Source organism: Sceloporus occidentalis, unplaced genomic scaffold, assembly GCF_023333645.1.
Source record: "Sceloporus occidentalis isolate IW3139 unplaced genomic scaffold, rSceOcc1.0.p SCAF_193, whole genome shotgun sequence".
Classification (NCBI taxonomy): Eukaryota; Metazoa; Chordata; class Lepidosauria; order Squamata; family Phrynosomatidae; genus Sceloporus; species Sceloporus occidentalis.
The window spans coordinates 59,434-203,612 of record NW_028317173.1 but is presented as its reverse complement, the minus strand read 5'-3'; the positions used below and the strand labels follow the sequence as shown (position 1 = coordinate 203,612).

General features: G+C 37.9%; 4 protein-coding genes and 24 non-coding genes across 29 annotated transcripts; 20 read left to right on the top strand and 8 right to left on the bottom strand.

The window, feature by feature from the left end:
* Positions 1-9,941: 9,941 nt before the first annotated feature.
* Positions 9,942-26,993, top strand: TTC34 (tetratricopeptide repeat domain 34). Its single transcript, XM_089502099.1, has 7 exons — positions 9,942-11,539; positions 11,780-12,005; positions 14,311-14,503; positions 15,184-15,350; positions 18,810-19,083; positions 19,870-20,084; positions 26,472-26,993. The coding sequence occupies exons 1-7, from the start codon at positions 9,942-9,944 to the stop codon at positions 26,991-26,993; spliced, it is 3,195 nt and encodes a 1,064-aa protein (XP_089358225.1).
* A 22,324-nt stretch (positions 26,994-49,317) lies between these two features.
* On the top strand, positions 49,318-89,993 carry MMEL1 (membrane metalloendopeptidase like 1). Of its 2 annotated transcripts, XM_089502087.1 has the most exons (25): positions 49,318-49,367; positions 49,745-49,908; positions 53,658-53,665; positions 66,910-66,929; positions 68,383-68,414; positions 68,627-68,788; positions 69,342-69,422; positions 71,258-71,353; positions 71,905-72,023; positions 73,448-73,513; positions 75,021-75,155; positions 75,496-75,585; positions 76,172-76,308; positions 76,714-76,807; positions 77,239-77,367; positions 78,013-78,111; positions 79,312-79,395; positions 80,277-80,380; positions 82,818-82,876; positions 84,345-84,464; positions 84,757-84,890; positions 85,327-85,392; positions 86,258-86,353; positions 88,863-88,939; positions 89,894-89,993. In XM_089502087.1, exons 1-25 carry the CDS (start codon positions 49,318-49,320, stop codon positions 89,991-89,993), a joined length of 2,322 nt encoding a protein of 773 aa, XP_089358213.1. The 2 variants fall into 2 exon arrangements, with proteins under 2 accessions (XP_089358213.1, XP_089358214.1); XM_089502088.1 differs by lacking the exons at positions 49,318-49,367; positions 53,658-53,665; positions 66,910-66,929 and having other exon boundaries at positions 49,755-49,908; positions 68,379-68,414.
* A 7,163-nt stretch (positions 89,994-97,156) lies between these two features.
* On the bottom strand, positions 97,157-102,099 carry PRXL2B (peroxiredoxin like 2B). Its single transcript, XM_089502090.1, has 7 exons — positions 102,037-102,099; positions 100,510-100,714; positions 99,790-99,841; positions 99,230-99,293; positions 98,778-98,853; positions 97,690-97,808; positions 97,157-97,183 (listed from the first exon to the last, which is right to left on the bottom strand). Exons 1-7 carry the CDS (start codon positions 102,097-102,099, stop codon positions 97,157-97,159), a joined length of 606 nt encoding a protein of 201 aa, XP_089358216.1.
* Positions 102,100-103,463: 1,364 nt separating this feature from the next.
* On the top strand, positions 103,464-103,536 carry TRNAR-CCU (transfer RNA arginine (anticodon CCU)). The gene has a single exon. It is a non-coding gene; the product is annotated as a tRNA-Arg (tRNA).
* A 1,472-nt stretch (positions 103,537-105,008) lies between these two features.
* Positions 105,009-105,081, top strand: TRNAF-GAA (transfer RNA phenylalanine (anticodon GAA)). Its single transcript has one exon. It is a non-coding gene; the product is annotated as a tRNA-Phe (tRNA).
* A 1,780-nt stretch (positions 105,082-106,861) lies between these two features.
* On the top strand, positions 106,862-106,934 carry TRNAR-CCU (transfer RNA arginine (anticodon CCU)). Its single transcript has one exon. It is a non-coding gene; the product is annotated as a tRNA-Arg (tRNA).
* An 800-nt stretch (positions 106,935-107,734) lies between these two features.
* On the bottom strand, positions 107,735-108,676 carry LOC149278346 (olfactory receptor 1E16-like). Its single transcript, XM_089502081.1, has one exon. The coding sequence runs from the start codon at positions 108,668-108,670 to the stop codon at positions 107,735-107,737; it is 936 nt and encodes a 311-aa protein (XP_089358207.1). The 5' UTR covers positions 108,671-108,676.
* A 1,415-nt stretch (positions 108,677-110,091) lies between these two features.
* On the top strand, positions 110,092-110,164 carry TRNAF-GAA (transfer RNA phenylalanine (anticodon GAA)). The gene has a single exon. It is a non-coding gene; the product is annotated as a tRNA-Phe (tRNA).
* Positions 110,165-110,670: 506 nt separating this feature from the next.
* Positions 110,671-110,743, top strand: TRNAF-GAA (transfer RNA phenylalanine (anticodon GAA)). Its single transcript has one exon. It is a non-coding gene; the product is annotated as a tRNA-Phe (tRNA).
* Positions 110,744-111,289: 546 nt separating this feature from the next.
* Positions 111,290-111,362, top strand: TRNAF-GAA (transfer RNA phenylalanine (anticodon GAA)). The gene has a single exon. It is a non-coding gene; the product is annotated as a tRNA-Phe (tRNA).
* Positions 111,363-112,158: 796 nt separating this feature from the next.
* TRNAF-AAA (transfer RNA phenylalanine (anticodon AAA)) lies at positions 112,159-112,231 on the top strand. The gene has a single exon. It is a non-coding gene; the product is annotated as a tRNA-Phe (tRNA).
* A 236-nt stretch (positions 112,232-112,467) lies between these two features.
* Positions 112,468-112,541, top strand: TRNAF-GAA (transfer RNA phenylalanine (anticodon GAA)). Its single transcript has one exon. It is a non-coding gene; the product is annotated as a tRNA-Phe (tRNA).
* Positions 112,542-112,765: 224 nt separating this feature from the next.
* On the top strand, positions 112,766-112,838 carry TRNAF-GAA (transfer RNA phenylalanine (anticodon GAA)). Its single transcript has one exon. It is a non-coding gene; the product is annotated as a tRNA-Phe (tRNA).
* Positions 112,839-113,074: 236 nt separating this feature from the next.
* On the top strand, positions 113,075-113,147 carry TRNAF-GAA (transfer RNA phenylalanine (anticodon GAA)). Its single transcript has one exon. It is a non-coding gene; the product is annotated as a tRNA-Phe (tRNA).
* A 507-nt stretch (positions 113,148-113,654) lies between these two features.
* On the top strand, positions 113,655-113,727 carry TRNAF-GAA (transfer RNA phenylalanine (anticodon GAA)). The gene has a single exon. It is a non-coding gene; the product is annotated as a tRNA-Phe (tRNA).
* A 998-nt stretch (positions 113,728-114,725) lies between these two features.
* On the bottom strand, positions 114,726-114,808 carry TRNAL-CAG (transfer RNA leucine (anticodon CAG)). The gene has a single exon. It is a non-coding gene; the product is annotated as a tRNA-Leu (tRNA).
* A 458-nt stretch (positions 114,809-115,266) lies between these two features.
* On the top strand, positions 115,267-115,339 carry TRNAF-GAA (transfer RNA phenylalanine (anticodon GAA)). Its single transcript has one exon. It is a non-coding gene; the product is annotated as a tRNA-Phe (tRNA).
* A 1,480-nt stretch (positions 115,340-116,819) lies between these two features.
* Positions 116,820-116,902, bottom strand: TRNAL-CAG (transfer RNA leucine (anticodon CAG)). Its single transcript has one exon. It is a non-coding gene; the product is annotated as a tRNA-Leu (tRNA).
* A 458-nt stretch (positions 116,903-117,360) lies between these two features.
* TRNAF-GAA (transfer RNA phenylalanine (anticodon GAA)) lies at positions 117,361-117,433 on the top strand. Its single transcript has one exon. It is a non-coding gene; the product is annotated as a tRNA-Phe (tRNA).
* A 210-nt stretch (positions 117,434-117,643) lies between these two features.
* TRNAF-GAA (transfer RNA phenylalanine (anticodon GAA)) lies at positions 117,644-117,716 on the top strand. Its single transcript has one exon. It is a non-coding gene; the product is annotated as a tRNA-Phe (tRNA).
* A 1,005-nt stretch (positions 117,717-118,721) lies between these two features.
* On the bottom strand, positions 118,722-118,804 carry TRNAL-CAG (transfer RNA leucine (anticodon CAG)). The gene has a single exon. It is a non-coding gene; the product is annotated as a tRNA-Leu (tRNA).
* Positions 118,805-119,262: 458 nt separating this feature from the next.
* TRNAF-GAA (transfer RNA phenylalanine (anticodon GAA)) lies at positions 119,263-119,335 on the top strand. The gene has a single exon. It is a non-coding gene; the product is annotated as a tRNA-Phe (tRNA).
* Positions 119,336-119,545: 210 nt separating this feature from the next.
* TRNAF-GAA (transfer RNA phenylalanine (anticodon GAA)) lies at positions 119,546-119,618 on the top strand. Its single transcript has one exon. It is a non-coding gene; the product is annotated as a tRNA-Phe (tRNA).
* A 1,011-nt stretch (positions 119,619-120,629) lies between these two features.
* Positions 120,630-120,721, bottom strand: TRNAL-CAG (transfer RNA leucine (anticodon CAG)). Its single transcript has one exon. It is a non-coding gene; the product is annotated as a tRNA-Leu (tRNA).
* A 1,696-nt stretch (positions 120,722-122,417) lies between these two features.
* TRNAL-CAG (transfer RNA leucine (anticodon CAG)) lies at positions 122,418-122,500 on the bottom strand. The gene has a single exon. It is a non-coding gene; the product is annotated as a tRNA-Leu (tRNA).
* Positions 122,501-125,195: 2,695 nt separating this feature from the next.
* Positions 125,196-125,278, bottom strand: TRNAL-CAG (transfer RNA leucine (anticodon CAG)). Its single transcript has one exon. It is a non-coding gene; the product is annotated as a tRNA-Leu (tRNA).
* A 479-nt stretch (positions 125,279-125,757) lies between these two features.
* Positions 125,758-125,830, top strand: TRNAF-GAA (transfer RNA phenylalanine (anticodon GAA)). The gene has a single exon. It is a non-coding gene; the product is annotated as a tRNA-Phe (tRNA).
* A 952-nt stretch (positions 125,831-126,782) lies between these two features.
* TRNAF-GAA (transfer RNA phenylalanine (anticodon GAA)) lies at positions 126,783-126,855 on the top strand. The gene has a single exon. It is a non-coding gene; the product is annotated as a tRNA-Phe (tRNA).
* Positions 126,856-144,179: the final 17,324 nt, after the last annotated feature.

The window sequence follows — 144,179 nt, the reverse complement described above, 5'->3', positions numbered from 1 at the left end:
TCTAAATTTAATTAATGTACCCTTAAAGGGTAAAACTAACACACATAGCACATGGGCACTTTCATTTTCTGATGGAATATTTAATATGTGCTTAAATTGCAATGTCATAAAGAATAGTGTAGTTTATGCGGTGCATATTAATATATTAACATTTAATGTAATTTACTGATAATACCAATAATATGGATAATAATGACAATACATAAAAAACTGCTTATTTTTTAATACAAAAAAGTAAAAAACTATGATAATCTGTCTATTAATAGTTTACTAGTTTGAATCGCTGAAAAAGTGAGCAAAAATGTAGCTCTCATTCTTTCAAACCTACACAGGCCTAGAATCCGGCCTATTATGTTTCTCAAAAAAGGGTAAATATTTGCCATTAAACTTAAAGGGGAAATTTACAACCGTGGCGTTTAGCATAAGCAAGTGTAACGGTCTATATGTGGACCTCCTCGCTCTCCTGTGCCTAGAGGGATACCATCGGAACCCCACTGATGAGGCCAATGAAGGCCGTAACGCACGTCTGGGGTTGTCAGTTCTCTCGTGCAGAGGATTCAGTGTCTTGTGATCTTCCTTCACTGGTTTTACACTGATAGACGCTCGTTTCCAATATTAATCAACATCGGAGCTCCAGCTAAGACCTTCTGTGTCCTTTATGAACCATATTCCATATATGATTTTATTTTAAAAGATCGACCGCCAAGAGGTGATCGAAACAAAAACGTTTTAAGGGCTTCTATTAAGCAAAAAAGTTATTTTTAATGTTTCAGGGCTATTTCACTTTTATAAAATAGGTTGCAAACGAATGTGTCTCTTTTTATAAAAACTTTTCTATACAGACCTCTCTGTTTTAAACTGAAAACCAAACCAGTATTACGTATAACTCATTTTGGGCATATGCCAAGTTTACCAGGCTGCCATTAGGATGCTTGGCCATTATCAATATTTTCTTCTGTTTCTTGGGGGGGAATGATAACTCGGCCAAAGTCCACATTTGCCAAAATAATAATTTCTTAAAATTTGCCACAAACTACTCCATAAATCACTAATAATAAATATAATTTATGAATCGCTCAATGAATCATTGGTTTTAAAGTTATTAAATCTAATACAATTCATCCATTAAGTGCATATTAATAAAATGTCAACTTTAATTTATGTTTCTGTTCACCAAATCTATCATGCGACCACAAAAGAAAACTACCTGTAACCGAATCACACCCACAAAATTAAATATATTTTCTCGGTTTTCAATAATTCCACTTTCCATTCAATATCTTTTACAAAAATCGTACTATAACATTATTTCCTATAGTGCTATTCATTTTCTGTCAATGAACCTTTTTAAAATACTTCTGTATTATGTAATTAAATCTTAGTAAATTAGTTAAAATGTTAATGGTATAAACGGTTTCGTCTTTGCCTGCGTGTTAACATTTTCTGGTTCCGAGCACTGGTGAGAAAACGTATTAAATAAAAGAAATCAAATGTGAAACATCGTGCCTTTTAATGTAATAATGTGTATTTTTGTTCAAAGTTATACTCTTTGAGCATGCATTAAACAAAATATTTTTTATGGATTTTTTTTCACATTTGGCAGTTTAGTAAAAATTATTCAATTTTTGCCTTGAAAGATATGGCATAAAAAGGCTTAAAATTTGAGACGTGTGAAAAATCTCTTGGTTTGTTTTAAAAAGATTTAGCAAAAATCTTGGTTTTGCAGCATTGTACAGAAAATTACCAAAATGGGTGTATTTTACTAATTTAAAAATGCAAGTGTAGGCTTTGAACATGAAGTTGTGTCACATCACTGCTTGCATATTTTTTCCTGCGTTATATTTTGGTTACTATATACAAAATATATATACTTTACAGTAGATTTCACAGTTAACCTCTTAATGACAAAGCCCGTACATGTACGGGCTCAAAATGCATTATTTTCAATGGGTTTAGGGACCGCCCGTTGTCCTTAAGGGGTTAAATTGGTCCCCTCAAAACAGCTAAACCCCTACAATTACTGAAACAAACCATCTTTTTTTATTTAAAACAAAATTTTATAACACAGCATAAAACATACAGAAAAGCCAGGTTTTGCTGAATCTACAAATATGCCTTATCCAGATTTTTTTTTTCTGCTTGGTCAGCGTTCTCTAATAGAAGAATTGAAATATTTTTTTTTGCATAGGAAACCTAAATAATGAGCGCTATATCCAAGTTGGATTTTAGATCAAGTTTCTATTCTATTCATCGCTACTGATTTTTCTAAACATAATACTGTCTTATCGGTTTGGATTTAAGCATGGTCTCCTAATGTTGATAGTTCACGGTTCTCACAGAAACCAAGTAAGATCTGTCATTGAATTTATCTTTGGAATTAAGTGAAATTAACTCTGTGGTTTTTGGCTTAGCCACTGATAGACTGAGGTTCACATCGCAGATTATTTATCTTCAACATTCTTTTAAGTCAACAAGTCTTACGTTCTTATCGACAAATGGAATGTTGCCACCTTTGTGGAACTGAAGTAAAAACTCAATGATTAAGGACTATTAGTGTAGAATTAAATTATGGACAGTATGTGCCTTTTAGAGTTTTTGGCATTAACGTTGAGAACACCATTACTTATGTTTATATCGATGTAGTATACCGGCAAGGTCACCTTGTGATAGCTGAAGACAGCGGTGGAATGTGTCCAGCAGTGTGGTCACCCTAAGATGAGCCAGTTCAATTTACTGCCAGTTTATATTTTTGCAGGTGGTAAGTGAAATTTCCCCAAATCATAAAGCTCTTGGGGATTTCGACCAAACATACCATTTTTTTATGAGTACATTTTGTTTACTTTCCGTGAAGTTTATTTATTGTTTTGTTCCCGTTCCTAAAAAATGAGCTAATCATAGAATGTGCCTTTTTTTTATTGTCAATTCTGTGATTGCTAACAACGTAATTACTGGCGAGAATAAATACATAAACAAAGCCGGCCATTAACCTTCGCTCATTTATTGGGCTGCCATGTTGATACATTTTAAAAAGGAAGGTGCACTTTGATTAACTTTTCCAAGAATATACTAATTTATAGTGTGCACCTGCCTAGGAATGCTATTTTTCTGGAAATCAGCGGATGATTTGGAGACCATGGAGTCAACTGTGTTGGAGACCATGAACACCTGACATTTTTATCTTTAATTGTTTATAACCAGATTAAATCAGGGATGTAGACTGTACTGTGTGGTCCTGCATATGAGAGACCCAAGTACTGATTCAATATTCAGAAGAAAAAACACAGGATTTGCCTATTTTTCATGATGTAAAGATAAGCAGAGGTACATTGACCCCAATAGCCCATACATTATACATTATGGTGGGCGGTCCCGCTGATGTCGGCAAAAATGGGCGGGGAGCGGGCGTGTCAAGACCCCGCTCCCGTGACCCGGAGGATTCGGGTCTTGACCCGGAGAACCGGAGGAGCAGCGCTCACCCGGCAATCTCCTGGTCAAACCTGGAGAATTCCCAGGTATGATTGTACCTTCCATAGTCACAAATTCAAAAGCAGGAATAGAACATGCAAAAAAAAATTGCACCAATGCACAAAACTGTTTTAAAACAAAATTTTTGCAGTAAACACACCAAAAAGTAGATCAATGTATGGAAAAGAGCACGCACACAAAAAATGCCATTTTACATGAAAAAATATTTTTCATGTTTATTTTCCAAAAAAAACCCTTTAATATATTAAATATTTTAAGGACCATTTAGCGGTAATACCGGTTCATTATCCCATTAAGTATGTTTGCTTTGCATTTACTCGCGTGAACCACTTTTCTCATATAAAATAAACAATATCATTCGGTTTTGTTGGAAATTCAAATGACTTTAAAGAAAAAAAAGATTTTCTTTTACTTTATTTATATATTACATTAAAGGCTCTAAATTATTATACATAAGTAAATCACAGCAGAAAGTGCCCTAATCACTTAATTAATCTAACTTCTGCTCATGTAACAAAATATGACGCATTTTCTTGTAAAAATGATTAAGTTGCTAATTAAGCTGTTTATAACTAGTTTCCCTGGTTGCCAATGATAATTAACATGCAAATTAGCTCCGGGAGGGGAGACACAAGGGCCCGAAGTTCATTAACAAGTTAATTACTGTTTGCATACTTAAGCAATACTGTTATAAATGGTGGTATTTAACTTAATAGGCAAAAAGATAATTATACCAATGGAATGGTGAAAATTAGTTTCACTGTGCTATTTTTCGGTATATTTTTTTTTTAAATCTCCATTACGAAATTAATTTTTCCAAATTGGCACTTTGCTATATTTTCTTTCACTACTTTTTCTTATAAAGGCTCCGTGACACATTGCCTAGCAAAGCAATTGAAGAAAAAAAGAACATTATTTTTTTTTTTGCTAGTTATCTTTTAACACTTTAGAATCCAACACGCTTTGTATTTATTTACATTTATGCAGAAAAAAACATGCTGTTTTCAAAATATTTTTTATTTAAAAAAAAAACATATTATAGCGGATATGTCACATTTCCTAAATAGTTTTTTTTTTTTTTTTTACATTTCAATACAAGAAATAAACCTGATCCGGTCTTGTCTTATATTCATGATAGCCGTTTTTAGACGTAAAGGGGGCCGGGGAAAGCTCCCACTGTGGACCCCAAGCCCAAGTGTACCTGGCCGGAGGTCTATGCATCTAGCAGACCTCCACTGGACTGTTGGGTCTATAGAGGGAGCCTAAAGCATAGCTGCCAAGGGCCCCGTGTTTTAATCTCTACCTTGTCTGCTGGAAGGCTGTTCCACTTATCTACCATAATTTTGGTGAAACAAGTTGCCGAGATGGTATTGTCAACCTATGAAAAAGCAGAAATATCCTAAAATGTGCCATCATCTTTGCTCCTTTTGGAAATACAAACTAAGAAAGGGGATCCTTAATGTGCAATTCTACACCCTTGTTCTGTGACTTCTGACTTCAGCAAACGCTTTCCTTTGGAACACATCTGTGTATCTATTATTAAGCATTGGGTTAGATTGCACACGCAGGGAGGGATATTCGGCTTTCTAGGTGGCTTCAGGTTCAAGATGCTAGGGCGTTCACGGCCGGAATGAGTAAGGTAAGGTTAATGGCTCCTCTATGTGAGTTGTATATGTTGGATAAGTATATGACCTGTGAAGGTACAGTCCAGTCTCCGAGCAAGATTATTATTTGGAACAGTAAAATGTAATGTAACATTGTGAAAGAATATGTATATATTGAATTCTACATATGCATTTATTTCGTTATTATGTCTCACAGGCAGGGCAGATCTGGGAACCCATAGGTTTTTATCTTAGGGTTCTTATACTAATCTTAGAGTAAATGGGCATACCTGGGAACTCTCTGGGTTTGGCCCGGAGAACTCCCTGAGAAGCACTGGTTTCAGGCTCAACACCCAAATCCTCCGGGTCGCGGGGTCCTGGCTCGCCCCACTCACCACCCAATTCCCCTTTACGTAGGGGTGTTTCTCGCAATGTCAGCGTGAACGTCCACAGACATCTGACTAGCCCAGGGAGCTGTACCCAATTGCTAGTCACGCATGGCAACCTTGTGACACTTTGTTGCATAGCGCCACCGGGTGGTTCTTCCAGTATGGCCACACCCCTAGTCCCTCCCACTTCTTGGCAATCCCCTCCTATTCTGTGCCTGGCCCTACCCCTTCCCGCTTCTTGTTACACCCCCAAGACAGGGGCATTATTTGGACCCCTGAAGTATTTGTCGGTATGAAAATTTTATTTGTTTGTCCCAATTTCCCTATTTTTGACAAATACCTTTTTTTATAATAAAAGAAAAATTGTACATGAATTGTATATTATAAACACAAATAGTCCACTCTCTAGACATATAACTGGCATTAATTCAAATGTATCCATAGGGGGGCCGAACTATTAAATTATTTCGATAAATTAAACGTTGTTTGATTCTTTATCCAACATACAAGGACTGAATTTTATAAGACAGTTAATACATGCCAGACTCTGTGTTTGGGGGAAAAGGCTGTTATTTCATTCTCGTAGTTTCTTCTGCTAGCTAATGCAATGCGTGCGTAGAAGCAATATTATGTCTGGTGCAAAGTGCTAGACATATTATAATTCTATAGGGCATTGTTCAGCCTTACGTTATAGCATGTTATAAATTTAGCCAAAAGCCCAGGATCCAGATGAAATGTGGCAGTGTTATAGTGATTATGGCCCTTACACTTATTTCAAGAGTTCAGTAAAATATTATTTTGGGGATATCAAATTTTTACAATTTTTTAGAAATTGTAGATTTCAATCCAAAACATCTCGGTTTGGTGTCGGAAAGCATTTCTCCGGTTTGAATCTGTTTAATAAGTACATTAGATTTAACTCTCTGTATGAAGTTGTTACACTTAGTTCTTTATATTTTTTTTACATTTTTTAAATACATTGATTATTTTGGTTTAGTTTTGGAACACGGCACAAAGTGTAACTCCTAAACGTACTGTGTATTATACATAAGAGAATAGTTTAGGATGTTTTCATTGAAAATCATTACTTGTACATTTTTATTCTATCTATGTTTTCACTTCGTCTCCTTTACACCACCACATTTATGGGCCTGTTTAGAAAAACTAAAATCAGTCCTTGTTTACCCCTTTTTATAAGGTTTTGGGGTAAATGTGCAGGATCTGGCTGGGTACATACAACCCGGATAGAAAGAAAGCAAGCATTAATATAATTTATGTCTAACGTATACAGTTTAGTTGAATTCATGAAATGTGCATTTTTTTAAATGATTAATAAATTCTTTAGGAACAATATCTCATTGGTCGTTAATATTAATGTCACTCGTCTTGGCAGGAAGTTTAATTTTTATCTTGGCTTGTAATTAAGTGAAAATAATCAATGTGGCAATTATTATAAAAAGTTCTGAAATCTTATAAAGCACAATCGTTAATAATGTTCTTTCTCCATTGAGGGTTGAAATGTTTAAAATATAAATAAGTTGCTAGAAGTAAATGTATTCTTTCTAGAATTGCACAAATTGTAACTTTGCTTCTTAAAAGCATATATTTTAATATACAAAGGAACATGAATTGCGTGCATAAAATGCTGAAACCTAGAATATCAGGATTTGCAGGAGAAGCTAATCTGAAACTCTAGGACAGATGGCAGATATGATTGCAGAAAATAATTAAATATCCAAAACAATGGCTTGCACAACCCTCTGGCTCCAGAAATGCTGAAACCTAGAACAGACGTCACAGCATCGGGACTATTGAGAAACTTTAAGACAGATATGAGATATGAGTGCTAAGAGACATTGTATGAATTTTCAGTCATATATCCTTGGTTCTAAAGTGATAAATAATATTATTATTTATAAATTTATATAGCGCCATCGTATTCCACGGTGCTGTACAATGGGAAAACAGGACATAACAGATGAGAGCTGTGCATCACAACAAGTTTACAAACAGAGGATATAATATAATCAATATATATACTATTTATTTTATATATGTTTATAAATATTTTCATTTTCACTTTCTTATTTATTTTTTTATTTGTATTTTTTATTATCAACCAATATTCCTGTGCAAAAAAAAATCCAAGTGTCCATTTCTATTGTTCATGAATGTAACTTCCATACAAAGCCTTTTACGCACACACACACGCACGCACGCACGCATGCACGCACGCACGCACGCACGCACACACACGCCGGCCCCCCTCCATTGTGCAAGAGATTCTAGTCAATGGGGAGTGTTACTTACAACAGCTAGTGTTTATGGTTGCCATGGCGATGGGGCATGTGGGCGGTGCTGTGACCAGCAGCTGCTGTGTGGTAGCTTCTAGGATCAAGTATATACAATAGTGAGTATATATATATATTTATATATCACCCACCGTCAATTAATAGGGCCAGAGAACGAATCGAATGAAGATATGGAGGTTCTTTTATGACCGGCATGGAGGATTATTCCACGTAAGTAAATAACAAATGCATGAAAAACAAAGTAAATAATAATAAGAGGGAACTTTTCTCCATGTGCCTAGTGATCATATTAGTAGCTCTGTTGTATTATGTTCTATGGCGGACCGGTAAATGTGAAAATATTGCTCTTAAAATACTTTTCAAGGCATGGGGTGTTATAGAAGTGAATAGAAAGGGCATCATTAGACACGCGGCTTACAAGACAAAGGCTAGGGGGATAAACAGGGAGGGGGCAAGGGGGGGTTACGCACAAAGACGTACCCTCATCCCGAAAATGAAACAGGCAGACATCGCCCCGTGCGACTGATGGGAAAGGGAGGATACGGTTAACCCTCTGAGGATAGAGCCAATTCTGGAGTAAAAGCAATTATATGTATTTTATTACAGTAGCTCATGTTTCAATGACTTTGCTTAATCTCTTGTTATTATTATTATTATATTTTATTTATATAGCGCCAACAGTTTACGAAGCGCTTAATGCAATATATAAATTCAAGGGATATGACAAGACCAGAATTGATAGACTAAGACAAACCGATACATTAGGTGGAGAGAGCCCGGCTCACAAGCTTACAAAAAAGTAATAAGGTCCAACTGTTTATTGCTTTGGATCATCTACTAATTAGATATTTTTTCATTAAATCAAGACTTGAATTTCTTATTTTTGGGTTCCTGCTGCCATTATACATATATTTACTGTCTGGTTTCCTTAGTTATGTTATATTGTAGCGTTATACTGTTGCAGTTTTCACTCTACGTTTGGCGTTCCCGCAGAAGCTAAGGGCCAACATCATGCTACATTTGCTTTAACTCCCCCCAGGAGCAAATTATTGCTCTTTGCCCAGGTCCATTAGCTGCCCTATTGGTAGAAAAATAGAATCTGGCAGCAGATACGAACCATCTGACCCATCTAGTCTGCCTAATCCTAATGTAAAGACTCGGTCTCATCTTATATTCAGGGACCATATGCCTATCCCATGATATTTATATAAAGGGTGATACAGTAAAAGTGCTCTGTAACTGTATTATTAATATAAAAGTTGTACAGAAGTCTATGCATATATCACTATATGTATCTATATAGGTCCTACATGTGACCCTCTTATCAACCTCGGGTTAGCGATGACATCATTGAAACCCAAGTGCCGATGCACGATAAATATTTATATGTATTTAATTTTTAAGTGATTTGCAGAACAGGTACTAATAACAGAAAATCCTGCATTTTTCTATCTGCCAAAACTATTTGAATCCTTTATGTCTTCATATTGCCCTGTAATAACACGGGCAGGATGTGGAAATCCTCTAATCCACATGAATGAAATCTCAATATTGTCCTAACCTTCGGGTTCTAGAATGTTATGCGATGCATTCCGAAGCAATATACCACACAGCTAGCTTTCACCTAAAGTGTTAATATTAACAATATTATCAGAGTCCCAGAATGTCATAACTGCCCCCCGAGCCTCTTTAAATATTAACCCTTTATTGTAGTATCAACTTTAACGGTCTATAAGGATTCTGTTGAAGTAACCTACCAATAATTACGATCAAACTGTCCTAACGATAATAAATATATTTTGAATTAAGTCACCTGTATTCAAGCAGGATTTCATCTGTGTTGTCCTGATTAATACCAGTGAAGAAACCTGGTATTTCCTATCCAGGGAAGTGCCCCCAAACAATTTTACAGATGTACCCACCTTGTCTGTGCCGTCCTTGGGCTCTCTACCTAGGGCACTCTGCAGAGGGCCATAACAAGTACTGTCCCTAATTTAATATATTCTCCCTAGTTCTAACCCTGGGAAGTTGCCCTGGTCACACATTCCTAGTTATTCTTCTGCGCTTATGTTTTGCAGATACCCATTTAGAAGACACAGTTAGGATGAAGATACAGCTCCATACATGACCGTAATTTAGAAGCAAGAGAGATGTCTAATCAGGATGTCCCTGGGCGATTGTGCCAAGAGGCTTACCAGCACATCCTTAAAGAGGAATCATCTCTAGCGGCCGCATTTTATATGGCTGCATTTAGCTGTAACGCGCCTACTGCAATACAAAGAGCTAAAGCGCTAGCCGGTGGACAATTCCAGCAAGTAATAGCTACCCTGGAGAGCTGGTGCTTCGGAGAGAGCGAAATACCCAAAATCCGCTGTGATGGAATGGCCATTGTATCTCTCACCCCCGGCATCGCGGCTGTTTTTCTTTCTACACTGTGTCCAAATAATTTTGCTGCCTCGCTGTTTAAAATGAGCACATTCCTTAAAAATGGACGTTATGAAGACGTGGTGAACAGATGCAACTCTTTATTAAATACCCACCCACAATATAGGCTTGAAACATTGCTAACCAGAGCCTTGGCCTTGATTTTGTCCCAAACAAACACGCAAAACGGTGTACAAGATTACATCCAAGCCTTCACAAAACACAAAGATAAAACACAGGAGTTTATCAGAACAAAACAAAGGGAATACCTTCCTCACTTAATCAACTCATTTAATAACTATATTTGTGTTTACCAGAACGATACTAATAATGGATGTACGGATTCCATGCTTCAAGACTGTTACAATTTTTTGTCAGCCTTGGCTCCCGATGACGTCCAGATATGCAAGACGCAAGCCGCGTATTTGTTTGAGAAATGCAAGTTCGAAGAATGCATAGCTGTGTATTCCAGGGCCATCGAGACGCTATCTTTGGAAACAAGAATCAAAGAAGAGAAGATTTCTTGTCTACTGGTTGACAGGGCAGCAGCGTATTACTCTTTAGGCTGTCGGACAAAAGAAATGGTGCAAGACCTATCGGAAGCGTTTAAAGTCAGCCTAAGTCACGCAAGGAAACGATTTCATGACATTTTCTCCGCCGATGATGTAGCCAGAGTTATCGAACGTTCCAAGTCATACATAGAGATGGAGTTCGGAGATTACAGGGAAACGGTACGGACTCGAACTGAGTTAAGATCTGATACAGGTGCAGAACTTCTTTTCCCAATAGTGCAAACTCTTGAGTTTTTGATTCAGTGCTGTCCAAGCAACAGACGTGAAATGAATGTCCGTCTTGCAGATTGCAAACTCCTATCAGGAGATTTCCGGCCTTGTCTGGACATCTGCAATCATCTACTTAATTCGGAAAAAAAGACGTATCAGAACACCTTGTTAGTTTTGCGAGGTTTTTGCCACTTTCACAATAATGAGCACCAGGAAGCCCTGAAAGACTTCCAGAGGATTGTAGAAGATGAGTCTCCTCACCCTTCCAGTTGCGTAAAAGCCCTCTGTGGAAGAGGCCTCATTCGTATGATCAGTGGTAGCCCCTACTTGACTGCCTTGGACTATATTACAGCCTCTAAGCTTAAACTGGACGAGACCCTCCTTACAATTAAGTCTTACGTGCCTTGGAATCAAAGAGGTCTGCTTTATAAGGTGCTGCAAGAAGAAGGACAGAAAATGTTGCACAGGAAGTCACCCAATCCAAATGATACTGAAAATAAGAAGAAGCAAAACAAGCAGGATGGTCCTTCATCTAAAGAATGGTAACAAATAAGTAAAAAAATGTGCCAAGTGGGGTTTTCCCTTTACAAAGTGATTATAAAACCTTTGACTGTAAATCAAAATGTCATTTGATAGAAACATAGAGTTAGCTACTAATACTATAGTCATATAATTTTCCCTATTAATGGGTAACTAACATGGGTATTTTGCCCCCTCTGGAAATAATTCTACAGATGTGTATGCTAGTGTTATGTGGTTTTACTTATTATATTTCTCTTCAGTGATGTTTCAGGTGTTCACCAGCTGGCCACACTCCTGATGATGCTTGACCCCTCCGATGATGTGTGTCGGATCCTCTGCACAGATGCGCTCTACCAGCTCGACCGAATAGATGAAGCTCACAAGATGTTATCTTTAGCTCTCAACAGCAGTACCCAAAGATCTCCGGTTCTTGCTAGACTTGCACTGCTACAGTTCAAGAAAGGCTTTATTTATGATGGCAACCAGGTATTTTTGCGGATGATCTTTATCAAGCAGGTTATCATATTCTGTAAATATGACCAGGTGTTTTTGCAGTTAGTTTTTTTTCCAGTAGATGGCACTATTGTTCTTTTAAGGGAACCATGTTGTTTGTAAGTAAGCATTTATCCAGCAGATGGCAGTATTGTTCTGTTAAGGTATGATATCCTGCATTTCTTTAGGGGGGGGGGGGGATCCAAAAAAAAAAAAGATTTATTAGACCACCTCCATTTGCATTAATCATTTAGCACAATATTTAGGAATATTTTTAGAAAAGTACATTATAACATGTTACAAGTGCAGCAACCAGCATGAAAATATTGACCAAAACCTCCAACTCTCCATGGTCCTTGAATAAATGGGGACATGCATCATATGTCTGGGCAGATTAGTGAGGAGGCTAGCTCACCTGTTTGTTCATGTACCCATTGTGTCCTTCCAGGATAATAGAGGCAGCATGGAACAGGCTCAGCTAAATGATAACAAGTTTATATTGCCCATCTGCGGTCCCAGATTTGGGGGCCACAGCAAATACCGTGAATTAATATTATTACAATTTTTACTGGGAAACATATCTGGGAGTATAATATGGTAAAGGGAAAGGTGTAGTCTCACCAAGATAATGGAATTGTGGAAAAGTGGTAGATCCTCAAATAGCACAAAAGATAAACATCTGGGAGACCCAGATACACTCACTTATAACGATGTAAATCCTTAAGAACAGCAACCTTTAAACCGGTGTGTCCTTTTTCATTTGTATTTTTTAGGTAGGCAATTAACCGCTATAAGTATTGCCTGACGGCGCCTAAGGTTGCAGTTGGCCAAGCATCCATTAGGTGGCAGTATTTTTCATAATGTTAACCTGAAATAAACTTTTACATAGATAAAATATAGACCAAACATGGGTTAATTTTGCTTAAATCTCATTTTGTTCTTTCTCTCTGCTCTAGGGACGGAAACATTTCTTAATTTAAACTTATAAACAAACACAAATGACAAACAATAATGAGTTCTTTCAACTAAAGCACACAGCTCAATTGTCAATTATTTTTCCTTTTAAAAAGCTGTTTATCTTTTAATTTAAAATAGATGTCAAACAATCTACAAATGGAGATGAAGTGATTATGACAGCCAAAATGATTTAAAAAAAGCCAAATCCTCAAATCTTTAAACAGTATTGCTTATTAGAAAGCAGGCATATTGTAAGTACTTGAATTGATAAAGTGTTAGTCTGACCTCTCTTAGAGATTCAAGCAATTGTCTTCACGATGATGAACAAGAAGCTTGAATAGACTTTTATGCTTAACCACCCTTACTGATACAAGATTTCACTTTCCTTACTCAGTGCCTGTAGCATATTTAATTCGATTCACCAATGTAATAAGCTTCAATGCTGCTCAAACCTGGGTCCAGAGCAACTCCCCACTTATGCCCCCCCTTTATACTGCTGAGTGTAGGGTTATGACATCATATTCCGACACTCGTACTTGTAAGGATGCTGTGTACCAGGGACAGCATGCTATGGAGGCTGTGCTGCCTAGACACAGTCCTTCATACTATAAATGAGCCGGGTGGGGAGATCAGAGCTGTCATTTGTAACAGATCCATTGAGTAACTGGTGTAGGGTTAAGTAGCTGGCCCAATAGGGAGATCTGCCCCTGGTGATGCCATGAGGTGACGCCATGTCCCTAGACCTGTCGCCTTGGCCTGACCCAGAATACACTGCTGATTAGCCGTTTGATTTTAGATGCATGAGTGCTGTTCCAAGGACGGACCCTTGTGACAGATATTGGTTCTCTGCATGGGGCCAGTACCCACAACTAACAATTCACAGGGTTTGACCTGGAGTATCCAGACGGAGCCCTGCTTCCCTGGGTCTCAGGGTCAATTTACTCTTTCTCCAGGCAGGGGGAGCAATGTTTAGCCATGCCTACAAACCGCCCACTTCCCTCCTACTCCCCACCCACTTCTGCTCTCACGAAAGGCTATTTGGGACTAGTCGCTCTATGCATGGCTAGCCTTGCCTCTTCGTTAAGCCTCTCGCCAGGTAGCCTACCATGGGACATTCTCAAGAATATAAATACCTTATAAGCAATGTCTAAAATAAATGTTACTTATGAGAAATAACAGTCTTTGTAGTAAAAAACAAGATTTCTACATCTATGTCCATTAAAGGTTGTTCTTTTTTTTTAAATTAAATAACTAAGTTATATTGCACATTCTATCTTTTTTAAATGTTGGGATATTTTTCCATTTATATTATTCAGCTCACCAAGTCTCCCCTTTTTTTTAGCTCATTAAAAAAGTGATACAGATAGGTGACACCTCCTGCCTTCTACCCATCATGGATGTATTTAAAGAAGAAGACAGAAAATTAATGCAAGATCACTGCCATTCGAAGGCTCTGTCCGTTTTACAGAACAGGGAAGGAGAAACGTACATCAAAGAGGCAATAGCATACTTTTCATTTGCAATCATTGCATCAGGTATGATAACGTACATCATGAGACAAGACTGAGTTGAGTGTTTCGATGGGTATACTAGACGGGCCGAACATTTCTTACCTCCCTTAAAATTCTATGTTCATGTATTTAATATATTCTAAATCCACAGTTAAGAAGATTTTTCAGTTGGTGTTCAATGACTTATCGGTGCCTTAATGACTTAACGACTTAACGGCTTCTTAACAGGCAATTTTCATTGGTTTTCTAGAGACCAATATACTAATTTAATGCATTAGACGTCATATCCCAACAGCCACCAGCAGATGAGATGTAGACCACGGAAGATGTGTTAGCGGAAAAATCTGTGCCGACCTCTACTAAGCGACAGGCTGGGAGGCCCCACATGGGCAACTTGCCCTGGTTCCTTTTATTATTATTATTTTTATTATTATTATTATTATTATTATTATTATTATCTTTTATTTATAGAACACCAACAATTTATACATCTCCATACATTCAAAGAGTCTACCAAAACTAGACTTATATATTAGTTAAAGAGGACATATATATGTACGATAGATTGGTATAGATGTTCAAATGTTTTAGTAACTGTAAATTTTATGTTACAAAATATAAAACAATAAAAACTAAAATGTAAATAAAAAATAATTCTTGTGTTATCTATTTATTTATTACATCATGTACCGTATTTATTTTAGGTGGACATGCCAAAGATTCATTGCTTGCAAGGGCTAGGTGCTATGGTCAGCTTGGACAGAAAAAAACGGCTATTTTTGATTTCAACGCAGTCCTAAAAGATGATCCTCGTGATGTAGAGGCTCTCAGTGGAAAAGCGTTCATGCATATGTCTCTCCGACAGCAGAAGGTATGTAAATAGGATTTTGTACAGCGAATGCTTATTTTTGATTTGTAGTATATAAACCTGCTAGAAGTTATGAATGTTAAATTCATGTGTGTGTGTGTGTGTGTGTGTGTGTGTTTTACGCACTGTTTAAAGTTTCCTGATGAATTGACTATACCTATCATTTTCGGAGAAGGTGTACCATGGCAGCCACCCAATATTCTTTACAATACAGTTTTTGCAAGAGAGGTTCTATATAATCAAACCATGGGAATAAAAATAAATCCAGTTCTCAAGGTAGAAAGATGTTTTTTATGAATGGTAGAACACACTCGCGGTGGTGTTCTCACGCAAACTCCTGATGCAGAGCTCTGAGCACAAGTCGGTCAATGCTGAGGTCATCACGTGAGTTAGTGATCTGGCTTCAATGGACATCTGCCCAGTGTGTTCATTGTGTTATTATGAGTTGATAAGCAGGCATCATCGATTATTTTAATACAGACATTGTAATTAAGATCAAGAGCCCCTGTCCCCCCACTAGTTGACATGAGTACGGCCAACCGTCTTATAATAAGAATATGTAAATTCTAATTCATTGGCATGGGGTTTAGTCTAGGAGTAGCCTTGCAGCTGCTTTCTAATGTTGTAGTCCATTGCCAGCATTGAAAGACTTTTGGTATACTGTGTTTTGCAAGGTGCCTTGTTTTGCGTAATGTATCATCATTATTATTATTATTATTATTATTATTATTCTCCCTTGTGGCCGGAGGGATACCAACCACACACCACTACATGAAAAATCCCTCCTTTCCCCAACATGTCCATTGAAAAGTGGCACTGAAGAGAGACTAAATCACCCATGGGAGATCCACCAAGGGCCACAACACTTATACTACGCATATTAGGATCACAGTAGCCTACTGTATTCTTATTGATAACGCATTATGCCCACGCCGAAATGGTCTTACTCTTGGAATCTTTTTACCGTGGCTAAAGATTTTGCGCACTTATTCTGCTCTTTATATGCAGACGATAAGAAACATTTATAATTTATTTCTTGAATCTTTAAGAGCATGTTACCTAATAACTGCCTAGTATCTGTGTTCCAATACTGCCCTTTGAGATATCGAAAACTGCCTACTTTTAAGCCTGGACTTCTTAGTGATAACAACAAAGTTTGGCAATTGGGTTGAGTTCCGTGGACGGTTGTTTTTCTCATAATACGCTTCTTTCTCTTTCAATTCTTGACCGTTCACCGATCTGTAGGTCTCTAGATCTTCTGTAATAAACAACTCCACATTAATGGTAAAAGAGGCCCGGTAAGGTTAAACCACTTTTATATGTTACATAATGTGCTCTCCTGATTGAATAGAGGAGAGGACTAAGAAAATAAAAATCGAAATGGCCAGGCAGATGAAGCAAGTAGTACTGTAAACTATAAAAACAAACAAACTATAGAGTTCTTCAGTACACGGCTAGCATTTTGTAATTGGAAAAAAAAGACATGAAACGCATTATCATTAGGATAAGGAGTACTAAAGGATGTGTGCTTGGTTTGCAATTTGCTATATTCTTTAGTATATCTAGAAAAATAAATCAAGGGCAAATTGTAACCTCTATTTAAGTAAATGCGCTCTCAGTACTAATGTGTCTTTGCTTTAGACAATGTTTGCGATGGTTAGACGACTTCGATTCTTGTGATATAGAAACTTAAGTGGAAGAAATATGGAATAATTGAGAAGCACTTTGCCTTCAAGTTCTAGGCTAATAAATGCATTCAGCAGTGACCAGAGCTGAAAAATAAGGATGAGCCATAAATCCCTTTGCTGGGCTTATTCACAAAATAAATATACAGTATATTATGCCCATATCTGGGGTTGTTTTTGAGTAAGTAGCATGGATTACATTCCCTCATTCGTTTGTCCTGCCTGATGATTAAATAATTCTATCGGGGGGGAAAGGGGTCAGTGTCGATACATTTGGGCTTGGAAGAGTAGGATGGCGACTCTCAAAAAGTGTCCCTTATGTGCTGTATGTCATAGAATAATTAGAACCAGAGATGTTCTATCTTTAACGTTGGCACTACCCTAGGCTTGATTTAGGACAGCACCCCATCTGTGGCATCTGTCCTCACTATTGAGTACCGGCATATGATATCATATCATGGCGCTCTATGTCTTAAAGGCGCAAGTCTTTCATAGTGTAAATGGGCCAGTTGGGGAGATCAGAGACCTCCCATTTAACTGACCCATTGAGCAGTGGTACATGAGAGGGCTTGGTTGCCCACCTGCTGCCCTAGTCCAAGGTCGTCCTAGGTCAAAATACATTACTTGATAGAACCAGAGTAAGGAAAACAAGAAGGATTTTATGTTAAGATTCCAGATATTTTTCCATTCAATGTATTGTACAAAAAATTCTTAATTGTAAATTAGAAAATAATTTTGTAAAAGCGCTATTAATAAGTATCCATTAAGAGAACATAAAAGGTGATTTTAATCACTGCCTATAAAGATAGGCAAGGCCAATACAACAGCTAGAAATAGGCTTTCATTTTCCTAGTTGTCCAAAAGAGATAAATGTTGATTAAAATAAATATCTTTTTTTTTATGTTTATTGCATTATTTTTTATCTGGGGAAAGCAAAAAGCTAATTAATCAGATGGCGTTTTTATTATCGGAAGATAATGGGAAGACTGTTCAAGAAGCTAATTAAAAGCTTTTTAACTCTGCATTTTACTCCGTGGATTTGTTTCATCTACCAAAAAATAAAAAAAAGATTAAAATCTTAGTCGTGTGGACCGTTGCCCAGTTTCCTAATTCTAAATTCCACAAATGTTTATATCCCATCCTGAAAAATTAATAATGAGGAGTACAAGAACACAAATGTGGCACCAATTTTTTTTTATGTGAGTTAATTCAAAGACTTCTAAATGTTTTGGCTCTTTGTTTTAAAAAAAAAAAAAAAAAACATGTTCAAAAAATCCTTACTTTTTTTTCTTTTATGTGCTTAATAATGAATTTGTTGATCAAAAGCTAAATAAAACTAATCTTCAAGTCCAATCTGTTCTGATATTTTAATAATTTGTATCTGAAACCCACTGTGAAATATTATAAATCTTGTATGCCCTCGATCAATTAAATGAAAGAACATCTAAGCCCAAAAATCTATAGTAATTAGAAATCTCCATTATTCGGGTAATGTGTTTGTCTTTATTAACCTTTTATGTGACAGAAGGATGAGCAGGGTTTATATGTCACATGTAGTCAATGTCTTAGAGGGCTGTTAATATATATTTATCGTAACATATTGAGTATTTAAATGTCAGGCTTAGATTAACCCTTGAAGGCGTAGAATAAATGCTCATTTTAAAATATGGTCTGGGTAGTCAAGGCATTGTCGTTACAATGAAACTTGATTTGGAATCTGGCATACATGCTGACCTCCAAAATAACTTTATTTCTTGTTTTTTTTGTTTTTCAAAAGGAAGCCGTGCATGATCTTTGCCTTGCAGTCAAGGTGGATACAAGCTACGTAATCCGAGAGGCTCAGACTCTGAAGCCAGAGGCACAACTTTTGGTCACAGAATGGTTACATGACCACTGTCGGACATCATTAGCAGAACTTCTTACTGCAAATGCAGAGCTCCTAAGTGATCCAACCTTTGGTGACCTAGAGAAGATTTCACAATGTCTTACAGAGATAGACAACACAAACGCTAATGTCCACATTTTGTATACGGATATCCTTATTGGGAAAGGTAAATCGTCAGGATTTTTAGGTATCTGCCCATTAATCAAAGAATTTTGGCATTTGACAAACATCTAAATATTTTTCTGTCCAAATTTCTAGCAAACGCAATGAATCGATATATGTTATGTATAGTTTATGTTTGTATGTATCTTGGTCATTATGTTCCGGTGAACATTTGGTTTTTCTGCTATGTGGGTTTTCAATATATTGTGGTGCTCAGGGTATGCTTTTAATTAATTAACTCTCTTGATTATAACCGTGGTCCAATGTTTTGTAGAGTGTGTCCTCATTAAAATGTATCTGTGCACGTGTTTGGCTATATAAGCGATCACATGCAAGGAAGTGCAGGGAATCTGCTATAGACTGACAACAGCAATGACCCTGCTATCATCCTAATTGCAGCATTTTTAGCACATGAAGTAGCGGGTACATCACTGGTCCCATAGGGATATCTTTTCATGACGTACCTGGTATGTCATTGGTCATTAAGGGCATAAACCACACTTTTTCTATGTTGGGGGAGAGTGGGGCTGTAAACTATCCCAACTGGGTCCACTTTTGTCTGCTCAATTTTAGTCATACACCAAGCATCAGGAAAAATATAGGGGGAGCACTATTCAAAATCTTTAAAATGTTTGTTACATTTTTATTTCATTGAAAGGAGGGCAATATTTTAATAAACTTGGATTGCTGTGTCATCTAATTGGATTTTTTTAGCAAATCTAGATTAAAACATTTGTTTTTATAGATTTGCCTGGGTACCTGCAAGCTTACAATTGTGTTTTCTCACCAGAAAAATATGAAGAGGCCTTTATGCACCTGAAGAAGTCGTTCAGTAACAGCGCAATTGATGAATCTGCTAAAGCTCGATATGGAGTGCTCCACGTCAAATATCGGAACGTCCTGGCAGCAGCTCAGGAGCTCTGCCCATTGGCTGGAAAATCTCCCAGTGACGTCGAAATTCTAGTTAAATTTTTAGACAAAAGACAGAGACAAAGCCTATCACAGGTACTCCTTTGTTATCCCATATAAGTGTTTTTTAGCTTCTAAAACATATTTTATTTATGAAATGCAACTTAAATATACAGTGGGGTATAAATAAATATGTATAGCTTAGTTATAGGTGGGGAGTGGGTGCAACAAAAGCACAAATTGATGAAGTATGAAAAGAGCATTATTGGGTGAAGCTTTGAAGGATCAGTGATCTAAGGTGCTCCCTAGTCTGTGTTACCTTTGAGCTTAAGTCTGTGATCATGCACATCTATGTATAAGTGTATTTGACCATGGATGTGTATGTATAAATTTGTGCGACTGTGGATGTAGATGCATAAGTTTGTATGAGTATGAATGTGTAAGTGCTGTGAGATGGAGTGTGTGTGTTAGAATGAGTGTGTTCATGTGTTAGAGTGTATATGTAACTGTGTGTTAGCATGTGTAAATTTGTGTAAATGTGTATACATATGTGTGCCATAGTGTATGTTGGAGGGGGAGCAAGGGGCAATGATGCCGCAGACAAGCTGTTTGGGGGCAAAAATGGCACAGATAAATGGTTGGGGGCACTGCCATGCTGGAGCAAAATATGACACAGACAGGCTGTTTGGGGCACTGATAATCTGCTTGGGGTAATGATGGAACTTACAAGTTGTTTGGGGCAAAGGAGGTACTCACAAGCTGTTTTCACCTTAATGAAATCTGAATAATGTTCCCTGAAAGAGCTCTCTACTTTTCTTGGCCACCGACAAGTGATTTTCGGCTACTGGCCTTAACATGCCAGGTCAAAGCTTTACTATTCCAGTCTGGTATTGATATGGTCTAGGTAGATGCATATGCAGACATATTTTTAAGTCAGTTATCATTATCGGACCTATTCATGGGACAGTATTTTTTGGTTTTGGCAGTGCTGACTGCATAGTGTTTCATAAAGAGTTTAGCCTGTGGACCCCACGTGACTCCGTGCTAAACACAGTCCAAGAAGCTAATAAAACAAAATAAGACAGGGACAGTGAACAGTTTACTCTATTGAACCTTAAAAATGCATGAGTACAACTCTCCCTTTTAAAACCTTTTATGGGAAAAGTATTTTTTTGCCAATTGGGCACAACATTTGATTTTTTAACCTTTATTTATACTAAGTATTTCATAGGTGCTGGCACTTAAAATGTTTTTTATCCTTATCCTACCCATAAGGGTCAGGCATTGCAAGGAAAAAAAAAAGCCAGCAATGCTTATCCCAAGTATTCAAATGTGTTCACATGAGAAAAAGAAGATGCTTAGATTGCAGCTGAAATCCAAATATATGCATCATTACATCTAAAGCATGCATACAAGCAATTAATCTCCTAATGACGTACTTGGAGTCCACAGAGCTGCTATCCTGTATCAGAGCCGCTATCCCGTAAATGCATTTTTTCCCCCTCTTAATTTGGTCCTCGTCAAACATAATTTATTTTTACCATTAAGCTTTGTGAAATGTGTTCTTAAAGTTCGATTAACCTTTTTAGAAAAACCAAACAGCTTAGTTGTTCTTGTTGCGCCAGGTGTTCCTGTTGGACATGAGCCTAAATACTTTGATTTCTCACAATCATTTATTCCGGAGATTAAACACCCAGTTCTTCACTTCGTGTTCCCGCTCTCCGTTTATCAATCATGTTCTCGTTGGGTAGGAGCCTTAATGCTTTTTAACACACTTTGTGCAGAGATGTTGCGCGTGTTCCATGTTGTGTGTCATTTATTAAATGTTTCCATTGTGCAATAGGGTTTATATCGATTATGAATAACACAGGGCTGGACTGGCGAAGATGGGGCTGGTCTGGCCGTGTAATGACATAAGTGCGGCCCCCGGCACGCTACGTTTTGCACGGTGTGCCAGGTGGCCGGTCTGGATATCCATGGTAGTCATGTGCCCTGATTTTTTTGTTTTTTTTATTAGTGCTTTGAAAAACTATTGCATCTGGGTATGTATAATCAAGAGCCCCCAAGCTTTTGTGTCCATGTCCCACGTAATTGTTAGGCAGGCTTCTCCAGTAAGAAGGGCTGAACTGGTCCTGTATAATGAATAATTCAATGTGTGAGGAGCCTGAAGAAATTTCACTGATTTATCCATACATTATACAGGGTCACTCAAGCTTTCAATGCAGCAGAAGCTTATTAGGGACGGGCCTTCATAAGGTATAGAGACAACAAGGACCACAACCCTTCTGCAAACTCTCCTGACAACTCTCCCTTTAGTGAATAACTCTCTTTCTCCATCTCAGGTATAGTTCCATAACACAATCCAATAGAAGGTGAAGAAATGTCCTTTAGGCATGCTCTAATAGTATTTTTTTTTTTGGAAATGTCAGTATTTTAATTCAAATTATTGTGCGCTAGACCACCCGCCACACAACCGTTTTGATGTTACAGCATTTAAAGTATATGGTTTTGTAACTGACCCATTACATTAATGCATCGGATTATAAATTCTTCATAGCTATCAGCAGGCAATGAATGAAAATGTATGAAAAAGTCAGCTGGAGGAAACGGAGAAATAAAGAACATAACTGGGAAAAAAATATGATTTCTTGCCAATTTCCTTCTATGTTCCATGGTTTCGTGAAAAACCTTCCGCACTCAAATATTTATAGCCCAAAGGATCACTATGTTAATGAGTCTGAAAATAGCTTCGAGGGCATTTAGCTTCAAAAGATCAAAGACTTTCTAGAACTCTCGGATGTACGGAAAAGGGTTTTAGGAATATTTAACCCAGTTATTTCAGATGACAATGAAATCATTGTAACACACAGAATGACCACTGTTTATGCCCTTTTATTTCCATTTATCAGTGTTTAATGTGCATTGTGGTTTTCTATAGCCGATTTTTTATAAATATAGTAATCTATAATAATAATATTAATAAGTATTATTATTATTATCCTCATTAACATCACTATTATTATAGAACTATGCAGATCCAGGGGGCAGGAAGTTACAAAGCTGACTTCCTGTGCTATTCATAAATCTATATATATATATATATATATATATATATATATATATATTCTGTTGTAATCTGATCTACCATTTCTCTAACTATATGTGAGGTAACAATATTTTAAAGTATAAAATGTCATTGTATAGTGAAATTCTATATTCCTACATTTCTGTGGAATATGATGGTGCTATATAAATAAAATAATATTTAATAATAATAATGATAATAATGATAATAACAAAAACAACAACACTATTATTATAGAATTATGCTGATCCAGGGGGCAGGAAGTTACAAACTGACTTCCTGTGCTATTCATAAACATAATAATAATAATAAGAAGAATAGATGAATTTGGCAACCTAACCTAAATTAACTGAATGCACAAACACATCAAATATCTACAACAAAAATACATATTAGTTCAACAAACCCAAGTGAAATGAGACCGATTATGCTGTTACAACAAGCAGCAACAGGGAGACAGTAGAATTTGTACAGTACAGTCTCACTTTCTGCTGCAAACAAGATGGTGAAACTATTACCTGAACACCTGTGAATAAACCTTGAGAACTCATTTTTAGATGAATATTTATTCTTTGATTTTATGATTTTCTTTATAGAATTGGCTAAACTGCGTGTTGCTTTGCTTAATATTTGAGCGGGTAGAACTTTATATTTTTAGGAACAGAGTTTCCTTGTTCTGCTGTTTCTTGTCGAGTTCTATATAAAGTCTTGACGCCGTGTCCTTGGATGGAAACCCTTCCTGTCACAGTTGACCTGTTCAGCTGCGTATGAATCATATCACACATGCTTAGTGGAGCTTTTGTCATTTACACGCCCGTTCCCCAGAGTTCAATAAAACAGTTTCGTTAGAAATCCCTTCTGGAATTTGGCAATCCAGCTGTGGTTATACTCATTTTTTTATGATTATATTGATCATTCACATACTGTCTGGCAAAACGTGATATCTGTGTTTCACTTGCGATATTTCTATTGTGTCGTAGGATTGAATGATGGGAGTTAAAATAGTCCAGGTGGAAATTCATAGGCTTTCCTCTTATGGCGTTCAGCTGTAGCACAAGCTGTATAATGGAATAAAAATACATAATTCGGTATTACGTTATGGCAGTAACTTTAGCAGATGTAATGTAAACCCAAAAATGAGTTAATTTATTACAGCTAACAATACAATAGAAATGTTAATTATTTGTCAACAGTTCAAGATTCCTTCCTCGGTTCAAGCGAGGTCAACACCTAGTCTCTGCGGAACAAACCGCTTCCTAACTAGTGACAAACAAGAGTTCATTAAGAGTTTAAGTGTTTCTCTGATCCCCTCGTTTCATTAGCAATTTGCTAAGAGTCTCCAATCATAGCTGCCTTGTTATATCATTAATATCCTTGATGTCTTAGAATAAAGCGATGTTCTGGTGATTATGTTAATACCGTAGATGCTTTGAAAAGTTTGCATTTTTATTAGTTCCTACAAAAATGTCACCAGTGGCTATCGGGGAGAGAGGAGAATGCTCTTTTATATCGTCTTCCTTTCCCTTAAAGAGAAACTGTTACAATCCCGATTATTCATGATTCTAATTCTAATCTGGTTTGCCTTGTCATATATAAATGATGTCATAGGTTATATAAACAGCTTAAAACAGGACATAAAAGGTAATAATAATAATAATTTATATAGATGGGATAGTGTCCCTTTAAATATTTGGGCATGATGATAGTAACGCTACATTTGTACACATCAACAAAAATGGTTATAAATATTTGGTTATAAATCGACGCAGTTTAGTTTTGTGGAGTGTAACAAAAGAGCAATATCTTATCGGCCTCTTAGCCCCTCTGTAACACACGCACTTGCACACATATTTACACACAATCTTGACACTTACGCATTCATGCTAACACATACACATGCTAATACACACATACTTACACATACTCACTCTAACACACGCTTACAAAATGAATCTCCATTGATCTCTGTGGCTGCCATGGCCTCCATGCTGAGTCCTGGCATATGATGTCACAGTGAAGAAGGTCACTACAGTAGCTGTGCCAGTTAGGCAGAGTCCTCCATAGTGTGTATGGGCTGGTTACAAGAATGAGCTCTGTTCTTCCCAACCAGCCCATTGAGCAGTAGGGTGCCGGTAAGCCAAACCACCCAACATTCCCGGAACTTCCACCTTATCGGGTTAAAAATGAACCTGCAAAAATATTTTCCCCTAAAACGATATGTTTTCTGAAAACCCCATAATTCTTTATCTGAATTTAATCATTTGTACACACTTAACTATATATTTTATACACAAAACTTTACATCTTAGTCCCATAATTGTTTTATAATTCAAGATATAAAAAATAAGAGAGTATAAATTTACGTAAAGCAACATATATAAAATCTAGGATTTTTTTTTCCATCCACTGTGGATTATAGGATTTTTTTTTTAAATAATTTGATGTTAACAGATGAGCAAATAATGTCACATGAACAAAGTAATGTTTAGTGGCCTAGAAAAAACTGAACCTTTCAGCTTGTTAACTTTAAGAACTGACAAGTAGATATTATTTGTAAATCATGAAACAGAAATTCTGAGAAATCTGTTAAAGCAGAAGCAGTAATTTGATCATTCTAATCTGTATTTCGCAAACTTCAAAGATCTTCTGTGCTGAGCGCTGAGCTGTGACGTTACTCCCAGTTATTTAATGGCCAATGTGCGTTCTGCATTAAAGATATACTCCTGAGATGCTTTGTGCTTAAAATGTTCCTTTGGTTGAAAATTTCTAAAACCTTATTAACCTGCTTTTAAACTATTCCTTTAAACATCTGTAAAAGCAGAATAATGTTATGGAGAGAATAAGTATATTGTGAATATTATGGAAGACAAAAGACCCGATCTTCATTGTTGATGCCTGTATAGCATTTACCGATGAAGATATATTCCTATCTGAGTTTTAATTTGTATTTTAAAGCAATAAAACTTTAAATAAGACATTTTTTAAATCCAAAGAGGATATGTTACCTTAACGTGTATGTGTGTGAGTGCCAAGTTAAATAATTTTTCCTCTGTATATCCCCATTGCCAACATTTATAAAGTCACTTATGGAATTCTCAAACACAGAGATCTAAATTAATTTCTCCCTTGTTTAAAACACATACAAATCCATGCTAACACGCATACACATCCATGTTAACACACAAGCACTTACAGATACACATCCATGCTAACACACACTTACACGTACACATCTATGCTAACACAAACACGTACGTATAAACATCTATGCTTACATAAACACATATACATCTATACTAACACACAAACACACATGTGTTTTTTTGAGTGTTTATCTTATTCATCGAACCTGTTATACTTCACCCTGTTGATATTCTAAAATATACTTCTTTCTTTAGGTTGCAGGACAAGAGGGGAATTCATTATCTCAAGAGAACCAGCACGAAAAAGCATTGAATTATTTTTCACTTGCCATTATTGCAAGCAATAATAACCCGAAATACCTACGCCAGCGAGCTTCTTGTCTCTCCCATCTTGGAGATTATAAGAGGGCTTTGATAGATATGGACAAAGCTATACAGAGACATGGTTCCAATGATCTACAGGTTCAGGTGGAAGACTACTGCTCTAAGGGTTATGTTCTGCTCTTAATATCCGAGGAGGACACAGCAGTCAGACAGTATATGAAGGCTCTCAGTCTAGATAACACATTTTCTTTGGCGTGCATTAGTAATACGCCTGGAAAATGTAAGCTATCCCAGATTTTCACTCAAATAGCACACAAATATTTTGAGCAACGCTTGTTCGAGGAATCTTGGAAAATTACCGACTGTGGTCTTCTTATTGATGAAAATAACCATGAACTGAAAAGGCTAAAGGCTCGAATTAAAAGGGAAGCATCTGGATGTATCGTTCACTGATTTAGCCCTCATGTTACATGGACTTCATTGTAGTGTATTCAAATGTATCAGATGGAATGTAGCCTCATATACATATATATAAAACTGGAAACTGGGGCAACTGCCTATGCGGTGCCATAGAGTTAGCCTGACTACAGGAACCACATGTAGCAATCGCATTTAGACTCTTCGACAATTAGCCATTGTTATAGATTCATTGAAGTTGTCAGTTCCGTAGATCTTTTCCATCCACCAAAGCTATATAATTATGGCAGCAATCTAAATAAAAACAATCTAAATAAAGATAAAAGTGGACATAAAAGTGATAAAAGTAGTTTCCATGTATTGAAATGGGAATCCATCATGGAAGAACCAGCACCAGCCTCGGGAAGACTTATTTAGCATAAACGTAGCTACAAATAGTATAGATCAAATAATGCCTTAAGGCATCTCGTTAGTTACTGCATTTAACTACAGAAATAAATTTCACTTAGAAATAATGGAGTTTTTTTGTTTTTCAGTTTAGATTTTCACATTTATTTAAACATCGAGTCAACTTTTCATCAGAACATTATGTAAAGTAGTGTTTGTGTACTTCGATCGTATGTTAAAAATACTTACTTTTATACTGCATTGCAGAAGACATGTAAATAGTATGCTGTGGAAATAAAAGTCGAAGACTCGCTTGTATACACAATATTTTGTAGCCTTTAAAACAGTTTTTTTCAAAGCCGTAGCCTGTGCTGTTCTTGCACCCTGTGTTAAACATCCTTCTGGAGATGGTATTTGGGATCACTATTTCTACTGTGCCTGTATTTCACTAGGAGAGTGCATATATTTTTCTTTACTCACTAGATGCGTATGTTTCTTTTCTACCTGCATACCCCCCAAATATCTGGTGTCCAAAGTGGGGCACTTTTGTAAAGGGAGTATGGTCAGAGGACATGGTAAGTGGTGGGTGGGCTGCCCTCAAAAGCTGTAGAGTGGGGCAGTTCAGCAGGACAGTGCCTGGAAGTCGGGGGGCTCATGAAGTATAGGACAAATGACTTCCAGACCCTATTCTCTCTAAAACATTCATACGTTCTACTATTTTTTCCACCTCACCCCCTTGCAACCAATCCCAAATCACTGGACTGATATGCAGCTCTGGGTAGATTATGACCAAAAGGAATAGGGTGTGTTGACCTGCTATTATGTCACAACTACTTCCTCCTATTGTGCATCTAAACAAAGCGGTTTAAACAGCGGTTTAAGCATTTCATTTCTCAGTTGTTTAAGAATAAGGAAATCGTTAGATTTTACATTTTTAAATTTACAAACGCCTCTGAATAATGTTCAGTACATATCAAACTCCTAAAGTGTTTCAGTGCCAGATTCATCGGCACCCTACTGGACTGAAAGGGTTAAATCCTATTGTTTTTTAATTATAACCTTAAAGCTAAGCGTATTGGACAAGTGGATCCAAATAGTTTCCCAGTTATACTGCTTATTATCGTCAGTGACAAAATGTAATGGAATTAGGTCAAGGTTCACCTGCAGCTATAAAAATAATGAAACAAAAAACCATAAGGTAATATGATTTGTACCATAATTGAAATATAGTATTTCCAGAGCAACACAGAAACCATTCATCTTCACCCAATGTAACATTACGAACAATGTAGCTTTTCTTCTGAATTCACTGCTATCAAGCATTCTGGAATTTAGCTTTAAACTTTATTTTGATGAAAAAAACTACATTAAAGGGACACTGCATACCCATATGCGCTTTAATAAGTAAGCTCCAGCACTAACTCGGCGGGTAGGGGTCTATTCAGACACTCATGCGAATGTGAAGGAAGTGCTCCCATCGATTTCAATAAGAGCACTTTCCTGCCAATGATTGGCTGCTTCAAGCATGGGGCATTCAGGGGCAGTAAACTTTAAGCCTCATTTATATGGTGCAATTCAGTCCTAGAAGTACAGCAAACCCCCAGGAACATTTGGTTTCCATGGTAATCGCTCCATAACTAGAACATGTGCCCCGGAATTGACCCAACAATTCTAAATGATATTCATGCTTGGATGTGTCAATGTATTCACAGAGCCATGGATGGAATTATATTACATAATTATGCTGAAATGTATCAAATCTGGACACAGTGATATGACTGGTCAGGCTAGATTTCTATTAAAGTCTCACATGGCTCTTGGCTTCTGTTACACGGCTCCCCTGATTAGCATTAGGTAATTTCAAGCCTCCGTAGAAGTACTGTCCTTGTACACTGAAGGTCACTTATAATAAATTGCAATTGGCATAACAATCTGTCTCATTAGAAGCTCGGGCTATAATCACATTTCAGAAGTATGGTGCGTGTTAAGTCTACTGGAATTCTGAATCCATTACTCAATGACAGTTCAAATCAGTAATTCCCTTCTTTTAGATATGCAGAAGTTTAAAAATGTAGGGAAATGAGTCACAAAAGCGCTCTCTCTCTCTTTTTTTTTTTTAACTTTAAACAAATTGTGACAGTAAAATGATCACAGTGGTGTTATAAAGATTATGAATGCATTAAGGTTATTAAGGGATCAGAAAGAGGGCTTGTTGTGTTTTGTGGTAATTAGCTTATATTTTACTCTATACATGTATACATATATATGTGCCAGAGGTCTGCACACTGTGTTGCACAACTCCCTTACATTTAAGTGGTTATTATTATGAATACAGTATGGGTAGAAGAGTGTCACCTCTTTATCACACACACACACACACACACACACACACACACACACACACACATGTATGTCTTTTGTGACATTAGGTGGCCACTGCACTGGACTTAAAGTTCCAGAGTCGCCTCTTGGTCCCCAGTTTGGCTTTGTTCAAGCACATGAAACAGTCGAAGGACAGAAGGTGGAAACGTGGATTAATGGAATAAGAGAGTAAAAACAGCTAAATGTAAAAGTAAAAGGACTAGGTTAGATAAAAGACAGTAAGCTAACAGAGTGGGGCTAAAGAAAATTCCCATTCAATCATGAACTCACTTATTTGTTTATTTGTTTGGTGTAATTGATTTGTTTACTGCTATTTTAAAGTCCCACTTTGAGCAATTGAGCGCTGTATACAGTAATGTAGACTAGCATTGAATAAAACATGCTTTTATTTAATTTTGTTTGCGTTGACTTTGTTTATCTGCAGACCTCGAGGCCACTATTGTTGTCAGTCATCACGCTCAGCTGATACTTTATGGCAATGCTAATGAAGTCTGTTCCCTCACAGACTTTTATTAGTCAGAATGTCCAGTTGAGTGACTAAGAGTGAGACATTCTAATGTTTACCCCAAGGCATTATGATAAGAAGTCAGGGTGCTTGTCTAGTAGATTGGTCTTAAGTAACAGAGTGAGAACGCATCCAAATGGCTAAAAAGCCATATATATATATATATATATAACTAAGTTTGGTGGGAGTTGTTCTTTAAATAATAGCTTTCTTGTATTTGTTCTTTGTCTATATCTTATACTTTGTATCTGATATACAGTGCACAATCTTACTTGTGCTACCTACTACTACTATGAAAAGCATAGAAGATTGAAATAATAACCCTGGGCACAAGATATTGTAAGGTGGGACGAAACCAAGATGTAGATGAAGGAATATAGAAATGACAAAACGCATCTAGAAAAGATTAAAGGGACCAAGCATGAAAATATATTCAGCAGAAAGAACATTAGCTGTTATCTAGATGATAGTTTGCCTTGCTTGCCATGCTCTATCCCATTAAAGTTAATGGAAGCCGCTTTAATATGTCCCCAAAAGCACGTTTCTTCGAAATTACTCTTTGTTTGTCTTCCATTTCTCAGCTCTGTCATTTGTTTTCTCTATAAATATCTCCCAATTCCTCATCTTATTGCTGTTAATATTATGACAAATGTTCCTATTCCTTCTTGCTATGATTATTGTAACACATCAGTAAACAGGCAAATTAATTGACAAATTATTTTTTTCATGACAGTTTGCATTCCTGTTTATGGCTTATTGGAAATCAATTTAAATGGTATTTGAGATAAATGTTAACCTTTACAGCAGATGAGTATTTAGCTCCTTTTTGTTTGTTTTATTTGTAACATGCAAGATTTCTCAGTTAATGTTGTTTTTCTGATGGAAGCACCAATAATTAGAATTCCTTTTAATTTTGGTTATTATTGCTGTCACTAACACCAGAACATTAAAGGGTCTTTTCCATGAAGGTTACATCATCACCCAGTTCACCTTCACTGACTCAACTGGGAACCTTTTGAGGGATTGGGTAAGCAAGCTTGAACGGCCATTTGTCTATTCATGAAAAGCCATGCTACTGTGAGTGCCGTTGAGTTGAACATTGCAGGTCCGCTGTTGAGTTTTGCTTGCTGTTGAGTTCAAATGAGTTTTAGATCAACATCGTCTCCTTTTGCAGATCGATTTGAAAACATGATTTTACCAAAGTGTGTGAATTCTTACAATCTATTAACTAAAAAAAGATGAGTTTTCAGTCAGGTAAGGGTTAACTCTGTATTATTAATTTTTTTTTATCAATTGTATAGTGGGGGGTGACTTAGAAGTCACTTTGCAATCCCCAAGGTTGTAAACTAAGCATTTGCAGCTCACACGCTAATGAATTTGTGAGTTGCTTGTCTTTTTTTAAGTCAACTCTCTTGCAGGCAAGCATGTGTGAGTTGTCATTTTTTTCCTGAGTGCATATTCGAATTGGCAGCACTGAATTTGTGACTTGGACCTTATGGAGATATGTATAATTATGCGCATAAAGGTTTTACTCTCCATAGTGCTGTAATTTTGACACACTACGCTGTTACGCACTCAGGCTGCAAGTAGTAGCATCATGACATCATAATGAAACATGAGCATGGTGGTCGCCATTATGAATTTATTGGTGATGTTCATTATTTAATCTCTCTATTTTCAGCACATTCCTTAGATCTGTCCTTTTGATAAAGATGTCGGTGCTCTAAAATGTTGGGTGGATCTCACATCATGCTCGTTCTGCTCTATTCTAATAGTTTTTCTTGATAGGGTTTGGGTATTTTAATAATGTGCCTCCACTACTTCAAATGTTTAAAAAAATATATAAAAATGAGGTTTCCCACAACTTGATACAGCACAAATATGTTTCTGTACTTTCACAATTGCATGTCATCAAACGCTTCTCCACAATTATAAATGGATTATGTGGCCTATTGGTTGTTTTCTCTGGTTCATCACTTTGTAAGGAATGTCGGGTAGAAAAGTGTTGATGAAATGATTCATGGTTTTGTTAATTCTGCTGCTGAAGGATATTTTTGTTGAATTCAGGGCAAAGGCAGAATTTAAAACCACAGTACATTTGACAACTTTGAGTAATATAAACAAATATCATGAGCTACTTAATGGCTTCCTTATGGCGATGCATACATTTCTAATGACCTTGTGTCTCTGACCAAAAAAGACGAAAAAGAAAATAACTAAAAGTGTTAGCTCACAGTTCTCTGATACTCATTCTTGGTGGTGGGACATGCATTTTTCATGAGCAGTACCAGACTGAGGATGATGAGGAGGGCCCACGGTACACTTTTATGCTCACATGTTGTGTGGTTGAGAACATCCAGCCAGGGGTTGCAAAATACAAATGGCCAGTCCAGGCCTGCTCATGAGCCAAACATTAAACATGGCGTATAAGGAAAGGAACCAGGTTGGTGATTTTACTTTATCAACTCTGGAGCTCTGGGAATCATTCCTCCTCCTCAAGACAATGACGGCGTAGTCTCTAAAGTAGCTGAGGATTAGTCTGCAACAGTCTCAGAAATGGGCCAGTTCCCTACCTACCTGTTTTGAAAAAAACACAAAGTGTCCTTAACACAACAGAGAACACTCCAAGCTTCTCCAGTGTGAGTTCCAATACGAAACCGAGTGGTAGGAGCTGAACTTTCTCTCCATGGAGTCTCTGAGTTCATTTTCTGGAGTTCTCCAAGAGTTTTCATTTCTCCCTCATCAGGCAGTTCCCGATGAGCCACAAAGTGACCTTAACACAACATATGAGCCACCAATCTTCGTCCATAGCACAATTCAAGTCATTTTTTGTTTTAAGTTGAGTGTAGTAACACTTTCAGAAAGCAAATACAGGCATTGTTGTAACAGACGTATTTGTGAGGCTTCCATATCACAGCAATAACTATTATCATTACATTATTATAGTACATTAGGGAACACTACTCCTTCTGATCATTTGAGATCTATCTGATTTTACACTGATAAGACAGCTGGGATTTCTTTATAAAACACATTAGAAAACAGGCATTGAGACAAGATGTCTGAAAACGATATGACTTTTATTTTTTTATATTTTCGATAGAAAATGGATAATTTTCATACACTAGGCTTTGTCCAAAGCCAAAAAGGCAAATCCTTGAAGAAAAAAGATACTTAAGAGACATCGCTTTTATTTAGACACATTTTGCATCTTTGAGGCAAAAAAATAAGGCTTAGTCAATTGAATTTACTTTTGAAAATAAAAAAGGAGAACTGAAAACCTGATGGCAGAAGCATTTCTCCATCAATGACATTGGTCTAGCCAAAGATAGTGATAAATGCCTTACGATTTATATAGTCACAACTAGTCTTCTAATATATATATATATATATATATATATATATATATATATATATATATATATATATATATATATATATATATATTCTATAAATGGCAACAGAGAGGGCAACTTGCATGCACTTTGGTAGACTGGGGACCATAATTAATATGGCCAATAAAGAGACAATGGAGAGCTACTCTGAGAACATTATAAAAGTAGTTTGGCTGCTGACATTGGCAGACATTGGTAGATTTCTATCTGTAAAACAGATTATTCTGCATGAAGCACCTTTTAGCTCTTTTTTGCATTATTAAATCCATTGGTGCTAAATACAAATATTTAGTATGATAAACATAGATCAATTTATGGGGACAAATCCCATTAAATTATACTTAAAAGAAGTAGCAGTGGTCTTTGAATAGTTTGCTGTGATTTGCTGCTCTACCCTACAGAGAAAAAAATAAACTAGAAAGGTTTTAAAATCACAGCCAAAGACTTTACAGTGCAATCAAATATGCTGCAACCAAATCCCCAGATATTATGCAATCTCTTATAAATATTTATAAATACACTGGAAATCAATATTTCATTACACGTCACGCAGTAAGCTGAAGTCAATGATATTACTCTATCAACTCTGTAGCTCTGAACACACATTGGCTCAGCTCTTGTGGTTTGGAAAGAGTTAAATATATGCCAATAACCTTGCTAATGTATTACCAGTAGAGAGAATTCATTGGGTAATCGTAGGCACCTGAGTAGGATGAGATAGCTAGACCCATTAAAGAAAGAATCATTCAGAGGGGGGTAAGACAGATCTGTGGGCTCAGCACTTTGCGGAAATCATCCTTCTGTGAAAAGCTTGCTAGAATAGACCGGTGTTGATGTGAATTAACATTTGATTTCACTGGAAAATGTAAAATATCAGTACTCCCTCTATCAGATCCAGTTAACACCTGCCTGCTGTTGCAGAGAGAAACCTTCCCAAGAGACAGGTAAGGCAACCAAGCAGTTATTGCTATTTTTGATGTACTTATAATGTATTACGTATGCAAAAATATAACACTTGAAAATCTATGCTTTTTAAAAAAAAAAAAAAAGTGAGGATACACCTCTATAGAGTTAAATATAATTTGCATATTGTACATATTGTTAATTTTATGTAGATATTTGATATGGAAAATCTGAAATACTTTCTACATTGTGTATAATTTCTGTAAAAAATCATTTGATTATGTTGCAAGCATTCTAATATGAATTGGTGTTTTCATGAGCAGAAACATATACTTCTTCACTCGATGCTAACAGTTTATATTTGGAATGGAATGTTGACGATTGATATGTTTTGGAAACAATTGATTCCAGTTCTATGACCGCAATGTTATGATGTAACATGTTAATATTTTAATCTTGTTCAGTGGTGTTCCTTAGCTATCCATTGCTGACTTAATTAAACATAATTTCTATCATGGTAACAATACTGGGTGTTCTAAACCTAAGAACTTTTACACATGTGAAAAATTGGGATAAATACAAGTTATGATTCTGTTTTCGTGAAAACCAATATTAAAACCCCCCAGATAAAACTGATGTTACAATTGTTACAGGAGGCATAATCTACATATCAAAAATTAATAGGTAAAACTCTTGACATTTTAATATTTTGAACGTGATGAACAAAATTGCTCTTTGGGGGGGAAAAATAAATAAATATATATATATATATATACTTGGGATCTATTTAAAATTAAATGTATTTATTCAAATGTTGCCTTCAAGTGTATTTATCCATAATTCCCCACCATCTATCGGTTGAGCAGACTTTAATATAGTAAATATAATGAAATATAAGGAAAGGGATGGACTGTGTAAGAATAGTTACCTTCTGGCACACAAAGAGTCAATGCCCATCGGGATACCCTATTCTATAGAGCAAGAGTGGATATTTGAAACCTTTCAATATGCAAATATGTCAAGTCTATATATAATATACTTTCTCTTTATCATTCAGCCTTTACGTTGACGCTTGAACATTTAGCTTGCACCTTCTACCCTTTATATGGGTGCTCATGGTGTTGGAAATTGATGAGGTGGTATCATTGTTGCATTCGTGTTTGGGTTAACGCACATCCACCCATACATTATTATATGCTCTCTGTAATTGAAAGATAAATCCAGTTCCAGTTTCCCACCAGGAATTTGTTCTGTATATTATATGGTTATGCCACCTTGAGTATCTATTTTTTTGATGTGTAGTTTTGGAACTTTAACTATAATGATTACTCTAATTATAATTTTGAATCTTTTAAATACAAAAACGCAAGGCATATTTTGTAAAGATAATATGCAGCTTATTAGTTCATCATATTGATAATTGAAGGATATATATTTGTATATTATGTATAATTATGTTCTACCTTTCAAATAAACACTTTGGTGAATTGTGTTGTATAATGGATGGTACTTTCCACCAATGTTTTGTTGAACGGCATCATCACCATCTTTCTTTTGTAGCTTGAGAAGAAACAGCATCTCAAATAGAAGTTCTCAGTCTGTTAAGCAATACTTTAATCACAAATGGAAGACACAGGTAGTGTTTTTGTTCAATAATAAAGAAAGTATTGTTAACCCAATCAAATAAAATGTTCATTATTCCAGACTCATTCTTCATGACATTGGTTTTCTTTGGTCACTTTCCAATTCCACATATTATTTTATATGAATTACTAAGAAAGACTTGTGCTCATAGTTCTGTGTAAGTGGTTGTTTAGAATATCCATTGGGCATTATGTATAAAAAGTGATTCTAGTGTAAAGTTTTTTAAAAAAAGGCAACAATCCATGGAATTATGAAATCACTATGAACATTCTGTTTGATTATTATGGTGGTAGAACCAGAATCACTGTACATGGCTGCATAATGTTTTTGGCAATGTACTCAGGGAATGATAGCATGTAAAAGTCCAGAACCTCACATTTTGCGGACAGTCCACCATTAATCAGAGGTATGACTTGCTTTTCCTGGTGGTAATGTGTTACTGTAGAATAAAAGCCTGCTCGATTTAGTTTTAGAAGCATACTAGAATTATTTGAAATTATTCTCAGAAAGCAAGCTGAATCTATTTATCAAGTCGGAAAAAAAAAGATTTATGCTGGTTTTCATTCTAAATGAGATGTAATGGAGCAGGACCTTTGGTTAATGTCATGCATCATGTGTAGACTCGGCCAACAATGGACGACAGGAATTCCTTTCATGGCACATTCCATACAGTATACCTTAAAATAAAAGCCCTTGTGGCATTAGTTACAAGGGAATAGCTGAAAGAAATTAAGCAGCATTCGCCAAAGCCAGATATTGTATGTGATTGAAACACTGCCTTCTTTATAATTCTCTGACTTTACCCAGACATCATTGTCTAGCTCCTAGCAGCTGATAATTCCTGACTGTAGCAGCCTTGACTCCCGTGCTAGGCATTCCCCAAAACACATAGCCCCCCAATGAAATACACAACACTGTGTTTTGGGTAGAAAAGGCCACAGCTGATTTTATTTAAACGCTAGCCATTGCTACGCAGGCCTAAAACTGAAAAAATAGGTGCGTTAAGAGGACAATGACCAACACACGGTAAACCAATAAATAACATAAATTAACATAAATAATTAACATAATGATTAACATTAACCATTTAATGTAACAACCACCCAAAGCTTACCTGGTTATCCAGGTACCACACAGGGAAGGACATACCGGGATGCCCAAACCCAAACCTGAGGTTCCCAGCTCCACCTGCCAGGAAACCTCCCAACACGAGTGCCACCAAATGCTCTCCCAGCAGCATTAACCCCCTAGATACCTGGTAAGCTTGTGCACGACCGTGACAAAAAACACACACACACCAGAAACACTCAACACAAAAAAGGAAAGGGAGGGAGGGTGGGACAAACAACGTGTGGTAGGTGACATAAAAAATGGCGCCAACCCTAGTGGCGCCAACCCCTTAAATAACCCACCGTTAACCCCCCCCCGCATCATTCAAAAAAATGCCGCCAAGGCCTAGGCCTGCTCGGCACCCACTCAAGGCCCACTCTGGCCCATTCTGAGTCCCGTGAGCTTCAGTCTTGGTAAGGCTAAAGTGGCACACTTTAGGTGAATTTATATAATCTAAATAAAGAACAAAAATACAAGGTTATATGTTTAAACCGTCCATTGTGTCACAATTATAAAATTATTTTCAGTAGCAACTGTTAGATCTTATTGTGAGCCGGCCTATTATGGCGCAGACTGGGAACAGGAAAGAATGGAGGGATTATATGTGCAATTTGGCCTGCAGAGGGTAAAGTGCTACTGTCCACATTTCTTAGGAACTAATTCTAGTATAACTTACAGATCTTGTTGTTGCTTTACAAAATAACACATAAAAAAGACTAATATGTGCGCAAGCAAACAAATTATTAAAAATATCACCCCATATTTTCTTCTACTCAAATTGTTTAGCAACAATCAGGAAGAAAGAACATTAAACAATCATGAATCTACTGTAAGCAAAATCATCAAACATCCTATTTCTGGTTACCTAATAAACAAAGCTAAAAATAAAATTATGAGAAATATTTACTCAAACAAAATTAATGCTAAATTCAACAGACCATAAATAATTTTCATTCTACTTGGCAAGCTGGGTCATAATTTTATTGACTTAATAAAACAAATTAAACTAATTCAACCACAAATCAGGAACATACATGATTTTAGTATTATTTTTTTTTAAATGACCTACATCCACATTATTTATTAAGAAAGCCCCAAAACAGGACAGTATTGTAACGATTAAAAATTGGAAATACAGCTTTCATAAGTAATTGAGAACTTATATCAAATTTCTTTTTTCTTATTTTTTCCATTGCAGTTTATATGAAGATTGATGGCACTTTTTTGAGTTTTGGGGGGTGGACAAGGGGGAGGTTATTTAAGGGCAGGTGTCATTAGGTTAGGGGCCATTTTATGTGTCACTCTACCTTGTCCTTATTGTTTGTGGTGTTGGTTGGGTGGTTAATTCTGTCACAGTCGAAGGATAAAGCTTATCGGGCATCTAGGGGGTGAATTATCTGGGAGAGCATTTGGTGGCATTTCGGTGTGAGGTTCCCGGCTGGGGGTGCTCGGAGCCTCCGGTCTGGGGTTGGGCATCCAGGTATGTCCTCCCCTTTGTTGGTGGTACCTGGATAGCCTGGTAAGCATAGGCATGTTTTTGTTATTTAGTCATGTTAATTATTTATATTATTTATAGTGTCATTGCCCTGTTAACGCACCTAGTTTTGGTTTAGGTTGCATGGCAATGACTATATTAAATAAATAAATAAATAAATCGGCTGTGGCCTTTTCAGCCCTACTGTTGGTGGTCTATATACTAAGAAGGGAAATGGTAGAGTTAACCCCTAAGACTTCATTAAAGTTGCATGATGAACCAACTCATATGTTCAGTAATATACCAGTCGAGTAAGAGTAAATGTGAATGCATGTAACTTGAAATTTTGCTAGATCCAAATGAGAATTTTGAATGACAACATGTATGCTCTGATCTGAAAATCTTAAAATTGCATAAAAGAATTGCATGTAACTTGTTAAACCAAATGGAAAACTTGTTAACCAAATGGAGCTGACACATAGACTTTAGTTCAATCCAATGGTGGATGCAATGTATCCTCTCACCACTTGGGGAGGCTGGTGTATGGAGCGTGTTTGCATGCTTTCATTTAAGAATCTTCTACCATTGGGCAAGGCTTTGATTATTTCTTTTCTGTATCAGTTTTCTAAAATAGGTGTCTTTTTTAATTGTTGGATGAGTCTCTTCCTTGGGGTAAAGTTGAGGACCCAGTTACAAACTTTAGATGGTCCCTAAAAGAAAATATATTTCATTGCAGGTTGCACCATTCGGGGGGGCCAAATGTAAGGATAGTGGGTGAACTGGATGGACCTCTTCCCCAGGGGGATGAGTAGGGGCTTTTTTGTTTTTATTATGAGGATAAATGTGGCTACATTTCTACTCAAAGGGTTAATGGCAATAGCGCCCACCTATTCCCTCCACCCTTTCATTCACTGGCTACTGAGATGGAGGGCATGAAGGCATAAGTGTTCTTTAAAGGGTATTTTTATCCTTTTAAACATCCCATTCAACTGTGGAGATGTTGCACAGGGAGGGCTCTGTGCATCAAATAGATTTCTTTTATAATACTTTAGGATCCTAACAAAGGTTAACGCCTAGGACCCCTGTTAACCAAGAGGAGACTGGTGATCTCCTCTCGCTCCAGGTGAGATGGGATAGGGCGTAATAATATTTTAACATTGTAAGGGTATAGACTCCATGTTTACCCCCTCACCCCTAATCCCATGCCACAAGGTAAGTAAGATTTGTCTGGTGCCTACCAGCAGGGGTAGGAAAAAATTATTCAGAAAGGGCCACTTGCGGAGTCTAGAACCCAGTGGGATCACTTAACAAGATGTTACGTGAAACAACAGTAAGGGAGGGAGTCTCTCAGTGTGCATGTGTGAGTGTGTATGTGAGTGTTACTAAGTATAAATGTGTATGTGTAAGTGCGTGTGTAAGCATGAATGTGTACGTTTTGTGTGTGTTATCATGAGTTTGTACGTTTGTGTCAGCTAGCATGAGCGTGTAAGTGTGTGTTATTAGTGTGTTGGCATGAATATGTATGTGTAAGTGTTTATGTGTTGGCATGAGTGTGTAAGTGTGTGGAAGAAGGAGTATGTTAGCATGAATATGTATGTGTAAGTGTTTATGTGTTGGCATGAGTGTGTAAGTGTGTGTAAGAAGGATTATGTTAGCAGGAATGGATATGTGTAAGCGTGTGAGGTGGAGTGTGTGTTAGCATGCGTGTGTATGTTGGCATAAATGTGTATGTGTAAGTGTTTATGTGTTAGCATAAGCGTGTACATTTGTGTACGTTTGAGAATGTGTATAAATATATGTGCTACTGTGTATCTTAGTTAACAGGGTAGGGGTTGACAGGGCCACTTGGCTTTACCTGTCCCCTTGGCCAGCCCTCCCCTGCCTTCCTGATAAAAGTATATAGCAGCCAGACATCTTTATCTGTTTTCACTATGGATTAGAGCTGATCTTATTTTGATGTTTTTCATTAGCAGAATGAGCTAATCACATCATGTGATATTTCAAGGACAGTGTTGTGTCTCTAATTCATTATTAATACTCTCTACTGAAGTCTGAAATATTTATTTTAAGGTATTGCCCTTTGAATCAGTACGCTATGGAGATATGCCAACAAAAAAGAATATTAAACATTTTCCCAGTGCTCCCTGTAATTATTTAGGGCAAACAATAATTATTATCTGTGGGAGCTCAACCTGCTCATTTAGTCAAATGCTTGATATGTTTTATGTACACATAAAATTTGGCGGTAGATAATACACATTTGGCCCATCTAGTCTGCCCATTTTTCCTGTAAGGACTCAGACCTTAATCAGTCCTTCTTCTCATCTTAGATTCAGGAGCCACATACCATGCATGTTCAGATTCCTTAAAATTGGCAAATGTGAAGGTCAGTAGCTGTCTGACCTTGGAAAGGTAGATCGGGCACTCGCCAGGTGTGCCAGATGACCAGTCCAGGTAACTTTGCTCTTGTGCAGCTTAGTGATGGGTGAAAAATTCCCTTATCATATCATAAAGAACATCTAACATCTGATATAACTTTACTATTACCTTGCTAATTATAATTATAGAGATGTCATGTATTCTACATCATAAAAAATTACATTCTGGATGATACTCAACAAGCAAAAGCCCATCAAGTAAAAATTCATTTTTTTTAGATTTTTAGCTGGGAACACTTAACTGTCACGTGACCCAAAAACAGGCACTGATAGGTTGTTCCCATAGAAACAGAAACATAGCTTCTGTGTTGTTTTTATGAGATGAAACCTTCAGAGGAGAGAATCCAATGGCAGATCTGTTGGGGGTTATTTGCTTAAGACACTACACAGTGTAATTAATGTGTTTGTCTAAGTGGAACGGCACCTTAAAAAAAGCCCCCTGGTGCATCCTTTTCTCTTCTATTTGAAAATATTTATGTCCTCTAACCTATTTACATCATGATAGAATCCAAAAGATAATGTTTGTTTTTAGTCGGAACACATCATTGCTTTTTTTTGTTTTAGTAAGAGAAAAAGGCAAAATAAATACCGTCTCTCCATAAAAACAGACCTTGTTAGCTTAAGTCTCATTCCAGAGCTGCAGAAATGTTGTTGTATTTTCAGAATTTATCGTTCTTAACCAAAAGCTTAGAAACCAAACTGGGCTAATTATGTTATTTCCATGTCAAAAATGTATTCCCATGACAATTTTCCCCAGTTGGATTTTTTTTTTTTGTTCAAAACTCTCAAAAAAGAAAAAACATAGAAAGGAGCAAATAAACAGGAACATATGGGAATTGTATCCAGAAAATATGCCAGAAATGTTAAAAATGTACGTAAAAAAATGTTTTTTGTTCGAAGTTTTCTAATGGATAATATTAATTTAGTATTACGTTCGTTTTGTGCCTTCTAACCCAGGGCCAAAAAAACCCTTGGTGTTAGTAAAATATGTTCTAATAAAATATTAACGAAGAACCTCTATATGTTGAGAACCGTAAAAAATATTTATAATTGCATAAATGTGTTGCTACATTGAAATTATTTACAAGTGATCATCGTTCGAACTGAACTTAGCAGCTGGCAAAGATCTCTGGTAAAAGTCCATTCTAGTCTACTTGTGGACTGATGATATCCGTCCTCTGGAGCTGATGGGAAGGTAATTGGGCAAGATGGGCACACAATGACCCCAAATCTCCCCTTATTCTTTTCAAGACAAACAAAAGCACAAACAAAATTAAATATGGATCATGCCCAAACCCCGATTTCATTTTATTTTTGGGAGAGATTTTATCACAATATTTTTTTTTTGTAACCCATCTAAGCATTTGAACTAAAACCAAAACAGAATATAGTGGATGGCTACATTTTAAACCTGAAACTCAATTGAGTATTTGTTCTTGATGATTCTGGAACTGTAACAAATATCTTGAAACCTTTTTGAACACAAAGGTTTATTGAGCGGAAGGTTTTCCAGTAAAACGTAGAATGGTTTCATTGTGAGCGTGCTCTGTTGTGGTCTGGTATGACATTTTAGTGGTAATTTGGTAATCATTGCCTCGACTGACTTGTCACAAAAGCACAACTATGTTTATTCCTTATTAAAACATTTTAAGCCAATCAGACTTTCACTTGCATCACAACTGAATGTTATTGGAACCAAATAACAACAGTTGGTAGATCCCTGAATACATCGCCACAGATTAAATATCATGGATGAATGAAAATGTAAAAATGTGGGCCCTAATCACTAAACTGTGAGTTTGCAAGTGAGTTATAATGAAGAAAACATTTCCAGCGATTTGACCATAGTATGAGGTCTGAAGAAGGCTTTTATTGATCCTTTCTTTTATTACTCTCTCTCTCTCTATATATATATATATATATATATATATATAGTTATAACTTGTCCAATGGTGCTGTTTCCATTTTTCACGTGAATTTTATAAGTTTCATATCTAGGTCTTAAAAAATTGGTATCGTGCAGCAAAAAAACATTTTCATCAACAAAAATATATCTAGATTTCTTATAGATTACATGTGACCAGGACTGTACTGGGGATGATGGGGGAAGATCATGATGTATGCGCGGCTGGATATGACAGGCCGCGCATACAGCCGCACATTATGTTTTTTTGCCCACTGGCAAATTCAGTCAGTGGCTGCACACTACAGCACCCAATGTGCCATTGGTTGTGCATGGAGCAATGACGGACAGTGGCCCACTGGGCATTTGGCCGATGACCAGCCTGGGCCTACACGTAATGTTCTAAACTATATTGTGTAAACTTGTAATGTGCTCATGTTTGCTTCATTTACTGCTTTGTTTTGTTTCACTATTTCTTCAGTCTTCAAGTTCAGAACTTGGGTATCCTGATATTTTTTAAACTAAATGATGGTATGTTGGTTCATTTATGTTAAAAATAATTGAAGAAGATGATTCGGGGGGGGGGTGAGTAAATTGTAAATAACTGGAGAAATTACTCAATCTCACAATTCTCCTGCAAACTCCCATGTCAACTCACTCTTTCGTGAATAGACCCATCTGAAGAATACCAAAGATTCTAGAATGACATTTCCTACACTGAAAATCAACGCTCCTTTTTCCTGTAGTTTCTGAAAACCCAACTTGTTTAATCAGGTATTAATTCTTTAACCTGGAAAATGTACTGGTAAACTGACAACTTGCTGATCTAACCAGACAAGTTTGTTTGGTAGACATCTCTAAGCTCCTTTTGATTTAAAATCCAAATGGAAGAAACATTGAAGGCAATTCACATTCTACACACAAGGTCTATGTTTGTGAAGCACCATACTATGCTGTCTTCATGATCTGGTTCTACATTTAGTATGGATAGACCATTGAGATGTGGGAATTACTATTTCTGGGCCAAAGTATTCTGTTTGAGTAAGTTTTGGTTTATTCTTACCTTAAACATACCCAAAGAGGTACCTTACCTTCAACGCAATTTTGTCATCAAATTCTGTTGCTTTTGGTTCTAGATAAAATGACCTGCCATGAGAGATTTAACGAACCCTGCTTACACTGTGGTTTTGAAGAGGTTAGAGATGAGAGAAGTTGTGAACGTAAAAAAATGACTGATAAGACAAATTGAGATACTTCTAAGAAAAGCACGTTTTTTGGCTGTGAACAAAAGGAGCTTATGTTTCGACTTTTCTACAAATTCTGCATTTTCAGGTACCATAGTGCAAAGAAACCATTAATTCCTTCCTGCCACATTCATATGGTCAAGGGAAATAGGGTAATTTATCATTCGGACAGTTCTCCAGCAGAGAAAATTTGTCTCTAGTCAATTCAGTGTTTTTCAGTTGAAGGATAGTTGTTCAAGCTGACCTTGTTATTTTTCTTACTTGTATAGAACCAACCATGCCCATGGGCTTGGATCTATTTATCAACAGATAACTGCCTCATTCTTACACTATTGCAACAATGTAACAGCTTATCCTACTGGAACCTGGAGCTCTTATTTCACACACATTCAGAGTAATTTCACCAAGCAGCGAACATTCTAAATGAAACATTATTACAGACTTTCTTTTTCAATTTTTATAGATGTCTGTGGAACATATTGCAGACACAGGCATTTACATTAACTCTTGTTTCCAATGAAATATATTTACAGTGGGATCTATGAGAAATCCTTAGACCTGGAACCTGCAGAACATGTCATTCGTATGTCTGATGCTTTCTTTTTATTCCTATATGCATATTCATTACTTTTATTAAATGATTCAAGGCTCCATTTCTGACTATATGTTGCACCCTTCAGACATTCCTGGCCTTTTCAGAACCATCATATTCACATAACTTGACAGAAGTTAATATATAGGAGCAGATGAGCAAAGTTCTTGTGATTTTCATTGTACACCAATTTGCTGGAAGGGCCATACATTTCACTGAATTCACCTACAGAACATCCAGAATGGGTGGCAGGTCATTTTTCTTGACAACGTAAAATATGTCCATTTAGGGAGTTAGATTAAAATAAATATTCATTGATAATTACATTAGATTACAGAAGGCAGAGTGAAAAAATAACAATATAAGCATATAATTAATGCTCTCCATTATCATGATACATTTGAGCACGTTCTCCTCACTTTCTGATTTTATGATATAAGGATTTATAGTTTATTTACAGGTTTGACCAGGGGTCTCCGGTTGAAGCTGTGCTTCCCTGGACCTCTTGGTCAGTTTCTTTTTTCTCTGGGCAGGAAGCTGTGTTTGGCCACACCTACTTCCTGCCTACTCCAAATCCACTTAAGGCTGTCTGGAACTAGCCTTACCCCTATATGTGTGTTTAACCTTGCCCCTTCACAACGCCACTCCCCTAGAAGAGGAAGAGCTCTGAATAGCCTATAGTGGGATGTTCCATATAGGTGTGCATATAGGCATGTTCTGTTTCTGCTTCTACCACTTGGTGCAATTTGTGATATCATTAACATTTCTTAATTCATAAAAACACACCCAAACCCTGAATAAGTGTATGAATTAATGAGTTTAGAGGCTGGACAAGTGACATTAGGTTAAATCGACATCTTAGGAATTAAATGGACAGATTTATCACTTTTCACTTTTTTCAGGCTTCGACTTGCCTGTATTGTTGACCATTTTTGCTTCATTAGTCTTTACCATTAACAGTGTCAATCACAATTTGCTAGACAATTAGGTGCTTGGCTGCAAGGAAGCAGAAATAAAATACTGTGATTTTTAAAGTGCCTTTAAATAATTTCTATGGTCTCGTGGTCAAGTAAATTGTTTCCTGAGATCATATTAAGGAATGTGAGATTAACCTTTAAGAATTCTAGACACCATAGGCAAGGCTGGTCCCACGTATGGGTAGAGCCAGCTCCAGATAGCCTTTATGAACGGGATGGGCATCAGGGTAAAAAGGGCCGAGAGTAGGCAGAATATGAGCATTGGCTGGACGCGACCACACATCACTCCCCTGTCTGGTGAAAGAAGAAATTGACCAGGAGACACAGATACTTTGGATCAATCCTGGAGAGTTCCTGGATATGAACCTAAATCACCCACAATTTGCCATTTAGTAAATTCAGTTTAATGTTTTTATTTAACAAGAAACAAATAGATTTCCAAGCATTATAGAAATACAATTCCTATTATGTTCTGCTGCCAATAAAAAGGGGTATACCAGTATAGCATTATGGGAGTTTAACAATTCTTGCAGAGGCACTTTTTGGCTATACTTCTGCTTTAACCTATTTATCACAGGATTTACAGGGGTTAACTTTATTTACAGTTCTCCTTGAATAGGTGTGAGCTGTATTTCTGTCATATGACATATTTTCTGTTGTTTTTGAAATGGGATATGTTGTGTGGGTGAAATTCAGCATGTTACGCAATCGCCTTATTCGTTTTCAGTGACTGTAGTAAAATACAATGTTTTTCATTATAATGATCAGGTAACTTGTTTATACTACTGAGGTTCACATAGGAAATACAAAAAAAATCAAAAGCCTCAGCATGAAAAAAGATCAAAGAACTAGCAATGTCTAGGTTGAAATTTCACCCAAATTACCTGGAGTAATTGTCCCTGATCTAACTCATCCAACAATGACCATATTGTCAAAGTCCAGACCACAACCTGATTGAAATGCTGTGGCGGGACCTTAAGAGAGCAGTGCATAACCAAATGCCCATAAACCTCAATGAACTGAGGCAACATTGTAAAGAAGAGTGTGCCAAAATTCCTCCATGACGATGTGAGAGACTGATAAAGTAATGCAGGAAATTATTACTTCAAGTTATTTTTGCTAACGGTTCTACAAGCTATTGAATCATAATGTATACTCCTGGCTTCTCCATTTTGGCTTCATTTTTGTTGAATAAATCATGACATGGTGTAATATGTCATGTGTACTTTTTAGACCTGCTAAGGAACAGGTGATTGTTATCATGCCGATATGTAAAGCCACAGAATTCAAAGAAGATGTACATTCTTTTTCACATGTCTGTGGCAACTCAAATTTTAATAATATTGGACAGAACACAGAAGACCTTCCAAAGGCCTGACTACCTCTTACAAGTGTTATAGAACTACAATTAGAACTTATTATGCTCTGCTGCCAATAAAAGAGGGATATACCAGTGTAACATTATTAGATTCACAGTTCAACACCACCTGCAGAGGCACCATTTGGCTACAACTCTTTTGCCTCTTTTAATTTGAACAAACTTTGGGACAATCAATGTATTCAATTTAAATTAGTAAAACTGCTAACAGACATAATTTTGTAAAATAATTTAATGTAGGGTTACTTTTTTTTACACCTACCACCTCACCCAATCTTTTGAGGTAAGGCTTTGGGAATCTGACAGAAAAAAACATCAGCTACTTATGCTGGCAGAGGAGGAATTTTTAGTTTGCCCATGTTAAACTCTCGAGTCCTCATTGAACTCTATGAATCATGGTTCTTTTCTGTTGCGGGTAGATAACACATTCAAACAGGATTCCAACTCAAGTGCATTTGGATAAAATTCTGCCATTCACAGCCAATGTGGTGGCCCAGTTTGGTTCCTATAACGGAAGCAGAGCCACAATCTAAGCCAGCTATAGCATAACCACCGGTATGGGTGGAAGCGACTGTGTTCCTGTAAAAGAAGCCAATGTAAATCTGAGAGGTTGTGAAGCTCATTCAGGGCTGGCCTTACGATGTACGCTATTTAGGTGGCTGCTGAGGTCTGCCTTCTGTGTAAGGAAAAAGGGTGCAGGAGCAGGTTTGGATAGAAAGCTTCCACACCCCAAGGCTGGCATTGAGAACATATAAATAGTACAAAAAAAGTTCCAAAAAATGCTTTTGTTATCAACATTTCTGAGGAAAAAGAGAAGAGAGAAAGCAGGTATGCTAATTTTCAGATAGCTGACACTTACATGTAGAAGTGGTCAGTCATTAAAAATCCAATAGGCATTTTGCCACACTTGTGTCCTGTCCCTGAGCCAAACCAGAGGCGAAGTAATGGCAAGATACTATGTACTATCCATCATGTGGATATTAAATCCATAAATGCTGGTGGGTATTTAAATATATCATTTACGTATTTTCAGACAGGAACTGGAAAATAACAATAACTATTAAAGGTCAAATCCCTTTTGTTTAACACTAGGCGGAACTTAATTGGCAGAATTTCATTAAACTTGTTCCCTATTTTTTGGGGGGAAGCCAATGAAAATCCCCCAAATCCCAGAACAGACATGATGAAGCAGCAATTAACTTTACAAATCCAGTGGGAATTTATTTTATTCCAACAGTAACTGAAAATAATCTGTATTGTAAAGATGTAACAAACTCTATAAATGCCAGCATGGTGGGAAGGAATTGCAACACATCTCTGTAAATGAAAAGGTTAACTAAGAGAAGCTGAAGTTGTCAGTGTTTTGAGCAGCAGGAATTATGCCATCCTGATGCAGTGTTCTCTCTTCTCTCTCTTTGATTCTAACACTGGGATAAAGGAACTAGACTTAACACTCCAAGCAGTGTACTTCTGGCATTGAATGGGTTACACCTTATTCTCCACACACCCCTTTGGATCATATAGTTCCTCAAAGCTCAGAACAGCTCATTTGTGCAGAGAAGTTTGTGTTTGGAGTAACCAGAGGTGAGGGAAGGCTGCTTTCCAGAAGCAGCACCATCAGACCATTAATAAGAAGGATTTTGAAATATAATAGGAGCTGTCTGATGGTTACTGTGGTTGAAGACACCAATTACTGCAACAGCCAGGATGGATCTTTGGTGAAGGATTACAAAATGCAATTCATTTTTGATGTATACACATGCAGGGAGCACCCTGCTAGAAAATGAGATGATGATGATGATGATGATGATGATGATGATTTAAGATTTGATATCCAGGTCCAATGTGGTCTCAGGAACAAAAGAAGGATCTCTAATTGATGGACATCAACTGCAAGCAATACCAAGAAATCTGACTGCAACATCAGTCCCTGGGCATCACATTCCAGCATTGTCTTAGAACGCCAGGGATATCAGTGAAATCAAATTATTTGTGATTCATTTTGGGTTACTTTCGCACTTTGTGGAGATGGAAAATGAGGTGGCAAAAACTGTTGACAATCAAATGGAAAAATACATGTAATTTTCTTTTACAAGATTTTTTTATGCTTAGATGTCTTTGCCATGAATACATTCTTTTTTTTCTTAATTATATTATTAGTGCTGTACAACCTTTTAATTCTATCCTTTCTCTTCTCTCCTGCTTGGTATTTATGCAAGAACTGGTTATTATTTGTTTGTACTTGGATTTGTTTTTACACATATTTTAGATGTGTTCCTTTCTTTTGTTGCCTTCTAATCAGGTTTGGACATCAGTGAATGTCTTCTGAACATAACTTAATTCTTCTAACTAACAGTAGATCTCATTGATCCTTCTTCTTTTCAGTTGTGTTCTGATGACAGGTTATAATGATATGTCTTCCTAAAAGGGGTCTTTGTTTTTGTTCATTTCCAAGAGTTACAATAATGGGGAAGTCGGAAAGCCAAATGGATATAGTGGAAAAGTCGACCAAGTCAGTGAAGAAGTCCTGGAGTATTGTGGAGATTGGACTGTCAGTGTTACTCTTTCTGATGACTTGTGCAGTGGTTGCACTTCTAGTCTTGTATACAAGCAACAAAGGTAAGGGAGCCACTAACACTTATATTTCAGTATTTTTACTATACTTGATGTTGGATAAAATTCCACAGCTGTGATCTGTGAATCATATCTGCCAACTGTCTCTGGGCTTTGCTGTCTCTCCCATTTTTACTTGAGAGAGAGAACAGCCTCCCAGCAGAAGTGGTAGAGGCTAATACAGTGAGGGAATTTAAACATGCATGAGGTAGGTATATGGCCCTTGAATCTAAGATGAGACCAACGACTGGTTAAGATCTTAACATCAGAAAAAATGGGCAGAATAGATGGGGCCAAATGGTTCTTATCTTATTCTATGTTTAGTTCTAGCTGCCTCAGTTAAATCTTGTTGTACCTGGTTTTAAAAATACATAATTTATTGGAAAATTATGTGGAATTCAAAGCAGTGATTTTTATTATTATTATTATTATTATTTTTATTAATAATATTTTGGTAGTAAACGTTAATATAGTTAATATTGCATTAAATTATATCAGATTAACCTATAACATGACTAAAGAATGCATTTAAACCTTGCCGACGCACTAAATTATTTCAATGGATCATATATACTGTACGTGTAGGATTACAATTGTGATTAAAATGGATTGCTTGTACTGTATAAATTGCAATATAAACAATTGTTATAATATCTGTTTGTTCTTTCCTGTGCAATTTCCTTGTTAATAGGCAATCATGCGTACCGGTAGTACTAGTTACTTTAACTCTATAAGAGAGTTGTGAAATGTTTCTTTGATCAACTCCTCTACCAACTTTTCTTGAACGCTTATTACCGTGTCTAAAACAATTTATTTAATTTTTTTATATATAACATTATGGATATGATCAAACTTTTCCATCCAGTAAAACGTGTGTTGTTTGTTATTGATTACTTTAATTTAATATGGGTTTATCTAATACAGGTAAAATTGTGCAATCATCGGTAATATTTCATTGGTTGCTATGGTGATTGCTTTACTTTTCCCATGAGTTTTTGCAGATGCTCAGACATTCTCATAACATACATCCGTTGGTCCTGGAGTAGAGTTTTGCGGTTGAGTTCATTGAGGTCAAGCTTTACATGTGCCTGTTTCCAATACTCTTTGCACCTTGTGCAATCTGCATTTCATGAGGTCAACTCCAGCTACTCACTTTACAATATGTTTTTTGGAATTTTATGGCTTTTGCACATGTACAGAATTCTTTGACTTTGAGGGATTTTAACTGTGGAACATACTGAAGGAACTAATAATTCCTGTCTTCTGCAACCTTATTGAGTATGATTTGGGTGAGCAACACCTTGACTATTTTCTTGTACTCTGGCTCATCCATTGCTCATACTTCTCCAACACCCAAGCAGTTACAAATATCAGGGTGATTGGTCATAAATATCCAAGTACCACAGTTGTTATGATATCACTTTCTTCAAGGCCATATTTAATGTGGGGCAAATGAGGCAGCTGCCCTGGTTTTCCTTAGGCACCCAGTGGCAACTGTCTCTTTTACCTCCTCTTGTACAGTGGCCAAGGACTGGGTGTCTGCAAGGAACAATACATGTCTGTTATTTATTCTACATTGTTTTTCACTGTCTGATGGTCCAGGGATGACATCATATCTCAGAGCCCATCTTCAGGTGGATAGCATAATGTCTCCAAACTGTGCTCTGCAGCCTCATATGCTTCAAGTGGCACCAAGGACATTGGTCCCTTATTTCTAGCATGTTTTTAGATCTAAAAAAGATGATTATGAGGAAACTAGCACATGATTAACAACTATATTGGAAACATTTTAGAGAATTGAGGGAGTTACTCTTAAAAAGTTATGTTGGCATTTTTTGTTGTATAATGCCACATATAATGCCACATATAAAATGTTTTCTTTGTTTAAACTATATGTTTTGGAGACAATGTTCGTTTTTTGTTTTTTTTTTATTATATATGGCTTGAATGTTAGGACATGTACACCGGCAAGCGATTATTAAAAATTATTTACAGCTGAGCGCTGCACTTCTGTGAAGTTTGCAGAAAAGGTATTAGCGTTCAAATGAAAGAGTCCATTGTAAGCTTTAAACTTTGTTTTCCAAGCGTTCTGGCAGATGGGCAACCTTAGACATTTTATCAGACATTACTTAAAAGTAAGTGGAATCCATACTTAGACATTTATAAATAATTCTTTCAAATGAAAAAACTCATGTGAAACCCTTGTGTTTCTGTATGAGCTGCAATGGTTTTCTGTTGCAAAAGGCAACTTTCTTTTTTGCTACTTTTAGCTTTACTTGATTCAGATCTGCAGATCTTTTTAACCCTTGATAAAGGTGTTTATGTCAAAACTCTTTACATTGTTTTATGTTTGAGATTTCAGTATATGTCTATTAATTCATGCTGATGTGCAAATACATGGTATGTTCACTGTTGACTCATACTTTTATAGCAGTATTGGTGTGCTGCCTTTTTTGTGCGCTGCAACAACAGGTGGAGTGTAGACAATAAACATATACGATAGGAGAGATCTGTGCCACCTAGCGTTGCCACTATATGTCCCAGATACCATTGGGTTGGTGGCGGTGTGTTGGATCTATAAAAGACAGAAACCCGGTTCAGTAGGGTCATGTAACATTAGTGTCAGGGCGTGCGTGAGTGTCAGTGTCTTGGTATGTGTGAGTGTTTATGTGTATTGTGTGAGTGTGCAAATGTGTCTCACATGCCTCTCCTCCCAATTCTCTCTGTTCTGTCTTTCCCTCTTTCCTTTTTTCTTCTCTTCTCTTTACTCATTCAACCTTTTCTCCTTTCTTCTCTGCTTCTCTCCTTTCTTCTTTTTCTTCCTCCTCTCTCTTCCTTCTGCTCTCATTCCTACTTTCTCCTACTCCTTCTTTTCTCCTGTCCCTTTACTTTTCTCTCTTCTCTTCTTCCTCTTTTATTGTCTCCCTTTTGCCTATGTCTTTCATTTCTTTTTCTTCCTGTCTCCTTTGTCTCTTATTAACATTTGCTCTAAATTGTAAAGCCAAAGCCCTGATCACACCCTGACCAAACCCCAAGTGACCCTTTAAAGATTTTCCAGGAAATGGCTCTGGAAAAGGTGAAACCACCTAAACAGACCACCAATGAAAATGCAGCTTTAGTGAGCCCAGACAACTGCATTAAGCGAGGGGGGGGCAGCTGCCCTTTTCCACCACATTAAAGTCCAGCCTATATGTTCTTTTTTTACTCCCCTCTCACTACTCTCTTTTTCTCTAATTGCTCAAAATGATTGTTGTACAGCACATAGCTACACTACACAACATTCATTTTTCTGATTTCACTGCAGCTATATTAAGTTCTCATGTTGCGCAGGTACATGCTGTCCATTTAGCTAATTTACTTTTTTTTTAATTTTGTCATATAATTTTTCCCATTAGCGGGTAACTAAAGTTTGTCTTCCGCCAGGAAACCCCTCTTCTGAGCCAAAAAAAGGTAAGCCATAGGAAGGAAGTATTGGGGTTGGAGAGAGGAAGCTCAGGGAGGATATTTCCCCCCCCCCGAAAATCAATTCATGTGGTAGAATCCAGGGTGATTAAAACTAATAACTATTGTGCTTGTGATAATCCACATAAAACTGCCGATACTGAACTTTTTTCCTTTAATGGAATAAAATGTGTTATTTTTTCTGGTTCCACTTTTAAACTCCCTCACTGTCTGAAAATGGACCGCTAACAAATATGTATTGAAGTTCATCAGAAGACATGATCCTATATATCCTATATATATATATAATCTAGATACTAGAGTAGAAAAGTTGTATTGTGTGGTTATTAAAAGTACCTTGTGATTAAGTCACACTGAGTTTGAACTCTTCTTTGAAGTTTTGTATAGAAACATGAGAATCCATAATATTTTTCCATATAAATATCGGACCCCAGGACATATGGTAAGAAAAGTGTGTGGTCTGGTAGACATATGTGCAACTTCACTGTCCATATGTGAACTATTCAGAGGGTCGCATAGCAATATCAAAAGCAATATCTTTAATTCTCTACAAAGGTCAGTGGACAAACATTTAAAGGCTGCAAGAAACACTATTTTCTTACATTTTCATTCAAACAGAGATATCAACCATGACATACTGGTAGCACAAGCACTAGTTAGGAGTCTTAGAAGTCATCAGATTAATAAAGAGGATGAAGGAGTCTTCTCCAAATGTATGACCCTTGTTCCTTCACCCTAATGTTCTAGCAAAAGCCCTAAGAGTTCCAAGGTATGATTATAGTCAACCGAGGATGTAGCCATCTGACCACTTAGGACTTCCCTCATGCAACCAGTGGCCTTTTTACAATCTGCTTCCGTAGGGAGTGGGTTTTAGATTATGCTGCAAACTTGCCTTTTCTTACAGATCCCACACATTTATTGAATAGACCTAATTTATATATTATTTGGGTAATATCAAAATATTGCTACAATAAGAACATTAATCATAGCATAATAAACATATATGTTATAATGGTTGCTGCTGCTGCTTGTTTTGTAGATCCTCGATCACATGGACATTTAGACATTTTTAAATGGTAATTAATCAGCTGTATTGATATGGCAAAATAACTGATGTGCTTAACGACATCACATTTTTATTTTCTGATAGTCCATGTGATCCTTATGTATTATCATGTAGGGCATCAGAATAAAATGTTATACAGGACAGTTGGTACCCTTGCTTCATATAATGCTGAAATGCTATGATCAAACAGTTGGTATAAGAACACACCTAGGGATGTCGGAATATTTTATTGTTCAGGAATAAATTGCCATTTCAGTTTTATTTACTCAGTAGCGGTAGAACTCAAACACCTTCTAATTACAATATATCGTACGGGTTAAAAACTATGGTGTTTCCGAAGCTCTATGTACTATTATTTCATGCATGAAAAATGCTCATGTTGGTCACTCGAAACCTAATTTTCCCCATGAAGAAGAACTTCGATCCTGACAATTTTAGGAAAGATTGATGTTGTGTGAAAAACAAGCACATTAAAAAAAGAGGGGGGAAAAAGTCAAATAGGCAACTCTTGCACCTGCTTAATGACAAATTCAGAACTTGTTTATTGAATGCTCTATGCCAAACATCTGCACTATTTAAAGAACACTAGAAAAGTGAAGGAAAATCTTCAGAGCGTGACCTTTTATGTGATGAAAATAAATCCTAGGAGGAAGTTGCATCTGCTTATCAGCAGGTGGTAGAGCGCGGAACCACACAGAAACAGAGAGGCGATACTACAGGGAGTCAGCATAACAATGTATTCCATAAAAGTGTTAACCAAATGATTCATATAATATTGCCAGAATACTCCAAAAATTGACCATCTAATTGTTTGCTAAAGGAGAATATACTAAGCTTAAAAAAAGATTTACCTTCTGGACCTGCACCGGATCCATGATCATCCATGATCCAAGGTCATTTTGTGCCACTGATTGGCTGCTTTAAATCACTGGGACATTTTTGTGTACATGAGCATAGGGGTCTCATTGGACCCTCAGAATGCTGACCGAGCCAGCGCTGGCAGTAAGTATATCGTGTAACATCCAAATACATCTTCTGCTTGGCAAATAGTAGGAGGGTCATAGAAAGGGGCAAATGCAAATGGGGAGATTCTGCAGAACCCCCCTCATGTATTTGCAAGGGGGACACCACAACAATTTACAGGCAGGTGCTGCATCTTCTTATCAGCAACTGTTAGAACACAGAACCGCACATAAAGAGAGAGGCGATAGTACAGGGAATCACCGTAACCATGTACTGTATTGCAAAAAAACAATTATATTACATATAATGTTGACATATAATATTGGCATAATATTCAGAAACTGGACGCCTGGTCTAACCAATGCAGAATTTGACATCAGAGTGTTCTTATCTGCAGTAAATGTCAGGTTTTGATCCTTTTTTTGTCTTAGATGAAGAAAGACTAAATAGGCCAATCATTTTTAATGGAGTCAGTGTGTGGGTGTGCGTATACTGTAGTGTCAGAGTTAGCGTGTATGTGTGTAAATGTATAGTGCGATGTGTGTAAATGTATAGTGCTGGGATGAGTGTGTGTATGTGTATACTGTAGTGTCAGAGTCAGTGTGTATTTGTATACTATAGTATCGTCTGTGAGTGTTTGTCTGTATACTGCAGTATCAGTGTGTATGTGTGCTATATGTATATTGCTAGAATCAGTGTGTGTGTACGTGTAAATAGTCACTATATACAGTGTAGTGTAGATTATCAGCTTTATCAGACTGGATAATTTGGGAAGCGATATTATTACACATTAAAATGTTACCATTTCATATGTGTTTTTGATCATAATATCATAAGCATATCAACATTTGATAGAGTTAAAAGGCAGATCTGAACAGGGACATCTGAGGTCATCGAACTTATGTGACTGCATCCTACTCTTTCAACAATGATCCACTAAAAGTGTGACAAACACCTCTGAACTCGCCAATCAAAACACGTGGTTCACCTGGGGAGCAAAAAACACAGCATTATGGTTTTGTTTTTATTTAATATTTTGTTTCTATGTATATAAAGATTACATAGTTTGTATTAAGCAATAGAGGATATGTTACCCTTTGAAAAGTGTTTTCAATTTGTATTAGGTTAATGAAATTGTATCTAAGAAAACTATATCAAGTGGCATTTAGCAATAAAATCAACAATAACGCCCTTCTGTTACATTGTCACCAGAATATCTACTTAGCTTTAGCATCAACTGTATCTCATGATGTTGCTTCTTAGTTTATTTCCAAGCTTACCTTACATATTTTAGTGTAAAATTAGCATTTTAAGGCCAGTGGCCACCTGATGACATAAGTGTGGTCAATGCCTGGATATGCGCAGTTGCATATGCCGCTGCTAGAGAGGAAGATTGGTTGAGTATGGGGCTTCAATAGCCAGCGGCTCACCGGACATTTGCCTTGGTCAAGGCAAAGTGTATTCACTAAACCAAGAATCAACCTGGCCTGTGAAATATAAACCTTGACTAGTTCAGACCTGGTTCAACCCAGCAATATGCATCATTCTTTAGAATAGCTCCCTGTGACATTAAACTGTCCCTTTAAGTGGCAGAAGGAACGTACCCTACGTAGTTGTTTACCTTGAAAATAAATGGGTTATTTTTCTTAGGCTTTCAAAATATTTGTTGGAGTAAAATTCCGCCTGTTGTGGATATTATTATAACCCATTTTTCTAAATGCCTCTAATAAATGATTATGGGCTTATCCATAAATACTCCTTATACTAATATGACTGATAATTGGCTTTGAGATATCGGTAAAAAGCAATTCTGTACAAGTGGGCCATTAAGCTGTTACATAAAGAATAAAACCATAGGAAAATGAAAATAATGAATGTTAGTATGTTGTTTTAAGGCAGCATGGTTTACTGTGCATGCATACATTTATATATATATTTTATATATATTTTCCATGATATTTTATAGTTGTAATGCAATCGTGTAGCTGGGAAAAAAACATTTTGCCTTGGTATTAAGCTTGGTATTATGTAATCTTATAATATGTAAAAATGAAGTTATACTCATAATTAGTATCTATATATATATATATATATATATATATATATATATATATATGATCTGAAAAAGGAGAGAATTTCAGAGAGAAAAGAATAACAAATAGATTATTTCACAAGCAGGAAATGTAATTGTTTTTTATGGGAACTTCATGCACTCCAATAATGAAGTGTTTTGAAATTATAGACATTCCTATGTCAACGAGGCATGATTATTATTATTATCTCATCCACCCGTAGGCATGCATTCTTTGGAACTCTCCTTCTACTTTGTTTGCCCAAAAGGTTTCCGTGTGCCATCCTTCGGTTCTTTAGAATGTGGAAGGGTTTAGTTTAGTGGATGTCTGTGACCCCTCTGAATTGGAGGCATATGTGGAAAAACATATAAATTAGCCATAATTCTGATTCCAATGATTGCATCCAGGATTTCAAAATTAAACCTCAGAATGTCAGAACCCTTTCTACTGGACATCAGAATATAACATAATATCCTAGTGCTCCAGTTCTAAAGGAAGCACGGAATGGAGGGAAACTATGGAGGACTATGAGGTCTCAACATAGCCCTCCATTGTGTTAATGGGCTTGCCTACCAAGTAGTGGGGTTACAGGGAGCCTGGTTGCCCAATAGGCCCCCTGGCTTTGAGGCCTCCAGGACCTGCTGCCTTAGACCTAGTCAGCTCAATTTGTCTCTGCCAGATACATTTGTTCATAAAAACATGTAGTGTGTATTACAGACACACTAGTTGCGCATGTCATATTAAGATCTTAACTTTTACTAAGGTATGCCCCTTTGACACAAATATTTTTTGGTCACCATTTGTAAATGCTTGTTGATTTTTTCCTTCTAATTACTGTTTTTTGTAATTCTATTATTACTGCTGGGCCGTTACTCATCTGAGCTGCTCTACAACATTTTTTGGTTGCATATCATAAATGGGATCATCTGTTTCCCACCAGATGGAGCTTTAAATATTTTAATACGTATCTTGTGTTTTATTATGAGACAGGGGTCACATCTGTAAATAGAAAGCTTTTTTTAGGCTTTGTAGAAAATAGTACATTAAAATCATGCACAGTAGTATAACTGACAGATATAGCTCACTGGGAGGCACTAATACATTTTCATCATAAAATATTACTTTTCTCCAGGGTACCATTAAAGTATTAAATGGAAAATTAAAAATGTCACAAACCTCTGTTCACATCTGTAGCTGTTTAATTGTTTCCATGGTGTACAGTTACTTTTTTTTTTTTTTTACATTATAATGATATATGCTATGTTATGTAATTCCAGAACAAAGCTGCTTCATAACATTGGTCATTTCTGTCGAAAACCTGATACGAGTTGCATGACAGATGATACAATATGTCACTCCAGGACTCAACTGATTTGCCCAGGAGACTCCGAGATTCATATATTGAATTACTCTTTGCCAATATTTTGGGGTTTTTCTCATCTTAGAATGGTCCTTGTAGCTCTATTGACTACAAAAGCTTTGCCACCAAAAGAATGAGTACAAGCCCTCTATATGCTTCTAGGAAATTACAATGCTGGACGGCAAGGAGACAATCTAATGCTGAAACAGATTCTATACAGACCTGTTAGTGTCTTAAAAGAACCTAAGGTGGCAGACAGCAGCAACAAAATCCAGTCATTCACTCCTCATTTTTAGAATTCTTAATCTGTGTAAAAAATGTTACAACCAACTGGGCAGAAACCTAAAACCTGAGAACCTGTGTAAAAGTCAAATTTTGATGGTTTTCAGATGAGACAGGATATTTTGATGGAAGGGGCAGTTGGCTAGAGAGAGCCTCTTCTTGGCTTTAAAGATCTCACTGATTTTTATCTTCCGCATTCTACAGTGCTTCTTTATTCTATTCTTCACCATCTTCTTGCGTATCTGAAGTCCAAAGTGCCAGATTATCACTTAACAATTGCATGATAAGCGTGGAGTAACTTGTGACTTCCTTCGCTCACCGTGTCCAGTTCTGCAATAGCATCATCAAATGCTGCCTTTGCCAACCTGCCGGCACCGTCAGGGGAATTAAGAATTTCATGGTAGAAGACTCAGAAATATGAGCGCAAGGCCTCAATGAATTGGGTGTGTGGAAGTTGCAATATCACTTGCAGCTTTGTAAGCAACCAAGCTGTTTTCATCAACTTCCTTCTGGTCGTTACAGTAGAAGAAAGTTTCTTTCTTTTACTGTCTTCTTTCTTCATTGACTCAACCATTTCGTCACATCTCTCAGCCTGGTGAGCCAGCTTGGCTTCGGACACTTCCATGGCGGTAGCTTGGGAGAATAAACGGTGATCTGCTGGCTGGATGGAAGCCGCTTGTGTCTCTGCGCCTCCAAACAGCTCAACCTCTCCCCCTGTCTCTAGAATTGTTTTTTTTTTTTAAATAATATATTTTTAACCTTATTTTTAACCTGATGCAAGTATTAAAAAAGTCCCTTTTAAGTGAACTTGTGATTGAATTAACTAGGGTAAGAATATTGTAGATGGTAGCCAGGAATTTCCTGATGACAATCTGATTTAAAGATTGTACTATTTATTTATTTATTTGTTTTGTTTTTTTAAATCCTTGTTCAAAGTTGTTCCAATTTTTAAGTCCTTGAATGCCCTCAACATGAAATATATGTTTGATAAATCGTTACAAGTGAGACAGATTGTCCTTTTTTAAAACTATTAAACACATCATTGTCATTCTTTTTATGTTACAATCTGAGAATTATTTTAATGCTTCCTGACATTCTCTATTTCACATTTGAAGATTGAATAATAAGCCTGTCAAATACTTAATAAAATATCTCTCTCCTTATCATCAGAACACACCTTGTCCCAAGGTAAAATCTGATGTTTATAAAGATGCTCCTCTCGGTTATTATTCTGCAAAGGGCATAAATGAAAAGGGGCAGAACACAAAAGCAACATTTCAAAGATTATCTGCCTCATTAGTTTTATTTGTCACTGTCAGAGAAAGAAATAATTAGTTTCTTTCATGGCAGGCTGAATGTTTAATTAGATAAAGATTATGCAAATGAAAAGCATTTTGTAAGTGTTTTTCAATTTAAAGCAAATAACTCGTTTCACCAGGACACAGCCACAAATTAACAGAGATGCAGCTTCCACAATATGCCTACAGGTTGGTTTCTATAATTAACAAAGATAAGCAACATTTTTTATTTTTTTTAATCCCAAGTAGAAATCATTCTTTGGGTAAATCTGTATGGTTAAAGGTGAAGAACGGTTGCCAACATAGCTTTTTAGCATAAATTAATTTATTTATTGAAAGTACGTACCCGTGCTTTGGATTGGTCGATATAGGTTTTTAATATATATTTTTAACAGTATTATATGGGTACATAATAGCCCTTTGACTTTGAAGTCACAAGACAAATCTAGAACTTGTACTCATTGTTGTAGGAAACGCAATTTTGTTGGATTATTCTCTCCCTAGCCCATGGGTGGTAGATCGGAGTAGAGTGTGGCAGCCCCTGGGCCACTTTACTATAGACTGATCTTCCTTAATGGGCATTATGTCTCACTAGTGCTCTTCAGGTCTTAATGGGTGATGGAGACATCAAAGATTTCCCTTTAAATCCGTCGATTTATACTACGGAAGTCTATGCAGAACTTGCGACCTAGTGCTACGCGCCGGGATATGACTTCATATCCTGGCGCTCTACCCAAGAAGACTGGCATCAAGGAGGACTGGTGTAGTTATGAAGGAGGGCAATGACCCTCTATAAATACGTCACTGATTGTATTATATAACTGGGGGTATAATCAATTTCCGATCCACTATCCACACTGACCACATGGCCTAATTCTATGCCTCCTATAATACAGAATACATAGTTTTATGCCCCTCATACATGATCTTGATTCAGTGCTAAAAGCAGTGTTTAAATTCTCCTCCAAAGTAATTGCTTTTTTTTAATGCCTTTGAAGTGCATTACATTAAAACGAGGGCATTAGAGCAGGTTTATGTAAATGGTGAGATAATAGAATCCTGTTCTTATTCAGAGGTTTTCTTAGTAATTATATGGCTTAACCACATATAGCAGGCCCCATACTTTTCTTCCTGCTGAATAGATTAACTTACAAATGCCTTTGGATAGGAATTGTGTGTAATTATGCCGAACATCTTCTGCAAGGCAACGAGACTCTATTCAAACTTGAGAGTTGGGAGCCGATTGAAATAGGTTTCAGCTAAACAAGTTAATTTCTATTTTATTGTTCCATTCTCCGTTTCACAATCTATTTCTCTGTAATACTTGATATGCTTATTCTTGGGAAAGAAAAAATGTTGGAAAAGAATATATTATCTCTGTATTCCATTCTGTTGTATATCCATTACATGAACCTGTCCATGTTCTATAGTAATCCTATAATGTCTGTAATCCCATAAATCGGCATCACGTGAGCAGGACACAGAAAGGCCTTTATATCCAAACCACCGAGGCATTATTTATATCTACCTAATGTATCGGTTCTAGTCTTGTCATATTCCATTGAATATACCGTGTTTCCCCGAAAGTAAGACAGCGTCTTACTTTCTTTTTATCCCTAAAAGCCCCACTATGTCTTACTTTCGGGGTATGTCTTATATTGGGAAAAAATTGTCGAATTTAATGCTTTCCTACCTTTCCTTTCTTCTTTCAGCTTCTTTTCCTCCTCTTCGCTCCTCTTCTTCAGTTCTTGTCTCCTTCCGGGTCAGAGGGCACGGACAGCGGTGGGCGCGGCTTCAGTGTTGTGCGCCGGGATCTGACAAGAAACCCCGGCGCACAACAGCTGTTGCCGCGCAGATCACAAGGGAGCGGTATCGGAGGTCATTAACAGACCTCCGGCTCCCTTGAGTGATTTTAAGCCGGGTTGAACCCGGCTTAAAATCACTCAAGGGAGCCGGAGGTCTGTTAAAGACCTCCGATACCGCTCCCTTGCGAGCCTGCTCCTCCAGCGGCGGACATTACTGTCCGTCTCTGGAGGGGTGCCGGGTGCCGCAGGTTGGCACCCCCTGGAGTGTGGCGCCCTGTGCGGTCGCACACCCCAAAGGTCGGCCCTGCTCTAAGGGGCCGGCCTTAGGGGTCTGCGGCCGCACAGGGTTTAAATAAAAACATCGGGGTTTTTTTTCAACTTTATTTAACATCCTCCATGTTAAATAAAGTTAAAAAAACTTTATTTAACATCCTCCATGTTAAATAAAGTTTTTTTTAACTTTATTTAACATGGAGGATGTTAAATAAAGTTAAAAAACCCCCCGATGTTTTAATTTAAATCCTGTGCGGCCGCAGACACGTAAGGCCGGCCTTGGTGGGGACTTCCCGGCCCCTTAGAGTGGCGGACCCGGTCGCAGGTGCGGCGGGCCTAAGGGGCAGGCGCCCCTTATGCCCTGCGTTAATGCGGCCGTAGGCCGTAGGCAAATCCCCCGTGTTTCCCCGAAAGTAAGACATATGTCTTACTTTCGGGGTACGGCTTATATTAGCTGACCCCTCTGAAACTCCCGATACGTCTTACAATCGGGGGTGTCTTACTATCGGGGAAACACGGTATGTATTGTAAGAAGTGCTGCGTACATTGTTGGCGCTATATAAATGGAGCCCAGGTACCAACATCGTGACTTCCCAAGTATGCTGATGTAACATCTACTGTATGAGCTGATATGTTCAGATTCACAGTTTTATGTTATAATACCACACTAGGCTGAACTGCGAACTATGTGGTCCCCAGGAATATTTTTATAACTCAAATCCACAATCTTACATTTTTAAGCATTTGTATGTACAGTATATCGCTTGCTCGACTATGCCGTAAAATCTTACATTAAGAATTTACACAAATAGGATTAGTTGACTCTTCTAAATGCTATTGATGGTAGGAATGGCGGTTTGATTCAAGAAAATAAATGGACCACAATTAGACATTAAGTTACTCTTCTTAGCAGTCGTTTTGTTTCACCACATATTATAGTATCAAAGACATATGGTGCAGGGATTCCATTCAAGGTTTCTGCTGGCTTTGTAGAAACACAAAAAGGAAAAACTTAATTTTAAGAGATATATGAATCTTGTCAGCCATATATCTAATTGGCTCCTATCTCCTCTGATGTTTTGGCTGCTCTCGTATGACTGTAAATCTCTAGCCTTGAAAGCTGAACAATTTAAAATGTCCTTGTACTGGAGCGCTCTCTAAGTTAGGTATTTATTTATTTATAAAAACAAAACCAAGAACCGCAGTTTTTACCTGGGAACATTTGCATTGGTATCAGCAGGAGAAGAGGGTAAACTGGCTCACCTCCAAGGTATTTTGCCCACATACCCTATTAGCCCCTGCATTGTTGATTTCTGTAGATGTTGATAGCTGGACTCCAGTGGCTGGTGGCTAGAAGACCTTTAATTATAAGCCCTATCCTTCTCGTCCAACATCAGCGCCTGACCTCACAAATGCTCTACTGGATGAATGGGCAGAAATTCCCACATAAACTCCCCAAAATCTTGTGGACGGCCTTCCCTGAAGAGTGGAAGCTGTTATAGCTGTAAAGGGGGGACCAACTACATATTACTGTCTATGTGTTTAGAATGAAATGTCATAAAATCCCTGTTGGTGTAATGGTCGGCTGTCCCAATACTTTTGTCAACATAGTGTATAAACGTGTGTTTTTTTTAGTGCTCATAACCCTGAAACAGATTCCTTCCGTTGCTTTGTCTTGCAGCGAAGAGATGGGTTATTACGACCAGCTAATCAAACTACACTGATAACAGCATTCCCAGAAAGTGTTTATTAAGAATAATATCTTCGAACATTGCCATAATAGCAGAATTGTGAAAATATTCAGTCACAGAAAAGGCCAACTAAGATCATCCATCTGTCAACATTCTCTGACTTATCTCGACTGTAGGGCTAAAGCTTTAATTTCACACCATAATTCGTACGTCAGTATAATTAAAGAATGTATTATACATTTTGAAAGATATGGTCTTGGTTTCTATTGCGTACATTTATTTGGCAACCAATGGAATATGCTGAGATGCATAACCCTTAACCCTTCGATGTCTGTAGAACTCAAAATACTGTAACTGTATCAAATGTGGTAATTCACTTTGCTGAATATAACACTTTTTAAACTAAATACATGAGTTGGAATATTATTTCTCTTATGTCTAAATGTCTTTTCAGAGTTTGACCCATTCTAGCTTCCTTAAAAAAATGAAAGAATGTGACAAGCGGAGCCAGGTCTGGACTAACCATCTGGCAAACGGGGCAAATGCTTGGTGGACTATTGCCAGATCACGTAGGCTACTTACCCTTACGGCTGCTTGCGTGGCAGATCCGATGTTTTACTGTGTGGCCAGGGCTGGGTACATTTGGCCACACAAATCCAGGCGACAGCTGAGGACATATACTTTAGAAGCCGCCAGGACTGTTTTTCTTCCCCAGTCCAGCCCTGGATAGAATTATACTGGACTATCTGTAAATCTATCCCTGGTTATCAAGCTTTCCTGTGTTTTGATATACATATCACCTGGCAATCTGCCGGATTGTTTTGCAGAAAAATAGAGACAGAAATCAGATTCAAAGTAAAATTCCGGCTCCGACAAGCCCTAACTAAACAGCGTGGCAAGTCTGTCTAAACAATAACAACAAACCTGTTATTAACCATGGTGCGTCCGCAGGATATTTCCCAGGGAGGGCAAAATATCCTCCCCAACTTTTCTCTCTCCTTACCTCATCCCCATTGCCTACCTTTGTTGGCTCAGGTGAGGGGGTTCCTGGTAATAGGCAAGCATTAGTTACCCATTAATAGGTAACATATACCCGCGCAACAATAGCTAGGGTGGTAAAGATTAGCCACAACTACCCCAGTCTACAATTCCTATGGTTTTCAGCCAGTAATTGCCGACTGTATATCATACTAATGTATTTTTTTTTTAAACTATTAAGCATCCTGGCAATGTTAGCGCAAGTTAGCGAGTTTAATATTCAATCAACACCAATGAATTTGCGAAGGTCAGTCTTTACAGCTTGGCAGTAATACTAATCAAACACTATTCTATATCCGTTGGCAATATTTGCAAATGTTTAATTGGCTATTCAGAGTAAATCACTTTCATTTGTCGTTAATACTGTAACACCTTTACAGAATTTTGATTAAAGGGCAGGGCGCCTATTTAATAAACCACTTAGAGATAAGGTGTCTACTACATAAAACAAAAACTGAATTTAGAGATAATACGTATGAAGAACTAGCTGCTAGCTAGCTGGGTACTCAAAATGTAATGAAAGGAACCTTTTTTTGTAGAATTACTAATTGTTGATGGACTTTTGAGTTCTCCGAACATTACGTATAAGTTTTTACATTGCATTTATTTATATAGCGCCAGCAGATTCTGTAGGGCTTTACAATCGTAAGGATAAACTTAAAATTACAAACGATAACAAACTGGTGCGAAAAGAGAAGAAGACTGCTCATCTTTTAGGATCACCTCACTGGGTTTAAGTCTTCATAATGTAAAGATGTGGAATATTCAGCTCCACTGGATACCTCCAACAAACTCCCGGTTTAGGGACAATACTCGCTACCATGGAGTCGTCCTCCATCTCTTCCTGGGATAACAAGAAAGGCTCAGGACTCGGCCATTAAGCGTTACTTGGTTACCTAAAACACTCAACAAACATGCAGTGGAGGGTCTGTGCACCAAAAACATCCAGGGGGTGATCCAGTGGGCACTTGTTGATGTTTATATGGACCTATACTCTATGGAATAATTTGGAAGTATTGCTCCCCTTATTCCCTTGGTCCCCATCTCTGCACATGGCGACATCAAAGCAGGAGAACATTATAAGCCTAGAGGTGGGTGCATGATAAGTTGGGCAGTGATAGGATCCCCGTAACAGAAGATGTTAAAGGGAATACAGATCATGGAAGCTGAATACTTCAAACGGCGCCAGGCTATGGTCAGCTGTACACTGGAACGTGTCCAAAGGAATAGCTAGAATAAAACATCGCCATAGAACGCCAAGTACGAATGGCGTACTGCCTCAAAACTAAAAACCACAAAAAATACAAAATATTAACAAATATAAATAACAATTGTGATTAATGTGGTGTTAAGCCGCATGCAGTGTCTGATAGCCATCAATATGCGTTGTTTCGTTGTGATAAGAATAGAACATTCTGTAGTCAGGACAGCGATGGTATCTTTACAGAACTTTGGAATCTGTTTTGCTGACCACACAGACATCTGTTTCAATAGCCTACAAATTATATTTTATTTTGCACTTTGTCATGTTTATTTCTCACGAGAAATAAGCCCTCGTGACATGTACTCTAGTATAGTATTTATATCATCTCATTTTTGTTGACAGCAAGGAAATACGTTAGCAAAAAAAAAAACCTCAATGACCACCGTGTTTGCAATGGAATTTAGATATTTTACTTGGATTGCGAAAGTATTAGTATGAGGGTAACAGATTCAAGTTACTGGTCAACCCTGATGCTATTTTTCTCTGGAATAACTATAATCAGTACTCTATTTGGGAGAAGGGAACATTTGGTTTTTAGTTTGTTGCTAAAACATGAGGGTTTTTCTGAAACAATGCACATTAAAAAAACATTCCGATAAATTAACTTTCAGATTGAAACCGTGTTCTTATTGTCTTCCCAAAATGTTAATTTTATAAGGAATCGATCCATATAATGTTACAAAGAAAGCTATAAAATGTCCACATTGATATATTTATTATGTTTCCTCTTCTGCTAAATTAGCACTAAATTAAAATGTATCACTTATCACATTGTGGAAGAGACCAGGCTTTTGAATCAGCATGTGAAATAAACCTTTGTATTTTAACTAATAGCCTCTTCTCAGGGCGATGAAATGGGTCAGTTGGGGACATCCTTGTAACAACCATTTACATTGCAGAGGTCTTCTCCTGACACAGACCTTCATGGCACAGACCTCAATATACTTTCACTTACCGCACATTGATAAGCCTCTTAAGGCAGAGTATTAGGAAATGCTTTTATGTCCCAACTCTCCTGCCGAAAAAAAGACATGCTGAACGAAAAAAAGAGTCCCTCTACTTAAGGGGTTGGTTGGGGGAACTGCGCTGAATCTAGCCTAGGGCACAGAAACCAGGAGTTCATGAGGCCACATAACTTTTACGATTAGGAACAATGCCCATTTTACTTGTTGCCTTGCGCCATATGACTGCATTCTTGTTCTAGAAACAGTTGAGTGCAAGAATGTTCCCCAAACTATTATTCTAGGCCAGGTATATGGAAAGCCATTGATCCCGGACCCGGAGACATCTCAGGAGTACAAAACTAAACCTGTTTCACTTCTCAGTGATGCACAATGGTAGCTGATTGCGTGTTATCTTACAATTGTAACAGGATTATATCGTGAGTGGCGACAGGGTTCCACACCCCTTCATTAGACCTTATTGTATTGTAGAAATTTCTTCCTAGGAGATTTTGAACAAATCCTGAAATAATACATCACTATATTCTGCTATTCTAGTTTGGCTTCCTGCCCCTGTATTTGTTTTCAATACATTTTTGTTTAATATATTTCGTTCATAATTTAAATTAGGTTCCTTGTGATCTGCGGTGTTGCAAAAGCAGCCAACATATCATAGAATAAGGTTTTAAAGTTTTATGGCAGTTATGTTTTTCAGAGAAGTGTTATATATATTATATACAGCATTCAAAGTAATATGAATGGTATAAAATATATGAATTACTTAATATTAATTAATAATATTAATTAGATAAAATATAATTCAAACTATAAAATAAATGTCTAAGATTGCTCAAAAAAAAATCTAACAAGGATCCGTAATCATAATTAAATGTGATATTTTAATATGAACTTGAACTTTATCACACTAACTTTTGATTTTGTATTTGTTTTCTTATTTCAGAAAGTGTATGCACAACAACAGGATGTGTCACAGCGGGTGTGTAAGCTTTTTTCACAATATAGTGATATAAGATATTGTAATATTAGAGTTTTGTATTTAATTATGTGTTCCGTATTATGATTTGGGGTGGAATAGTTAAATATGTATACTTTTCCAATCCTTTTATAACTGATAAAAGCCTGTTTCACTTATTATTTGGTTTGGGCAACATATGGATTGAAATGTTTCTTATCCTAATCTGTCCGTAGCTGCACGAATCATTCAGAATATGGACCCAAGTATCGAGCCCTGCACCGATTTTTACCAATATGCTTGTGGTGGTTGGTTAAACAAACATGTTATCCCAGAAACCAGTTCCAGATACAGTATCTTTGATATACTTCGAGATGAGATGGAGATCATTCTAAAAGGTATTCCATTAAATGTAATTTATGTCACTGGATAGATTTTTTAAATCTGTTTGTATATTTCTACAGTTAGCTTCCGGAACCATTGCCAATCCCTTTCAACAAGCAGGAGCATCAAACCTTTTTCTTTAAACCCAACAGGTCGTTTTAACAATTTACCTAAAAAAAAACCTCAGTTGACTTTTATAAGAGATACAGTTGACTTCTATAAAAAAATAACATCTTAAAAACTTACACCAAAGTAATCCAGTAGGATGTGGTGTCCACTCATAAAGGAAATATCGTACCTTAAAATACATTTTAAGCAGTCTATTAATAACTACATAGACGATATGGCTTACAAATGAACATCTTCAAAAGATGTTGTAGTACCTTAACCACAATGGGGTTTGCTCACTGAACGCTTTTTATTCGGTATATTATAATATTTATGTGGGTATGTGGCAAGGGAAAACTCAAATACTTCTATGCTTGTTTATACCTCAGTTTTTACTTTTGGATGTCTTCTAAAAAAACATTATGTTGTTTTTAACATCATTAATCGCTATATTTTAAGGTTTGCTGGAGATGCCAGAGCAAGAAGACCGTGACGCCTTCAAAAAAGCCAAAATTTTATACAAATCATGCATGAATGAAAGTAAGTAATAAACTTAACACAAGTACTATGACGGTTATGGGTAATATAGCTGACTCAATTCTGTGCACACACAGAAATTTGTAGAATAATCCAACATAATATCTTCATAGACAGCATCACCCCAGTGGCTGATCCAGAGCCTGGCCTCGGGAGGGGCACTCACACTAACATACCCAGACACTTACACACACTAACATAAACGATCACACACAGATTGACATAACCAGACACACACTAACATACCCAGACACACATGCTAACTTAACCAGACACACACACTACCATAACCAGACACACACATCCCCAAACATACACACACTAACATAATCAGATACAAAAAGAAACCCAGACAGACACACATCCCCAGACACACACACTAGCACAGTCAGACACACATACACACATCCTAAATACCCAGACATACACAGCCAGACATACACACTAACATAACCAGACACAAATACAGATACCCAGACACTAATGTTAACATACCCAGAAACCTAAACTTGGGACATACCTCTTTATTCCTACCCATGAAGCATGCTGCCAGCAATTGCCCTGTACCCCCCAGATCCGCCCATGCATCACACATGTTGACCCATGAAATAGGTTCTTCCCTTAACACAAGTTAATGTGTCAATAAGTCGTCAGATATGTTGCATCTTTCTAAGGTTAAAGAATGCCTAGTGTATTTTAGCTATAAATAAATTTTTAATGTTGTATCAACTTCATTTGAACTTGACATTTTAAATACCACATTTGGCCAATTCTGCAGTACGAGTTAACACAGTGTTTACATATTTCATAATTGGGCTTCTTGCCTTAGTTTGCATTCTACAATAAAGTTACTTTGGGAATACGTGGGTGTATTGTTGGAGTTAGTCAATGTCAGCTAATACTGACTGTTCATCACTTTAACCACAGAAAACAACAATGTACTACATCCAACCCAATATATATAGCCTTCCACCTCTAAATGTTTCAGATCTCAGAGGATCACAAACCACAGCTCGGTTGGTTAAGAAAATTTTGGTTCATTTGGAAGCAAAAAATAAAAATCATAGCACTGAAAGATACCAAAGTTATATTAGTTTGTAATGTTTTCTTGGAGATTTGTTCACTGTCAGTATTTGTTTACTACCTGATCAGGTAATGTAGGATTAGGGGTATATATTACAAAGCGCTTCCTCCCAGTTTATTCTGTTACCCCCTGCCCCAAAACCCAATGATAGAAAGGAAGTCCTTCCTTTATTTATTTATTTATTTATTGTGGGGAACATAATTTTTGTGACTTTTAGGAGAGTTCATGCAAATTAACATCAAACGTGTGTGCCCTCACATGCCCTCACCAGAAACTCTCAAAGTTTAACGTTGCATTCTCTCACATGTTACGAGTATTAGCATGTGAGAACAAGGGACTAAAGTTGAGTCTGTTCAGTCTAGTTAACATTTAACCCGATCACTCTGCCTTTTAGTGACTAGTCCCTCATGAGGAATGTTCCCTAAACATAGAATTTATGGTACTGCTTTAAGTACCTGAAAACTCTGCAGTGCACTGTGCTCCAACTTGTGAATTCTATCAGCCCCAGGATCTAAAGTTCTTGATTTGCATCATGTGGGTCCCCAGAATTCCATCACTGTCTCCAACATGTTTTTTCTTCTGTTTAAATGAGTTAATAATGTCAATAATTAAGGAGTGCATGCATTTGCAGCAGACCCATAGAATGCAGTTTCATGGACCCAGTGGTTACATGTATGTGATCAAAAAGATTATGTGGCACATGTTTTTGTATTTTGTAAGATTGCTTTTGATGATTCCTCTGCTTTTATTCCAGGTCTCATTGAACATAGAGACTCATTACCTCTGTTAGAACTATTAGCCATGGTTGGAGATTGGCCAGTTGCTTCTGCAGACTGGAATCTTACCAAAGGTAATAGTGAATATTTATTATTATATTAAATATTCAAGCAGAAAGAAAACATTGATATTAAAACTTATTTTCATTGATGTCCTGAAAACAGTGCAATTATACAACATAATTGTAATGTAATAATAAATAATATTTCATTTTGATCTAGTTCTGGGGGAGCAATTCTATGTGGAAATATGAAATACAGAATGTGTAATGTATAAAAACAAAAATAGAAGTTTTGTTTAAGGTGAACAATAACTTAATGGTACAACTTAAGTTTATTAAATAGTAAAATCACTCGGGTCATGAAAAATAAAAGTTTTAAGATGGTTGTAATATATATGATGATTAAACAGAAGGGAAAGTGATGAAAAGCCTTTTGTAGGCACTGCAGATATTTAAAGTTATATTCTGTTACGTGTCATGCACGAGTAATTTATGGTCATTTGTTTTATTTTTAATGGCAATGAAAATAGCTTAGCAAAGCAAATGACTGATTTTTTAGTGTTATTGTTTAGTGTTATTGCAGATATTTTTTCCTAAACAATTGTTCTCATTCATTTTAACAGAGTCCGGTTGGAGCTTGGAGGAAAAGCTGTCACTTTTAAACTTCAAGTTCAACAAAAGAGTCCTTGTTGATATCTTTGTTTGGAACGATGATCGGGAGTCCAGCAAGAATATCATTTATGTGCGGAAAATATATTATTTTTACTTGTTTTTCACCCCAGATATTTACCAACTTGTTAGAAAAGGTCCAAAGCCTTTGAAGGTTGAGCTGTGGGAGTAAATGGGCTATGGGGTCTGTCCATCAGAGCCTTTGCGGGCAGTAGGGATCATGGGGTTTGTGCTGTTACAGCCTAGACCTTTATCACAGCTCCCATATGGCCACCTTGAGGCACAGTTGATCTTAGTGCTACAAGTTGGCTAGACAGGTAAGGTAGGCAGGTGGTTCCACACCTCCACACCTCTAACCATGCCTTGAAGCCCTGCCTTTACCCGCCAACAAAAGTATCTCAATTTATACACCTGAAATACCCCGCTAGTTTGTGATAAATTCACTCTTAACCTTCTGATTTCATTCATGTGGACATGTGGGGCTCCAAAAATATTTTAACCTGGGATATATGCAGGGCCGGCCCGACAATGGAGCCGAGTGGGGCAACCGCTCCAGGCGGCACTTTTGAAGGGGCGGCACTTTGCCGGCCCAAGCCCTTTTTTTTTTTTTAAAGCGAAAGAGAGAGAAAGGGGCGCCGAGTGGTTTTCGCTTACCAAGCTGTCAGTACCCGCTCGGTGCCCCTCTCTCTCTCCTCTGCGGCGAGTCTTCCTGTTCGGTCTCGGTGCCGGCTTGTAATGCTGAGTGCCGGAAGATTACCTCATTTCCGGCATTACAAGCCGGCACCGAGACCGAACAGGGAGACTCGCCGCAGGACTGCTGAAAGGTAAGTACAAGGGGGGGTAGGGGTAGATAATAGGGAGGGAGAGGAAGGGTAGATAATAGGGAGGGAGAGGAAGGGTAGATAAGGGGGGGGGGCGGCGGCATTTTAAAATTCGCCCCAAGCGGCATTTTGCTTTGGGCCGGCCCTGGATATATGTACAGCCCTAACTATAGGGGTTTTAGGAATGGTAGGAATTAATGACCATAGGAATAAAGGTTCAGTTAAGTGTTATATCCTACATGAGTTTCAGACTCACTGCTTGTAATGCATAATCGTGCAGACTAGGCACATGTACATTTGGTCTAGGTCCCTATGAAGCAGAAACGATACTCCTTAAATGGTTAATGTAACATTTTCCTTCTGTAATAAATAGCCATGGGAACATTAAACCTCTGCCATACTCATGGAAATCATTTATTTTAAATGTCTCATTATAGTACGAGCTCTCAAAAAAAAAAAGGAGAAAAACTAAAAGTGAAAATAACTGTAATCAGCTTTGTTTACTGAACGTTTGTACATTTGACTGTTTCAATGCCATTGCAGGGAATTTAGGAACTTTTATGTTCAGTTTTAGAGGTACTATGCCAAGAGTCGATCGAAACAAATCAAACTATTTAATGTAACAATTGACTTAAAGGCTGCGATCTTCACTTGAATCATTTTGTCTTTTTTTTAGATTGACCAGCCAAGTCTTGGAATGCCTTCTCGGGATTATTATTTCAATCGTGGAAACTATCAAAGGGTAAGTCGATTTGTGGGGAAAAAAGGCATTAAATGCACATTAATCACTAGGAGACTGAGTTTAAGGACTAAACTCGCACTTGGACCAGACCCAGGGCAACCAATTGACTTAAGATTCCAAAATATTGAACAACTCACCTGTGGATTGATCTTAAAATGATTTAGATCTTATCTGAAGTTTGCAAGAGATTCCAAAGAGTCTACATTGTGAGAAGGAATGAGTTGAAAATCTCAAGAAAACTGTCTATGTTTATATCATTTCCCAATTCTACAATACTTTTTTGCTTGGATTTTTTTGAGAAAAACAGAAATATTTGCAATAAATGACTCTAGCTTTGAAATACTAGCCAATGACCTCATGTGGAAGCCACATGCATTGTTTTTCCATTAAAAAACAGTGTTCTGTTTTATGCAGTTTATGGGCCTCGGTATTTGAATTGATGTATTTTGCATGTAATGTTTAGGTAGTTATAGACGTAAAGTTCTGATTTTTATTAACTATGAATTGCCCAGATGTGCGGGAAAAAAATATATGTTTTCAAGGAACAGATTTTATTTGAACCATACCTAGGAACCTCTCAGGATGGGTTCCCCGGGGGTCTCACCCATCTGCTTCTAATGAAAGAGGGTGTTTTACGTAATTTTAGAAATTTTAGGTGTGGGTCTAAAATCACTAGCAGAAAAGTTACTAAATTGTCATAAGGCAACAGATATACCATCTTTCCCATTGCTTTCTATGTACATGAATCTACCAGGTAGCGCTAAACGGTATCATGGGTTGGTATCCTCTGGAATCTCAGAAACTATTATGAAAAATGGAAGGTTTGGGAGAGAACGTCTACTAATTCCCTATTCTCCAAAGTATACTTTATCTGATGCGACCTTGAGTTGATACATCAAAACTTTCCAACTTCAATTATTTGTAAATTCCCATCAATTTGGAAGCTGAACATACATCAGAGGGAATAATACATCGCGCTCCTTAAACCGGGCGTCCTCGCTTATTCTCAGTTTCCTGTTATTTATGTGACTCCGTAATTTGGATTGGGCTCGGCTGGACACCAGGAACATCCCTACCGTGAACAGTTTCAGGTTATAAAGAAAGATTTTGTTCCGACTCCAGCCCTGGTTTGATAGCCATCTCTTCAAATTGTTATCTCGCAAAAAGAAATAATTATACAAAACAAAATGTACAAAGCAAACAAATTTTATGTATTATTTTCCTTTTGGAAAATGGAATATGCCGCGATAAAAATGTTTATATGTAGCATAAAAGAAAGAAGAGCTCCCAGTGTAATAATATTTATTAAAAATAGAAAAAAAAAAAGAATGAAAGTCACCCGCACATTAAACATATAATAGAATTTAATTTTAACCAAAGATGAAATTATTGCTAAATAGTCTTATTGCCAATCCAGGTCTAATTATAGCTGTGAGAGAGTTTTTGTTGGTTTTTCTGGATTATAAAAATTGTTCTATTTTACTTTGTGATTTTTTTTTTTTTTTAGATAAGGGAAGCTTACCTGCAGTTTATGATTACCATTGCAAAAATGGTACGTGAGGACAAGAACTTGACGAAAGACGACAGCTTTGTTCAAGAAGAAATGACCCGTGTGATGGATCTGGAAACAGACATAGCAAAGGTAAGCGTTGATCCTATATATTTGAAATCTCTCTCGGAAATAGAACGATTAATGTTTAATGCAAGACTGTCAACATCCAGTCTAAAAACAAGTCGTATTTTTATATTAATAGAAAGATAGATAGATGGATAGATAGATAGATAGAAAGAGATAGATATAGATAGATAGATGATAGATAGATAGATAGATAGATAGATATAGATAGATAGATAGATAGATAGATAGATAGATAGATAGATAGATAGATTGCTCGATACATAGATAGTTACATAGATAGATAGAACGATACAGAAAATGTGCAAAAAAAAAATTTACATTTTATTCTTAATTTTTTTTTCAGGCAACAGCCCCGTCAGAGGAACGCAATGATGTCACCTTGTTGTATAACAAGATGACCCTTGTCGAGTTCCAGCAAAAATTTGCACTAGATGTAAATCATCCTCATAATTTGTTACACTTCAAATATATGTATATTTGATTTGCATTTTTGAGTCATGTGTATTGATCTGTGAATTCTGGTAAATAGTGCATTATTCTATTGAAATGTCTATATCAAGGTCACAAAAAGCCCTATAATAACATAGAACCAACTGGACGTACAAATCCCTGGCTAAGTGATCCTTTGGTAAACATACTAAATATTGTCAATATAGCTGCATCTGTTAAAATATTTTGCGCATTGGTTTTGATTGATACAAAATCGGTGTCTATCATAATGCATTTTGCAAATATTTAGAATTATTTAAATTCTGAGGCATCAGACATATGTAATGCCCAGCCCTTCATTGTACAAGATAATTAAAGGCCAGTTTTTAATGTTTAAAAAATTATTTTTTTCGACATAAAGTAGTTTAATTTGAGTACCTGTTTTACATGATGGTCTAAAAAAAAAGTGGATACATCAATAAACTGATACTATACTAACAATAACAGTGTGTGATACAATGTAATTGTAGAACATTTCCGTTTAAAAGAAAATATTCTACATTTTGTAAAATATGTTTTCTTTCCAATAGGATTTCAACTGGACCGGTTTCGTACAAGGAGTTATGGCCTCTGTAAATATTCAGCTCCACTCAGACGAGGAAGTGGTAGTTTATGGGGCTCCTTATTTACATCAACTAAGAACTATTCTATCCAACTATTCAGCCAGGTAAGGAGTCTTGAATAATTTATGAAAAATATGGATGAATCTGCCTTTTGCAACCTGTTGATTAATAATTGGACTTCCCAAATTAGAATTGAAGTAATTTAAATATTGTACACATTTCGGTGAGTTGAGTCGGTTTTTAATCTTTTATATTTAATATTTATACTTTAATATGGTTAGCATGTTTGCTTGTTTTTATTTTTTTGGGCTTGAATCATTAATAGTGGTAAAGAAATAGAAATAAGAAGCGTAGCCTTTCTTCACCACATCAACTGATCTAAAACTCTATCATGTGGCTAATATAAAAGTATTTTTTTTTTCATGGTGAAAAAGTTAGTTTTCTCCAGTATTACTTTAGAATGTGTACAGTGTTTCTTACAGTTCTACACTTTCATTGTATTTTCTCAGCACTCTACAAAATTACCTTGTGTGGCGACTTGTTATTGACCGAGTCAGCAGCTTAAGCAGACGTTACAAAGATGCTCGGGCGAATTACAGGAAGGTATTATGGGGTTTTTTATGGATAAAATGCCAATTTGTAGGCCTATGTGGTAGTTTAATATTGGACCAGAATGTTCTGCAAATTCAATATCGATTGATGCTGAGTACACACTCACTTTGTAGAACTTTAAATCAGAACCACAACCAAACTGGGTGGGAAGTCCTCTCCGTCTGGAAAAGAAGAGCAGCTTTCAATGCATTCTGTATCAAACTGCAAAAGTTCCAAATTGCAGAGCATTCCAGAGTAGTTTAGCTGCCAACTCAAGCCAGGTTGAGTTTTTTTTTGTTACCAAGGATTGTTAACATGGAGTCTTTTTAGTTCAACTCATCTCATAGACCAAATAATCCTGGCGATTGAATCTATTCCATATTAGCACTTCCTAATATTTCCTGATGGATGCTTCGGCCATAATTGATATAATTCCTTCACAGGCACTGTATGGAACAACACTAGAAGAGGCTCGATGGAGGGAATGTGTGAGCTATGTTAACAGCAACATGGAGAATGCCGTAGGAGCCATGTATGTCAAAGAAACATTTGCTGGTGAGAGTAAGAGAATGGTGCGTATCTTTTAAATTCCCATGGTATTCATTCATAAATGTATATTTTTGTATAACACAGGGGCAAACTGGCAGCTTTCACGCCAGATGAACCAAATGACAAGTGACTTTCCAATAAGGTCAATACACATTGAGCAGGTTTTCCCCAACAAGCAGCATCCAATAAAATGGTCTCCAGGGAAGTAGAACATAGAGAAGAGATTCACTACTGATGGAACGTCTTCTGAAAAGCTGTGTTTTACTCTATAGACACCACCTTTGGCCAAATACAGAACTGAACATACAGAACTGAACATACAGAACTAAAAATAATAGCACCAAGAACCAATACTTGGGAAAATCATTTAAGTGGGAAAGTCTTCACAGACCAACCCCAACCACTGTATATTGTAAAAATAATGTTCCTCGTAAGGGTCAGGAAAGGGGTATGGCCAGAATGAGGGGGACAAGGCTAACCATGCACAGGGGGTTCTAGTCCCAGAGAGTAAAGGTGAGTTTCACTTGGAGACTCTGGGTGAAACCTGTTAACTCCCTAGATCTGCCCATGATGCCTCCAGACATTTCATGTAGTATGTATCAAATGTAACAACTGTCAACCAAAATAATCTCTAGATTATCTTTATTGTTTGCTCGTGATTCTTCCAGATCAGCGACCTCATAAATAAAGTCCGTGAAGTATTTATAGAGACCCTGGATGAACTGCAGTGGATGGATGGGATGTCTAAGGAAAAAGCCCAAGAAAAAGCAAGTAAAACAGAGTCTGTTTGTGGCTTGGGGCAATTGCAGAATTTCTAGACATAGAAACATTGTATCTAACATCAGATAAGGTCCTCTTGACCAGGGGCGGGCTGGGGCGGGGGGCAGGGGGGCAATTGCCCCCCAGGCCGCCCGAAATATAATCTAAACGGCCGCTGGGTGCTGATGCCGCTGGCCGGCACTACTTTAATACTTTTTTTTAAAACTTAATATGGCAAGCCGGATCGGCTATTAAATAAAAAAAATAGTATTAAAGCAGCGCTGGCCAGCGGCATCAGCACCCAGCGGCCGTATGCGATGGCCGCCAAGTGATGGGAGCAGTGTGAGGGGTGAAAGCTCCGCCCCCTCGCACTCACCTTTCACCCCTCACGCTGCTCCCATCACTATGCGGCCATCAGATTGTTGGAAATCGAATCTAAACGGCCCCTGGGTGCTGATGCTGCCGGCCGGCGCTACTTTAATACTTTATTTATTTATTTTTAATATGGCAAGCCGATCCGGCATATTAAATAAATAAAAAAAAAGGATCAAAGTAGCTCCGGCCGGTGGCATCAGCACCCAGTGGCCGTTTAGATAAGTTTTCCAGCAGTCTGATGGCCGCATAGTGATTGGAGCAGCGTGAGGGGTGAAAGGTGAGTGCGAGGGGGCGGAGCCACTTCACTTGACTTGCCCCCCAGGCCTTAGGCTGCCAGCCCTCCCCTGCTCTTGACCCATGAAGTCTTCCAGTTCTCTCTTATTGAAATAGAAAGACAAAGCTTGGGGCTAATTGCCCACTAAACTGGATTAGGGTTTTACAGCGGTGGATATGATAAAGGTGTGTGGGGCTGAAAGCTGAATGCATGCAATTGCAGGTTACTGAATACCGATGTAGATCTCTGATAGAACTTCTAAAAAAAAGTTGTTTCTGCTATAAAAGTGCTAAAATTAGAGGTTTAGCATAAGGGATAAGGTAATGATAAGAGAGGCAATCAACAGAAATATTCTGTAGGTTACATTATGTGATTTCCAAAGCATCAAATATATGGTAGAAAGCACAACAAAATTAAAGCCCAATAATAATGTTATTGTTCATGTTATATAATGAATATCATGGTGAAATAAACTCTCTAGCTATCACTGATACAATTAAACCATGCAACATTTTACAGAACACGTGTGCAAAGCTGACGTATTTGTGTCACCTTCTAGGCAACAGCCATTAAGGAGCAAATTGGGTACCCCGACTATATTTTGGAAGATCAAAATGATAAGTTGGATCAGGAGTCTGCAGCAGTGAGTTAACGTTTGTCAAAATTGTAAAATTGCATTATTATTGTTTCTTGGAATTTTACTGTGCCTGCAATATATGTATTTTGATTATTTTTTCTATTTTTTTGCAATAATTGTGTATTTGAACCGCCCCAGGGGCTATATTTAATGCCAAAGTACTTGTGGACCATACATTTTTATTTCATCCCATGGAGCTTGAAATTTTTTTTAAATTATTCGTGTAAAGTGCTTTTCAAAATAGTGTTTACACAATAAAATATTGTAACCTGCCTCTGTAATTCCAAATGTTTTAACCTAGTTGATTGAGCTAATCAAACAAAGCAAATTAATTAGGAATCAACACTAAAAAAAAAACTGATAAAACCAATAAATAAATAATTTTCATTTCGATGTTCTTTTCATCCTACTTTTTAGAGGGAAGAATATAAAGTCAATTTTATTATTTCTTACACAGCGTTAAAATGCTGTTATTTTAAGGTGGAAAAAAAATAAATAAAAAGTTATTCTTGATTTTAGGGGGGAAAAAAACAGCACTCGGGGGAAAGAAGGACAATTTACGCTAAAATCAAAAGGTTCTAAAATTGCTTTGATTGTCATTTCATTTGATACCTGGAGTTCGCCTGATCTTGCAGAGGTCAGGAAAATGCGAGGGCTTTCTTTTGATTTGCAGCCTCTCAAGCGGCCCTTATGACAGCTCTAAGCAGCTCCTTGGGATGCTTTTATAGCTACTGGAAGGTCACAGCATAATTGCAGTGCTTCTAATAAATCAAACTGATTTAAAGTCAGCTTGACAAAAGTAATGGCTTTCGAAAAAAAAAACAGCACAATTCGTCTAGCGGAGAGCATAAAATACAGCGTGTGTAACAGTATGCTTCTTCTTACAGCTAAACTTCAGCGAGCACCAGTACTTTGAAAATATATTGGAGATTTTAAGGGCCGGAGCACAAAAAAGCCTTAAAAAATTAAGAGAACCGGTTGATCAAGACGCGTAAGTACTCCGGTCTCACGACGTAACTGCGGACAGGAGAATTTGTCATGAAATAGTATTCCAAGTTCATTTGGCTGGTACATAGTAGGTGGTAGATTTACATAGTAGTCATAAATAGGCATGTATGGTATCGGCGACAGCTGCGCCCTTTTTAAATTAAAAACAGTGAGGTCTATTCACTAACGAGGGTGCTTGCATGAGAATTGAACATGAACTCTCTGACATCGATATGCATTATCAAGGACAATCCTCGGTGAGCTTCCATGTAAGATGGTCTGAGCTGTAATGATCGTTAATGTTAATAGGTAATACGAGAGATTTCTTAAACTTGTTTTATTGGTTTAACTAATCGTTTTTCAAACAAGCTCAGCACTTTGTGCAAGAGAAGCTCATTGTGTTCCCTGTTGATAATGTATAGAATCGAAATAGTCAGCTATCCTTCAAGCTAGCCTTTATAGAATGATTTATTCCATATATTGTAACAGGTATTGTCCCTGTTGGTTTCCAGTTCTGTAAGACACCAACTATGAGGGTTTAGTGATCATACTTCAAGACGAAAAGCCATTAATACCTTTCCAATCAATAGTTCAGTCAATGCTTTAAAAAAAGTGCAGTCACCCACTTAATTTCCAGTGCATTCCACAGATTTACAGCCCTCACTGTAAAGAAAGAAAGTTAGTCTTTTGTTATCTGCTCTGTTCTTTTAATCTCTGTCTGAATGATTTGAAATCCAAATACAGTGACTGTCAGTTAGTATAGGTAGTTATTATAGGCAGTCATTATGGAGTGTTAAAAAGTTATCGGGATGATGTCTCTCTATAGGTTATAAATGGCAAGCAGGTAAGACGGTGTATTCAACAATCGGGAGCTCTTGTTTAGATTAAAGCACCATCAGAGAAACGTGTATAAACTTTATAAGCTGTATAGTTGTGTTTTGACTTCACGTAGTTACACATGGTATCCACAAATAACTCCTGGACATTTAGGGAGTGTTCAGGGAAGCCTCACGCACACTTTATTTGGCAATAACAAAAGGTCGGAAATACTTGGACATGAATTGAGATCCTGATAAATACCATCTTGAAGGGTAAATAAACTACACCCAGATGGTTGTCTTGGTTGACATAAAAGATGTTAAGGTGTTTAATAAACAGTCTAAATTCATATAAATGATTAATATGCATCTAAAGCTAAAAGAATCTAATTTCTGCCAAGAAAACAAAGTGATTAATGATTCACAAAATGTATAAAAATGGGATCAAAAGTTACAATTAGGTTTGAGAGCAGCTACTCACAAAATCATGCAAATCAGGACTGAATTCTGCATTCAAAACAAAAGATTTGGTTATTTGGTCAGCTTGGGTTGTTTTAATAAATACATTTACAGCTCTCAACTAACAAAACTCCAAACAGCAACTTGTAAATTCAGCTTGTTAATCAAGTTCCTTGTGCGAGTCAGAAGCCTATTTGGTCATCAAGTAGGTAGGACTATTGAGTTTAACAAGGTTTTGGGTCAAGTCACCTGCTTTTGAAGAAGTTGGGTTCATTTTTGAGCTAAAACAATTCTTAATCTTTACTCACGTGGAATTAGCTCGAATTTCTGTGAACAGAGCACGTTCATATGCTTCTCAACACAAATCTATGGGAGTTGGCAGCCTCATCAACTTTTACTATAGTCAAGTTAGCAGCCTCGTTGATTTTAACAGAGAAGGTGGACATTTTCAGTCAATGGAATTGACCTGGGCTTTAAACTAAACAGAATCCAAAATCTTTTTCCAACAGAACCCTGATCATTCTGTGCAGAATCCCTAATTGTTTTTATCTGAATGCAGTAACAGCTGGTAACTGTTCGACTACATGTTCCTTCTGTGTGTAGCTGTTCTCTGCAGTTCTCCGTGATGAAATTATTACGGTTACATGGTTCCAGATGCCATGTAATCTGTCCAAGTTAAAGTGTTGAGCCTTTGAAACATAGAAACATAGACTATGCCAGCAGACCCATTCACTCCATCTAGTTTGCCTATTTTTCCCCAGATATTGAGACCTTAATCAGTTCTTGGTCTTGTTTTATATTGAGGATATATGGAACTATGTTCAAGTAACCTAATTATAAAAGTATCCACATGTTTTTCTGGTCTAGACACAATACACAATTTCCAGTTATGTCAAAACGGCTGCCTTGCTTGTGATTGTTAAAAATAAAACATATATTGTATTTGATTGTTACTGCATTGTTGTCTTTTATATTTTTTTTTGGTGCTGCCTGATATCTGCAATAAATACATTTCTGAAACCGTATGCCATATGTATCGATTAAAGATTATAGGATTAACAATAAGGATTGTTGTTATTATTAATAATCACCATAATACTTATTATTATTAACATATTATTCTGCATTAAACTGTTTGTTCTTGTTAATTTCTTTATACGTTAGTTGGATTATTGGAGCTGCAGTGGCCGATGCCTTTTACTCACCAAACCGAAACCAAATAGGCAAGTAAAAAGTAAATTTAATTTACTTTCTTGATGTGGATTCCATAATAATACATAATTCTTAAGATTGGTGATACATTTTACATCTTTTAACATTTTTTTTATTTTTTTTTAAAAAAGAACTTTCACATGGTGAAGAAAGGCTCTGTTTTAGGGTTTTCTTCGCTAAATTGTGATTTTAGCCAGTAATCTAATATTGGTGTTCTCTCAAAAAACTTATGAGAAAAGCCCACACAATGCACATGGCCCGTACTAAAGATATGATGTATGTCCTGACATCATGAATTGTCACATGACATTATGCAGCATGATACTCATGACTTATATATTGGTGGAAGGTCAGCATCAGTAAAAATAGGTAACCCACGCCACCTGGCACTGGCCCACCTGGCCTTTGTCTGGTTTGCCAGATGGCCAGTGCGGACCTGGACCACAAAGTTGCATCAGAGGGGTCTACTGGTCAAGTATGATTTGCACCTACGAAGCTTTCTACATGCAACGTTTTACTAGGAGAGATATTGCTGAAAAAATGATACAAACATTCTGTTAAATTAAAGGGGGGAAGAGATTTAGCCCACACAGCATTTTCTCTCTTTTGAAAATTCCGTTTTCAATTAAAAAGCTATTTTAAGCTCATAGGGAGGCTTTTGCTATTAGAGGGACGTATTGTTTTTAATTCCACATGGGACATGTCCTCTTTTATTACCTTAAGTAGCAATTAGTTTAAATATTTCTTTGTGAGTTTTTTTTAAAGACAAAACACTTTGCTAAATATAGTATTGGTGTCTTATAAATCTGACCTATGATAGCAGATGAAACATACACAGCATGCAGTATTTTAAGTTAACCCTTAATATACAATTCGTCTAAAAAAAAAAGATTTGGTTGAAAATTGGAATCGTACTTAACATTTGAGATACTAATTTTCCTTGAGCATGCTTTCTAATTTCTAATGTCCTGACACCGGGACGTTTAACTGTATGTTGTTGTATGTAGGTCCTCTTCCAATGCCTTTGGTTTTAGGAAAGCCAGAAGACTGCCAGGATGGGTCCAGCATATTTTAGACAGTCGGGAACATTTCAGCGGGACTCTCTTAGAGACTCCAAACTCACCTCAATGGATAGACCCAGTGGGGTTTTTATAGAAAGCCTTAATTCCCAATTTTACCTTTTGGGCAATTATCCATTAAGCATTGAATTTCCTAGGTTTCCTTGAGTCTAATTCTTCAAGTGTTTGCTCAATCTACAGAGCTCGGCTCAGATGTGGATACATTAAGAGACACCAAAGAGTTAGTAAATTAACTTAGATGATTAACTTTTTAGTGTCTTTCTTACACATAAGGAAAGAAGGGTATTCTGTTTGGAAGCGCTCTACAATGTTCAATCTAAATTAAGTCTTCTGTGTCTCACTTTACATCCTCATGGCAAAGAAAATTGATCTGACTTTATACAAATTCTGTATTTCACAGTCTTTCCTGCCGGCATCCTTCAGCCTCCATTTTTCAGTAAACATCAGCCGCAAGCCTTAAACTTTGGTGGCATCGGAATGGTTATTGGGCATGAAATCACCCACGGATTTGATGATAATGGTAATCTTTTTAAGATAAAGCAGTTTAAAACCTTTAATTCATTTTCCATGAATCAAAGGTTATACAGAAAGAAATAGAATGGCGGGGTTAAATAATAGTTTTAGCCAAATAATAGTAGTAACAAAATGTGGTGGTTTCTATATATATATAATTTATATGTACAATTTTAAAATGTTTTTTTTTTTTTGTTAACCATTAATATTATGACGAACTTATATCATCGATGTAATGGTGCCGGCACCATTCACAGGACACGATTAAAGTTATAAATGGTTTCTTTATCCCGAAACAGGGCGAAATTTTGACAAGGATGGTAACATGTTTGACTGGTGGAGCAACTTCTCTGCGATGCATTTCAAGGACCAGTCACGGTGCATGGTGTATCAGTATGGGAACTACACTTGGGAACTGGCCGGAGGGCAAAATGTAAGCATTAATATGAGATTTGTGCCGGGTGTACATTAATGCACAAAAAACATTGTCTTTTATTTTACCCTATGAAAAAATATTTTATAAAAAATAAATAGTTATTAAATAAGAGATAACAATCGTCACAGCCTCTTAATTTCCTGAATGGTACACTTCATCAATAAGAGCTGCAATTACAACCACAGAATTGGGATTGTAATTCCTCCCCAAATTGAGCCTCCTCTGGGGAAAGAGTTTGCTCGGAGATGGTACCGGGTAATTAAATCACAGGTTTTGCCCAAAATAGCTTAATAATAAGCATGGGGGGAATCAGAGTTATCAATACAAGGAGCAATTCAAGGCTAAACTTGTGCAGCAAGTATTAAATAATACATAAATAATATACCGTACTTAACGTGGCTATTGGCATTAACCACTTGTTTTCCATTTTCAGGTCAGTGGCATCATTACATTAGGGGAGAACATTGCGGATAACGGAGGAGTCAGACAGGCATACAAGGTATAATATCTCATTCTTCGATAGGTAGAGGTGTATGATCGAAGTGTAATCATCATTAATGGTCTCAGTAGCTTAAAAGAGACAGATTTTTAATTCAGTCGCTGCTCCAGTTCTTCATGACTTTTAGTTACAGTGTCCTTTCACCTTAGCGCTCTCTCCCTTTCTCTCTCTCTCTCTCTCTCTCTCTCTCTTCTCTCTCTCTCTGTCTATCTCACTTCTTATTTTTCTACCTTTCTGCTTTGAGTAACTTTATTTACATAAATATCTCCCAAGTGACCCTTTTAGGACCCAAATCTATTTGTTCCTCTTTCATAACAGCTCAGAATGTTTTATAGAAAAAAAACTAAAATTGGGAACAAATTAAACATACATTTGGCTCCTAGCACATTTTTGGAGAGCTGTTATGTATTGTGAATGATATAGGGCTTTATAACTAGACTTTGCCCGCTGTGCCAGCCCTTCGACTGGCTCCCATTATCTTTCAGAATGTAACTTCTTACCTACAGAGCCCTAAACAACTCTTCACCCCTATAGCTCCACTCTCCTCCATTATCGCTTCTTCCAACTTCTTCTGCAGGACTTTATCTGTGATTCTTCCTATTAGTTAAGCACAAAAACCAACCTGTTCAGAGAAGCTTACAATCTATCCTAGCCTTTACAAAGAGACCATCTGCCCCCCCACCTTTCAGATCTCCAGACCACTTCTTCAGGTGGCGCTCCCTTCTGTTTCATTCCCCCTCAACCTTTGCAAGGACAGGGTGATTGTAAGCTCACACGCGCCGAGCCCTTTACTCCTTCTGTAGCAGAATACCTTAGCGTGCGTTACATGCATTGTCTATTGTGCATTTCTCCTGTTACATTTCAGGCGTATTTAAAATGGGTGGAAAGGAATGGAAAGGAGCCAAAACTACCTGGCCTGGACCTGACCTACAAGCAGCTTTTTTTCCTGAATTTTGCACAGGTAAATATATCTGCTGGCAAAGGTACCATGAAACTTAAAATATGCCACCATTATCTAGATCAGCTCCATGTAGCAACATTTGTGAGGACTTTTCACTTCATTACCTAGGTCATACAGTATAACTCAGTTTTCTAACTTTAACTTATATGAGAAGGGATCAGGTCTGACCACAATTATAAGTGGCCCACATGCTGATGTCCCTCCGGGCTCCCTTCATAAATATCACCTTATAGCATGTTAAGAAGACTGGGACCCATCCCACTGCGGCTAGTCGTCTATGTCTAAATCACAAGTTATACACAGGACATAATTACACAGTATTCTATTGGAATACTGCGTCTCAAGTCAAAAAAGAACGTAATTGTAATTCCCAAACATACTAAACATTGCGGCCAATTGTAAAATAACTATTGGCTGCCAAATTGCATCAGCCCAGCTCTCATTAAGTGACTGAGATGCAATTCTTGCTTACGGTGGTATTTCATTTGCAAAACAAGCCGAGTAACCTACGTTAAAGCTTTCAAAGATATATGACAAAAAAGAATGTATCTCCTCGTCAAGCAGAGGCAATCGGTGGGGGCTTGGCATATTGTTGGTTGTCGAAACTTGTTGGCTTGGGCAGTAAATGAACATAGTCTAGAAGTGCTGATGATTAAAGAGTCCAAATGCTTCATCAGCTTTAATCAACCCGGTCATTTTTCTTCTAGTTTTGGAAATTTAAAAAAAGACTAAAATGCCAAACAATTATACTTCTGCTTAATAAATATATCCCACAGTGCTGTGTAGTGGGATTGGAGAGAAAGCATTGTAAGGGAGGGATGCTCCTGCAATAAATCTTTATCTTAAATCGGGGGGAAAAAATTTAAATTTACATTTTGTGACCCCAATCAATGTAAAAACAACTCAAAAGTTGAACTCCGCCAAGTTTCATGGAGTTGGACGGCTCATAGAAGCTACAACATGTTTTCATTGAGACTTAACAAGATGCACCTAGATGACCTTTTCAGCTTGGAAATTAATACACACAAAAACATGAGTGTAACGTGTCGCCGTGTGTATCCAGCAGGCGGCCGCACACGCCATTCACCTGCCACTGCTTCTGGTGCAAGCGGCAAGGGCAGATTATATTTCCCAGTCTGTTCTTGGACTCTAATGTGTTCATTTAACCTTAATTGACAATCTTGGTATATTGCTGTGACTGTGTATTATTGTATCAATATACGAGCAAATTCAACTTCAAGCATATAATATGCCTGAAGAAGAAACCTATGTGGTCTCCAAAGCTTGCAATCCATTACACTTCAGTGAGCAAGTAATGGCATCTTCTTTACCGAATTTGCCATTGAAAGATTATTTGAATAAATTAAAAATGATAAGAACTTGCAAAGAGATTAAGCTAATCACAAAATAAATGTTCATGTCAAACATATTTAGCACAAGATGAGTTAGGCTAGGTTTCCACTTGTTTTTTTTTAGCTAAAAACGCCCATAATAACGCCAATAGCGCCACCTGGCGTTTTTTTAGTGAAAAAACGCAGCAGCCAGATGTTAGCTGTTCTTCAATAGGAAATCGCAGAATGCCATATCCACTTGGCGTTTTTTTGTTCGGCGTTTTTTCAGTCCTCTTTGCCGTTTTTCTGCTTTTTTGGGCTCTGTGGCAGTTTTTCAAAATCGCAGCATGTTGACACTCTGGCGTTTTTTGCAAGGAAATCTTGGCGTTTTTCTCCAATAGAAGTCTATGGGAGAGAAAAAACGCCATGAAAAAGCCATGTGGGTTTATTGCCTTGGCGTTTTTTATGGCGTTTTTTCCACAGTTACAATGCAGAGGATGGACCCAGTATCTGTGTGTCCTACGAGAAATAGGCTGGAAACAAACAGTTTCACACAAAACAAAGTTCATATTGAATTCTACACCATTTGGAACAAACATGCCATTACAAACAAACATACGCGACACATCAACTGGATCCTGCGTGCCAAAAGCAACAGCAAACAATTTGCACCATCATTTGGGGCCAATCTTCCTAGAGGAGCAGACATTCGGAATAAAGCATGCCTTACAAACCACAGAAAAGTGACAAAAGGGTCCGCCGGGGCGTTTAAGTAGAACTCTACCAAGGAAATGACATCAGGGGGCAGATACTTGCCATTTATCCTAATCCCTTTTAGCTGGGTGAAACTTCTAACTTGTAAAGGCTGGAAAAACTGCCTAAGGTCAAAAAAAGCAATTTCCACAGAAAGGCTAAAACGCCAGAAAAAACTCCAGAAAAAAACGCCAAAACGCAGAAAAATGCAGTGGCAGTTTTCTTGGCGTTTTTCATCAAGAAAAAAAACGCAGGACAAAAACCCAAGTGGAAACCTAGCCTTATGGTGATTTTAGAGTTTACGCCGAGATTAAAAAGAAAAAACTCATAAAAACTGTCTGAAGATCATCTGTGCCGGTTAATAGGATGATTCTGTAGTCCGACAGTATTCGGTACTGAGAAATAATGAACGATTTTGTACCTAGGTGTGGTGTGGATCATACAGACCGGAATATGCCAGACACTCCATAAAGACAGATGTTCATAGTCCGTTCAAATACAGGTGAGTGTAAAACACAAAACATTTTCCGTTTTCTGTACACGATGGGTTGTGTGTCCCAATTTATAATATGTATAAAATTCAGGCAGTAATAGAGCATGTGGCAAACACATTGTATGTAACAAAAAAAATAATATTCAGTGTTTGAGTCTGTTGATGCCAGCACATATCATACAAAACATATGAGATGTTCAAACAAGAACGGACAACAGCTTCATAGTCTGTCCTACGGTGCGTCCCCACTTGGGGCATCTCAAGCGTTAGCTGTCTTGGCCATTACAGAAAAAAAACTCCATCAAAGTATCAGTCTGATCCTGCCACAAGGGCAGAACCGAAACGTGAGGCAAATCTCCCCTACACAAGGGGACCAACAAACAAAGACGTACGTTCGGCCTTCGTGGCCTCGTCAGTGGGGTGCGTCCCTGATGCCAGGACGTCTTCTTTTACTGACTTGGAATCCGTGAGGCAGGGTTTCAAGCAAATACATCATGAATCAACACACACTCTTTATTCGGTATAAGGCAACCCTTGATTTCTTAAAATATGCAGAATTTATGCAGAAATCACCATACGAGTGGAATCAGTGATGTCCCAGCCTTTGGGGTTGCCCTATCCCAAGTACAATAAAAGGTGCTGCGGGAGCGCATAAATATGATGTCATATCGTGATGCATCGTGTCTTATAATGGAGTCTATGGCATTTATGTCCATAGCGTAAACTGGCCGGTGGGGGAGATCAACGATCTCCCTTCTAACCGGCTCACAATGCATCAGTTGGAGCAGAAATATGACTAATGGAGGTCAAGATAATTTGGATATTTAATAGAATTTTCGTTTTACCTGTATGCAACATGTGTAATTTTCCTACAGCTTTATCACATATTTTATTCTTACCTTAAACAACAAACCTATGCCAACCGTAAGATAAAGTCTACGTTCTTTATTTTTTTTTTTACAGAGTTATGGGGTCCCTACAAAACTTTGAGGCGTTTGCAGAAGAATTTAACTGCAAGAAGGGTACAAAGATGAATCCCGTAGAGAAATGCCGAGTTTGGTAGAGAGAAGGAGGCTTAAGGTGGTCTTTAAAATCACTCTGAAAATGTCTGCTGGCCTGGCTTACACATATTGAACAGTTCTAGCCAATTATGTGCCTGGTGTTTTCTTGTCCAGATCAGAGCTCTGGTGAGTGTTACAAAGCCAGGGTTAAGAAGCGACAGGTCTGCTGTTTTAGGATTCAGCTAAAAAACAGGAGCAAGAGGCAACTCAGTATGCTATGTTTGTCTCTGCCATCAAACGCTGTAAAAAGGACTGTTTTTAATGGCTTGACTGTTACAAAAATACCGCCATCAGGTTCCAAAAAAAAAAAACAAGTTTTAAAAGGATGTATTTTTCAGCAGATCTCCCTTTTATTAAATGTTATACGTCTGTGGCCAACACTTCGTTGAAGTTTCCAGTGCGCCTCTTATTATTATTAACAACGCAAACATTACATTTACATTAAATTGAAAATAATTTACCAAACTGTTCAGGCCTCGGATTCCAGTAGTTGCGTTTTTTTTGCTGTGACGGGGAAAAGTTGAATGTATCAGCGGAAAAAATAAATCACATAATTTTATATGATTCTTATTAAATGTGTTATATAACTAGATGAAAACAAGTAGGGAATGCCTACGTAGCAAGACAATCTTGCATATTTTTTTTTGTATTAAAAATGTATAAAACCACATATTAAAAAAACAAAAAACCTATTTTCCCATATATCTTTATGATCTTTAAAGTTTTTTTGTTGTAGAATATATTATAAGATACTTTGATCGTGATCATGTAATTATGTGAACACTTTTTTTGCTGCAAGTAGATCTGAAATAGCCTAGTACACCAAGAGAGCATGGTTCTATTGTATTACACACAAATTGTAATTTATCCCCTGCAAAGCTTTTTGTGAGATTGTTAAAATACATAGTTCAATATAATAAATTATAATTGCTTCATTACTTTGTATTTGTGTTTAAAAATATAAATTCACTGACATTACGTTAAGCACGTTTTCTGATTCTTTTTTATATTATAAGGCATACAACACTTGTATTATAATTATTATTGTTATTATTATTATTATTATTATATTTTATTTTATTTATATAGCACCTCCATACATTCAAAAGGACTGACAAAACTAGAACTGACAGACTAAGACGAACTGATACATTAGATAAAGAGGGCTCGGCTCGCAAGCTCACACTCTTTACATTATATATTGCAATGCATTTGTTTAATGAATGCTAGTTTAATTCTGTGAACAATGAAAATCACTATATATACAAAATTGACAATAACATTGATACGCGTTGAGACAAACTGGTACAGAAGGAGAAGGGGGCTCTTCTCTTGCAAGCTATTAGAGGTTCCAACATAAATTAACTCATCGTGGGATCCAGTATAATAGTTTAATTTCCTTGGAGATTTAGCCACCATAATCACAGTATTTTTGTAAAAAGGTTAACGGATTGCAAAAGCACGGGCACCTAAGAAATCGAACAAGTAAAACGTATTCAAACCCTATGTTTAAGTTGCACTTTTTCTAAGAGTTTCCCATGTTATCAATGGCGGGTATAGTTGGGGCTTGTGTCACCCCCCCAGGTTTTATTTATTATCATATAATGCATGGGGTGAGGGAGAAAAGGATCATTGGCTTGTTTAATATTTCTTTTTCAAATGTTATTTTAAGTAATTATTTGGGAGGATTGATATTTTGCAAGTTTCAGACAAGGGCAACAATGTTCCAGTTTGCTTTTTGCCAGAAACAACAATGAATATTTTGAAAATAATGACACAAAGTATTACATTTTGCAGAAGAAGAAAAGAAAGGTTTATATTTTGTCTTTTATTTTTTTAGCATAAATGCTGGAAATTCATTTTGTGGTTTTAATTGACTGAATATGACAAAGGGAGTACCTATGTAATTGTTACCAAAGTAGTAAAAAAAAAAAAAAGTACAAATTGAGTTCCCAGAAATCATTTTTTTGGTTCAGGAAAATGTAAAACATTGAAATCATCCACCAATTTTGCCGGAAAGTTTCCCAATAGTTTCCCAATTTAGTAATATCAGGTTATCTTTATAATAAGCATATAATAATGATGTTTTTATGGGGGTTGCTGCCCTAGGTCTGGCCCAAAGCTGCACTCCCTTCCTACGATTTCACAAAGGTCATTTCCATTCCTCACTATTCCTACACCGACGTTCTCTAAGTAAAAGCACCCCAAGTGATAAATGTATCACAAGTTTGATATTATTAAAAGATGAAAGGCTCTGTTTGCTTCTCCCTGGGTACATGCTGTCTCTGGGGGAGAACACACACATGAAAGTAAAATTTACTTTTTTTCCCCCCCGAATTGCAACCTAGGAAAGACTGCAAACTCTCTGATTTCCAGATTGATGAGGTCACAACGGAAATGCATTGCTCAGTGCCAGTGCCGCTAGGTTGATCTGAAACCTGATGGCAAGGAACACCAATGAGTTGGAAGTCCAACAAATTCAAAAAGTCCATTAAGGGAAGAGATAAAGCTGTAGTCAGACCATCCGGGGTCGGGGCAGGCAGCACAATATCACAGGTCCAGACAGTAAGCCAAGAGTTAATAAAGCAGGACTCCACAGCGGGGGTCAGGATCACAGAACCAGAAGAACTGGCAGTGAGCTGCGAACATTCTGGGGATTTATAGCCCCAGCTGCTTGGGACTGCCCCTGTTGCTGGGGAAACAAAGGTGGGTCTTCCCCAATCATTATTGAAGATCCTGGGAATGTGGGAGTGTCTCCCCAGCCTCCAGTTCTATGAATCCTTTAGGGGCATGCTCACTTAATAGTGCGCACATTGGTAAGGGGCCAGTGGCTCCATCCCGGCTGCCCTGCTGGCACAAGGAGGCACCCAGGAACCAACCCCTAGGAGTGAAAGGTAGGGGCCACGACAGACACGACTCTGGGCACCGTGACAATTGCAAACACTCCATCGTTATCTGGTTTAAACATAAAGTCACATATACCTGTTTTAAATATTTTTTATGTTTTTTATTTTCTGTTGGAATATCACTTCCTATCGAATATCTGAGAAGAGGAGTTTTGAAGACACAGACACATATCTGAAAACCTAATTATCAACTCGTTTACGAACGTTTTTACAGTGTACAAAAAAATCAGTGCAACCAATGTTTGTGTTAGGAAATTTTTTTTTTTTATTTATTTTTTTTTAAGAAGGGAAAAATCCTATTTGTTTATAAATTGTGTAATTCTAACTCCCATTCTGCCCAACAATCATACGACTTACTGAGCATCGTTGGAGCTGAAGGGAAACAACGCCGAGATGGACTATATTGTTGATCGGCCCTTCCTTAGAAGAATAGAGGAGCCGTATTATAACAGAAATGTCAAGTTATTTAAAGAATGAATACAATAACAATGTGTAATAGAACGGAGTGTAAATATAAATATTTTAGCCACTTTTATCATTAGCCAGCAACCATAACAGAAAGTTATCAAACAAGAACATTGTTCACAAAACTATATTGTATCCATGATCTAATATCAACAAGCTGTGTTTGTGTTGGCTTATTAGTTTCTGGGTATTAGCCATCAAGTTAAATTAGCGGCTTTTGTGTTCTGTAATCCATGAACCATCAAAAAAGATCTTTTTTTTCTATGAGCGTGCAATAGTATTTCTTTAATGTCCCTTTTTATTTTTGTGCAAATTTTCCCTTCATTATTATTTACGCTCCCTGTACAACGCAAAGGATCTTCACCAACACTGCCTTTCGAACTGGTACAGAGATATTAAAAGCATTAAATAATTCTATGTATACAAAAATGATCAAGTCAAAAACAGGTACATTCCATCGGTTGTTATGGTGATAAGGTCACTTTTAGAACTTTGCACTAAACCCTATTTTGATACATAACATCCTATATGTTTTCTAGCTTACACCATACTATATTCAGTTGAATGCATTTTATGAAATTGCGGACAAATTGAGAAAAAAGTGGTATGCGGTGAAAGTGAGAAATATATTTGATGAACCACTTGATGAAAAAAAATGTATATTTTCTTAGGTTTAGAAGATTTGAACATTCAGCAGAGTAGATTTTAATACTACAATAAAGTGTAATAAAGTAGCCACAGAGGTCCCAAAAGTCACAGTCACGAAATATCTGGCCTTCTCCGCTATGCTAAGTGGATCAAGTGCGTAGATAAAATGTACCAAGTTTTGGTGTCATATCCTGGGACCCTCAACCGCTAACCGAGTAGGTAAAGAAAACATTTGGCCAACAGATGGATAGCTATTGATGTTCTCCTTACATTTCGTAAACTTATAAATATGGACTAAAAAAATAAAAAAAATACACATTTTTGTATTTGAACAATAACCTAGAAAATAGTTTACTATCTGCGGTGACATGTATGTTTTATGAGTGTTCACCGATTTGCAGCACGTCTGTAGCTCATGTTGATAGGCAATGAAGAAGACAATGATTGACAACCCAGTGTTCACATGGTGAGGTCACAAAACTCCATGTTGTTAAATGTTTCTAAGCTTTTACCTTCAGATTATCTTTATACTAGTCTATTTAGCTAAAAACTATTACAAGAATGATCTTTCTCTGATCTGTTGTTAAGAATACATCTTAGAAGAAAAAAAAAAAAAAGGAAAAAATGATGCGGGAATTATTTTGCCAAGAAAAGGCATGATTGGCTTCATTCTCATTTAGATTTCATTCATTTGCAGCAAAAAAAAAAAAAATCCTTTTTTGTACAATCAACTGATGTTTAATTGGAGAAACAGCAGGACGGCAGTCATTTACACTGCTTTTAAAATGTTACAAGGTCCATTTAATTGTTTGGTAATACAATAAAATAAATAAAATGTAATACGTTTTAATCTGTTATCTATTTATTGAAGCAGAAACAGAATTTCTTTACAAAAAAAAAAAACAAACATGTTGGAACAGCGTGCGGGGGATTTGAACCATCTTTTTTTAATTACGATTATCGTTTTGTTGTGTTTGTTACAACTTGATATGTTAAAAACTAGAGATTTTACACAAGTAAAGGAACATGAGTACGAGTGAGTCAAGTCCAATGCTCCCGAGAACCAAATATTTTGTGTATTCATCTTGGACACCAGCAGAAGAATGCAAAGTGTATCAAAAGCTTGTCAGACGGAATTCACAAACATCTGGGAAATGGTCCACCTTGGGTTTACCTTGAGTTTATTTCATACGTTGAGTCTCCAGTTAATTTGGTATTTATTTAAGGTCGGTTGTGGGAGAATAGTTGACTGCTATATTATATATATATATATATATATATATATATATATATATATATATAATTATACCAGATTCTCTGAAATCATCATCTTTGGAGAGTTGGGAGCCAAGTTGGCCAATGTTCCACCAATAGTATTATATGCCCTAGTTATGGTGACCATAATATTATATACCGTATATAGCAGCAGATCTTGGGTCACTAATTTTAATTAATCACTATTGATCATTTTTTCATTAAATTATTACCATTTTCATATTTGGTAAATCCCTCTGAGAGGTATATGGAGGAGTCTGCGGAGTATGCTATCCCCTTAATAATAATTTGTAAATCAAGTTGACTTATTTCTGAAAAATATATTTAAAACAGCCGAACTGGAACGAAGGTTAACATTTGTATTCAAGAAGTCACACGCTAGAAAACCACACAAATCCGCTGAGTGTTATAATTATAGACAGACAGATCTGATAAAACAAATACATTTTACAAAAAACAAAGTTCTTTGACAGTCCGCCTTTCACTGCTTAGGCGTATTTTAGTCCAAAAACTTCAGACTTTCTGGAGTCTTTTATCAAGCAGACTGTCGAGAAGGAGAACGTTTTATGTTTTGCATTTTTTTTGGCTCCGTTTTGGTGTTGAATCACAGTATTGAGAATAAATCTATGTTCTCAAAGACAGAAGTTCATTGTATCAACTAAAAGCATTTCTGGTTGAAACAGGTTATATATATAATATATATATATATATATATATATAAGCACCCCGCCTACCACACAGATGCCTTATTAATGGAGTCGAGAGAGGGCTTAAAATTAGATAGGACTCATCAAAGTTGGAGTACTTTGATTTAGTGGCGGGATAAGCACCCCGGAATCTAAATATGCATGCTATTTGGGGTATACTTACCTTTTTGTATTTTGTTTTTGTGTGAACGTCATATTATTATTCAAAACAAATGACAGAAATAATGAATATTGGTAAATAATTATACCTGGAGATTTTTCCGGTTTTGCCCAAGACTCGGGGTGAAGTGTCGTTTCTCCCGATCATGGAGGTTGATGCCCAAGGTCCGACCCAAACCAGCACTCTCCCTTCCTATCATTCCTGTGGAAGGAGTGGGGTTTTCACAAGCCTACGTACATACATAGCTAGCCCTCCCCTGTATTATCCATTTGGCACGGTGGACGTGTGCCTATTCCGACCAAGGCGTTGGGCAGAAACCTATGCCTACTCAACCATCCCTATGCTCCTTTTATCAATAAAGTACCTATAACTCCTACAATCATGAGCCGCCAAGACGGGGCATTTGCACCTTCTCCATGAAAATGCCCCCAATTCTGCCTTTGCCACACCCCACTGATTTGGTGTTAAAAGTCTAACTCCAAAACAACAATAAATATGCTCGGCCCAATAATAACTAATAAGTTATGGCTTGTAAATTTATATATCTGGGGTAATAGTAGGGTGGAATACAGACATTTTCATTTAGTAGAATGCTGGAAGAATCCCAGGCTACCCAGATTTATAACATGGCTCTACAAATTGTGTACATAAGATACAGAAAAACAAACAATATATACCTACCAAACAAAGCCTTTACAAAACAGAGATACATCCCCCCTGCCAGGTTGTGGAAGGTTATAAAAAAAGATAATTGTTTGATAAATAAAAATTACATGAATATATATACACTCAACAAAGAAAGAAAACATTTATTTTTATTAAATGTAGCAACCGGGATATTAAAAAAGAAGGCAAATAAAAATATGTGGCCTAGCATGAAAGAGATAATTTTTTTGGGGGGAAAGTTAATTTCAAGACTGTTTCGCATTACATCAATTAGCAAAAGTGGATTTCAGCGGCATATATTAATATACTCATATATTGTAAAGCTTGGTTTTTTTTCTTCATCTTGTACATACATCATCATTACACTGGAAAGAAACAAAAAATACATTTGAAAATATATTGTAAAACAGTGCAAATAACAGATGTTATGATCTTGACTGCAGAGCACATTCTGAAGCTTATCTCCACAAGTCAGGTGCCGTACGTTAACGTGAACCTTGAAGATCCATTTACCTTAACACTGACCTAGCCTAATACCAAAGCATTTTCCTGAGTTCGGAAGGCAATATTAGCCAAGATTACTTAGGGGTTCAAACAATAAAGCAGGTTTTAGCAGTTATAGTGTCTACTCACAGAATTCACTACCCATTATTAAGGTCCAAACCCGTGGAGCTTCTCATACAAGAAGAGCTTGGTCAGCCCAGCATTATGCATAGAAAGTCACCAAATGAGCCAACGTTACCCATACCCTTCTCTAACAATATATAGAAAAAAGAACGCACATACTGAACTCGAATGTGTTCTATATATATACAGCTATACTCATTCTAAAAAATTATTTCACATGGGACGGTTGGATTTGTATACGAACCTGTGGCCGCTGGCTTTCTGTGACATCAGCGGTGATACCCAGGGTCTTCACTATGGTTTCTAAAGGAACGTGGTCACCAGGGGAGTCCTGGATAAAGTGCAGCAACACCTTTTCACCACCTGAAGAAGATAATTATATATATAGAGATATATATGTCCCATAAACAAGCAATCCTGACATCTAGTGGCAAATGTTTACTTGGTACAAATAACAACCATTGGCAAATAAGACCCATTTAGCCTTCTAGTCTGCCCATGTAAAGACACAGATCTTAATCACCCCTTGATCTCGTCTTAGTTTCAAGAGCCATATGCCTGTTTCAATTCCCTCACTGTATAAGCCTCTACCACTTCTACTAGGAGGATGTACCACTTATCTACCACCCTCTCAGTATTATTTTGACAAATAAAATGGTTTTATGAAAATATAAAAAAAAATATTAAATTAGATTTTGTTAAACCTTTTCAAACGGTTAATAAGTTTAAATATGGAGCCCAGCATGTTAATAGTTTCAGGCTTTTAGTTGCATAGGGGGGGGGGGCATTCAGGAGCAGTTTCAGAACCAGCCGACTTTCCCAGGCCTTCTCAAAATGAAAATACCTGGTGCATTATTCTCTCCCACCCTCCCTTTAATATCTTCTGGATCGGTGTGTTGTCTTTTCCTATTGTGATATGATTTAGATTGATGTTGTCTGGTTAATTATTGGCTTTAACACATAAAATGTGGATCACCGTGAGCCCTGTTAACGTTTCATTCTGTTTTCTTTTTTATATATCAGTGTTGAAAATGCCATCCCAGCTATTAAGCTAAGTCTCCATTGTGAGTTAATAACAAATATTTGGATTTACAAAAATAAACAAAAGTATTAAATAAATTAATAAAATGAATGTACAGTATCTTTCAGGTATACTGGTGCCATCTAGTGGCCATACTATAAAAACACTACTTCCATTTTCAATTATTATTGATTTATATAGCGCCATATTTTGCAGACCTGTACAATAGGAATAAATAATGACACTATATATTGGATATTTTTCCCTTATATTCTCTGATCAGAGGGGAATATAGCCACAACCATCCTTACCCTTGCTCACAATCAGCATCCCCCCACTCTGAAGAAGATCTCCATTAAAGTTGCCTTGGACACCATCTGCATTAGCCTGCAAAGTATCAAAACACAGTTTTTAATGCTTTGAAAGCATAAAATATTTAGAAATAATGAAATAATAATACAGTGGAAACACTTTGTTCTGATTCTTGTAGCGTTGAAAAATAAATCAGCAAATTTATGATTTGTAAAAATGTATAGCCTCAATGAAATGAATAACATTTGTCTGCTTTGAAAAAGTATGGTTATCAGTATCACTGTTATCCCTGTCTCAACACATAAAATATAATAAATCATATTTAATGAATAAACACCTCCAGATCAAGTAACCATGGTATTAAAGACAAAACAGGTGTGTTCTGAGGTGTGTTTAAAATTGGGTAAAATGTTTTGTAGTTTCATAAATCAGAATTCATGCATTTTCTGACCTTTGTGACCACATCTCGGACTTTCTTCCCAAGTGCTGCTGGAACTACAGAAAGTGCATTATACCTAAAAATAAGGGTAATCGTAATGGAATAATCAGCATATAATTACATCTATAAAATTAGAGCCCAAACATCCCTTATATTGAGCACTGGGTTAATAGCACAATGTTAGAACATGAGGTCCCTTATCCTATAGAAAAGTCACATTATATATTTACACCGTGACTACTATAAGCAAATACAGGTGTGTTAATATAATGATAAAGGTGTGTAATAAAGAATATATTGTTGATTTTAAGACTTCCTAGTTGTCCTACAAACAATAGAGAAAAGGACTAATATGCATCAAACCCAAGATCCACTGACCTAAGATTCTAATGGCAGATATTTTGATGGGTGAAACATATGTTCTAGTCCATTTCCTTGTGACTCATTAAGTATGAAATCATGGAACCAGTGGGGCTTTTCATGCTTTACCATCTACGAGAGCAGTAATATTTTTTTCCTTTGCGTGGATATAGTATGATAACTTCATACATTGGAAATGTTTGAATGCTGACCTTTTGAATCCAAGTTCTTTGTAACTCTGTTTGGCTTCATCAACGTAGATCTCTAAAACAAGAAAGGAAACGTTTTAGGCAATATCCAATCTAGAAGAAAAAAAAGTGCTCGATCCGCATGCGGGACTTGCAATTTGCACACGTATGGGTTGTATATTAACACAAAGGAGGTGCTTTAACAAACATGTTACACAAAATGCAATAAAACTAAGACAGGACATACTAGCTCCATAAAGTAAAATGATTTATTGATAGTCCAAAGACCAAATAGATAACCTACGGGCCATGACTAGTTACACAAATCTGTAAACTCCTGCTAGCCAATGGCCAGTTACCAACCTTTATTTGAAATGTATGAATTTACAGTTTCATGATAAAATCTAAACACTCAATGGGTTATCTTTAAAATATGTATTCATTTATAGACATGTTACGTTGACACTGCTATGTTGGTACTTTGGCATTATTATGCACCGTCATCAGACCTGTTCTTCTCAAATTTCAACATACTGGGCCGGGTGAAAAGTCATTAAAAAAAAATTCTGCAGAAGTTACCAAGGAAACCTGGTGAGTTTTGCCCTTTTCTGTAGTAATTGCCATAGGAATGAATATGCCTCACTTTTTGGAGAACTGTGCTTCTTTCCTCATGTATTCAGATAGAATGCTGCAGCTCTAGGTTTCTTATAACTAGTGATTAGCCCATTAAAAGCCCATTCTCACCTCCACTAAAGAAATTTCCATCCAAGAATTCTTTCAAGCCCACATCTTCTGGTCCTATTCCCACAAGACGTATCTGGTTGGACTCAAGGGATTGCTTTAGCTTGGACACCTCTTTTGCAGTCCAACGGCAAATCTGACAACCAAAACGTCGCAGGAAGAACAGGACACTCGTCTGGTCCTTCCATAAGGACTTCAGCTCGACCATCTAAAAGGGATAAGCCATTAACGATAAGCTATCATTGATTTTCATCTCCTGTAATTTTGAGAAACTCATCTGGTTTTAGAAGAAAAAAAAATGAATTAATAAATATTTTGGTAAAAAATGTTGGGATATCAGTGAATGATTAACACAAGGGGTCACTATACTTGGCTGTGAGTTTGGCAAATCTACTGTAGGCCAAGCCTAACTTTGGTGATTGGATAACCAGTGGGTTTTTTTTACTATTATTTGAGCTGAAAGTTACACTATGGGTCTGGTCACCCCATTGTATTATATACCTTGGCATTAGCAACATCCACAACACTTGGCACTTGAGATTTACCAAAATGATGTATGTCTGCAGGTACATTTGACACAATGGCATACACTAACTAACAATGGAACCCATGTTTCTTTTTTTCTGATCAAAATAACATGGAGACCACATAACAATAAACGATACATGAGTCCATGCAAATACCAAAAATTATCATTATTAATGATGTAACCAATATTGTTTGGTGCAAGTATAGGCAAAGTGTCCATACAAGAACACCAGTGTCCGTGGCAAGGTTTGTGAAGGTCCATAAAACACCATTGACCCCAGTAAATGTCCACCATGAGCAATGTTGGTGCCGACCCCTGGTTTGGCGTTTTGGTTGCACGCAGACATGTCTTGGAGTCGGAGAGCACTACAATGTTTGTAATACATGGACTGTTAAACTTAATTCACAATATGGGGGCCACAGTAGGCATATAAAATAACACATTGGTGGCCCTAGATACAGTCTTCACTTGGTCAGTGATACCAGGCAATACCCTAGGTTATCTTGTGGATCATTCTGGCACAGTGGGGTCCAATCCAGGTATATTATAGATAGGAGATATGCCAGGGGCCATTGATGTCAGCTATCTCCATAGATTAGCTCTCAGCATCATTCAGCCTATGAATCTCACCAGTTCTTGGGACAAACACAACAGCAGCAGCTGCAAAGTGATGCAACCAGACAGTTATGATGCAATCACTGGGAGAAAACCCTTTACTTCTAAGTGCAATCCATCAAGATCTGGGCTAAAGGGTATTAACACTTTATGATTATATTAAATTAATAGAACATTTAATATAACAGGAGATTCCTATGGTTAAATAAACATAACGCCAACTCCTTTACATTCACTGATCATGTCATATAAGCTTTATTAAATATATTGAAATAGATTTTCTGTATATTGCAGGTATAGATACATGCATACAAAAGCCACATTCTCCAGGCGCTGTATTTCCGGGTCAGCGCTAAAGCTGAGCAATGAAAGGGCTGCCCTCTTACCTCTCCAGAGAGGGCATTTTTCACGGCGATCGCCCCGACTTTGGCCAGATCCACGGTTGCCATCTCGCCCGACGAAGTGTCAGGATTGAGTGCAGGGAATTAAACAGCCCGTCCCAACCTCATTCATAATTTACTAGCGTGTATGAGACATTAACCAATCAGAGCGCGTATAGACTGGAGGGCGTGGCCATATAAGGGACGATGGGTGGGTTTTTGTTGCATAAGGTGATACAACGTAACTTTCATAACGTTCTATTGAAAGGGGCGGGGTCTGTGGCACTGAGGTCACGTTTCTCACTCGTTTGTTATACACAGCCGGGGCTGGTTGAATATGACGTAGTTATATAGCGCCGTCATATTGTGTAACGCTGAATGATGAGGAAAGAGGACAGAGGAAAAGCTGTGCATCACATGATTTGCACCTACAGAAACAAAAAGCAACACGGGCCCTGCTCACAAGAGCTTACAATCTATAATGGGATAAAAAATATATTATTTAGCTATAATAAATGACACAAATAAATCAAAGAAATAAGAAAACAATCAAAAGTAGAGCTTCAATACCTGACCACTGTCCTAGATACCCATGGGTAGTCACATCTTTTGTCATTCTGTATGCAGCATCATGTATTGTTTTTTTTATAAATCTTGTTTAGATCTTGCGAGCCAGACAACACTTATTGTCTCTTAAATGCACCCCCACTGCCAGTTTCAGTGGGGGGTGCATTTAAGAGACAATACTCTTTAGTTTGGCAACATGGCACAATAATAAAGCAGCAAAAACATGGTCAACGCTCTCAAAAGAGTACTGCCTGCCTGACCATAGAAAACCTGTACAAGGAGCCCAGAATGGATCCAGCCTTCATGCAAATTCTGCCTATGTCTTGCTCTTTTAGATGCTCCAATTACTATTTCCAGAAACACATAAAAAAGCTTTGGGCCCTAAATTAGATCAGTACAACATACAGGTGCCCCTCTCCCTCCCACTGGTGTCCACTCTTTTGAGTGCAACAGATTCTCATGACCCAACAAAGACACATTCACAAGCTGTCGAGAAGTATATTCTCAAATAGTCCAAAGCCATTCACCTGCCCTATACAGAGGTAGGTCCATACCATGCACGAGTTGTATTGCCTATATGCCATACATGACCTTGTAGTGCAGAATAAAAGTGATTAACAAGAGTGTGGCCATAAGAAGGGCAGGTTTACGCTTTGTGTTTTCATTTTCTCATTGATTTTCCTCTACACCTATACAGAGGATAATGATCATATTGTAAATACTTTAATTTTCTACTGAGCCAAAAAACTTATTCATGGACTCTGATACTAGCTAGAAACATCCATTCTCCTCAACAAGTAAAGTGCTCAGTCAATGTTGGAAAGAAAACCTCATGATTTCCCTTAGATTTATCGCAGATCCCAGCAGCCCCAGTGGCCTAATGGATAAGGCACTGGCCTCCTAAGCCAGGGATTGTGGGTTCGAGTCCCATCTGGGGTGTATCTTTTGTCTTACTGAGCCAGAGCAAAATGGAAGCTCTCTTGGCATTTAAGGAAATGTACACAGCTGGTCTGACTTGAGAGGTTCCAACTTGGCTTGTGCCTTGGCTGGTTGGCGTATCTGTGTTCCAATTTCAAAGCAGAATGTTTGTTTTTTATTTATAAAATCAGAAACATTTTCATAATGTGTATTAAAATGTTTTGCATTTTTCCTTTTCATCCACATGGTATTTAATCTTGTTAGCTGTAATCTGATGGGTAGTCTTGGTGGAAACAGCTGAAATAGGGAGACTCAAGCTCTAAAGGTCCCTGGTTCGATCCTGGGTTTTGGCAATTTTATTTTATGAGCTTACATCTTAAAATTGTGTTGAATAGCACAAATGTTACTGTTAATAATCATGGTGTAATGTAGCGGCTTACAGATTATTATTATTATTATTATATTTTATTTATATAGCGCCAACAATTTACGCAGCGCTTAATACAATACATAAGTTCAAGGGGTATGACAAGACGAGAATTGACAGACTAAGACAAACCGATACATTAGGTGGAGAGAGCCCTGCTCGCAAGCTTACAATCTAGAGGGAATGGGGTGACAAACGTAAGGCACAGAGAAAGGGTGAGAGGTAGTGCAGGGGGTATCAGTGACGGGTGAGATGTAGTGTGGGGGGTATAAGGCACAGAAAAAGGGTGAGAGGTAGTGCTGGGGGTATCAGTGACGGGTGAGATGTAGTGTGGGGGGTATAAGGCACAGAAAAAGGGTGAGAGGTAGTGCGGGGGGTATCAGTGACGGTTGAGAGGTAGTGTGGGGGGTATAAGGCACAGAGAAAGGGTGAGTGGTAGTGTGGTGGTTGTCTCAATGACAAGGAAGTTCTAGCAGCTAAGGTGGAATGCTTCTCTGAAGAAGTGGGTTTTGGGATTTTTGTTGACTGTTGGGAGGGAGGGTGAAAGCTGTAAGTTCAGTAGAAGTAGATTCCAGAGATATGGGGCAGCTTGAGTGAAATCTTGTAGACGGGAAAAGGAAGAGGTGATAAGTGAGGAGGAGAGCCTTTGTTAGGGAGCAGTTAAGGACTGGAGGGAGTTTATGGTTGGAGATGATAGGAATAAAATTGGTTAGGTTGACCATGTTGGTTAAGTTTGGTGGTTGCGAGTGATAGGAATAGGGAGGAATATGTGGGGGACAGAAGTAGCAGAGCAAACACAGGCAGGTTTTACATATAAAGATTAGTGTAGAGGTACTGGGATAGCTGTCATGGCAGAGAGATGGAGAGGGATGGTATTTGGAATGGTTTAATGGGGAGAAGTGGGTACTAAAGGGATCCGAAGAGTTGGTGCCCTCTCCTGGCATGTGCACATCACAACCACAACATCACAACCACAACAAAGCATTCAGTACAAGTGTAACACAGGAAAAAGTACAACTGCAAAATACAGCCCACAAGAGAGAGACTGGAACAGTCCAGCCACACAGCCGAAATAGCTCAGTTGGGAGAGCGTTAGACTGAAGATCTAAAGGTCCCTGGTTCGATCCCGGGTTTCGGCAATTTAATTTTATTAAAAATACTCTCCAATAAAAAAAATGTTACTGCTAATAATCATAGCGTAATGTAGTGGCTTACAGGTTGCCACATATCAGTCGTAGGCCATCACAGCCAGAATGAAGCATTTGGTACAAGTGAAACATGGGAAAACCTCCAACTGGGGAAATACAGTCCACAAGAAAGACTGGAAAAACATAGTTACCCAGCCGAAATAGCTCAGTTGGGAGAGCGTTAGACTGAAGATCTAAAGGTCCCTGGTTCAATCCTGGGTTTTGGCCACTTAATTTTATAAGTTTACATCTAACATTAAAAATTAATGTCGATTTATTGTAACAAGATCACTTGTTAAGATAGTGATAAAATTATCATGAATGATCAAGAGTGTTACAATATCATTTACATGGACTTTGCTTATTTGAGTCTGTGGAACTGCATATATGTCTATGCTTTTGTATTTGACATAGAAATCTCAACTCAAAACCAGCTTATTAGGTATGTCAGAGAATATGTACAAAGCATGTATCGGTCGTAAGCCATCGCAGCCAGAATGAAGCATTCAGTAAAAGCGGAAAATAGGTAAAAGTACAACTGGGGAAATACAGTCCACAAGAGAGACTGTGGCTTCGAGTCTCATCTGGGGTGGCTTCTTTTGTCATCATCAGCCATAGAAAAATGGAAGCTCTTTTTAACATAATTTCTTCACCCACCTCTGAATAACAACTATTTTAGTGATGTGTGACAAAAATGTATAAAACTCTTCCAGTATACAATAATAATATTTTGAGAGGTTCCAACTTGTTTGTGCCTTGGCCAGTTGGGGTCTGAAGTTACTCCAGCACAGCCGAAATAGCTCAGTTGGGAGAGCGTTAGACTGAAGATATAAAGGTCCCTGGTTCGATCCCGGGTTTCAGCATTTTTATTTTATGAGCTTACATCTTACATTAAAAATACTCTCCAAATGTTACTGTTCATAATAATCATGGTGTAATCTAGCAGTTTACAGATTGCCACATATCAGTCGTAGGCCATCACAGCCAAAATGAAGCATTTGGTACAAGCGAAACATAGGAAAAACTACAACCAGAGCAGAGGTACTTCTCCCAGAGTTCTCCAGGTCAAGCCCAAAGAGTTCCCAGGTATGGATATGTATCTCGTAAATGGAAGTAGAAGTACACATAAATTATGATAACTACCAGGTTAGTGTAATGACAATCAAAAGAAAAGAGAAATCTTTCAAATTCATTATCAAACAAAGATCTTCTACCAAAACCCAAGAGGGTGATCTGCCCCCCTGGTTTGGTAGTAGGGGGACTGCCGCCCCCTTGGACCTGCCGCCCAAGGCCTAGACGGACTAGTTATTGATTTTAGAAAGAATGGTGTAAAGAGGAGTGGCATTGAAAATTCTATTTCCTTTGTTTTAAATAGAACTTAAAATCCACACATTAATCAATCTTTATAAATAAATATCTGTAGCTCATTTTTGTGCATTTTTTAAAAATATATATTTTAAAGCAAAGGTACAAATATAATGTGAATTCAAACACCATATACTTGCTTCAGAAGAGCGATGTTGTCCGATATTTGGATTTTCACAGAACAAGTCAATTGTGTGTCTGGGTAGGTTAGCACTTGTGTGTGTTTATGTGTCTGAGTATCTTAGTATGTGTTTTGTATGTGTCTGGGTATGGTCTTTGTATGTGTCTGGGTATGCTAGCCTTTGTGTTTGCATCTGGGTCCGTTAATATGTGCGTCTCATGGGTGCTGTAGAAGACATCATCAACAGCCCCAGTGGCCTAATGGATAAGGCACTGGCCTCCTAAGCCAGGGATTGTGGGTTCAAGTCCCATCTGGGGTGGATTTTTTTGTCATCATCAGCCATAGAAAAATGGAAGCTCTTTTTAACATCCACCTCTGAATAACTATTTTAGTGATCTGTGACAAAGATGTATAAAACTCTTCCAGTATATAATAATAATATTTTTATTTCCTTACTGAGACAAATCCATCATCACAAAGGTTAGGGACACAAGAAATACAGCCCACATGAGTGACTGGTGAGCAACATGCACAAAGCCGAATTAGCTCAGTTGGGAGAGCGTTAGACTGAATATCTAAATGTCCCTGGTTCAATCCCGGGATTAATTTTATAAACTTACATCTAACATTAAAAATACTGCCGATTTATTGTTACAAGATCACTTGTTAAAGATATTGATGAATTATCATGACTGATCAAGAGTGTTAAGATATTATTTACATGGACTTTGCTTATGTGAGTCTGTGGAACTGCATACATGAATGTACGAAGCGCTGAGCAAATTGTTGGGCCTATATAAATGAAATATAATAATAATCATAATAATAGTCATGTCATGGAAGGGGGGACTTCTCAGTTAGGAAAGATTACAACTTGTTCCCTTCATTCCATGATATCTGATGACAAACATAACAGATCCTTCTTCTCCCCAATAGACTACCATGGGATGTAGACCAGAACAGCCGCCAGACTCTTCTCACTCCCTTTTGTTGCCCACAAAAAGAGTACAAAGCATTTAGGTAACACATACCTTACATTGCATCACGGGCAACCTACTACTGCTAGGAAGGTAAAATAATATAGTTCGGTAGATCAACAGATACAGGGATTTGCTGTTTTTAATTGCTAACAAACTTTCTCCTGATGAACATTTTTTTCATAGCACCTTTCACCTCCTTGTTTCGTAAACTATATATAAATGGGTTCAACATTGGCGCTACAACGGTGTATACAACGCTCACAATTCTGTCATAGTTCACTGAGAAGCTGGAAGATGGCCGTAAGTACATAAAAGCAATAGTTCCATAAAACAGTACAACTACTATCAGATGAGAGGAGCATGTAGAAAAGGCTTTGTATCTGCCATCAGTTGAACGGATTTTGACGATGGAAGATATGATTCTTACGTAAGAGACAAGAACGACGATGAATGGGATCAAAACTGGTAAACCACCCTCGGTGTAGATCAATAGTTTGTTGAGGGAGACATCAGAGCAGGATAGTTGTAAGAGAGGAGCCATATCACAGAAGAAGTGATGGATCGTATTGATTCCACAAAATTTCATCCGAGACGCCATCAAGCTGTGCAGTAGGGAATGTAACGCGGAGGCCAACCAGGAACCAACAACGAGAGCAACACAAATGTTACTCTTAATAATCACGGTGTAATGTAACGGGTTACAGATTGCCACATATCGGTCGTAGGCCATCACAGCCAGAATGAAGCATTCAGTACAAGCGAAACACAGGAAAAAAAACAACTGGGAAATACAGCCCACAAGAGAGACTGTCTTTTTCTCCGAGAGGATGTTCACTAACATTTTTGGAACAATTGACGATGTATAACACATATCAACAAAGGATAGATTTCCTAGGAAAAAGTACATCGGCGTGTGGAGATTGGAGTCGGCCCTCACTAGCAAAATTATAGTCGAGTTCCCAAGGATATTTAAAAGATACATAGTTAAAAAGCATATAAACAATAATGTTTGTTGTTCTGGGAGATCTGAGAGTCCAAGCATGAGAAATTGGGGGATTTCTGTGTAATTCTTCATGATATTCTGTGAGGGACAACAAATAAAATGAAATTAACTAATACAAGTACATAATTCAATTAACAAATATCTATATATATTGGTTTTATATTGCCTATCCAAAGGTATATCATGAAAAATATTTTATTTGTGAAAAGTGGTTAATAATACTAAAAGAATCCCAGCCTTTGAAATTAATACTTTCCATTCTTTTGCAGCTTTAAACAGACAATTAGAATGAAAATGACAATATGATATAATGTAATTATTAAAATACATTTTTGTATCTCAAAGTCTAGATACAAAGTCTAGGGACAGAGGAACCAGTACTATGTGCAATTATCAAAGAATATTTACAGTGGAACAGTAAAAAATATTATTAAATTGGCATCAATTAGTAAAAGTAAAGACATCATAGTATTTATACACAAGAGTCAATTTAGAAGCATATGCTGTATTTTTTATAATACATTTAATAATTCTGGAAAGTTAAAACTTACCTGATCTTGAAAAAGTTTGCAATACAAATGGAGGAGAGGCGGTTTTACTTACGTGTGTCACACACACAAAATAGCATGAGTTTGTTGGGGTATTTATCTAATAAATGGTAAAAGGTTGATGGGATCCCATATGTGTATGACGCAAGAAGAGGGAAAGTTGATTGGTCCCATGATTCAGACGAAAGTAATTAGTTCACCCAGGGCTAATTATAAATGATTATTGTCTAGAAAACTTATAAATTGCTTTCTTTACAATAACTGTATTTCTAAAAAAATTAAATAAAACAAAATAAAAAAAACCACTAAAATTTAAAACTAAGTTTTACGTCTCTTGTCAAATAGAAAATTTAACTTGCAGTTTTACGTCAAATGTCCCCGTCAGAGCTTTAAGTATTTGTAAATTTATTTATTGAAACTATCCACAGCTTTTGCTTTTTGTTTGGGTATTTACTTTAAAAATTCCCCTCACATGACTTGAGATTAGTAGGTTATCTTCCTTCTCCTCACCGCACCCTTACTAACGCTACAAGATCAACAAGCGGCTTGGGGAGAAACATGGTCTAAAATTTTTAAGCCAAGTTCTGATTATTCTTTAGCAGAAAAAGATAAAATGGTTGCTCCCATGGTGTAGGCATAAGGTTATATCAAACACAGGACATGTTTGTTTTATGTCATTAAACCTGAAAGGATAAAATGAAAGTTGTTGTATGGTTTATTTGTAAGAAAATGCAGTCAATGTGGAACAGCACCTTCAACTTGCACTTTTGGTTACTTTATGTACATGGTAGAAAAGTTGGAATACTGGAACTATTCGGTAACTTTATTACCGGGTGCTTAATACATGATTAATAAAAAGAGTACTTCATGATGTATTATTTGCAGCTCACGTGTAGTAGTATCCGCTGACCATATAAACATGATTGGGCAAATCAGGTCCACGCAGCCGAAATAGCTCAGTTGGGAGAGCGTTAGACTGAAGATCTAAAGGTCCCTGGTTCGATCCCGGGTTTCGGCAGATCATTTTGCTTATGTTTAGCTCGACATTTAGTGAACTTCTTTACAGAAAAGAAATGTGAATATTAACTGAAAATGTTCCACTAAACCAGTTTTAGGGTTAGGGGTTATGGTTAGGGGTTAGGGTTCGGGGGTTACATCATGATGTAACATCATGATGTAATATTTGCAGCTCACTTTTAGTAGTATCTGCTGACCATGACTGGGAGGCAGAGCAAGATACGGCCGAAATAGCTCGGTTGGGAGAGCGTTAGACTGAAAATCTAAATGTCTTTGCTTCGATCCCGGGTTTCGGCAGCTTTTTTTGCTTATGTTTAGCTCGACATTTAGTGAACTTCTTTACAGAAAAGAAATGTGAATATTAACTGAAAATGTTCCACTAAACCAGTTTTAGTGTTAGGGGTTAGGGTTCGGGGGTTACATCATGATGTAACATCATGATGTAATATTTGCAGCTCACTTTTAGTAGTATCCGTTGACCTTGACTGGGAGACACAGCAAGACACGGCCGAAATAGCTCAGTTGGGAGAGCGTTAGACTGAAGATCTAAAGGTCCCTGGTTCGATCCCGGGTTTCGGCAGATCATTTTGCTTATGTTTAGCTTGACATTTAGTGAACTTCTTTACAGAAAAGATATGTGAATATTAACTGAAAATATTCCACTAAACCAGTTTTAAGGTTAGGGGTTAGGGTTAGGGGTTAGGGTTCGGGGGTTACATCATGATGTAACATCATGATGTTATATTTGCAGCTCACTTTTAGTAGTATCCGTTGACCATGACTGGAAAACACAGCAAGACACGGCCGAAATAGCTCAGTTGGGAGAGCGTTAGACTGAAGATCTAAAGGTCCGTGGTTCGATCCAGGGTTTCGGTAGATCATTTTGCTTATGTTTAGCCTGACATTTAGTGAACTTCTTTACAGAAAAGATATGTGAATATTAACTGAAAATATTCCACTAAACCAGTTTTAGGGTTAGGGGTTAGGGTTAGGGGTTAGGGTTAGGGGTTAGGGGTTAGGGGTTAGGGTTCGGGGGTTACATCATGATGTAACATCATGATGTTATATTTGCAGCTCACTTTTAGTAGTATCCGTTGACCATGACTGGGAGACACAGCAAAACACGGCCGAAATAGCTCAGTTGGGAGAGCGTTAGACTGAAGATCTAAAGGTCCCTGGTTCGATCCCGGGTTTCAGCAGATCATTTTGCTTATGTTTAGCTTGACATTTAGTGAACTTCTTTACAGAAAAGATATGTGAATATTAACTGAAAATATTCCACTAAACCAGTTTTAGGGTTAGGGGTTAGGGTTAGGGGTTAGGGTTCGGGGGTTACATCATGATGTAACATCATGATGTTATATTTGCAGCTCACTTTTAGTAGTATCCGCTGACCATGACTAGGAGGCAAAGCAAGACACGGCCGAAATAGCTCAGTTGGGAGAGCATTAGACTGAAGATCTAAAGGTCCCTGGTTCGATCCTGGGTTTCGGCAGTCTGTTTTCCTTATGTTTAGCTCGACATTTAGTGAACTTCTTTACAGAAAAGATATGTGAATATTAACTGAAAACATTCCACTAAACCAGTTTTAGGGTTAGGGGTTAGGGTTCGGGGGTTACATCATGACTTAACATCATGATGTAATATTTGTAGCTCACTTTTAGTAGCATCCGCTGACCATGACTGGGCGGCACAGCAAGACACGGACGAAATACCTCAGTTGGGAGAGCGTTAGACTGAAGAGCTAAAGGTCCCTGGTTCGATCCCGGGTTTTGGCAGTCTATTTTCCTTACGTTTAGCTCGACATTTAGTGAACTTCTTTACAGAAAAGATATATGAATATTAACTGAAAAGATTCCACTAAACTAGGTTTAGGGGTTATGGTTAGGGGTTAGGGTTCGGGGGTTACATCATGATGTAACATCATGATGCAATATTTGCAGCTCACTTTTAGTAGTATCCGCTGACCATGACTGGGAGGCACAGCAAGACACGGCCGAAATAGCTCAGTTGGGAGAGCATCAGACTAAAGATCTAAAGGTCCCTGGTTTGATCCTGGGTTTTGGCAGTCTATTTTCCTTATGTTTAGCTTGACATTTAGTGAACTTCTTTACAGAAAAGATATATGAATATTAACTGAAAATATTCCACTAAACCAGTTTTAGGGTTAGGGGTTAGGGTTAGGGGTTAGGGTTAGGGGTTAGGGTTCGGGGGTTACATCATGATGTAACATCATGATGCAATATTTGCAGCTCACTTTTAGTAGTATCCGCTGACCATGACTGGGAGGCACAGCAAGACACGGCCGAAATAGCTCAGTTGGGAGAGCTGTTAGACTGAAGATCTAAAGGTCCCTGGTTCGATCCCGGGTTTCGGCAGATCATTTTCCTTATGTTTAGCTTGACATTTAGTGAACTTCTTTACAGAAAAGATATGTGAATATTAACTGAAAATATTCCACTAAACCAGTTTTAGGGTTAGGGGTTAGGGTTAGGGGTTAGGGGTTAGGGGGTCACATCATGATGTAACATCATGATGTAATATTTGCAGCTCACTTTTAGTAGTATCCGCTGACCATGACTAGGAAGCACAGCAAAACACGGCCGAAATAGCTTAGTTGGGAGAGCGTTAGACTGAAGATCTAAAGGTCCCTGGTTCGATCCCGGGTTTCGGCAGATCATTTTGCTTATGTTTAGCTCGACATTTAGTGAACTTCTTTACAGAAAAGATATGTGAATATTAACTGAAAATATTCCACTAAACCAGTTTTAGGGTTAGGGGTTAGGGTTATTGGTTAGGGTTAGGGGTTAGGGTTCCGGGGTTACAGCATGATGTAACATCATGATGTAATATTTGCAGCTCACTTTCAGTAGTATCCGCTGACCATGACTGGGAGGCACAGCAAGAAACGGCTGAAATAGCTCAGTTGGGAGAGCGTTAGACTGAAGATCTAAAGGTCCTTGGTTCGATCCCGGGTTTCGGCAGATCATTTTGCTTATGTTTAGCTTGACATTTAGTGAACTTCTTTACAGAAAAGATATGTGAATATTAACTGAAAATATTCCACTAAACCAGTTTTAGGGGTTAGAGTTAGGGGTTAGGGTTAGGGGTTAGGGTTCGGGGGTTACATCATGATGTAACATCATGATGTTATATTTGCAGCTCACTTTTAGTAGTATCCATTGACCATGACTGGGAGACACAGCAAGACACGGCCGAAATAGCTCAGTTGGGAGAGCGTTAGCCTGAAGATTTAAAGGTCCCTGGTTCGATCCCGGGTTTCGGCAGATGCTTATGTTTAGCCTGACATTTAGTGAACTTCTTTACAGAAAAGATATGTGAATATTAACTGAAAATATTCCACTAAACCAGTTTTAGGGTTAGGGGTTAGGGTTAGGGGGTTACATCATGATGTAACATCATGATGTAATATTTGCAGCTCACTTGTAGTAGTATCCGCTGACCATGACTGGGAACCACAGCAAGACGTGGCCGAAATAGCTCAGTTGGGAGAGCGTTAGACTGAAGATCTAAAAGTCCCTGGTTCGATCCCGGGTTTCGGCAGATCATTATGCTTATGTTTAGCCTGACATTTAGTGAACTTCTTTACAGAAAAGATATCTGAATATTAACTGAAAATATTCCACTAAACCAGTTTTAGGGTTAGGGGTTAGGTGTCAAGGAGGGAATGCAGGCGGTACTGTTGCCCAAACAAGCTGCCCCACTGTGAGTACTGGGGTTCATGGGCCAGTTAGCAAGATTACAAAATTTTGTGGTCCCCCTTTCAGATTCATGGAAGGATTTTGCAGAATGCCTCATATGCCCTACAAGATATCTGTTTGGCTGAACACATCTCCTGCTGCCTGTGTGCATGCCCAGAAAGTGCTCCTACTGATGGCAATAGGAGCTCTTTTTTACCACTAATAAAGTACAAAGTACATTCTTTGTTGTTGAGACTGCATGTGACAATGGATTGTTCCTTTAAATTGTAAAGTCAATAAATAAAATGCCGTATTCTTCTACTTATCATACAAACTGTCTTTGTAAAGCCTCAGACTCTATCCATGCCACTAACTACACTTCCTGAGCAAAGTTGTCCTTCTTTGGCAACTATACATTTTGAGAGGCATGCGACTCATTAGAAGTGCAAGATAAGATGTTGCTTCCATGGTATAGGCATAAGGTAGGCGTTCTTACACATATATTAATTTGTTTGCGCTGTAAAAACAGTTACATAGATTAGTGTATAAACCTGTAAACTGAAAGCTATGCGAGAAACTGACTGCTCCACTTTATGATTTCATATACAGATTCATATGTCTGCATTACTATTTAATCCATTTAGTATACATTAATAAACACAGGACACAGGACATATGTTTTTGTGTGATTAAACCTGAAAAAGGATAAAATGAAAGTTGGTGTATGGTTGTGAAACAATGCAATCAATGTATTGTCTAAGAGGAACAGCAGCTTCAACTTGCACTTTCAGTTACCTAATGTATATGCTAGAAAAGTTGGAATGCTGGAACTATTGAGTAAAGAGAAAAAAAACAAAAGGATGTCAGAAGTGGGATTCGAACCCACGCCTCCAGAGGAGACTGCGACCTGAACGCAGCACCTTAGACCGCTCGGCCATCCTGACCACATGTTTGTTATGATTTGGCTCCAGTTGCAGTGCTATAAGAGAGAGTTTCGGGTGAGTGTTTACAGTGTGTGTTCTGATTTCAAAGCAGGATAATTGGTTTGTTGATTTATAAAATCTGAAACGTTTTTATAATGTGCAATAACAATGTTTTATGATTTATTCTTATGGTTCTATCATACTATTGCATTACATTTCTTTGCATTCACATGGTAATTAATCTTGTTGCATGTGATCTGCAGCTGGTGGATTGGTGGAGGTAGTAAGATAAATAAGAAAGATAAATAAGACGAACATTGCTATTAATGAACGGAAAATCTCATTACAATGTAAACTTTATTACCGGGTGCTTAATACATGATTAATAAAAAGAGTACTTCATGATGTATTATTTGCAGCTCACTTGTAGTAGTATCCGCTGACCATATAAACATGATTGGGCAAAACAGGTCCACGCAGCCGAAATAGCTCAGTTGGGAGAGCGTTAGACTGAAGATCCAAAGGTCCCTGGTTCGATCCCGGGTTTCGGCAGATCATTTTGCTTATGTTTAGTTCGACATTTAATGAACTTCTTTACAGAAAAGATATGTGAATATTAACTGAAAATATTCCACTAAACCAGTTTTAGGGTTAGGGGTTAGGGTTAGGGGTTAGGGGTTAGGGTTAGGGGTTACATCATGATGTAACATCATGATGTAATATTTGCAGCTCACTTGTAGTAGTATCCGCTGACCATGACTGGGAACCACAGCTGGGAACCACAGCTGGGAACCACAGCTGGGAACCACAGCTGGGAACCACAGCTGGGAACCACAGCTGGGAACCACAGCTGGGAACCACAGCTGGGAACCACAGCAAGACATGGCCGAAATAGCTCAGTTGGGAGAGCGTTAGACTGAACATCTAAAGGTCCTTGGTTCAATCCGGGTTTCGGCAGTCTATTTTCTTTATGTTTAGCTCGACATTTAGTGAACTTCTTTACAGAAAGGATATGTGAATATTAACTGAAGATATTCCACTAAACCACTTTTATTTTTCAATTATGGCAAAACAAGTGATTTAGAATTTAGTGAATTTAAAAACATGTCTATTTTCTGTTTTCTTGAATCAGAGCATCAAGGAGGGAATGCAGGCGGTACTGTTGCCCAAACAAGCTGCCCCACTGACACACCTCTGTGAGTACTGGGGTTCATGGGCCAGTTAGCAAGATTACAAAATTTTGTGGTCCCCCTTTCAGATTCATGGAAGGATTTTGCAGAATGCCTCATATGCCCTACAAGATATCTGTTTGGCTGAACACATCTCCTGCTGCCTGTGTGCATGCCCAGAAAGTGCTCCTACTGATGGCAATAGGAGCTCTTTTTTACCACTAATAAAGTACAAAGTACATTCTTTGTTGTTGAGACTGCATGTGACAATGGATTGTTCCTTTAAATTGTAAAGTCAATAAATAAAATGCCGTATTTTTCTACTTATCATACAAACTGTCTTTGTAAAGCCTCAGACTCTATCCATGCCACTAACTACACTTCCTGAGCAAAGTTGTCCTTCTTTGGCAACTATACATTTTGAGAGGCATGCGACTCATTAGAAGTGCAAGATAAGATGTTGCTTCCATGGTATAGGCATAAGGTAGGCGTTCTTACACATATATTAATTTGTTTGCGCTGTAAAAACAGTTACATAGATTAGTGTATAAACCTGTAAACTGAAAGCTATGCGAGAAACTGACTGCTCCACTTTATGATTTCATATACAGATTCATATGTCTGCATTACTATTTAATCCATTTAGTATACATTAATAAACACAGGACACAGGACATATGTTTTTGTGTGATTAAACCTGAAAAAGGATAAAATGAAAGTTGGTGTATGGTTGTGAAACAATGCAATCAATGTATTGTCTAAGAGGAACAGCAGCTTCAACTTGCACTTTCAGTTACCTAATGTATATGCTAGAAAAGTTGGAATGCTGGAACTATTGAGTAAAGAGAAAAAAAACAAAAGGATGTCAGAAGTGGGATTCGAACCCACGCCTCCAGAGGAGACTGCGACCTGAACGCAGCGCCTTAGACCGCTCGGCCATCCTGACCACATGTTTGTTATGATTTGGCTCCAGTTGCAGTGCTATAAGAGAGAGTTTCGGGTGAGTGTTTACAGTGTGTGTTCTGATTTCAAAGCAGGATAATTGGTTTGTTGATTTATAAAATCTGAAACGTTTTTATAATGTGCAATAACAATGTTTTATGATTTATTCTTATGGTTCTATCATACTATTGCATTACATTTTTTTGCATTCACATGGTAATTAATCTTGTTGCATGTGATCTGCAGCTGGTGGATTGGTGGAGGTAGTAAGATAAATAAGAAAGATAAATAAGACGAACATTGCTATTAATGAACGGAAAATCTCATTACAATGTAAACTTTATTACCGGGTGCTTAATACATGATTAATAAAAAGAGTACTTCATGATGTATTATTTGCAGCTCACTTGTAGTAGTATCCGCTGACCATATAAACATGATTGGGCAAATCAGGTCCACGCAGCCGAAATAGCTCAGTTGGGAGAGCGTTAGACTGAAGATCTAAAGGTCCCTGGTTCGATTCCGGGTTTCGGCACATCATTTTGCTTATGTTTAGTTCGACATTTAATGAACTTCTTTACAGAAAAGATATGTGAATATTAACTGAAATTATTCCACTAAACCAGTTTTAGGGTTAGGGGTTAGGGTTAGGGGGTTACATCATGATGTAACATCATGATGTAATATTTGCAGCTCACTTGTAGTAGTATCCGCTGACCATGACTGGGAACCACAGCAAGACGTGGCCGAAATAGCTCAGTTGGGAGAGCGTTAGACTGAAGATCTAAAGGTCCCTGGTTCGATCCCGGGTTTCGGCAGATCATTATGCTTATGTTTAGCCTGACATTTAGTGAACTTCTTTACAGAAAAGATATGTGAATATTAACTGAAAATATTCCACTAAACCAGTTTTAGGGTTAGGGGTTAGGGGTTAGGTGTCAAGGAGGGAATGCAGGCGGTACTGTTGCCCAAACAAGCTGCCCCACTGTGAGTACTGGGGTTCATGGGCCAGTTAGCAAGATTACAAAATTTTGTGGTCCCCCTTTCAGATTCATGGAAGGATTTTGCAGAATGCCTCATATGCCCTACAAGATATCTGTTTGGCTGAACACATCTCCTGCTGCCTGTGTGCATGCCCAGAAAGTGCTCCTACTGATGGCAATAGGAGCTCTTTTTTACCACTAATAAAGTACAAAGTACATTCTTTGTTGTTGAGACTGCATGTGACAATGGATTGTTCCTTTAAATTGTAAAGTCAATAAATAAAATGCCGTATTCTTCTACTTATCATACAAACTGTCTTTGTAAAGCCTCAGACTCTATCCATGCCACTAACTACACTTCCTGAGCAAAGTTGTCCTTCTTTGGCAACTATACATTTTGAGAGGCATGCGACTCATTAGAAGTGCAAGATAAGATGTTGCTTCCATGGTATAGGCATAAGGTAGGCGTTCTTACACATATATTAATTTGTTTGCGCTGTAAAAACAGTTACATAGATTAGTGTATAAACCTGTAAACTGAAAGCTATGCGAGAAACTGACTGCTCCACTTTATGATTTCATATACAGATTCATATGTCTGCATTACTATTTAATCCATTTAGTATACATTAATAAACACAGGACACAGGACATATGTTTTTGTGTGATTAAACCTGAAAAAGGATAAAATGAAAGTTGGTGTATGGTTGTGAAACAATGCAATCAATGTATTGTCTAAGAGGAACAGCAGCTTCAACTTGCACTTTCAGTTACCTAATGTATATGCTAGAAAAGTTGGAATGCTGGAACTATTGAGTAAAGAGAAAAAAAACAAAAGGATGTCAGAAGTGGGATTCGAACCCACGCCTCCAGAGGAGACTGCGACCTGAACGCAGCGCCTTAGACCGCTCGGCCATCCTGACCACATGTTTTTTATGATTTGGCTCCAGTTGCAGTGCTATAAGAGAGAGTTTCGGGTGAGTGTTTACAGTGTGTGTTCTGATTTCAAAGCAGGATAATTGGTTTGTTGATTTATAAAATCTGAAACGTTTTTATAATGTGCAATAACAATGTTTTATGATTTATTCTTATGGTTCTATCATACTATTGCATTACATTTCTTTGCATTCACATGGTAATTAATCTTGTTGCATGTGATCTGCAGCTGGTGGATTGGTGGAGGTAGTAAGATAAATAAGAAAGATAAATAAGACGAACATTGCTATTAATGAACGGAAAATCTCATTACAATGTAAACTTTATTACCGGGTGCTTAATACATGATTAATAAAAAGAGTACTTCATGATGTATTATTTGCAGCTCACTTGTAGTAGTATCCGCTGACCATATAAACATGATTGGGCAAATCAGGTCCACGCAGCCGAAATAGCTCAGTTGGGAGAGCGTTAGACTGAAGATCTAAAGGTCCCTGGTTCAATCCCGGGTTTCGGCAGATCATTTTGCTTATGTTTAGTTCGACATTTAATGAACTTCTTTACAGAAAAGATATGTGAATATTAACTGAAAATATTCCACTAAACCAGTTTTAGGGTTAGGGGTTAGGGTTAGGGGGTTACATCATGATGTAACATCATGATGTAATATTTGCAGCTCACTTGTAGTAGTATCCGCTGACCATGACTGGGAACCACAGCAAGACGTGGCCGAAATAGCTCAGTTGGGAGAGCGTTAGACTGAAGATCTAAAGGTCCCTGGTTCGATCCCGGGTTTCGGCAGGTCATTATGCTTATGTTTAGCCTGACATTTAGTGAACTTCTTTACAGAAAAGATATGTGAATATTAACTGAAAATATTCCACTAAACCAGTTTTAGGGTTAGGGGTTAGGGGTTAGGGTTAGGGGTTAGGTGTCAAGGAGGGAATGCAGGCGGTACTGTTGCCCAAACAAGCTGCCCCACTGTGAGTACTGGGGTTCATGGGCCAGTTAGCAAGATTACAAAATTTTGTGGTCCCCCTTTCAGATTCATGGAAGGATTTTGCAGAATGCCTCATATGCCCTACAAGATATCTGTTTGGCTGAACACATCTCCTGCTGCCTGTGTGCATGCCCAGAAAGTGCTCCTACTGATGGCAATAGGAGCTCTTTTTTACCACTAATAAAGTACAAAGTACATTCTTTGTTGTTGAGACTGCATGTGACAATGGATTGTTCCTTTAAATTGTAAAGTCAATAAATAAAATGCCGTATTCTTCTACTTATCATACAAACTGTCTTTGTAAAGCCTCAGACTCTATCCATGCCACTAACTACACTTCCTGAGCAAAGTTGTCCTTCTTTGGCAACTATACATTTTGAGAGGCATGCGACTCATTAGAAGTGCAAGATAAGATGTTGCTTCCATGGTATAGGCATAAGGTAGGCGTTCTTACACATATATTAATTTGTTTGCGCTGTAAAAACAGTTACATAGATTAGTGTATAAACCTGTAAACTGAAAGCTATGCGAGAAACTGACTGCTCCACTTTATGATTTCATATACAGATTCATATGTCTGCATTACTATTTAATCCATTTAGTATACATTAATAAACACAGGACATATGTTTTTGTGTGATTAAACCTGAAAAAGGATAAAATGAAAGTTGGTGTATGGTTGTGAAACAATGCAATCAATGTATTGTCTAAGAGGAACAGCAGCTTCAACTTGCACTTTCAGTTACCTAATGTATATGCTAGAAAAGTTGGAATGCTGGAACTATTGAGTAAAGAGAAAAAAAACAAAAGGATGTCAGAAGTGGGATTCGAACCCACGCCTCCAGAGGAGACTGCGACCTGAACGCAGCGCCTTAGACCGCTCGGCCATCCTGTTTAGTTCGACATTTAATGAACTTCTTTACAAAAAAGATATGTGAATATTAACTGAAAATATTCCACTAAACCAGTTTTAGGGTTAGGGGTTAGGGTTAGGGGGTTACATCATGATGTAACATCATGATGTAATATTTGCAGCTCACTTGTAGTAGTATCCGCTGACCATGACTGGGAACCACAGCAAGACGTGGCCGAAATAGCTCAGTTGGGAGAGCGTTAGACTGAAGATCTAAAGGTCCCTGATTCGATCCCGGGTTTCAGCAGTCTATTTTCCTTATGTTTAGCTCGACATTTAGTGAACTTCTTTACAGAAAGGATATGTGAATATTAACTGAAGATATTCCACTAAACCACTTTTATTTTTCAATTATGGCAAAATAAGTGATTTAGAAGATGCCTAATAATGAATTTAAAAACATGTCTATTTTCTGTTTTCTTGAATCAGAGCATCAAGGAGGGAATGCAGGCGGTACTGTTGCCCAAACAAGCTGCCCCACTGACACACTTCTGTGAGTAGTGGAGTTCATGGGCCAGTTAGCAAGATTACAAAATTTTGTGGTCCCCCTTTCAGATTCATGGAAGGATTTTGCAGAATGCCTCATATGCCCTACAAGATATCTGTTTGGCTGAACACATCTCCTGCTGCCTGTGTGCATGCCCAGAAAGTTCTCCAAATTGGGCCCAATTAGCCATTTCCCCTACTTGGTGTCATGTGGCTTGTTATTGTTACAAGGTCTCAGGTGTGAATGGGGAGCACGTATGCTAAATTTGGCGTTATCGCTCTCACACTCTCATACTGGTCCTACACTGCATCAAATTGGTCTGCGTGGCTGTCATCCCAGAAGGAAGCCTTTTCTAAATTCTGCAGTTTGCTGAAGATAAGCAGACTAAGGGCATGGATTACTGGAACCATATCCTGTGGTCAGATGAGACCAAGATAAAATTATTTGGGTCATATGGCGTCAAGCATGTTTGGCAGCAACCAGATGAGGAGTACAAAGACAAGTGTGTCTTGCCTACAGTCAAGCGTGGTGGTGGGAGTGTCATGGTCTTGGCCTGCATGAGTGCTGCCGGCACTGGGGAGCTACAGTTCATTGAGGGAACCATGAATGCCAACATGTACTGTGACATACTGAAGCAGAGCATGATCCCCTCCCTTAGGAGACTGGGCCGCAGGGCAGTATTCCAACATGATAACGACCCAAACACACCTCTAAGATGACCAGTGCCTAAAGAAGCTGTTACACAGGCTGTACACTAGAGCCCTGCGCGGGACTACTTTTTTAATCCCGCTCCCGCCCGCTCCCGCGGTTTTTAATCCCGCTCCCGCCCGCTCCCGCAATGTGGGTGTGCCGCTCCCGCCCGCCACATTTGTGGCCAATCCCGCCCGCTCCCGCCACATTTGTGGCCAATCATGCCCGCCTCCTTACCTGATTTCCCGCGCAGTTTTGGGAGAAATGGACTGGTCCTCTTTATGATTTCATATGCTTATTTATATATCTGAATCACTATTTTACCCATTTAATATAGAATAATAATAAACGCAGGTCATAGGTTTTTTATGTCATTAAAGCTGAAAGGATACATTTAAAGCAATCAATGTATTTTCTAAGTGGAACAGCATCTTCAACTTGCACTTACTTTATGTATATGCTAGAAAAGTTGGAATGCTGGAACAATTTGATAAAGAAAAAAAAAAAAGATGTCAGAAGTGGGATTCGAACCCACGCCTCCAGAGGAGACTGCGACCTGAACGCAGCGCCTTAGACCGCTCGGCCATCCTGACCACATGTTTGTTATGATTTGGCTCCAGTTGCAGTGCTATAAGAGAGAGTTTCGGGTGAGTGTTTACAGTGTGTGTTCTGATTTCAAAGCAGGATAATTGGTTTGTTGATTTATAAAATCTGAAACGTTTTTATAATGTGCAATAACAATGTTTTATGATTTATTCTTATGGTTCTATCATACTATTGCATTACATTTCTTTGCATTCACATGGTAATTAATCTTGTTGCATGTGATCTGCAGCTGTTGGATTGGTGGAGGTAGTAAGATAAATAAGAAAGATAAATAAGACGAACATTGCTATTAATGAACGGAAAATCTCATTACAATGTAAACTTTATTACCGGGGTGCTTAATACATGATTAATAAATAGAGTACTTCATGATGTATTATTTGCAGCTCACTTGTAGTAGTATCCGCTGACCATATAAACATGATTGGGCAAAACAGGTCCACGCAGCCGAAATAACTCAGTTGGGAGAGCGTTAGACTGAAGATCTAAAGGTCCCTGGTTCGATCCCGGGTTTCGGCAGATCATTTTGCTTATGTTTAGTTCGACATTTAATGAACTTCTTTACAGAAAAGATATGTGAATATTAACTGAAAATATTCCACTAAACCAGTTTTATTTTTCAATTATGGCAAAACAAGTGATTTAGAATTTAGTGAATTTAAAAACATGTCTATTTTCTGTTTTCTTGAATCAGAGCATCAAGGAGGGAATGCAGGCGGTACTGTTGCCCAAACAAGCTGCCCCACTGACACACTTCTGTGAGTAGTGGAGTTCATGGGCCAGTTAGCAAGATTACAAAATTTTGTGGTCCCCCTTTCAGATTCATGGAAGGATTTTGCAGAATGCCTCATATGCCCTACAAGATATCTGTTTGGCTGAACACATCTCCTGCTGCCTGTGTGCATGCCCAGAAAGTTCTCCAAATTGGGCCCAATTAGCCATTTCCCCTACCTGGTGTCATGTGGCTTGTTATTGTTACAAGGTCTCAGGTGTGAATGGGGAGCACGTATGCTAAATTTGGCGTTATCGCTCTCACACTCTCATACTGGTCACTGTTGTTCAGCATGGCACCTTATGGCAAAGAACTCTCTGAGGACCTGAAAAAAGACCTTGAAACTGAGCTCCAGCATGGTGGGCAAAGCCCATACTGGGGTTTCACAGGACAGGTTCCACTCAGAACAGGCCTCGCCATGGTTGACCAAAGAAGTTCTGTGCATGTGCTCAGCGTCATATCCAGAGGTTGTCTTTGGGAAATAGACGTATGAGTGCTGCCAGCATTGCTGCAGAGGTTGAACGGGTGGGGGTCAGACTGTCATTGCTCAGACCATATGCCCTACACTGCATCAAATTGGTCTGCGTGGCTGTCATCCCAGAAGGAAGCCTTTTCTAAATTCTGCAGTTTGCTGAAGATAAGCAGACTAAGGGCATGGATTACTGGAACCATATCCTGTGGTCAGATGAGACCAAGATAAAATTATTTGGGTCATATGGCGTCAAGCATGTTTGGCAGCAACCAGATGAGGAGTACAAAGACAAGTGTGTCTTGCCTACAGTCAAGCGTGGTGGTGGGAGTGTCATGGTCTTGGCCTGCATGAGTGCTGCCGGCACTGGGAGCTACAGTTCATTGAGGGAACCATGAATGCCAACATGTACTGTGACATACTGAAGCAGAGCATGATCCCCTCCCTTAGGAGACTGGGCCGCAGGGCAGTATTCCAACATGATAACGACCCAAACACACCTCTAAGATGACCAGTGCCTTGCTAAAGAAGCTGTTACACAGGCTGTACACTAGAGCCCTGCGCGGGACTACTTTTTTAATCCCGCTCCCGCCCGCTCCCGCGGTTTTTAATCCCGCTCCCGCCCGCTCCCGCAATGTGGGTGTGCCGCTCCCGCCCGCCACATTTGTGGCCAATCCCGCCCGCTCCCGCCACATTTGTGGCCAATCATGCCCGCCTCCTTACCTGATTTCCCGCGCAGTCCCGCGCGGCTGCCCTCGAGTTGTTCCCTCACGGCGTCTCTTCTCTTGCTCCGCCCAGGAACAAGGCGGAGTCACAGGAAGTGACGTCACATCACGTGACTCCGTTTTGTTCCTGGGCGGAGCAAGCTAGGAGACACTGTAAGGGAGCAGCAAGAAGGCAGCCTTGCGGGACTGCGCGGGATTACCGGGACCCGCAGGTACAGTGCCTGACCGCCCGCCCGCTCCCGCCCGCAGCCCCAGCAAGACCGCCCGCAAGTTTTTTGCCTCCCAGTGCAGTCCTCTACTGTACACTCACTACTTAACATTATAGCAGAGTGTCATTTCTTCATTGTTGTCGATAAATTGTGAGGGGTGTACTCACGTTTTTGTGACATACTGTATATTGATTATTTTATTCTGTAAATAAAGTTACATAGAATAGTGTATAAACCTGTAAACTGAAAGTTTTGGGAGAAATGGACTGGTCCTCTTTATGATTTCATATGCTTATTTATATATCTGAATCACTATTTTACCCATTTAATATAGAATAATAATAAACGCAGGTCATAGGTTTTTTATGTCATTAAAGCTGAAAGGATACATTTAAAGCAATCAATGTATTTTCTAAGTGGAACAGCATCTTCAACTTGCACTTACTTTATGTATATGCTAGAAAAGTTGGAATGCTGGAACAATTTGATAAAGAAAAAAAAAAAACATGTCAGAAGTGGGATTCGAACCCACGCCTCCAGAGGAGACTGCGACCTGAACGCAGCGCCTTAGACCGCTCGGCCATCCTGACTTCGGAGTAATCCTATTTTGGCTCCAGTTGCAGTGTTATAAGAGATAGGTTCGGGTGAGTGTTTACATTGTGTGTTCCAATTTCAAAGCAAAGTATTTGGTTTGTTGATTTATAAAATCTGAATCGTTTTTATAATGTGCAATAAGGATGTTTTATGATTTATGCTTATGGTTCTATACTAGTGCATTATATGTGTTCGAATTCACATGGTAATTAATCTTATTACATGTGATCTGCAGCTGCAAAATCCAAGATATAGGGTGGTCTCATTGACGCACATCTTAACAGTGAATGGTGAAGGTATTAAGATCAATAAGAAAGATAAATAAGATGAACATAGCTATTAATGAACTGCAAATCTCATTATAATGTAAACTTTATTACCGATAAAAGTTTATAAAAGGACGCAATATTTGCAGCTCACTTGTAGTAGTATCCGCTGACCATATAAACATGATTGGGCAACAATGGAATATGCAGCCGAAATAGCTCAGTTGGGAGAGCGTTAGACTGAAGATCTAAAGGTCCCTGGTTCGATCCCGGGTTTCGGCAAGTGTTTTTGCTTGACATTTAGTGAATTTATTTACAGTAAAGATATGTGAATATTAACTGAAAACATAAAATGAAAGTTTTATTTTATAATTAACATAAACACAAGGGATTTACAAGATGCCTAATAATTTAAAAACATGTCTATTTTCTGATTTCTTGAATCATTACACTAACCTGGTAGTTATTACAATTACAGTTTTTTTCTATGAAATGCAAGATAAGTAAGTAAACTAAAATAAAGAGGATATAAATCGATTTGTGTAGCAAATGGTAATTGTTCTGTTTGTGTATAGATAAATACAGTGTATGATATTACAATATGCCTGATCATGGTGTAATAAACCTGGAGATTTAGAGGCAAACCCTGAGAGTTGCCATATATGGTCATAAACATTACCTTTTAAAAATAGTAAATAACACCCATGCCACATATCAATATTTTGTATTGCACCATCAGGAGGCCAGTATCTTGAGACAGCAGATCAAGACTTAATTATTCCCAGAAGCTGTCTAGCTCTGAGTGTTTACTAAAGCTTCCCCCTGGGAAAATCTAATAGATCCAAATTTAATCAGTTTATGCTGATGCTTCTGTTTAATGATCAGGGTGTTTGTTCATGGAACAAATCATTTTGTATCAAATCATTTGTTCCATGAACAAACACCCTGATCATTAAACAGAAGCATCAGCATAAACTGGAATAAAAATTAAAACTGATAACTAATTTCTGAAAATGTTGTTGTCTCTGATACCTGTTCATTATTTTCCAAACCTTTGTATTTATGAATGTAATCTAAAATATTACGCTATTGATCTACCCACTATTTATTACTTTTCTATGTAATTAGAAGGGTTAGATTTACAAAAACAAAAAGGGACTGGACCACCAATGCGGGGCAGCCACTTAGTTTTTCAACCCACCGGCTCGTTGCCTAACTGACATAAATGTATATCGCCGAAATAGCTCAGTTGGGAGAGCGTTAGACTGAAGATCTAAAGGTCCCTGGTTCGATCCCGGGTTTCGGCAGATATTTTGTCTTCTGTTAAACTGATCATTTAGTGAACTACTTTACAGTAAGTATATGTGAATATTAACAGAAAATATCCCACTAATCCGGTTTTATTTTATAGTGAATTGTTACATCTGACATTACCTTAGAATATATTTTTTAGACTTGGTGCACATGGACCAAAAAACAATCGAGGCCAATTTTCTTTTAATTTTTACACAAGTCTAATATAAACTTTTAAATTATAGTGTAGGGGCGGCACCTTACCCAGGCTACATCAAGATGAATAACCATGAAGCTGAAATAGGTCGGTTGGGACTTGATACGGAAATCATATTTTTCCTTTTGTCATTTGTACATCAGAGAGAAAATAAACAATCTGCTCACACCCAGGACCTTTAGATCTCCCATCTAATGCTTTCCTAACAATGGCTTGGCTAGGGGGGGCTAGCCACCTAACAATGGCTTGGCTAGGGGGGCTAGCCACCTAACAATGGCTTGGCTATGGGGGCTAGCCACCCAACAATGGCTTGGCCAGGGGAGCTAGCCACCTAATAATGGCTTGGCTAGGGGAGCTAGCCAAGCCATTGTTAGGAAAGCATTACATGAAAGATCTAAAGGTCCTGCGTGTGGGCAGATTGTTTATTTTATTTCTTTCTGATGTACAAATGACAAAAGTAAAAATATTATTTCCATGTCGACAAGACGATATTTCACATTGAAAGAGCAACTCAGGACCAGTGATGTATGACGCGGTCAGCTATTTGACTACGAGCCGAAATAACTCAGTTGGGAGAGCGTTAGACTGAAGATCTAAAGGTCCCTGGTTCGATCCCGGGTTTCGGCAAGTAACTTTCTTGCCAATTTAAACTATTCAGGTGACTATATTGTCCAGTATTATCAACACGCACTACGAGTACTAATAAGTACACGCAAACCATAAGGAGTTATAATTAAACATTCACTTAACTGCCACACATGCTTAGACTAATGTTCTAAATCAAAATAATGGTTGCACATTGTTACATTTTGAGGGTCAGCTGTGGGTATAGCTATCCGGAATCATAATGCAATCCGCAAAATGAATGAAATACAAAAAGTACTTTTTAATGCAAAAGCTTCAGATGTATGCAGCAAAACGGGTGATTAATATTCGACTACTCTAGAAGTCTGTAAAGACACAAACTGGCACTAGGTGGCGCCCCTTTCATGTGGTAATAGCGCGTACTCGATGATGCACGCATGCGCATTCCTCTGCTGCAACCGGAAGTGAATGTGTGCGAACATGTAGAGGCTGCATTACTGTTGTGTAAATGGATTTTTATTTGATTATCACAGCTTGGAAGGGAATTCATATTTATCCATTGAAGCTCAAGGAAAAGTCAGCTCTTAAATGTAAACTATTGCACTAAACAGGCGAAGGTACATTCACATAACGTCGTTCTATGTAAATAGGGTTAATATGGGGCTTTGTCTCTTGGGTCATCGTATAAGCATCGGTCCCGTGTATTTTAGTATGGCGCTAGATTAATTTACCACATAAATGTGATGCAAGTATGCATATTTCTTTAGGTTTAATGGAAGGACGTTTTTCTTTACTAAGAGGATAGTAGATACTGGACCAGCCTCCCAACAGGGGTGGTAGATGCTAATATAGCATGGGAATTAAACCATACATGAGACAGGTATATGGCAGTCCCGTATCTAAGACGAGACCAAGGACTTATATGTTTCTTATTTGCAGTAAAAATACAATGGTTCTATTTAATGATGCTTTATAATTACTGTCATCATATGTTGTAGCTGCATAATTGCATTAGAATAACACCGTACAGAAAATCCTAAAGGCTTCTTGTTGATTATTTTGTAAATCATTGTAATGCATGCAATATATTTTATAACATACTTTATAATAAAACAGATTTTTTTTTTCTTTCACCCCCCCCCCCAGCTGTGGCAAAGCAGTATTTAAAGCAACAAAACTATAAACTTTGAACAGCATAACTAGGAAGATGGCTAAGAAGGCGTCTGCTAAGGTAAGCAGGAATATCAGAATTAAGAAATCGTATATTAACATCCGAACCAATTAAGTGAAATATGTTACGCATCCTCTGATTAAAGACTCTATCCACACAACCATCTACTCCGTTCCTAGATCCTACAGTTATGGAAAATATATTAGTGATTTTTTGTTATTATATTACTTACAGTATTTGGCAGCTATTAAGCTGTCAAATCACGTTTTGAGTTACCGCCCTGCCATATTTATGATCATAACCTTACAGAGGAGCCCGGAGGAACCTGTAGCATTTAAGGTGCAATCACTGTTGGCTGGATAACCACATATGGATCACACGATCTGTCTGGACTGCTAGGAGGACTGCAGTTTTTACTGGGGGGGGGGGATCGTGGGAAATTGAGAAAAATATTGAATGACGTGGTGACACCTATGCTGAAGATGTATCAGATCAGGAAATATATATTACTAAGGATTACTATTTTATTAGTTCTTCAAAATAACGTCAATGGTAGAAAAAAAAAAACCTCACATAGTTTTGAAGTCTGATCACCCCCGACCAGCCGAAGCAGGTGAAACATCAGTGGCGTTCTGTGCTGTAGTATTGGAGGCCTCCATTCAAGCTCTATCTTTGCCTCGGTGGCTATTTGGGTAAGACGGGCGGGTGTCCACACCTTCTGTCCCGCCCACATCTGGAGTTGGCCCTGTCCAGCCCACCTCTTGCCACACCCTTTTCACAGGTGTCCCAATTTGGTCACCTGTATCACGTTTGGGGGTATGCACTGAATTATTATGAATAAGCCTGCATGCCGTTATCTAACCGACATCTTTGTTTAATTAAAATTATTACGTTTAGTATATTTTTGGGCATAATTGTATCGTAGGCTTCAATAGCGTTCACTTCAGTCACTGCCTGCTTCACGGAAGAGGAATGGAACCTTTTGGAAGAATGGCAAAGGCTGCTTTACGAGGACGTGATGAAGGACGTGCACGGAGCACTGATTTCACTGGGTAATGCCACATCTTCTGTACGGTGTCAGGATTTATAAAGTGCGCACAGGGGGCTCACAAAATAATCGGGTCGCTGTGGGTTTATTTATGCAACCCTTTCACAGCATGAGCTTTCTTGATAAGTTCAAGTTTGCCAAGTCAACCTGAAATGAATCCCCATTGATTTTAATGGAAGACAACGTTCAAGAAATATAGCTGCCAGCAACAGGGCCACATTTACTTTCCAAGATGGTCGAGGTTGATGCTGGAGGATTAATGACAATACCACAAGGGGATCTCAGATTTCCATGGCCCTCAATGAAAGTAAGCCCTTTAATGTTTTGCAACGTGCTCCAAGTTCTTATGCTCTTCGGCTAATGTTCCATCTCATGGTGTGAACATATTCTGTAATTATGTTATCAAGGCAGCCTAAAATGTTTTTTTAACACTTAATCCATAGTTTAATCATCTTGAACCAAGCATTGTGGCACCTCCAGCTGGTGGGGGGGGGCTATAACCTGAACATTTCGCAATTCTTCCCTTCAATTGTGGTCCAATATGAAGTCTTTTTTTTATTGGGGCACAAAGAATGAATGTTTGGAAAAATACCAATTTATTTCTGCAGGGCTTTTTATTTATCTGTATTACATCATATGAAAACAAAAAGAAGTGTGGGGCGCAGAAACATATAAGGGAGAAAACAACTAAAGTAAAATATAATAGTATCTTTAATAATAAATGTAAATATAAATTAGACTACACACATTATGCACTTTGGGTGCATGGACTAAATGTAAGTGTATTTTGCTGGTTATATTGACCCTTTGCCTACACATTGCACTTTTTTAGTCTAATTTATATTTACATTTATTATTAAAGATACTATTATATTTTACTTTAGTTGTTTTCTCCCTTATATGTTTCTGCGCCCCACACTTCTTTTTGTTTGCCTGTATTTCTACACTTTGAGGAAGGGTGTTTTTTATGTGGGTAGCTGCGGTCTTGTTTGGGAAATAACATATTTGTTTTCTCACCTTTATTATTTATTCACTTCAACACATAACACGTGACTTTAGGTCCTTTTCACGTCCTTTTACATCATATGAAAGCAGTCACTAAAACACCTAACTAGCTGGTTAATTCTACCTTTGTGGGCTGTCGTAGAAATTGTATTCAATATTTCGAATCCCTGTACTTTGTTAACCGAGTGACCGTATTCTGTGCATTGCTACTTCTTGAACAGGCTACTCAATCCTTAATCCGGACACATTATTGAAAGTTAAAATAGCAGAAGAGGACCGTTACGTGGATGATGAAAAGAAACAATGTGATGTTCCTGCGAAAGGTAGGTGCTTCTTTTATAAGAAAATCATCCAGAAATCATCCGATAATCATACAAATATTAAGCAAAGTGCAGAAAAAAAGCTCAAGTCCGGCTTGCGTTGAGCTTGGCTTTCTTTTCTTCAGTTTGCTTTTAAATGCCACAGACATTTGACCTGAGCACCATTCTAGTCTGCTGTACAATACCATATATTATTGGGCTTTTGACCTTGTCTATTCCCCAATTTGATCCTGGACTTCCGATTGAGGCTTAATTGATTTAAGCCATGAATCTGGGGATATGAGCCACAAAAGAGTTGCTCCCATATTAGAAATCTTTTAGCTTTGCTTGTTATTTGTGAAAGTCCTGGATCACAGACCGAGACCTGTCTTGTGTGATATACAGTGTTATCCTATTTGTTGAAACTGTGCCTAGACATTTTGATTTTCTTATTTTAAATGCTGTTTTTATATCTGTATTATCATTATTACCTAATAACTTATGTTTTAATCAATATTTACTCTTCTGATCTCATTGCATCTATACCAATATCATTATGTTATCAGTACTGTTGTTTTTTTTTACGTGAAGTTGATTGTTTCTTTCTTCAGGTTGTAGCGATGTCAAACCGGAAATAGTGATGAAAATTAAGCATCTGAAAGAGGAAGATTCTGGGTCTCTGGGAGAGAAGTCATCTTCAGGGCCCGTTGCTGGTAAGTAAGCAGACGCCTCAGCTCTTATGTAGTGAATAAATTCAAATGGACTGACAACGGCTTGAATCTCACTCAGCCAGCTAATATCACAAAGGTTACGCCAAGCAGCTTTCAGCAAGTCTGCGACTGACTTGTTTTTTTTGTGTTTTCGTTAGATTTTCAAAAAAACGTCCTAATCAAGGAAGAGGAAGAAGGCTATGAAATCAACAAAACTATCACAGGAGAGGAGAATCCGGCTGGCTTTGGTAGGATTGGTGGAATATGACAGTAATTGTTAGTCTGTAGTATAGTCTATTGACGAACTGTGTCTGTAGAATAGTTTGTGCCATATTTACGGCTAATTGGCATTCTGAGGCCGATTCAATCACGTATTGCCAGTCCTTAACGATCTGTAATAGAACTTATTTGTTTCACTACAGCAAGACAACTTATCTATGATCTGAAGCACTAACTCAATGTACACTTAATGCACTGACCTGTTTTATCGGCGTGCTTATAATAGCCATTGGAATGATTCATTGTTTGGTTTAACAGGTTCTTTTATGCCCCTATCAGATTGTTCTCCCAGTCCCAGTGAAAAGAACCAATTATCAGGTGTGGAGCCCCAAGACCAATGCACAGTGGAGGGTATGGATGGAAGCCATTTGCATGTAAACTTCTTAAACTACTGTTAGTAAAGAATAGTTTTTGAATGTACACGAGATGTACACGTTTCATGCAAACGATTGCTGAATCTTTTAACTGACAACCTTGACTATTTAAAAAAGCAGCAACTTCTCTACAGCTCAGTAGCATTATACTCAAATATCATATATTGTAGCACTAGCACCTTGTCGGCACAAAAGGAAGGCGGTTGATGAGTGCTAGTGATGGATAGAGCGTAAGGGCTGATATCAACAGTAAAATATTGTGGGGATTCATATGTGAACAATCACGTTATAACAGGTGGACCAATATTTGATACTGTAACAGTGGTACAAATAAAGGAGGAAAATAACCTCGATGCCGCCGTCCAACAAATCTGGTCTTCAAGGGAAAACCTCAGTATTAACGCATCAGGTAAGCTGTGCAAAACTATATTGTATAAATACCGGTATATATATATATATATTTTTTTTTTTCTTTTTACGTATACCAGACCATTCAAGTTCAAGAATTCTTCTGCATGAACTCTTTTGGGCTGTGAAACACTTTCATACCGTCAGTCAGGGCCGGCCAGCATTTTTTTTTTGTTTTTTTTGAAGCGGAGGAGAGAGAGAGGGGCACAGAGTGGTTTTCGCTTACCCGCTCGGCGCCCCTCTCTCTCTCCTCTGCGGCGAGTTTACCTGTTCGGTCTCGGTGCCGGCTTGTAATGCAGAGCGCCGGAAGTGACGTGAATTTCCGGCGCTCAGCATTACAAGCCGGCACCGTGGCAGCACAGGGAGACTCGCCGCAGGACTGTTTAAGGGTAAGTAGCGGTGGGTGGGGGGTAGATAATGCCGTCCCCCCCCCCCGGCGGGGGGCGGCATTTTAAACTTCGCCCCAGGCGGCGTTAAGTCTTCGGCCGGCCCTGCCGTCAGTTTTCCTGTGTATTTATTTTTGCTTTAACCCATGCCTTTACAAACCAAATAAAGTGGTCTGTGACAGGGTTAAGAATTTAAGTGAATTTGATTTCAGATTATGCTATAACAGGGGGTCCGATAGTTGATACTGTAACAATGGTACAAATAAAGGAGGAAGATCACCTCGATGCCACTGTCCAACAAAACTGTTCTTCAAGGGAAAACCTCAGTACTAATGCATTGAGTAAGCTGATTATTATTATTTCTGAAAATATTGTAGAGTAGAAAGTATTTCTTTATATCAAAAATGTGTCACAAGCAGCAATGAATCTACATTTTCTCACCAGGATAGCATAAGGAAATTGAAATAGATTGTGCCCAAACATAGCCTGCCACTTGGAAATGTTATAGCACTTCTTCCGCATGGACTCATTTAGGCTTTGAAACACCTTCATGTGTTCAGTTGTCCCGTGTATTTATTTTTGCCTTAACCATGTCTTTACAAACCAGCCCTGTTGGATTGTATTAACTGTTTATTACACTCAGTAAATAAATAAAGTGGTCTGAGACAGAGTTAAAAAGGACATAGAAGTTGACATCAGATTATGTTATAACAGGTGGTCCAATATTTGATACTGTAACAATGGTACAAATAAAGGAGGAAGATCACCTCGATGCTGCTGTCCAACAAAACTGGTCTTCAGGGGAAAACCTCAGTACTAATGCATCAGGTAAGTTGTGCAAAATGATATTATGTAAATATAGTCTCAACCTTTCAGAGGAAAGAATTAAGTACTGGGACACCTGATCGTCACACCCACGGGGACTTTTATGACATTGGATTCGAAATACATAGACATCAAAGTGTAGTTGGTCCACCCCTCGCAGCTGTAACAGCTTCCACTCTTCTGGGAAGGCTTTCCATGAGTTTTGTTTCGGTGGGAATTTTTGCCCATTCATCCAGTAGAGCATTTGCGAGGTCAGGCACTGATGTTGGCTCTTAAAAAGAAGAGGACCGAGGACAGACCCCTGAGGCACTCCACTTAATACCTGTGTACAGGCTGAGAAACATCCATTCACAACAACCCTCTGAATTCTATATTTTAGCCAATTTCTGATTCACATACAGATATTTGCCCCTAAGCCTATTTCTGTTAATTTATAGAGTAGCCTTTTATGCGGAACCGTATCAAACGCCTTAGCAAAGTCCAGATAAATCACATCTACAGCCAACCCCAGGTCTATATTTTTACTAACTTCTTCATAGAATGCTAATAGCTTGGTTTGACAAGACCGCTCATTCGCAAATCCATGTTGACTTCTACTGATTGGATTATGGATCAAGATATGATCTTGAATGTATACCTTTAGCAACCCTTCAAATAATTTCCCCACTACCGATGTTAAGCTTACTGGCCTGTAATTACCCAGTTCAGATTTTGATCCCTTTTTAAATATGGGCACAACATCTGCCTTGCGCCAATCTAATGGAACTATGCCCGAGCTGAAAGAATCCCTAAAAATTAGTGATAATGGTTGGGCCAGAATTAGGCTTAGCTCCTTCAGTACCCTTGGGTGTATACCATCCGGTCCAGGCTTGCATGCTTCTGCTCGGCTATGGAAACCCATTCCATGAGGCTCCTATCCTAACTGTATCCTCTCCTTTAATCCAACAGACAGCTCCTCGGATGAAACGTCTAGTCAGAATGCACATCTTGAAGTAGAGGAAAATGATCAGGAGCCGGCTGTTGACAGCATGCAAAACAACTGCGTATTGAGGGACCTAAGCACAGCCACCCTGGAGAGCATTCATGGTTTAATAAGAAATGCAAGGGTGAGGAAAACAAAAATTAAAGAGGAAAGACCTCACAAGTGCATAGTATGTGACCGATGTTTCACGAGACACTCAAATCTTGTCGCGCACTACAGAACGCACACAGGAGAAAGGCCGTACGAGTGTCACCAGTGTCACAAAACCTTTATCAACAAATCGAACCTTTGTCGCCATGTGAGAATACACGTCAGACAGAATCTATAGTGAGCCTTGAACTTTCAAATAGAAGAAACCTTCACCGTCTCGCGGAAGGCTGTAAATATGTAAATATCGAAATGTTGTATAATTACAAAACTAATTACAAAAACTGTGGAAATTTGGACTGGGCCTGTCTCAGGAGTTGTGTAGCTACGACTTGTTTCTTTGTTGTTCCAAACTATGTGCTGTTTTGTTTTCACCTCTGTGGATGTATTGCTGCATGGTTCCACAGAAAAGCCTCATATAATTTAGAATTATGCTTCTTATTCCTAAATTCTATATAACGTCATCCAGGCCTTTTTTTCTAGATGTGGTTTAAACTCACATCGTACTAATTCTGAAGGTTCAGTAGAGGAGCGTTCCTCCTGAGCTTGTCCTGCATCCTGCATAAATCTAGAAATCTCCCTGATTTGACTGTGCTTTATACAGAGTCATACAAGCTTCTTGCTAGAGAAGCTAATTTAGGTTGGCCCCTCGTAATACATGTTGAGTTGAAATTGCAGCCCCCTTCCAAACTATATCAGTGTGTTCTCAAACAGATTCCTATGTACAGAACTAGACCTTATGGTGTTGGAATTTTTATGTTCTCCTGGGCTGCCATCATGGTGACCATCAGCGCTCCAAGGGCAGTTCTGTTTGTTATTGCCCCTCTGCTGTCCGGGGTACCGATGGATGTTTAGTCCATGTATAATGAGTAGCTGGAGCACATTGGTATTGTTTTGCCTTTTTTCAAAGACTTATTTTTAAAATAATTTTTAAATTGAAAAATCATGATTATCATCATTGTTGAGTAGTACTTGGGAGCCCCGAAACACAGCTAATAGCAAGCAGAAGAGAGGGATGTTGTTGAGGGAAAAAAGGACAGAAGCATTTGGATCCCAACGAGGGACTGTGCCTCCTAAAAAGCGACATTAGGAAGTAGTAATAGTAGAGGAATGGGTAGGAAGAGAGATTAGAAAATACAAAGTCAGCCCTAGTGATGTCAAGTGTGTTGACATTTTGGGATGCATGACATAGTACGAGGCTATTAGAAGAATAATAGGCCATCTCTTGCTTAAAGGGACCATCCCCAGCCCCCATGTTCAATTTTATGCATATGACAGCAGCACGGTCGGTTTAGCCCCAGTGCGCATGTGTAAAGTATTTCCATTGATGTCAATTTGAGCACTTTCCGGCCAGTGATTGACAGCTTTAAGCAGCCAATCGGGGGAAAGAGACTGAGTGTATGTTAGTGGCAGGTTGGGTTTTTTAGTGTCAGTGTCTGTGCATGTATGTGAGTATGGGAATGTTAGCGTGTCTCTGCCTGTGTAAGTATGTGTGTCTGTATGTTAGTATGTGGCTTGTCTGTTTATGTGTGTTAGAGCCCTGCACTGGACTCCTCTGGGTTCCTGTGCAGAACAAGAGAGGAGACGATGTGTGGGAGCAACGCGGGACCCCCATTCCCAACTCCATGTAACAATTATCTCATGAATAATGGGGGTTTATTATTCTACGGATCCGTGTGTTTATATATTATCTATTACTTATATAGCGCCAACAATTCCCGCTGACGGACGAACCAATGCACCAGCTCTGCTATTATGTATATATATATTATATTTAATAGTTACACATACACACCTAGTATCTGAATTATTATCACTCCCCCTGCGTTACTTTTCTTTATAGGCCCCATAAACACGAGTCCTCTGGTGATGGAGCTGTGTGCTGTATGTGGTTATACAGCGGATTATTTTGTGGAGGAAAGTAGAGTAGGAATACATTGACGCTGTGGACGCGTTGAATATCAACCCACGGCTTGCGTGGCCGCATCACGCTGCTTCCCGTTATTCCCAACGGGCGGAAGAATTTCGTCCTTCGGATAAGGATCCGGAGTAGGCGAAGGATGCAGATGGGATGTCTGCGCGGCTGCCAGGTCCGGGCGCTGTGATCTGACATCTTCCCTGCAGTGAGTAAGCCGGTGCTGTGCTGTCTGTCACCTGTATTCAGCGCTGCATCCCTAGCCCGGCCAGTGCCTCTCCTTCCTGCCTCTATACCCCACTCACCGTCCGCCCTGCCCCAACTTTGCCCCTCAGTGTGCGCTTTCCTCAGCCAGCACTAGCCCCTCAAGCCCCTCCTCCCCCTCCAGGCCCTGCCAGCTGCAGAAAAAAGGCCTCTGCCACAGGGGTGGGTGTGTGTGAGCTGTGCCCCGGCAACCAGATACACCGAATCGGGTTATCTGTGGGACCCCCCCACATGCAGGCTTTACAGACTGCCCCCTTTCCATCATATGTCACACCTGTCACCTGCCTTCATTACCTGTCAAGTGTAGGTCCTCTCTGCGTGTCTCATTAGAACGCAGCACCCAAAGCGTGGTACAGTCTGTGGGCGATATACACGCACACTCGTATTCACTCGTATTAATAAGCCGGGATCCAAAATTATAATAAAAAAAATAATCATACCAGCTCGACTTTTGCAAGATCCAGGATAGGCTGCGTCTTCTACGGCAGTGTATCTCGGAAGCCATGGGTGATATTATGCTAAAGATAACGTAAAATATTAAAGAAAGTACCGGCACATGTATAGAAATGTGGTCCTGCTGCAAAGTCTGAAAGTTATGTAATCGCCATAGCAACCGCTAGACTGGTCCAGGCTCTATAGACGTTTGGTTGGTATGGTTTGAAAATCTTTTCTGGAGTTTTTATACAGAACCCACACGGCCTTCTAACACAGGGGCTTTCTGCAATAATTTATTCGACTTTATATCCTATATCCGCAGAATGATCTTTAACTATAACAGTGTTTTTCCCCCCAAAGTTTAAAATGTTGTGGAGCGATGTGAATGTCTGTCAACCTTTCTCTCCTCCCTCGGAGTTACCCGTCATCCCTCACAGTTACCCGTCATCTCTCGCAGCTACCCGTCATCTCTCGCAGCTACCCGTCATCTCTCGCAGCTACCCGGCTTCTCCGGTTACCATCGTCCTTCTCGGCCAAGTCTTCATTGATGCTGCTGCGGAAGTGGAGCTGGGAGGGAGATCCAGCATGGAGTAAAAAAAAGCAAAGCTTCGGGATCGCCCTAGAAAACTCCGACGGTACGTGACGTTGTATTAGCTTCTGCGCATGCTTTTCGTTCCTGTCGCCTTTTTATTATTTTTATATAACCTTGTAGGGTTAAGCCTCACCCTGTGAAATCTAAAGTACTAGGCGTGAAAAGCCATTAAGCAGACGTGTTAACATATTTAAAGCTTCTAATTAAACGCAAACATCCCGGCGTATTCTCTTCAGTCGGCGGATGCTTTTTTCGCACCCTTTTATCAGAGGAGTTTTGTTCGGTAACTGTGAGCATTTAGAAGGATCCACATGAGGTTCTTTGAATTTTAATTGAATTTGACATGCTTAGTAACATATAATTTATTACCCTGCAACCGAGAATAATCATGGTTAGCAAATTAATGGTTTTTATACATTATTCGGTAAACCGCATGGCACTTATTCTTTTTTTCAATTTGTCCGCCGGCATGCAAAATCAATATTGTTTTCTACTTTACAAAGAGACATTTGGCTTTTGTTTTTTTGTTATTTTGATTTTTTTACTTGGAAATACACTGTTAAAAAGATTGGGGGTCACTTGGCTGTTTCCATGGAAAACAAGCAAATTTCTAGCTGTAACATAATTGCAAAATAGTTTTCTAACGATCAATTAGCCTTTTTAGGTTTAAACTTGGATCAGCGAACACAACGTGCCATTGGAACATGGGAGTGATAAAGGGCCTCTGTACGCCTATGAAGCTATTCCATTAAAAATCAGCCGTTTCCTGCTACAATAGTCATTTACAACATTAACCCCGTCTGAGCTGGATTTCTGATTATTTTAATGGACTAAATTTGCTTCACCCCCTGGACATTGTAAGTGACCCCAAACTTTTGAACAGTAGTGTGCGCTCCTTTCTCGCTATGAATACTGATCTCTAGACAGGCTTATTATACCGTTGAGATACACTGATATCAAGGAAATGTCTTCCGTTCCGAGAATTGTAAAATAAAGTAAAACGGTATTTTGTTAATATTGATTTCATTTGGATTTTGCTATTTAATTTGCACGACACACTTGTTTGGGCTATTTTTAAAGTGTAAATCAAAAATGAAATGCGTGGGTCACCCCAATTTCACTTGAGTAGAGTGATCTAATGACTTACAGCCAGCTTTCCACATCTGGATGCTCCACTTTTTACCCATTGTGCTTGGCTAATTCATTAAAGCGCTGCCAGGTTGAGATGTTGAATCGCCATTGATTGGCAACTGGAGCATCGGCAAGGCTTTGATTGACAATCCTTAGGCTATTGGTTTTTAAACCACTCCAAAGTAATAGTGTAAGATATGACCCAAACTCCTAGCATAGCAAGGGTTATGCCATAGTTTTTATTTTTCCCAGAATCATTTTTTAGTATGATAAATGATTTTTATTACTAAAAGGCCACTTGTGATAGCTCCTTGACCTTTAGATGTATTCTCTAAAAAAAACAGAAGCAAATGTATTTAATGGTTATACGCATGGGGAGCACATTATTTTTGTTCTGTAAGTATATAAAATTCCCTTCAAATTCATGACATTCATTAGCCATTGGTTCTGTTTGCAGGCGTTAGTGAGTGAGGACTGTATGCCGAGTCATCCTTCCCAGTGACTTATTTTTCAAAGAAAAACGCTTGGAAGTACCACAAAAGTCCGTTATGGCTGACCATGGCACACCCAAGGTAGGCTACCATATTTATTTATTACGCTTGGCTATAATTACACTTTTCATAGCTATACTGACCTCTTATAATGTGCTTTTAAGCCCTCTTCACAGTGATGTTGGATGAACTTTATGAGATCTTCAGATTTCTAAAGTGTCCAACCTAACCCCAAAAATCAAATCTCTCGGGTAGAAGCCAAGTAGATATCACTTTACGCATAAGTACCGTTCTGTTTTTTTGAATAAGGAAGGGTTTGGATGCTTATAAACATTGGCTGAAAGAGAGAGGACAACATAATGAATCCCAGGCTGGTCTCCACACCCCATCTTAAGCTTTTAACTTTGATACTCCTTCCAAATGAAAAGCTAAACTAAGTTCCTCGCTATTATGTGGTCAGTTGTATCTTTGATCCTTTCTTCCCATGTCTGGCACCCGTAACCAGTGGCAGCTTAGTGACATAATACTAGGTTTTGTAACTTGGCTCTTGTCTCTGGTGGGAATTATAAATATACAGGGTTTTTTGGGGAAATTGTTGTGTTCCTTTGCCAGTTACAGTATTGTCCTGCAAGACCATCGAGCCGCCGCAGAGCAAGTGAAAGGCTCGCGTTCTTGTGGCAAAGGGATTAGTGGTTTGGTAGATCAATATGAAATTAGTTAAAGATTGGAATAGTAGGCAGTTTTTTGTTTTAAATTGATTCTTTATTGTTTTTTTATTTAAAATGTTTTATTTTATGCACACCTCCCTATCTGTGATAGTTTACTTTCTGCTGTGAACTACATGATGGACCGTTCTCTGGGTGCGTAGTGGAGAGTTGGAAATCGCGTTGTCCCTCTTTAGAAAACTCACTTATTTGCAGAAGAGAATCATGAAGAAGTTTTTCAGTTTGTCTCAAGTTAATGTCTTAACGCATATCACGTCTCACCGAAGCTGCGTTTTATTCCATGCATTGGAATCCCGTTCGGAGACCCGGTTTATTACTTTCCTTTGTGCTCTTCGTCTTTTAGGTTGTATTCCGGGATGTTGCAGTTTATTTTTCCGAGAAGGAGTGGGAACTTCTAGAAGGATGGCAGAGAGACCTTTATACGGGCGTAATAAAGGAGATTCATGGAATCCTGATCTCTCTGGGTATATTAATCTGAAGTTCTATACTAGCTCATTTAGAAAAATGATACATAGTAGCGTCATTCCTATATATATGAAATGAGTTTTACTGTATTACTGTATACATTTGGCTCAAAAGATAGAGCAACGGAACAGAGAAAGCATATAACGCTTATAATAAAAGTTAACATAAATACTATAATCAAAACCTTCTTAAAAATGGAATATCATTACACTTTATCCTTCCTGGCCAGGTCTTTATCTTCTCCACTGGCTGATGATGCTGGGAGTTGTAATCTACTGTTGAAGTTTAGTGTGCTTTTTTTTTTTTTTATCACATTCTGTCATCGGCACTGTGGATGCCTTTAATGCGCAAAATGTTAGATCCTGGGATCAGAGAGCTTTATGGTGTGTATTTTAAATAATCATTTACATAATTCTACTTATTGTATGATAAATAACATTTTAAACAAACATACAGGTTTTCTAAGTAGAATCTTCACATATATTTAATTCTAATTCAGCATGTGCTTTGTTACAGCATTTTCCTTCTTTATTTAACAATAGGTTTTATAATACTCAATCCGAACAACTTCCTAAGGATACAGCCAGAAGATGAGCCATGCAGAAAGAGTCGACGCAATACAGAAAATGCACGCGTTGCAGATTCAGGTGATGCATACGTGATCCAGTACGATATATTTTCCCATAAGGTGTAGCAGCATGGATGGATTGTATGTACTGTACAGCTAGACCAGGGGTGTCCAACCTGCGGCCCTCCAGCTGCTGCAGGACTACATTTCCCATACTCCTCAGCCAGCCCCTGAGCATTATGGGAGATGTAGTCCTGTTGCAGCTGGAGGGCCGCAGTTTGGACACCCCTGAGCTAGACTATAGTTTATTTTAGTAAACCAACCTGTGCTCCATTTCTGGCAGGCTGTTAACCGCCATTGTTAGTCAAATATACAGGGTTGCAGGTAGCATTTACATAAAAAAATACTTATAAAATGTAAACGCTCTTACTAAAAGGTGTGTTTTCAAATATGATAAAGACAGTATTCTTAATCATTTTAGAATGTGCTAGACTTTTGACTGATATAAACCTCACAGAGCCACGAGGCTTGTTGATGTGGTGTCATTCTTCTAAGCTGAATGTATTTTCTCTTAATCTTGTTTTCCATTCCAGTAATTGTTATCAGAACCTTTTTTTATCATCATTTTTGTTATTGTTGTACCCAGACTGTGGTTTGGTGAATCCTGATATTTTATTAACTGTCCAGCTTGGCGAAAGGCAGCACGCAGATTCTTACCAACGAGACAGAGGAGGAAATATGCCCCTTCCAAGCACAAGTAAGTGGCCTAAAACTCATTCACGGAACAGAAATAAGAGTGTATTACAGGGTATTGAACCCCAGCAGATCCAGTGGCACCATTACAATAGAGGTGAAATAGAGGGAAAATAAAAATAAGAAAACTGATAATATACAATACAACAAGAGGCTTCCAATCTGTTATTAGAACTTGCAAGCGATCTTCTATGGGGGTTGCCAACCTTTAGTTTCCGAACAGTTGATGAGCTACCGTTTACTTGATGTACGACAATAGTGGATGTTAAAATCATCGTTTTTGTGGTTAACAGGCAAATTTATTGACAAGTTCGGGGAATACACCGCTATCAAGCAGGAAACTACTTTAGAGGAATATTCCGTTGTCTCTGTTGAAAGAGCAAAACGTAAGTGTTTAGTTTTGATTGTTAAAACTTTGTTGTAACTTTTAAACACAGGCTTAAGACACTTTTATATCAATAAGAATGTCCGTTTGCATAAATTGTAGCACTGTAATTGCAGACCCACCACATTGCATTATTTTTACTGCTTGGTTTCACGCAGCTAACAAAGTCTGTGCAAATCTTGTTAATGTGTCATTGTAAACAGAATTCCGGAGTCTAACAGAAACATTTTTCTAGAACTCCACTGTGAGATTCGGCTGTTTTTGTACTACAGCTTGCAGCTCCCTGAAATCATGGGATGGTAGTAGATAAATGGAACAGCCTACCATCAGAAATGGATAAGGGCATTAAAATGGTGTGTATGATGTCTATATTAACAGTTTTTTTTACTATTTTTCAGGTTATCCTTGTAACGAACCTGGTGTTCCAAGGGTTAGTTTCCAAGAGCAGTCATCAAACAGCAATAAATTACATTTGGAAGTAAAACATGGGATCACGTATACAGCTGGTGAGTTACATCCTAAACATTTGCAGAGATTTGCTGGATTTCACTGTATGCTACAGGGATTGATTTGATGTAGATAGTTCTTAACTGGGCAGTTGTTGCAGTTTTTGAGCGATGCCTTAAATATCACCTCTTTACTATTTCTTTCTCTCGTTCAGCACAGGGTCAAAGAGCATGTTCTTCTGGCGTAACCAAGTCAAATGTTGTTGCTGTTCCACAGAAGCTCGTTATAAAGAAACCTTACAATGCACGTGAAAGAAGCTTCCCTGTAAAAGGTGAGCCACGTGATGGCTGTCTTCTGTTGACCCTTTTACACCAAATGGTAAAACTGAACAAATTGGTAATCTTCCCATTCTAAAAATGAAATACCGGTGTTATTCCCACCTTTGTAGAATGCTCATTTTTTTTCTAGGTTTTTCCAGTATCGAGCCAGTTACCATGAAACGTACATCAAAAGAACAGCCTTCGAACACTGAAAATGTGGGTTTGGATGGGAGAAATGTCGTAAGTTATGGACGTGGTAAGTGTAGTGATGAGCTATAATTCGTCCATCGCATTTCTCATTTTTTTTCACAGTGCTTTATAAATAAATATCTTGTTACAAATATTTAAACTAAGTCTGCCCTGCAGGCAAGCGTACCGTCTATTGGTTCTTGTTGAGAAATTTGTCATGTA

Coding starts and splice junctions, on each gene's coding strand:
- TTC34 (XM_089502099.1), top strand. CDS start 9,942: ATGTCTAATCAGGATGTCCCTGGGCGATTGTGCCAAGAGGCTTACCAG. Junction 12,006..14,310: donor TTATTTATGATGGCAACCAG/GTATTTTTGCGG, acceptor CCTTTTTTTTAG/CTCATTAAAAAAGTGATACA. Junction 20,085..26,471: donor AGAGACAAAGCCTATCACAG/GTACTCCTTTGT, acceptor TTCTTTCTTTAG/GTTGCAGGACAAGAGGGGAA.
- MMEL1 (XM_089502087.1), top strand. CDS start 49,318: ATGGAAAATGAGGTGGCAAAAACTGTTGACAATCAAATGGAAAAATAC. Junction 68,415..68,626: donor AACAGGATGTGTCACAGCGG/GTGTGTAAGCTT, acceptor ATCTGTCCGTAG/CTGCACGAATCATTCAGAAT. Junction 77,368..78,012: donor CTGGTGAGAGTAAGAGAATG/GTGCGTATCTTT, acceptor TGATTCTTCCAG/ATCAGCGACCTCATAAATAA.
- PRXL2B (XM_089502090.1), bottom strand. CDS start 102,099: ATGGCAACCGTGGATCTGGCCAAAGTCGGGGCGATCGCCGTGAAAAAT. Junction 99,842..100,509: donor TGGAAATTTCTTTAGTGGAG/GTGAGAATGGGC, acceptor TTCTTGTTTTAG/AGATCTACGTTGATGAAGCC. Junction 97,184..97,689: donor CAGAAAGCCAGCGGCCACAG/GTTCGTATACAA, acceptor GTTTCTTTCCAG/TGTAATGATGATGTATGTAC.
- LOC149278346 (XM_089502081.1), bottom strand. CDS start 108,670: ATGAAGAATTACACAGAAATCCCCCAATTTCTCATGCTTGGACTCTCA.